The 126,449-nt window shown below is 45.5% G+C and overlaps 2 protein-coding genes and 3 long non-coding RNA genes across 7 annotated transcripts; all 5 read left to right on the top strand.

Moving 5' to 3' along the window:
* Positions 1-9,424: 9,424 nt before the first annotated feature.
* On the top strand, positions 9,425-11,421 carry LOC135392785 (uncharacterized). Its single transcript, XR_010422221.1, has 12 exons — positions 9,425-9,526; positions 9,586-9,621; positions 9,678-9,701; positions 9,757-9,786; positions 9,843-9,869; positions 9,928-9,954; positions 10,014-10,040; positions 10,104-10,765; positions 10,861-10,884; positions 10,994-11,017; positions 11,075-11,112; positions 11,283-11,421. It is a non-coding gene; the product is annotated as an uncharacterized LOC135392785 (long non-coding RNA).
* Positions 11,422-19,083: 7,662 nt separating this feature from the next.
* Positions 19,084-90,394, top strand: LOC135391295 (uncharacterized). 3 transcript variants are annotated; one of them, XM_064621509.1, is made up of 7 exons: positions 19,084-19,292; positions 51,251-51,369; positions 59,320-59,524; positions 75,438-75,590; positions 80,062-80,138; positions 84,378-84,579; positions 90,053-90,394. In XM_064621509.1, exons 1-7 carry the CDS (start codon positions 19,194-19,196, stop codon positions 90,068-90,070), a joined length of 873 nt encoding a protein of 290 aa, XP_064477579.1. In that variant the 5' UTR covers positions 19,084-19,193; the 3' UTR covers positions 90,071-90,394. The 3 variants fall into 3 exon arrangements, with proteins under 3 accessions (XP_064477579.1, XP_064477577.1, XP_064477578.1); XM_064621507.1 differs by lacking the exons at positions 19,084-19,292; positions 51,251-51,369; positions 59,320-59,524 and adding an exon at positions 53,451-55,641; XM_064621508.1 differs by lacking the exons at positions 19,084-19,292; positions 51,251-51,369; positions 75,438-75,590; ... (1 more) ...; positions 84,378-84,579; positions 90,053-90,394 and adding an exon at positions 53,451-55,641 and having other exon boundaries at positions 59,320-59,399.
* On the top strand, positions 21,358-22,043 carry LOC135392784 (uncharacterized). The gene is made up of 2 exons (XR_010422220.1): positions 21,358-21,541; positions 21,780-22,043. It is a non-coding gene; the product is annotated as an uncharacterized LOC135392784 (long non-coding RNA).
* On the top strand, positions 35,210-36,101 carry LOC135392783 (uncharacterized). Its single transcript, XR_010422219.1, has 2 exons — positions 35,210-35,520; positions 35,882-36,101. It is a non-coding gene; the product is annotated as an uncharacterized LOC135392783 (long non-coding RNA).
* LOC135390473 (uncharacterized) lies at positions 45,684-47,816 on the top strand. Its single transcript, XM_064620179.1, has 5 exons — positions 45,684-45,901; positions 45,968-46,132; positions 46,304-46,502; positions 46,610-46,720; positions 46,908-47,816. The coding sequence occupies exons 1-5, from the start codon at positions 45,684-45,686 to the stop codon at positions 47,814-47,816; spliced, it is 1,602 nt and encodes a 533-aa protein (XP_064476249.1).
* Positions 90,395-126,449: the final 36,055 nt, after the last annotated feature.

The raw sequence follows: 126,449 nt of genomic DNA, 5'->3' as shown, positions 1-126,449 counted from the left end.
TCCGGCTGTCAACTTCGTGTTCATCCGCCTGGTTGACACACGTGGGTGACAGAAGATAAGGAACAGCCGCAAGACCGTCATCACGGACCATCATGCCGGATGAGAACGTTCTCTTCTTGGATTTGATAAGTAATGGGAGGCGTACGGCTTTCTTTCTTTCATCTTCTTCTTCTTCTTCTTGATTTTTTTTTTTTTTTGTACCGATGATGCCGTACATATGGACAAAAAGAAAGGCTCCGCCTCCTGTCTTCAACAAATCGAGCGAGAACGTTGTCATTCGGGATGATGGTTGGCTAGGTGCGTGCTGCGTGGTGTAGTTAATTTTTAAGAGTGTAACCACTACACTCTTAAAAATGAACTTCACCGCATAGCACGATCCTAGCCAACCATCATCTTGAATGATATCGTTATCTGGCCTGATTTGTAGAAAACAAGAGGCGTACGCCATTTTTGTGACAAGTGTCACAAAAAAGGCGTACGCCTCCCGTTTTCTACAAATCAGGCCAGATAACGATATCATTCAAGATGATGGTTGGCTAGGAGCGTGCTATGCGGTGAAGTTCATTTTTAAGAGTGTAGTTCACAGCGCTGGCGGCGCATTCGTCATCATCCATGACAAGAGCACGCTGTCTCACCTACGGAACGACGGAACCGACAAAAGCGCTGTTTACCAGTCGCTTTGAGAATTGAGAAGGAATATCAAAGCGTCTCTTACAGCTGTTCCTAATCTTCCGTCGCCCCCGTGCGTGAACCATGCGGATGAACACGAAATTGGTAGCCGGATAGCTGATCGAGAGAGCGCATTGGTGCACTGCTCCGCGCAAGAAAGATGTAAACCGAAACCGATTAATTACTCCGAAAAATCACTAAGTGTCGATGCGTTTTTTTTCTTGCAATATTTTTCACAGAAGGTCCCGTTGCGCAAAACAGAGGTCCCGTAAGCGTGTGAAGTAAAAGATCAAAGTTAAGATGTTTATCTAATTAGTGAGCGTATGCAAATGAACCGCACACTATTCAGTTCATGGCTGATGTCCCAAGTATCTTTAACAAAAAGAAATTTCTTCGATAGCGTCACCTGTTCACGAATTATTCAGCCGGGGGATTTTTGTGAAACACCCTGTATGTGGGATGTAGGGTACCTCCCCACTCTCCAAAGCCAAAAATAAAGTTGTTGTTGTTGTTGTTCTTTGTTTTTCAGTTTTCGAAAAATAAACTACTAGGCAATCATATTTTTTCCGATAATCTACAGTGTTTTGTTTTACGGCTTGCGTGTCAGCAAGAAGACAACAAGTTGCCTAAATGTGGGAAGCAGACAAAATACTTTGTTCAGGAAGTGCATATCACATTTAGTTTGCTGGTTCCTTTGTTATTGCTTGGCACGTTCGTAGACACTGGATGCTTTATTCTCGCATATCAGTAGTAGAGCGGGAAAGAGACTGGTAACTGAAGATACTGGTGACCATCGGTCCCCTACCGCTCTAGATAGGAAGGTATTTGGAGCAAGATCGTTCGCGCCAAGGAGGAGCACGCACCAAGACCGCCCCCGCGCGTTTCGCGGCCGCGCGTCGCGTAGAGAGGGGTTTCCTTCTCGCGTTTGAACATGCATCAACATGCAAAATACATCTTATTCCCTTTCCACATCTTTTAATACATCCCCGAGCGGGGATTTCAATTGTCATTTACCAACGATCAACTCACCTATCAACTTTCTACACAAAACGGGAGCTGCATGGAAGCTTTTGACTCGATGTTTTGGAAAGGAATATGATGAGAGGGAGACGGCGGACGAGAAAAAATGGCGACTTAAACAAGAAATATATGAAGCAAAAGCAGAAGCTGTGAGGAGGTTCCTCGCACACGAGCGTCTTATAGAAATGAAGCGTCGTTCCGCAAAAAGTCAAGACGATCAAATCGATTGGTGAGATGTACAATAAATCCATTTCTCACACCATCACTTATTCATTGTCTCGTTTACTTTTGCATCGTGATGTCTGACGCAGGTCGATTTGCTTTTATCCACCCTGCAAGGGTTATTATTTGCAGTCCTTCCATGTCGGGTAAAACCTATCTCATTCGTAACATTCTAAGAAATCTTACAGTATTCACTGTAGTCCCAGGGCAAATCTTTTACGTTAGCAAATATGACGCGACCTGGCAAAATGAATTCGCAAATGATGTTACATTCCAGAAAGAGCTACCAAAGACATGGGATGAGAGCGTGCCTACTTTGATTATAGTCGACGATCTCATGACTGAGAAGAATGTGATGCAAGAAATGGTTCATCTCTATACGAGAGCATCACATCATCCATTATTTTTCTTTGTCAGTACTTATTTCACAACGACGTCAACTATAGAACATTATCTCACAATAGCACATATATAATATTATTTAATAATTTAAGGTCACGCACGTAGCTGGAACTTTTAGGACGCCAGATCTTCGGCAAAGCTCAATTACCATACTTTATCAGTGCATTTGAGCAGGCAACAGAGAAACCATTTGGTTATCTAGTGATTGACCTACACCCTCTGACGCAGTCTCAATTTCGACTGCGAACAGGCATTACTGGAAACGTTCGACAGTTTGTTTTCTTGCCAAAATGAAAAGTCTGCGTCATCATTTAACTTTTCTAAAAGTCCTTGCAACATGTACTCCTAAAGAGCGCGATGAGATTTTAAAGGAGGCGCCACCTCATAGCATAGAAGCTCTTTCTGGAGTCTGTAAGAATATATTGAACGGTAATATTAAGCTACCGCCCAGATTGTTCAAAGAGCTGGAAAAGTATAAACACACCATTCGATACATTGCATATAAAACGCTGCACAAATCACCAAAAAGACTAAGATCCTTCCTCTGTCGTCAGAGGGGTGGATTAGTGCCACTAATCCCCTTATTACTCACGGGATTAACCAGTGTGCTCGGTGGTGTCACAGGTCGTACTCTAGCAAAGACGGTAGGTGTCTAAAAAATGGCTACAAAGGTTGAGGTATTGACTCCTATCGAATCAATTCTGGAATCTAACGAAAGCGATGATATTAAAGTAAAACGAATGTTAACTGCTATGTACTACATTATAAAAAATCATCAGAAACCATCTAATGAAGCAGAGCCAGCACCCACAGTACAGGAAGAAAAAAACGATGAGTCACTTCCAATGGGACGCTCATTTGATTACAATTCGCTTCCTTATAATGTCAACATTAAAAAAGTAAGACATGTAGTCTGAATGCTACCTAGGAGCTTGACTTGGAATGATAAGGGAGAAATCATTCATAACAACCAAACAATCGCTGGTTCTAATATAAAAGAATTGGTGTTGCATCTGTCCGGACACAAGAAAGGGAAGCCTGCCTGGTACCGAAAAGTGGCAAAGTTCTTGCAGTCACACAAAATACGTCAGAAGAGGAAAGCAAGGAAACGTATACTCTGGGAAACGTATAAATCGCCCCAAAGAACAAAGTTGCTTTCATCATCATCATCAGATGAATATATCACAGAAGAAGAATGAATTATAGGGATCCAAACGCTGGTTTGTGGGGGGGGGGGGCTTTGCCCGATACTGCAGAGGTCGAAACATCTCTAAGAAACAGGCAATCGAAGAACTACAGCAAGATGACGTCTACATACTTTACAAAGGAGGAAGACGTAGATTTAAGAGAAGAAAGACCATCTCACTGCACATCCACGATCTTCATCAAGCAGACCTGATTTCATTCCTGCAGTACAAGAAACAAAATAAAGGATTTTCCTTCATACTCATTGTGATAGACTGCTTATCAAGACGACTCATGGCTACGCCCATTAAGACCAAGCGTGGTGAAGATGTGAAGAAAGGATTGATCAAGTTGTATAGGAGGCTATAAATCCTATCCACATCTTCTGCAGGTAGATAGGGGGAGAGAGTTCTATAACAAACACGTGAAAGCATGGTGTAAACGTCACTCAATATGTATAGCTCTTTTTCCCCTTTCAAGGCCGCGGTCGTCGAGCGCGCTATCAGAAGTATTAAAGCTAGACTTTATCGTTATTTCGCCAGTAAAGGTCATCACAAGTACATTGCTGTTCTCCCAAAGATAATCGCTGACTACAATTCATCATATCATTCGACTATCAAGATGGCCCCGAACGACGTCGATAAAAATAACGAGATTGAACTATTCAATAGACTTCACAGTAAAAATGACAACAAACTAAAAAAAGATTACATTGAATATTGGTGACCAGGTGCGTGTACTCACAAATAGATCAATTTTTGACAAGGGGTACATTGGAACTGGTCCTTAGTTGTCTACACGATCACGCGATACAAGAACTCGGATCCACCAGTGTTTTACATAGCTGGTCCAGACGGGGTCAAAGACGATGCAACTTACTATGCCAATGAATTGCAACGTGTAGTGAAATCGCAAGACGACCCGTACCCAATTGAACGCATAGTAAGTCGAAAGAAAATAAATGGTGTCACACATTATAAAGTGAAATGGCTAGGTTATGATGACTCATTTAATTCCTGGGTTCCAGCCCAAGATGTCGCGAAGTTCTGATTTTTACATGTGTCTCCTATCCAATGATTGCATGGATATGCACCCGAACAACAGTCTCAATGACTTTACAATCACTCTGAGTGCACCACTACAAGTGAATGAAGAATATGAAGTCGGCCTGCATGAACGTTCCATCTCTAATGTATTCTACAACGTTCCACGGACTAACGATGCTACTATACATATTACTTCCAGAAGCATTATTGAGCTGCGTAAGGAACTGGTTGTGATATCGACTTTGGAACATGCGCTGCAAGATTTTTTAAAAGAATTCAACATCGCATTTGGTTATGTTGATGGAAGGTACACATTCCAACTACCTCAAATAATTCGTTCTATTAAGTTTTTGGATGAAGAACTGCAACAAGCCATGGGTGTGTCCACTATACAGGGTTTGAAAGTTGCAGGTGCTAAAGTTCCATGTCAGAACATGTACATGGGAGAGGAAGCTATCTCAAAGATGCTTTTAAAGGAAGAGGTGACTATCATTACACAATATGCTCCAATCATATTCATACCAGGTCGCTCTATCACTGTCACACTAAATCGCTTCTTTAAAAGATACGAAATCGATGGAAAGATACTATTTCAAAACAATGTCTATACATTATTGGTCCCACGTCTCTTTGTTATCCCTGAACAACTCAAGGGACTCCTCAAATTAAACTCCAGTAAACTGTTAGAAAATACAACACAATACATTGGAGATCCATTTACATTCAGTTTTGGTGTTGTTCTAGAAAAAGTAATACTTGCAAGGGAAGAAGTCCAAATTCCACCAAATTATTACGAGACACCACGTTCGCTTCTACAAGCTATCAGAGGTGTGATAGGGGGCAATGCTATACTAACATACAATGAAGACACACAACTGTTTACTTCCACTCCAGTTGATGGAGTAACTATAGATCTTTCTGAATATTTGAGTAATATGTTGGGTTTCGCACCAATTCAGTCTATTGCAAACACCACCACCGGAACCACACCACTCAATCTTAAACCATTGTTTCATAATTTCATGATTTATTGTGACATTATCGAATCATCTCATATAGGTGCAAAAAAGTTTCCCATTTTGAAACTCGTCCCATATTTACCTAAAGATGATCCCCAGATTCATTACAGCTTCCATAACGTGCAATATTTGAAGCTGTTACAGAACGAAATCACGTCAATTTCGATTAAGTTGTATGATGAGACAGGTCGTCCACTTCATTTTAGAGGACCAGGTCGTACAGCTGTAGTTCTACACTTCAAAAATGTATCTTAAAGAAGTGCCAGAGATCCATTATGGATCAGGACTTGGTGATCTAGTACCATACAAAGGGCCTCTCTTTCAAACTGGGAATGGCTTCTTTAGTTCTTTGCGTAAGCTAGCATTGCACTATTGCATGGTGCAAAGCCTTACATAGCCCGTACTGCGATGAGCGCAGCGAAAAATTTGGCGAAAAAGTTATCTGAAGGGCAAAACATCAAGCGAGCACTGAGAGCAAGCTCAAATGAATTAGGCACACAGATTTTGAAGGATATTGCAGGCAGCGGACATCGAAGGAAAAAGAGGAAGAGAAGAGACATTTTCGATTAATCCTCTGTAACCATGAAATAAAGAAGACACTTTTTTTTCACATTTTGATGTTTCTTCTTTATAAAGAAAAAGGTTTTTCTATGGAAAAGGGTCGCACTCCGAAAATGGCGCCCAAGGGGGGTTAGAAGTCGGGACAATGGGTCGCCCCCTTTCACATGTAGAAAGTGTGGCGGGCAATGCTTCGAAGCGGGTTCGCATTCTGAAAACAGCTGGTCAGCGGGGGGTTAGAGGAGTGGAACGGCTGGTGGTTAGCAAAAACGGACCATGCTTGCCTGAGGACAATGTCAAATGGTAAGGGGACTGGAGGACAATGATTCCAATCGTGAACGGGATCGCATTCTGACAACAGCGGGTCAGCGGGGGGTTAAAAGTGTGCATCAGCATCCAAGCTGGTTAGAAGTCGAACAATGGTTCGCATTTCACTTGTAGAAAGTGTGGCGGACAATGCTTCGAATCGGCCATCGCATTCCGAAAAACAGGTGGATCCCAGGTAGGGAGGTAAGGGGGTTGGAAGAAAAAAAGAGTCTTTTTGCTCAGGTAAGATGCTAACAAATAAAGCTCTGAGGAAAGCATTGTATCCTTTCATTTGCAAAGATGTCGCAGGTCAATGTTGTACACGCACAGTCCCAGCTGGCTTTGAAGGGGGAGTGTGGGTTATTCAACATACCTCCTACCCAAGTTTCAATAGAATCATGCGAGGCGCAAGTTTATTATCCTGTTTCTACAATCAGCGGAGGAGAATCGACGATCGAATGGAACATAACAAATCTCTCAGACTTGTATCTCGATTTATCATCTCTGTATTTTAATATAACTATGCAGATATTGAGATCGGACGGGAGTGAACCAATTACCCGAAGAGCAGACGGTGTCACTGAGGACATTGTATTCCCAGTCAACAACTTGGGTGCCGCATTATTTAAATATGTAACCATTCACTTGAATCAACGTCTTGCAAGCAACAACTGTTTGAACTCCTATCGATGTATGATTGATACCCTACTTCATACGAATACTCATCTGCAGAAGACTTTAGATGATTGAGCAATGTATACATATGACACAGGAGAGCATGCAGCAAATGATCCAGTCGCTCGGGATGCAAAGTTGCGCATAGCTAGGACAAGTGGGGGGAAACTATTTGAAATTGTCATGAAAGTTAACACCGACCTCACAAACCAAGGAAGGCTTTTGTTACCTGGTGTGGGGGTTCGAGTGACTGCTCTACATAATTCGGATAGCTTTAGATTGCTAACTGGCACCAATGAAGCTCATAAGCATCAATTGAAAATCCACAGCGCGGCACTTGTAGCACGCAAAGTCAAAGTTAGCAACTCAAGTTTTATTGCACACCAGAAAGCCCTTAGATCATCCCCGGCATGTTACATCATGCGTGGACTAGAAAGCAAAGTCCGCTCGCTTTCGCCGGGCCTTCATGATGCAATCTTTGAAAACTTATTCCCTGATAGAATTCCTGATCAACTTACTGTATGTAGTAAGCACCGAGGCTTATCAGGGTGATTACAAGTCGAGCCCCTTTTGTTTGGAGCATTTTAATATTAGTTCTGTAACACTATCAGTTGATGGACACAGGAAGCAACTATCCTATGACTGGGAAAATGATCTGGGTAGAGCAAGCTACTATGAATTCTTGTATCAACTGAATGAAAAACATGTTGAGTTAAGTTATGAAAAATATAAAAAAAAATCATTTATCATGCGTTGGAACTTGAGTGCTGACGAAAGTTTTGGTTCCTACTTTAATCCATTGCGGAAGGACAATTGCAGGATTGAAATGAAGTTTGCTAAGCCATTACCTTGCGCAGTGTCGGTTATACTTATTAGTGAAGTACCCAAGATTTTATCAGTCGATGGTGATCTTGTTGTTCGAGTGGACTAAGCATGAATGTGTTTGATCTGGAATTATTGTTTTCTCTGAACCATGAAACTTTGAATACGTATCGCGGGACCTTCGCAATTGATATGGTACCAAGTTTAACGACAGAAGGGTTTATAGTTATCAATACACACCCACACGACGGTCCCGGAGAGCACTGGCTATTGTACATGAGAGACAGGAATGACAAGTACATCTATGTGGACAGCTTTGGTGTACCACCGATTGAAGAAGAGCTGCTAGATCTACCTGTTGATCAGTATTGCGAGAAATGCATTCAAAGCATTTACAGCTCACACTGTGGACTTTTTGTTTGTTTCTTTGCTACCCGCCTTTGTAAGAATTACCAACTCAAGAGCATTGTGTCCTTATTTGACAATAACCTTGTACACAATGACCTCAAGATAATATAAAATGATTGAAGAGGAATACCTCATTTAAAGAAAAATGTCTCATTTTATTTCTTCAATGTACAGACCTCTTTAAGATAGTCCTCCAGACTCGACACCTTGCGACAACCATCTTTCTTGCGACGCACGATGTATTCCGAGTGTTGGATGTAAAAGTTTCGAATTATTGGTCGCTTGAGTCCATATTAAGTATGGTTGGAGAGATATTGTCACCCTGACGATACCGTCGCAATAAGTCACACTTGATGGCGACGAAGCGTTGGAGCCTCCGACTAATCTTTCCTCGTTTCGTCCGCATCGGAAACGGGAGAATTTGCATAATGAGACGAAAATCAGCCTCTGGCCCGTTGCAGTTCAGATAGGAGTTTAATTTCATCAAATCCTTGTACGTCAGCCATTGTACCGTCAAAGCAAATCGTTCGCTGGGCTTCATGGTTGATCCGAGCTTGGATGGCAACCGAGATAAGGTCGGATGTTATTGTCTAGCCAATGAGATGGATTTGATGACCACAATCCACCACAATGACAGCGTCGCAGATGCTCATCATATTGTATAAAGAAAGTTCTTGGTGGTGGCTTCAATGTCTTCACAAGAGGAAGATCCCCGTCAGGAGACAATCAGAATCTTAACAAAGAATCACATTTTTTAGAGAGGGAAAAACGGGAAAACTTTCTATACATACAATCGTCCTTGGAGACTGCGTAGCACTTCTGCGCTTCCATCGTCGACTGTGAGGGGGATGTTGAAAAGGAATCCGATGGAGAGGATGTGCATACTTTCCCTATTGGTTGCGTTTTTCCTTAGTTTGCAATTGGTCGTTTACTACAAAGACTTTTTGCTACATGTGGATTTCTCGAGCCCACCATCTTGTTGCTAAAAGTCCAGTATACAAAGTAGGAGAGGATGTGATATGATAATGAGGATGCGTCAGCTTTAAAAAACGAAGATTTGGTTCCTAGAGCATCACTTCGAAGCAACATGGCCAAGATGGTGGTAAGTTTTGATGGTTTTTACCTTAAAGTTAGGTTTCTTATGAAAGTTGTCTTTCTCAGTCTTCTCGAGTTTTGAAGATGATGATGATAGTGGTGAGTTTTGGTGTTTTTTCTCATCAAGTTCATTTTCTTAAGAATATTATCTTTCTCAGTATTCACATCGAGCCCTGTGTTTTACTTCGAAGATGGTAAGGAAATGGTGAATATGGAAAGCGAGAAGTATCTAAAGTTCCATTCTTTTCAGCGCCTGAGTCGCCACCACCAAGCTGTATGTATTAGCGACATTTCATAGATTTCATGTTAATATATGAGTTTCATTTCAGATGAATCAGTTTTTGTGGTAGTGAATGAAAGTATGTACCAGCATATGACTTTGATTAGTTGATCTTAATAGCAAATATCTTTTTAGATAATCACAGGGTACCACCACCAGAAAGTGAGTATAGTTATAGATCCCGTTTCCATGTTTGATCTTAATTGCAAATATCTTTTAGACGATCACAGGGTTCCACCACCAGACAGTGAGTATAGTTATAGATCTCGTTACCATGCTTGATCCTAATTGCAAATATCTATTTAGATACTCACTGGATACCACCACCTGACAGTGAGTATAGTTATAGCTCTCGTTACCATGCTTGATATTAATAGTTGTTGTCTTTGTTTTCAGACTACCCTGGCCCCCCTATGCAGTGTATGTATTAGTGAACATTCTCTTTCAGGATATAGTGTTCCAATGACATATCATTTTATGTAGATGATATTAATAGTTGTTGTATTTGTTTTTTTTTGTTTTTTTTTGTTTGTTTGTTTTTGTTTTTTTTTTTTTTTCAGATTACCCCGGCCCCCCTATGCATCGTATGTATAAGTGAATGTTCTCTTTCAGGATATAGAGTTCCAGTGGCATATCATTTTTATGTAGCCGATATTAATAGTTGTTGTATTTGTTTTCAGGTTACCCTGGCCCCCCTATGCATCATATATATAAGTGAATGTTCTCTTTCAGGATATAGAGTTCCTGTGGCATATGGTTTTTATGTAGCCGATATTAATAGTTGTTGTATTTGTTTTCAGGTTACCCTGGCCCCCCTATGCATCGTATATATAAGTGAATGTTCTCTTTCAGGATATAGAGTTCCTGTGGCATATGGTTTTTATGTAGCCGATATTAATAGTTGTTGTATTTGTTTTCAGGTTACCCTGGCCCCCCTATGCATCGTATATATAAGTGAATGTTCTCTTTCAGGAGTTCCTGTGGCATATGGTTTTTATGTAGCCGATATTAATAGTTGTTGTATTTGTTTTCAGATTACCCTGGCCCCCCTATGCAGTGTATGTATAAGTGAATGTTCTCTTTCAGGATATAGTGTTCCAATGGCATATCATTTTATGTAGATCATGATATTCATAGTTGTATTTGTTTTCAGACTACCCTGGCCACCCTATGCAGTGTATGTATTAGTGAACATTCTCTTTCAGGATATAGAGTTCAAGTGGCATATCATTTTATGTAGATGATATTCATAGTTGTTGTATTTGTTTGTTTGTTTGTTTTTTCAGATTACCCTGGCCCTCCTATGCAGCGTATGTATAAGTGAATGAAAATGTGGATGTTGTTCTTAATATTAGGTTCTCTTTCAGATCATTGCTGCTACTGTTGCAGTGAGTCATCTGGTTGGGTAAGCAATTTTGCGAATGCTGATTTTATATTATCTTTCAGATCCGGACGCCATTAGGGGCATTATTCAAGAACGTTTATTGCAATCATTAATTGATTTACTAAATATGTAATAAAAATATTTTCTGTTGTAGAAAATGTGTACTGTCTTGTATGTTTCTTCTGTTTCAGGTGTGAAGGTTTTTCCGCTTGGGTTTTCTCCATCACGCAGATTGGCAACACAATTGACAATTCCCAGCACCATTGGCTTTAATTGGCATTACTAAGCATCATTGGCTTTAATTGACATTAATAAAATATTTTTCACTTGTACAAATGTGTATGTCTATTGCTTGCATGTCTTCAGGAGGAAAGTATGCTATGTTAAATGACGATTCAAACTCCCCGCTCGTGGATGTATTAAAAGATGTGGAAAGGGAATAAGATGTACTTTGCATGTTCATGCATGTTCAAACGCGAGAAGGAAACCCCTCTCTACGCGACGCGCGGCCGCGAAACGCGCGGGGGCGGTCTTGGTGCGTGCTCCTCCTTGGCGCGAACGATCTTGCTCCAAATACCTTCCTATCTAGAGCGGTGGGGACCGATGGTCACCAGTATCTTCGGTTACAAGTCTCTTTCCCGCTCTACTACTCATATCAGAAGGGCTTTACAAAAATTAAATGCTGTATAGGCTAGACTAGAAACGAGACTAGATATACTGACTAGATATATATAATCCTACACTAGGAAATAACACAATATTACCTGCTTCATGTATATCAATAGGCTACAGGCATGTCACGAAATGCACAAACCTTACTGTCATTTGTACAAATAGTAGTAGTTAAAAATAATTAAGGTATATCAAGTTAAGGCACATCAAGACAAAACACTTTGTTCAGGAAGTGGATATCACATTGGGTTCGCTGGCTCTTTTGTTATTGCCTGGCACTTGCATAGACACTGACTGCTTTGTCGTTGCATATCAGAAGGGCTTTACAAAAATAAAATGTAGGCTGGATTAGAAAAGAGACTAGATATGCCGTTTTTTTTTATTCGTTACAAAATTTTACTAAAAAAAATAGTGGAGCAATTGTAGATGCCGTTTCAGCAGGTGGTTTATACGGCCAGACAGACATCCTGTAGGACAGCGAATGCAAGTGCTGCATGACTAATTAGCTAAAATTCATTAACTAAATTATATTAGTGAGATTTTTTCTGGGAAATGCGGCGATAGCAGAATTGCAGCCAGTCGTTATTCAAATCCATTGTCCTTATTAAGCAGCCTGAGAAGCAGCCATACTTCGGCATATAAATTGCCAAATTTCTCTATGCAAATGATCCGAAACCAGAACTACGCAGTACTCGAGCGCAGAAACAGCGACAAGCAATCGCGGTGAGAGGGCACATGCTTCGGAGCAATGGAGCTGGATGGAGTAGATGCAAATCTGAGATTGCTCTTCTACACAGATTACGCGAAGGGTGCGTGGTTGTTGCGCTCCAAAAGCGCATAGTTGTAGTTTCGGCTCATTTGCGTAGCGAAATTCATTTTACGTCGCTTCTTGGGGTGTTTAATAAGGACGGTGGCTTTGAATAATGATTGACTGCAATCCTGCCACCTCGAATTTCCTCCCCCCAAAAAAGAACAACTAATTAAGAAGTTAATTAATTTTAGTTGATTGGCAGTACAGTAGTTGCAAACGCTGTCCTACAGGATATTCACCTGGTCGTATAGCCCACCTGCTGAAATGGCGTCCATTTTGCCCCCTCTGCCACCTTTTAATAAAAATTCTGTGAATACAATGTGACGAATACAGACCCCCTGTATAATCCTACACAAGAAAAAAAAAAAAAAAAACTAATGATGTGCCAACCGAATCCTCGAATCCTCGAATCCACGAATCCCATGCAGGGATTCGTGGCCCAAAATGGCGCAGTGCCCAAAATGGCGAATGGAATCTTTAGAATCCACCGACCACGTTTGTTCAATTCTTTTTTCAAATTGGCGCCTCCGGAGACCGCCAAAAGCCTCATTGACCGACGGGTGTTTTCTTCTTTGTTTGGTTACATTGCTCTGCACTGAAAGAATACAGGCAGGAACTATTACATTGCAAGTTTAAAATTATTATGCTTTCGCTTTTGATTGTTGCTTTAGCTTTATGGAAATAATTCAGACTCGAGAATTTATGTATTTCTTGTAGTCGACGAACAATATGTTAAATGTGTTCAGTAAACTATATGGGTATACTTTCTCCCGAAACTGAACTGTTTTTTTTTTTGTTCATTAAACAAATGTATATCATATTCTGCTTCAAAACACTCTCCAGTAGAAGTTTTTCTTTTTTTCTTGGCTTTCTAAACTCTTTTTAAAGATTCCAGATTCGCAAGATTCGTGGATTCGCAGAACCTTCCTCGAATTCGGATTCAAATCCGAAAATTTTGTGATTCGTCCCATCTCTCTAAAGAACACAAGACTAACTGCTTCAGGTATATATATATATATATATAAAACTACAAGCATGTTACAAAATGTACAAGCCTCGTTGTCATTTCTACGAAAACAAGTATCAAATCAGTAGTCAAAAATCATTCATTCAACAAGAACACTATAGGTCCATACTCCGAAAGTAGCAACATCATTTTTGCTTTGCATTCTGCTGCGGTTGGCTTCGACAGCCTGTCCAAGGCCACCATTACAGATAGGGCGAACGCTTCATTCTCCGAAATCCTTTTGTCTAAGGTGTTTCGGCAGGTCTTGTTCAAAAGTGTCCGATTTTCTTCGCTTGTTCACTCTGTTATCTGGCAGCTGACCTGACTGGACCACCCCTGTTGCACTCGACTTTCAGTACATTGTGCTGCTTGGGTACATAGGTGGGGAGTAACGCGTTACAAAGTAGTGCGTTACCGGTAACGTGTTACATTCGAGTAGTGAAATATGGTAACGCATTACATTTGGGAGAAAAGTAATGAGTAACGTGACGTCATTTCATTTTTAACAACTAACGCGTAACGGCGTTATGCGTTACTGCGTGTTCGGGAACTTGAAAGCTTGAGCGAGGACCGTGCCTGCAGAATCCGGGAAAATCCCCGATTTTTTCTATTCAACTCCAACAATGACAAGAAGGTCACATCGACACCCACGAAGAACGCAAAAGAAGGGTTGTTGACCTACCCTGGTTGAGGTGTCACCTTTGTTTACCACCTCTGTTTTTCACTCCCTCTGGTATTTTTCGGACGAATGGGGCAAAAGCGGCAGAAAAATAGCCTCTACCCTCTGAACAAGTAACAAAGTACCAAGGAAATGGCTGTTTGGATTTGTACTATATGAGATAAAAGGTCACCGTCTCTATCAACCTTGACAAGGAGCACTCACTGGTCATTAGGCGTCCTCTCAGCCCAACGGGCGAAGCTCACCGATGAAAATTTTGAACATCAACTACTTCTATATATATATATATATATATATATATATATAAGCAGGAAAAATAAAATATATATATAAGCAATAAATCGTACATGTAAGTTGTGTTCATGCGTGACCCTTGTTTGTGCCCAACATTGCTTGTATTGATTTGCGGAATGCACTTATGTGACTCAACCAAAATGGTACATATTATAAGGACAACTGGTGAAGTAATGCAAAAGTAGCGGCATTACTTATCAGAAGTAACGGCGTTAGTAACGCGTTACCTACTACCGCAACAGTAACGAATAACGTAACGTGTTACTTTTCGAAAAAGTAGTGAGTAACGGTAGTGCACTACAAAATAAAAGTAACTTCCCCACCTATGCTTGGGTACCTACGTAAGAATTAGGCGTGAATGACAACTTTAGTGCAGATACTTACAAGGGCATACGTGGCTTATGAGAGTTCAAGAGTAGCACAAAAAGAATGAAAGGAAAAAATAAACGAAAAAAAAAAATACACTGCACAGTACAAGGACACCGTGCAAGCGTAATTATCAGGGATATCTTCGCACCTTATTTCGGCTGGTTTACTAGTCCAATGCAGCCATGCGCCAACACATTAATCAACCATAAAAAAAAAAAAAAAGAGGATGATGAGTTGCTTGCATACGTCATCTACACCATTATTACATTTGGATCTGCATGCTGGTTTCAGGAGCCGAGTTACTTCTTGTACCAATGCACATCTCCACACATTCCATAGATACTATAATTTTACACGTAACATTGAATAGACCATAATTTTATTGAATACACAGAGATCATAAAACTACCTGACTGCCCCGCATAATCCCTCGCAACAGGTAAACAAGTACACTGCAAGATGGACAGAATACAGGTGCAGTTGATGTGTTCTGTGGTGAGTCTTAGGTGCAAAATGGGGTCATTCCCCACAAACCAGTGAAAGGGGTTGCAACGCCATCATCCCACATGAACATAAAAGCTTCTTTGTACCAATGTATGTTTTACAAACCAAGGTGGGAATAGTGCGTAGAAAACGGGCACCTTGAATAGCGAAACCCTAGCAGCTCTGATGTCACAGCCCTTGGGGCCATCAGTGGAATTGGCTGCAGCTCTGAGGTCTTTGACATCTGCGCTTTAGTCGGGCATCTGTTCGAGGGCTTTTATCTCGGGAAGTATGACACATAAAAAAAAAAGGTTGAAAAGGTTGATCAGTATCATGGAGCACAATGCATGATGCACTCATGATGTAACAAACCACATCTATGACAGCATCCGGACCCCTTTAGTTTTTCCATGACACTTCATGTAGATCAAACGGCTAAGGAACATGGAGTACCATTTACTGTGTGCACGGAAATCTTGTGCTTGTTTCTCCATCCCCTACGCTTCTACAGAAGCCACCGATTAATGGTGAATGAGATGCCAAAAACTAAAAATCCTAGGCATGAGACTGGTTGTACACGTTCACTGAAGCCCTTCTGTTGTCCACTTGCATTTAATGCCTTGCAGAGTTGTCAGCATTGTAGTGACTCATTCACTGTAACTCTTGGGATGAGCTTGTGTAGTCTCTTCCTTCTGAGACTTCTGAGATGTTCTGAGGCTGGAACACATAGAAAGGACACACATCCTTCCGTTTGGGGGCTCATGAACAGCCACCGTCCACAGAGATCGAGCAGAGCGCCAGTAGGCTCCTGGACATACCTGACATGAAAATTAGCATTATTAGAATTCCTAAAACAGACAGAACCGGCTTGTGCAGTAAAGGTGCCATGCAGTTCTCTGTTTCAGTAGTTTTCTCACACACATTCCTCATGTGTAGATACAATATGGTGCACACACAGATAAGGTGGGAGTGGTGCTGTGATATCTTAGATACATGATCGAGAAACAGCACTGAGGCAAGGCAACTTTTAGTGCACACAATGGCGGGATGTCTTTCAGAAGGGGAGGTACATCCCCTATCCCCCTCAACACTTCAAATGTTCCAGTTCCTGTAATTGAGGAATGCAGGACAATTGCTTAGTAATCACTGCTCGCTTGAAATACTGTAAATCACCTTCATTGGGCCAAAGCTGCTTTCCAACGTCTTGATGTGCACATCTTGCATGGAGACCTTGATGCTCATGAATACGTGAAGCAACGTTATGATCCAAATATCGATGATATGCCATAGTATCGTGAGCCATTTCACCAGAACCAGGTTTCCATTGTCATTGCTTGTCTATGTGCGCACACATGTGCAAGCTTACGATACTGTGGCACCATTATTGTAGCACCAGATGTTGCTTCACCAGCACTGCTCTATGTACTTTTTCCTGAGGCCTAAGCAGGGAGAAGCAGAAATTATAATTATACGTACGTGTTAAGGCTAATATTGCTAGGAAATGTGCAAAAAGTATCTACATATTTAAGCTACAAAATGTGATCAACAATATTAACAGCATAGCTTTCCCCCAACTGTACCCCTTCTAATAGGAAATATGTTGTCAACCAATGCACACAGGCTGGACAGCATACATGTGTTATGACGGTGTGCTACAAAGGAAATGTGGCCCTCTTGCAATGTGCCATGTGTCAAAACGATGATTCACAGATAGATCAGTCTTTCTCATGACTTCACCTATTTGTGCCAATCTGTGATGAGCGTGCTGACCGTCATCCCTTGCTGGTCAAGGTACTCGAGCACCTTTTGAAGGCCTGCGGTTGCTGGAGTCAACTTCATTAGTATAGAAGGACACAATGGAATTTGTGGCACGTAATAACTTTACATTACATCTTGAATACACAGCACTCACAGACACAGCCTGGCTTTTAAAGAGGAACAACAACACGCTACCATGTATGTGGGATATGGGGTAGTTCCATGGTTGGGAAAAGGCTGAGTGTGATCACACAGAAGTCCAGACAGACACAGAACGTCTCAAAACAGGAACTCCTAAGTTGTTGATTTCAGCTGCTGTGACTGTTTTGTTTTCCCTGTGCCCAAGCTCAGACTTCTCCAAACTCATGTAATTTCGCAACCAGCTTCTCAGAGAAATTGCGTAGTTTTACATACGACCGCGGACTATAGGGTTCAGCAGCCCCATATTTGTCGTTCACATGTTCACATTGTGTGCAAGCCACAGTGCAAGTTCGTGCGGACACTTACCTGCGACTTCGGTCCTTTGGTGCTATCCTCTTTTTTAGGTGGTCTATCTCTTTACGAGGCAGGTGCCGCATCCCCTTTCAGCGACTTTTCCAGTCCAAATCGGCCGTCAGGTGAACGACCTGGCAACATTCTTATGCAAAATGCTTAGAGCACACACGGCAGTTGCCTTGATAAGTTCAGAGCACTCAACCACTCGTTTCGTACCACCCAATCATGCACAAAATCAACTGGGAACTTGGTACGAAACATCTTTGTTATTAGCGTACCTGTGCGTACTTCGAGAAGCACGACATTCTCGCGATTCACCAGCGTTACTCCTCTAAAAAGAAATCTGGCATTTGAAAGTGACAAAGCAGTTTGAAGAATCCTTATCAAGCTCGTCACACGGTGCCCGTGACCAGCTCCGGTGGCGCAGCGGTAACGCGTGCGCTTGGAGACTGAGAGGTCCGCGGTTCGAATCCGCGGGCCGGCTGTGCCGTCTGGGGTTTTTCCTTGGTTTCCCTCAGATGTGTAATAGGCGTATGCCGGCACAGTTCCCCTGAACTCGGCCCATGGACGCAGCTATCCTCCCCCCGAGCGGATTCCGCTTCACCCTTTCCTCTCCTCCTCTCCACCACCTTTCCCTTCCCGAGAAACATGCCGCCTAATCAGGCAGGCAGACCTCTCGGGTTCCTTCCAACGACACTCCTCCTCCTCCACTCACGCTGCATCTCTCACAAAGTGACACCTTAGACGAGGTTATGTGTACTGACCAGCCGGAGGAAAAAAAAAAAAGATGATCAAATTAAGACGCAGAGAATAGTGTCCGTACGTACAGGCGACTCTCGATTTCGCTTTCACCCTGACGAGTGTGACGATTGCGAAACTTCGAGCCAGTAAACAAGCCAAGAAGAGCCAAAGCGAAAGCTGAGCGTGACGTCAGCTGTTCAAGCGGACGATCGGACGGCAAACCAAAAAACAGATTTCGCAGCAAACAGAGGGTATTCGGCCAAACTATTTTGGAAGTACATTCAGTAGGCATCAACCTTTGTGCCTGCTAGTTTTTGTTGTAATCTGTGACAGTGAGTTTCCTCTGGAGCCGACCTTTAAAGTAAGTCCGTAACCGCGTATTCTTTAGGTACGGCCTTGGTCTGTCAGCAATATTTTAAGCCTTACTTTCGAAGTCTTTTCAGCGCTGGTATTTCGGGATGGCGATGACTTATCTCTCCATTGCACGGAACGGTAGAATATCGAAAGTATGTTTTTGTCCGACGGCGCGAATGGAGTTGATTTTGACAGCCCCACAAACAGTTGGAACGTTGAATGCAGCTTAGCAGGTTTATTATACCGGCCAGCACTCGAGAAAGGGGGAAGTTTAACCGTCACAGAACGGGGAAAATAAAAAAAAGTTGCAGATATCGTACATATTTCTGCCATTGTTCTCGCAGCAGAAAGTTCTGGAAGTCCAGAGTGGAGTTATAGACTAGCGACCTTGCTGGCGCATCAGTTCGAAGAGATCAGTATTCAGGGCAAGACAACGAATCATGTCAGCCTCTGCAGGCAACACAGAGAACTTCACCTTCCTGCAAATGCAAGTGCTGGCCAAGGCCCGCGCTGCTCCAGGGATTCACGTTATACTAACGGCAAGTATCTCATTGTTAATTGAAGCTATCTTTCTTTGTTTCCTTTTTTTTTTTTTTTCAGTCATTGTATCTCATAAGTAGAGTATGACACTCTCGGGCTAAATGCCTTTACGAGATTCGGGAGGGAAAAATCGGGTGCTATTTTTCAACCTGTAATTCGGGGTGAAATCGTGCTATTATTATTTTTTCCCCTTTCCGTCCAGCAAGCCGCCCGCAGTTAAAGTCCATGGGTTGGTCAAACATATATATATATATATATATATGAGCCGGGACCACTGCAATGCTATAACATCATATTCGCTTCGCATACATCAAATACTCCTAAATAGATGCACAATGCGCAATAGATGCTGTGGGTACAACATGATACGTGATAGCAATTCGAGGACGAATGAGGGGGGGATATATTTATTAGACGAAAGGGAAAATAAAAGAAAACGTGGGAAAGGTCAGCCAAACGGGACGTCGGCTTGCTATTCCTCAAAGAAAGAAAATAAATGAAAGTAGAATAAGATAAATAGAGCAGAAAAGAATCAGGAAATAAAGGATCAACTAACAAATGGCGAAAGAATAATGAGATGGATTACACAAGATGACTTTAAAAGAAAAGCATGAGGAGGAATCAGACTACAGCATACAAATAAGAGAGAATCACACAGGGTGTTTCTTACCTGTATTCTTTGGTAAGGTTTCCGATTTTCAATCAGACTTGCCTTCCAACGAAAACGGCTTCATGACCGCCTTCAGTCAATGCCGTAGCAATGCGATCGTACAGTGGGGCATTCCGCTTCTGACTGCGCAAGTCGGAAATGCAATCCTCCCACAGGTTGATGAGGTGTCTCGTCATACCCTGCAACCAACGGCCTGCGGCCAACAACGGCAAGCTACCTCGACCCCCCCCCCCCCCCCCCCGACCAAACAAATCTTTTTTTTTAACTTTTTTTCGGCAAGCGGTGTTTGCGAAGATTCCGTGGAGGCGGCCACTTTGCTTTCCGGTTGACTCAACCGTGGTTGTGGGGCTCAGTCGAAACTCACCCGTGGCAACCATGGTTGGCGCTGCCGTGTAACACTCTCGACCATGGTTGGACTCAACCATAGTCGACTCAACCGTGGCTGAGAGCGCTAGTGTAACTAGTGTATAATCCACAGTGGGCCTAAACTGATTTGGGGGGAATAACCGGGAGAAATCGAGTTAATCCGAAAAAGTCAGGCCTTAATTATAAGTAGTGATTCCTATTTGCAGCGACTATATACCTTATTCAAAATTTGCTTCGATAGGCTCTCCCCAGGTGGCGCCGTTGGCGCGCCGCTATTGAAAGCCTTCTACTTGCGTCTTGCGTCTCCTGCGACGTACGTTTCGTGCTGCGCTTCTCATTTCTATGACTCGCACGTGTACATGCAATGCCGAGAGGTGAATTTAGAGTTAGGAAGACGTAAACAGCGAAGACGATATTCAACCGCGAAAGCATTCCGTATGTGACTTGCACGCCCGGGGCGCGCTGCTGCACATAGACTGGTCGTGTCTTGTGCAGTTTTCGATGCACACATTGCCTTCGGATGAAGATAATAAAGACCTGCGCCAACCGTGGATCCGAAACCTTCGGAGAAGGGATTGAAATCCTGGAAAGTCGGCCCGGGTAAGCTAAGCTATTCACTGTTTGTGGCTTGTTCTGGCTGATAACACCTTCCTGCATCTTCTTAGGTACGCTTGGTTCATTTTCCCGATGACCGGCCCACGAAAGCGAATCCGTACACGACATGGAAGGACTGATGTTCTGAGGCTGGAACAACATAGAAAGGACAAATACATACAAAGCCTCAATTTGCCTAAGAAGTTAACGATGAAAGATGACAGTCACTGAAAAGGTAAGCCAGCTGTAGGACCCGAACCCGCATCTTCTGGGTTGCCGGTCCAGGGCTCTACCAATTGAGCTAAGCTAACACGCCTTCTCAGTGACTTCCAGGGTGCGTCATCTGAAGGGACATGTAGGTGGACAACGGTGGACAAGGACGAGGATGGACACGCGCCTGGGGAGCACCCGCTTCAGTTCCACCGGCGCGGCCATGGAGATAGGCCACCGCCATCGCCTCTCCGTGGCATACCGTCACCGTCGGTCGGGACTCCATCGGGAGAGGAAGACCATCGTCCTCTACAGGCAAACTAGCCACCCATACTCACTCAACCCCCTTTCACTTTTCCACTCATCTTTCATCTTTCACCGTACACGATACTTCGTTTGTCAACCTCAGTAAGTAATCTACCTGGTAATTTATTTCGATAAAATTATCTGTACATTGTCACTCATACTCATTTTTGTCTCAGAAAACCAGCCATATCTCTAGCATACTCATTATTTTTATAACATGCATTATTCTTTTGTCAAAATCCAGCGCATATGTGTTTTTGTTGTTTTCACATAGGTATGCAAGCATGAGTGTACATGTTTTATAGCGAGTCCACTGATGTTCTTCTACCAATTCTTACAGCATCTGCTTTCCAGAGCATTATGCACAAGAGACGACGAATCCTGACCAGGAAGCCACTTTCCACGCTTGACAGTGATCACGAAAATTTCGTGAATTCCTGTGATGACACAGCAACATGCTCCAATGACCCACCTTCCTCTGAAGAGCCTTCCACCACAGTTGTTCGAGCATCCCTCTAAGGGGATTCATGCAAACCTTTCATGTAAAAACAACATAACATCAAAAACAAAATAAAGTTTCAGGGACCATCCCACGGCTGCAACAGAGGGCGGCACACTATGCCAGCATCAGAACGCATAAATTACTCCGTGATGAAGGAGACTGACGAGAAAGGTGTGCAGTGTAGACGGGAGAGAAGGTATAATAACGGCTAACGAATAACGGCTATCCACAGTTACAGCAGAAGTACTGGAACCCTTGTCTGTGATCGCTTTGTACAGACAACCTGTAGTTTTTATGAGGCTGTACCAGAAGAACAATTCCCGTCCTTCACTGGACTTACAAAAAGACTATTTGAGGAATATGTCAGAGCTGCAAGGACCATAGCCCCGAATGTTTCTTTTAACAAAATTGTTTTCCTTTCCTTTGTCAACAAAATATCGTGCGTTTTCGTGTTCTCTCGGGATGTGACTATGCTTCAGGAGGGTTCAACACTTAAAAGAGCATTGTGCCCTCAAGACTATCTGTCCTGGAAGGAGATTTATGCAACCGATTCGTAAGCACTGCTTACGAGATCATCCTTAGAATGTCATTTTCTCTGTCCTTGTGGCTACAAATCTCTGCGGCCATCGTCTGTGGCACAACATTTTTTTGCGGTCGAGCAGTTCCACACACATTTTTGTCCCCACATGAGGAACCATGGAGTCCTTTCTTTTAGCTTCTGTTCTGCTCAGTCCTACCGCACACTGGCAACAGATATCTTGCACTTTTCTGTCACGAAAGGCAACGGTGACTTTGTACGTACTTGAGACAGTCTGTGTTGACCTAATATTGGCTTGCAGACAACAGATGTTTCCATCCACTTTGGAGAACACAATTCCGACGTGGCCAGAGTCGGGGATGTTGGTTGCCTCAGCAAATTCCCTGCAGTTTTCTCCTGGTTGGCCATCAATGTCTGTTTTGTTTATGATGTCATTGTACACCACTGGAAAAGAATCGAAATAAAGAAATGAAAATTTTTAGTCGCTATGTCGTTACGTATTGCCATGCTGGTTTTAGTAGGAAATGTATTTGTTAAGCAACTTACGACAGAACAAGCACCGCACATAGTGCGAAACTATATGGCATCGCACTGATAAGCATCCCGGAAAAAAAAGTTTTTTCTGTGTCTTGTAAGAGCTGGTTCAAATAAAAGCATTTTTCCTTCACTTACGTGATCTCGGTATCTTGACCCAACCTCGTGTGTCGTCTACCCGTTCCGTGTCAGCGCATACGGCAGCTATTATTTACATCCCGTACGTCCGTGATGGTGAAGGAAGACGAGGATTTGCAAACAAAATGTAATAAAGCGAAAAGGAAGCTTGCGATAACGCGCACACGGAATACTATCATGCGCCTGCGATCGCGAGACGAGACTCCGACAACGTGCTTGCCGAAGGCCGGCAATCATGGGCGGTCACGTGAACTCAATATGGCGGCGCCCAGAGATATACGGAGAAAAAGGTCTATATTTTCTAGGGTTGGTGCTAGCAATTACGGAAACCGAACAGAATACGAAACGAATGGATGCGCACGAGACAATTGATGTTCTGAGGCTGGAACACACAGAAAGGACAAATACATACAAGCCTCCAATGCCTAAGAAATTAATGTTGAAAGAAGGAAGTCAACTCAAAATCAATTGTCTCATGTTCAACAGATGCCGCTTGCGTCGATCGCGTCGTATGAATGTGTGTATGAGGGAGAAAAATGTAATAGTGAAAGGCGGATGAGTGAGAGAGTGGTTGGTTTGTCCCTTCAGATGACGCACCCTTGGAAGTCGCTGGGAAGCAAATACAAGAATGAATACATGCTGCAATAAAAAATGAATTACCTGTCGTTAATTGACCGGGTATCGGAAGAACTAGCGTTCGGACTATTGAATCGTTTCTACACCAAGAGCAGAGCAGAAATGTTGCATAGGCGTCTTCCCTTTCCCCTGTGACTTTCCGAAGACACTCGCATGGTCCGGCCAGCAGATTTTTAAACAGGAAAAGTCGGCATTCGTAGAATTCAGAATTCGTCTGCTGCTGCGATTCACCGTTCTGCGGATGCAAGAACCCGCAAGTGATTACAGCTCACCTGGAACCTGCAGGCCTAAATATTTAGACAAAAAGCACAAGACGCTCTTAGAAAATCATTTTTTTAGAAAGATTGACCGTTCTGCGCTTTATTTGCAAGTTTTTCCCATTTATTACGCGGGGACGTTCAATCACAACTCGCAGACGACAGCGGTTCTTCTCCATGGCCACGACCGCTCAAAAGCACGTTCGTGATCGGCTACGGCCGTTAATCATGATTGGCTGACTCTTAATTGTTACGTCACATCGAGGAGCGCGCTAGCTTTCTGTATCTTGGTGGTGTTGAACGAGCACACGGCAGCCTACGCTTACGGGGTAGGCAAAGGTTGTCACTGCTCTGACTGCCCGTGTTTCCGACCCTAGCAAACTGGCGCCCCCATACGGTAGCGTGAACGGCCGATTTTGGGCAGGCATGTAGTGCAATGGGGGCTATGGCTAGACGTGTGCAATAGACAGTGAACAACTTCCCGTCGATCCGTTTCGTTCGAAACTTACATATTCCCCGCGTCCTCCATATGTTCCTGTGGGCATTTGCATCGCGGCCGAGCGCCGGTGGAGGATCATATTACTGGAGGCGACGATCGCATCGCGTGACGTTTCGTGGCGTTGCTTCAGGGCTGGCGATAGACAGCCGCATCTCGATGCCACGGAAACGGACCACCCTCTTGACGTCACGTTGCTCTCAAAGAGAGGTCGTGCGCGCGTCCTTCTCCCAAGTGCGTGGATGTCGTCGCGTTCAGATGCCTACCATAAATCATACTGCTCGAGCTGCGGGAAACCAATGCGCAGCCCAGATAAAGTTGGGAATACACTACCCTCTGCAATAACGAATCGATGCTTGGAGCGCAAACTATCCCTTTAAGAAGGATCCCGTCCGTCTACTCTCAGAATATTACTCCGTCGCAGATAGGATGGCTGATCCAGGTCCCCCAAACTCACCTCGGAAAAGCGTGCAACGAAGAAGGCCGCCACTAGATACCCCACTGTTGCCGTTCCGGATCACTTCAGCGCGCTAAGTTTAGCGGCAAAATGTTTTTGTTGTTTCTGCGAATGAATCTAGTCTTTATATGTCCAAATAAAACGCGTATGACAACTTTCTGTGTCGTGTTTCGCTTTTTGGCCCCGTTTTTAAACGTGTTAAGCGATCGGAAGGATCTAGTGCACGGCTGCGTGCATCACATAGCGTACTTGTCGTACCAGGCATCGCAGGCGCAGTCGTCCATTTCTCCTTCTGTGACTTGGCCTGGCTTGGATTGTGCTTCAACTGGACCTTTAGCGCGCTACAATCAAACGCAAGCCAACGTCTGGTAACAATGGGGTATCTAAGGGCGGCCTCCGGCATTGCACGCATCGGGATACGAACAAATACATGGGAAAATGGCGACCTTGGGGGACCTGGGCTGAACACTAAGAGGCCTCGCTCACTGCTGCGCCAGATAATGTAATCTGTCATACTGAATAAACAACGAGAAACCCGTGGATAACCATGAAAGAGCGCAGACTACCTGGTTCGTAATGACAGTGAGGAAACCTGAGAAATTGTTCTCAATTTTCCCCCTGTATTGGGTCTCCTCACTGAGAAAGCCTAGAGTCACTAAAAAGGGTACAGAGCATCACACTCCTTTTCCGCCGTTCGTCGTCCGGGATTGGGGCAATCGTGTCACATGGTTTTTCCTTCCAAGAACTCGTCGTTCATATTGAGTCACCTCCATCCAGAACCGGTTTCCTGTGATGCGCTCGACTACGCGTTGTTCTCCACGGGAGAAGGGGGAGATTCGCGTACCGGTGTTAGGCGACGCAAGCGCGCCTGTCTCAAGATGGCGGGCTCGCTCGCCGGCGTGGCTCAGTGTCGCTACTCTGTTCCCTATTTAGTGACTCTGAGAAAGCCGTAGTGGGCCATAAACATGGACGACACCCAAACAACCAATTAAATCAAACAACTCTAGATACTCGGAAATACGAAGGCCCAGGATCGAATTCTGGCGTCAGCACTCCACCTTTTTCCTGAGTTGTTTGATCCATCAAACTCACTCACCACTGATCATACACCATATTGGCTGTTAAAGGGACACTAAAAAAATGCAAAACCAGCTTGAAAAATGTCCAAAACCGACCATCTTGAAACGAATGTCTGTGTCCCAATTAGTGGCGGGCAAGTAGAATTAGTTCACACAGCGCTACCGTCTAGGAGAACAACGCAATGAAAACAGAGCCTCTTTCGCGGCAACAAATGGGATCTCTAGGAGGCAGAGATTGGCGGCATCCAATGAGACAGCAGGAAAAGCGCGCGCATACCTATCGTGCGTGTGTGGATTCGGGACGGGTCCGATCATAGTGTTCCGTATATGCGAGGCATGATGAGCACTGCTGCATTATCAGTACCGATTCACTGAACAGTTCTCGCGAATATTACACTGACAACCAGGGGCGGTCCCAGCGAAGTACTTTGGAGAGGGGAGGGGGGGGGGGGGCGACGACGTCTGCGAGCCTTTAGCCAGTCGCTATCCATTTGGGAGCGAGAGGGGGGAGGGGGAGGGGGAAGGATTGGCATGCTAGACGATGGGAAGTCTTAGGAGTAACAAGTTCGGGGATGCGCACTCTTCGCTCTCCTTGAGAGTGTCACAGGGAAAGGCGGTCCCCCTCCCTTGGGACGGCCACTGCTGACAACAATCTTATCTTCACGTCCTTCATACAGCGACGCCAGTCCGCTTCCAACGCGCACAATGTTATTCAGCGGGACTGCTCCTTGGCGTGGCTCGCGCAGCATGGACTAAAAACACCGATGCACGAATCGAAACGATGTTCACTGCTTTGCGCAGAAGCAAGACACCCAGCCACCCAAAGTTCGTACGCGCGACGAACGCTGAATGAAGAATTGCGACGATGCCGTCATTCGGTAGACGTACGGGAGTCCCCAGAAAACTAAGAAAAAACATTCCAAGTGTCCGCCCAACTAACGCCCCTGCCACGCGCTAATGAGTACCCCCATGAATGACGTAAGCGACGAATGATCAGTCAGTCAACGGTCTCTCCATCACAAATCGAGGACGCTCAGATGGCGCTAGCTGCTGAGTTGTCCTGATACGTTGAGCTGTCCGCACGTTTAGAATGTCGCTGGACTCTATCGTTTGCTTGGTCCAGCTACGACTTGATATTTTCTTCCGGTCCTCATTCCTGCTACACTTTGCACGTGGGTTCTTCAGCACACACTATGAAATTCAGTGGAGATCACATGAAGTACTGTGTGTACACATGAGGGTAACTGAAGGGGACAAAAAGCGCTCAGTACTCAGTAACGGCACAAGGACACTGTGAGGAAAGGAAGTAGTGCGAGGGCTTTTTGTCCGTTAAAAGCTCTAAAGAAAAGATTTTTCTTGTAGAACCACAATTTTGTTTGATGACCTGAATATTTTTTTAAAACCAGGTCGTTAACCTGACTGCTAAAACGCATCATGCGAAGTGACTCACTCGACAGATGCATACATATCGCGGAATTCGATTTGAAAATCGCGGTGGCAATGCCCGCAACTAGCCGCCGGAGTCGTCTTGACGTCATCGCAGTGCAACCCACTAACTGGTTTGCTTGTTTGGAGAAGCGTCGTCTGCTACACGGCGAGAGAACTGGGTGTAGAAACGAAATAGAAAAGAAAAAAAAAAGAAAGCGAAAGAAGTTCGAAAAGCGCCTGCGGCGATTAGAGCGCGGTCTCTCTTGTAACCCTGACGACATCACAATCATCCTCCACCTCCTCGTTTCGGCCTGCAGAGCGAGTCGAGCGGGGGCGCGCGCGACGATGTTCGGGGGTGTTTTATTCCAAGAAAAATACTTCGGACAGAGAAAATTTGTGTGTTAGCTGTCACGTCAAGCTACATCCTTTCGTAATTCACGAGAAAGGGAAAATCTTTTGGATGGCTTCCTGGGCTCCTATAACTGAGGCACGGGGCTATACCTCTCACATGGTGGTTGATCAACTGTGTTATATTACAGCTACCGTCATCTTAGATGTGTCATGTGTCAATGTCACTGTAGGTCTGTCGAGCAAGTGAGCGACGCGTACGGCAATAGCGTTCCGTCGATGCTTTGTACCAGGGTGAGAAGACTCGTATTGGAAAGTCTGACCCACGACCCTTCTCAACCAGGTGCGGCGGCTGAGATGAAAAAGGCATGATCTATACGTACGAAATGTGTTGGCTGGGAAGAGTCCGGCATAATTTCGATAGTAGCTCCGTAACGGAATCAAAGTTTTGATTTATGATAACAACTGGTTGGAACCCACCTCTCGGAATCATGCTCGCCCTTACCCGGGGGAACAGAATAACAAAATGATAATGTACCAAACAAAGGATGTTTATTTTACCTTGAAACCGCAACCAAACGCACCGCGCAATACAGCAACAAATAACTACCATCTGCTCCAGTCCTATAAGCACCCCCCTTCCCTACCGCCCCAAACTGCCGTCGGCGCACTCTTAAATACTCTGCGTCCTGCGGCAGCGCTCCAGGGCGACAACAATGTCCCGCTTGAGATGACTGGTGGCGCCACCCCATAAACTACAACAGCAATAAATGAAGGAGAAGTGATGAGTGACGATGACATGGGATGTTTCCGCGTGATAGCCAATGGGCCCTACCCCACTTCACAGCGGTTAATCTGAGAGGTTGAATTATGATGAACGGGAAGCGATGACAGGTCGGAGTTCTGTTTAAAGCTCTTCGAGGAGTCCAGAGGCTTGCATGAAAGCAAAAAAGGGAAGCGAAGAGCCCGGCACTGATGCGCAGGAGAGCTCCATGTGCCAAGTACTTTGGACAAGCTGAATGGTCTATGGTCAAGGAGCTCAAATTGGCGTCGAATCACCCGACGTTCATTCATGTACCAGTCGCAGTTCTCGATGATATGGAGGATGGTAGCTGGGGTGTGGCAAGCTGGGCACAGCGCAGTGTTACTGTAACCCAGTTTAACCTGGAACACAGAGGTGAAGATGACGTTGAGTCGTAGACGCCGCAGAAGTGACGTAAAGCTGTGAGGAAAGCCACCTGTCATCTTAAATGATAATGGCGGGTCCACTGTATGGGGAAGTGACCATTGAGTGATGTCATGGAGCCATTTCTGGCGGGCCAAGGGTGACACCAACGTAGACAGTAGAAGCATCTGTCTCCGTTGGAGAGGATAATGGGCGCGGTTCTGGAGATACGGTGGGCCGCCGCCGCCGCCAAATCTGCCTCCTCGTTGCCCTGAATGCCAATGTGGCCGGGGACCCGCTGTAGAGTCAACCGGTGTCTCTGTTCGCCAAGAACCTTGAGCGCCGTCAGGATACTAACTACCACCGTGGCTAAAGAGCCGCGGATGCCCATGCTTCCTACACATTAGAGGGCTGATTTTGGGTCAGCGTAGATTACCCAGGAGCGAGGAGGGTAGTTCAAGACATTAACATTACATTACAACATTAACATAGCGTGCACGTAATTTGAAGTGAACCTGTTCTTGCAATGGAGTGTCGTTTTAAAGGGGCGGTCTCGTAACCCCTGCCCCTCTCATAAAGTGTACCATTCGACTGCCCTTTGTTGAAAATGGTGTACTGCAAATTTACCCAACAAAGCATGTCACAGTTATTAAATAACCGAATTGAATTGGTAAAGATTGCAGAGCATGCCGCGATCTGTGTTGGCACTAGAGATGTCACGGACCTTTTGCGAACCTGAGGTTCGCAAGGGTCCGACGAACCTTCGAACTTTAGTTGGGTTCGCAGAGGTTCGCAAAAGTTCGCGGATTTGGCCTTTGTCGTGAAAAGTTAAAAATTCTGTGACTATAGCTCTTCAAATTGAAATATCTGAAGAAAGGAAAAGAACACAAGCTTGTAAAGTCAAACATGACAAAACATTGGTTTTGCTACAGTCAGTACAAGTGCACGATAAAACGAGCGCAGCGCGGTGAGGGGCCGAGAAAGAACGATACCACGCAGGCGCTCAATAGCAACTACGGAAATTTTATTGAAGACCGCAGTTCTTATAAGCATAGAAAGTGTAATCGAGATTGTAATAATGCACCCGTGTCTATCAAGCCCACCATTTACGCAGGGGCGGTCCCAGCGAAGTATTTTTTTTTTTTTTGGGGGGGGGGCGACGACTGCGAGCCTTTAGCCAGTCGCTATCCATTTGGGTGCGAGGGGGGGGGGGTTCTGGACACGGGCTCAACCTTTTCTCGCGCGAAATCCTATCACTGGTAATCCATTTTAGGTATACCCTAGTTCCCAGCGTAAAGTCTGTTGTAAGCCTGATGGAAGACGGAGAACCCGAACAGCAAGGACGCATTCTTTTTGCTCTTCGATTTACCTTGGTTTCCTCAGTAACCTTCAACTTCTATCAACTTCTGGGTTGCACCCATGACAGGCAGCGGGCGGTGTCGTCGCAGGACACCTGGAGCCTGCGACGTTGAGGCCGCGCCTGACCCGGCCCGAGCCGATCTGCCTAATGAGGGTGACAGGAGTCGCTTCCCCGGTCAGACAACGCTTAAGTGAAGACCGTTTGCTTGTCCCAGGGACCTCGCAAACGGAACTTCTTGATGACCCTCAAGATGATGGGGAGTCCTCACTGCGAACAAATGGCGACACTCAGTCCATGGATGTTCCGCCTGACCCTACTCTCAAGCCTACCCATTAGACTGATGCATCGCTGTTTCAGCACGTCACGTATAAGAAGAATCGACTAAACGGGACCTCGGTTGTGTTCAAATTGTCTCACTGAGTCGGACTCGTTCTGGAATGTTAACCCCAACTTAATAGCTCGTGAAGTGCTCACCACGACGCAAGAGAAGGTCCTCCGCTACCGAATCCATAAATATGGCACTCTCATCGTCCCGCACAACGCACTCCGCACAACGCCTACTGGACCTAACGGTACTCTCCGGAATAGCAGTCCAAGCGTCTATCCCACAGTCCTACTTACGAACCACCGGCAGAATGACTGGCGTCCCTCGTCGTTACAGCGAGGCCCAGCTCCTTGACTACTTTTGTTCAAGTGGTGTCACAGAGGTTCAACGAGAACTAGCTTATTTTCGGGAGAGTGACAGCTACGCGAAAGCCATCGTCAAGTCGAGCGTGCTCTTAACGTTTCGACCTGGCTACGCGCTGCCAGCGGAAATTCCTTTCGGGTTCACATACTTCCACGTGTCAGAATACAATGAGCCGCCTACTCAATGTTTTAGCTGTCAGAAGTTTGGTCACATTGCTCGCGACTGTCGCGGTCCCCAAAGATGCAAGCTGTGCGCAGGCCCACATGCTTATAAAACAATGCACTTCGCGACGCGAGCCCACGTGCGCAAACTGTGGTGGTCAGCAGTACTGCCGATTTCCCGGGCCTGGCTGGCAGGTCAGCGCCACCAGCACACGCTCACCACGGCTCGACGCAGTCTTTTGCCTCTGCTGTGAAGCAACCCGTACCACAAGCTGCACGCCAACTGCCCAAGGTCACAGGACGATGAACTCCTGGTTCTGCCGCACAGTCGCCCCGCATGTCCGAGGGACCGGGGACTACGTCTGCTGCTCGGTTCGTGTCGGTTCACTTGACCTCACCATCGTCTCTCTATACATTCCACCAGCAGTCATATACAATGTGGCCGAGTTGGAATCACTTATTAATGGCCTCCCTACACCTCACTCGTGCTTTGCGGGGATTTTAATGCACGCAATGAAGTCTGGGGCAGCACGCGTACGGATACTCGCGGCCAGCGTCTTGCAGACCTTTTTGCGGACAGAAACCTCTGCGTGGTAAACAACGGCTAGCCAACCTTCATCCATTCGACCTACCTCTCCTCCTGTCTCGACCTCACCATCGCATCGGCGTCCCTAGCCCACCGGCTCCGCTGGAGTGTCGATGCGGATAGAGTCACTAAATAAGCTATTTAGTGCTTATTTATAGTGACTCTAGATGCGGACACTCTTGGCAGCGATCACCTACCTGTGTCATCCCACGCGCCCGCCGCTCGCCTATCTCACACTCCGTCAAGCGGATCAATTGACATCACTTCGCAGGGGCACTCGAGTCAACGCTTTCAAGGGATGTACAGTCAACCCTCGATTTATGAACACACTCGGTTCCCCGAAAAATCGTTCATAAATCGAGGGATTCATAAATCGGAAATTTAGTTAACTAAGTACTATCGAGCAAATGCAACAGTATTTCCGAGTTGGGATTGTGTTTATAATTCCATATATTGTGTAATTTTCTGTTTGACCATGCCTTCTGCTGTATCAATCTCACAAAGAACAGACGTTAGCGCATTCACACTCTGTTTATTATGCAATACTAAATTGTTTAATTTTGCTTTGGACCATGCCTTCCGCTGTGTCAATCTTGGAAATAAGAGATGTCACCACATTCGCACTGGACTAGTCTCGGATTTTCTCCGGGATTTTTAACCTCCGTTTATAAATATCCGGGTGACAGCGACCACCTTATTCATCAACTGAGGTCAGGAACATTTGGTCGCACAAGGTGCGACCTCGGAACGATCCGTTCACAAATTGAGGGCAAAAACGCTGGGCAACTCCTAGTTGGTTCCCAGAAATTCCGTTCATTATTCGAATATCGAGGTTCATAAAACGAGGGAAAAATGAATGGAAAAAGTTTGGTTCCCCGTGCTCGTGTTCATAAAACGAGGGAATTCATAAATCGAAGGTTCATAAATCGAGGGTTGACTGTATATGGTAACGCTCGGGACTTCTGCCACATTGTATCCAGCGCAACCCAAGCAGCTACCAGGACCTACCGTGTTCCACTTCAATTTTCAGCCGTTGATGCGGAATATGAGCAGCTCCGAGCCCTTCAAGGACGTGCCGAACGGCGGGCACGACGCATCTTTGAGGGCCCAGACACGGGAGGTGCTAGATCGCCCTGAAGGGGCACCTGCAGCTGTCAGCTGGCCTTTTCTGCCAGGAGCTCCTGGACGAATGCAGAAATATTGGAAATGTCCACTTGCATGGACTTGCCAGTCACACCCATGGTCTTCACGGTCCCTTCAAGGGCACTCAGCCGGGAAGGGCTACGATCCGCCATGCTGCAAAGGAAAGCGAACTTCGTTATCGGGGGTGTCGACAAGGGAGATCAGGCTTCGATAACCACATCTCCGCTCAATCCTGGCCGCAAATTGCGGGAAGCAGAAGGTTGGAAGTTGCTGTTAATCAACAATGCCAAACCTTCTTGAACAGATTAATTCCTCTTTTGAGTTGCGGGTAAGCTCAAGTTGCAACCTTAAAGATGAAAAGTTTCCCCTCGTAGCTGGGTCTCAGGCGTTAACTCTTTTCCATTGACCTAGTTACTGTGTGGGGTGTATTCCTCAGCATGTCCACAAAAAGGAGGGGCAGGGGGGAAGACAGAGGTCTATTGAAAAAGTCCTGTGTCCATCTCCTCGGAGTGACCCTATGTGGGTTCCCGAGCGCTTGCCTTTAAGGAGGTACCTACCCCCACAACAGTAAGGAATTTCGATGAGAGTTCGCTTCGCTGTCCTGCCCACGTCTGCCTCTTGCGTTCTTGCTTTAGGGAAACGCCTGCTCCCACGAACCGCAAGGGAAGTGTAATGTTAATGCCATTAACAACAAATCTCTTGCTTGCTTAAAGGAAGCACTTGCTCGTACGAACCACGCGGGAAGTGTAATGAAAGTGTAACTATAAGTGAATCACTTATGTGCCCTGCACGTGACTGCTGTTTGCGTGGTATAACGTTAGTGAAATTTGAAGCGACTCGTCAACTGTGCTCAGCCCATTACCGCATCTTGTGTGCTCGCTTAAAAGAACCACTTGTTCCACAGACTGCAAGGCAAGTGTAACGTCAGTGTCAGCGTAAGCGAATCGCTTCTGTGCTCTGCACGCGACCGCTTCTTGCGAGTTCGCTTTAGGGAAACACTTGCTCCTACGAACCGCAAGGAAGGTGTAAAGTTAGTGTAATTGTAAGCTAATCGCTTGTGTGCTCTGCACGCGACCGCTTCTTGCGAGTTCGCTTTAGGGAAACACTGGCTCCCACGAACCGCAAGGAAGGTGTAAAGTTAGTGTAATTGTAAGGTAATCGCTTCTGTGCTCTGCACGCGACCGCTTCTTGCGTGTTTGCGTTAGGGAAACACTTGCTCCCACGAACCGCAAGGAAGGTGTAAAGTTAGTGTAATTGTAAGCTAATCGCTTCTGTGCTCTGCACGCGACCGCTTCTTACGAGTTCGCTTTAGGGAAAACGTGTGTTTTGGCCTGGAGCCTGGAGGTGAAGGCACCCCCGAAGCAGTGCCGTGTATGCAAAAGGGAGTCTGGCCATTAGGAGGAGCCTAAAAAAGATGCTCGACCTGTCAATCAAACTTAGGCGCATTGCATTGGTTACTGTTTTCCATGGGAGCTGCCATGACACCAAATTTTCTCCAAGATGAAGGATGGTGCTTGGAATGACGAAGCGGAGATTTCGTGACAAAAAATTTTCACAGACTACTTTTATTTCATACTGTGAGTATATATCCTCATGTACGCATCTGCAAAATCAGCTTCAACTTTCGCCCCGCCATCATTATTTACGCGAAAATGGGATGTTTCGTCGCTAACGTTAGGCCTAGTTAAGACCGTGATACCAAGAAAATAGAAAGAAGGACGACCCTTATACGTAGGATTTTGCATTATATAATTGTATTTTATTTATACATACATACATACACTCTTAAACCCGTACCTTTTATTGTAACTTTTAGAAACATGTAACTTCTGTATAGACGTAGATTTCGAGATTTCTTATAGGTTACACCACTGTAACGTATATTTAGAGGTTAAAAGCGACCAAAGTCATGTCTTTACAACACGAATAGAAGTTACATCTCGAAAAAAACAAAAACATCTTGTTGTAACTTATAAATGTACCCTCTACTCCGACACTGTAACTTCTAAGCGAAATCTCCAACGATAATCTCTTTGTTAGTTTCTTATCGTTTGTTTTCCTTTTGTTTTTCAGCATAATGCCGCGTTTCAGCCTCCCATTCGAGACGACAGTTGCGAATCTACGCTGTTATTTTTTATCTGTTTCAGCGTCACCTATACGTCAACTACATGTTATCAATGCTGTATGAACACAGATTATAACTTCGCAGTCTGAAATACAGATAGTATGTTTCTTTTTAAAGGGTCAATGCCGCAACCACCAAGATTTCCGATTTCGCTGCGTAGCCGAGCCTGGTCTAGGTCTATCCACACTGAGAGCGGTTTCCTTGAAACGCTTAACGCTCGTCGTCCGTCCGTTAACAAGTGTAATCTGTTTTAATCAGTGGTTTTCCTCGCGTTTATCATAGTATCGTCAGGAACACCGGAAAAGCTAGATGTCGCTAGCAAACAAGTATATTTTCGGTGTTCTGAGGGGAAAGTGTAGTGAGTGCGAAGATTGCAAAGAATATATAACCGAAAACGAACGTCACCACCGCAGCCCTAATTCACACACTTCATACACTGGGTAAGTGTACATTTTGTGCTAGGTACGTGCGTTATTTTGATAGCAAGATCTCTTAGCGCATGTTTGTTGTGATTATGGCAAGCGTTTTGCGGCCCTGCATATGAACGCCACTTACGCTTGCTACTTTTCTGCTCTTACTTGGTCGCCAAGTCAATACACCGGCGTGCATTTTGCGAGCTGCGGATATATGCATCGAGATATATAATTCGCAGCTTCCTACTTGTTGTATTCTTACGATATTCTAAGACTCAATCGCGGAGTGAACGCCTTCCCGCATTTATGCTGATTTGTACCTTGTGCTTTGTACGGATTTGAATGGTTCCGTAAATGTTACTCTCATTGCCCAAACTTTTGTTCCCAGGATCCCACATGCAGGTTCACATACCGTCACCAGCGCAATGCAGTACCTCACAAACTCGTCCCAGAGCGCCTCCAACGCTGATAACGGAGTAATGTAGTGTCTCCTGCGTTACTGTACACTCATATTCCTCAAGGTTGTGTGCGTTTTATGTAATACTGTATTGCCATTTGCGCTCGCCTCTGCAACACGAATGTGGAATAAATTTTTTTCTGCTGCAATTCTCCATTTCGTTGGGTGTGTTCAGCTTAGCAAACATAGGTCAGTTGTTTTGACTCGCTAGCTTCCTCGCACTTTTATGCATTGCTTCTCACTTAGAAGATAGTTCTTTTTTCCACATACATGGTAAAGCGACCATGGTTTCTCCTCACATCAGAATCGCACTTGTGCACAATGTGTCACCTCTCGACAGACTTCTGTTTTTGTCATATACATATGTTCAAGATCTCCTTTTCTGCTGGTTCATTTTGGTACCTTGGTGTGTTCTGTAAATGTCTGTCGATATCCCACGCACAGGGTGTTTGTTTTTATTCGCATCACACCAGCGCTCATTTGACAGATGGGTTATGTTAATTTTCGCAAATTAACCCATCCGTAGTTACAAACATTTCCGACATTTCCTGACGCATGTGTTTGTAACTACGGATCGACTAATTAGCAAAAATTCACATACCCCACCTGCCAAATGAGCGCTACTCTGTTGCGAATAAAAATGAACATCCTGTATAAAAAGCCGCACGTTGGCGTAACCTTTACGGGCAGGTGCTGGATTGAAGGCCGTAACCTCTAATTAGTGGGTTTTCTTGTAACTTTTATAAAAGGGGTCGCTCAGAGGGTACCTGGTATCTTCTGAAATAGAGGGTAAAATATTGCGATTTTTTACCCTTTACTAAAGGGTACGGAGTTAAGAGTGTACAAGGTAGAGTATCCTTGTGGCGATGAAACTCCCCACTCTCCAAGGTCGAAAATAAAGTTGTTTGTTTGTTGCACTTGCTCCCACGAACCGCAAGTAAGTGTAAAGTTAGTGTAATTGTAAGCGAATCGCTTCTGTGCTCTGCACGCGACCGCTACCTGCGTGTTCGCTTAAGGGAAACACCTGCTCCCACGAACTGCAAGTAAGTGTAAGGTTATTGTTATATTGTGTAAGGTTATTGTTAAGGTTATTATTATTGTCATTCGTAAGCGAATCGCTTCTGTGCTCTGCACGCGACCGCTACCTGCGTGTTCGCTTTAGAGAAACACTTATTCCCGGTAATCGCAAGATATTTGAACGTGTGTAAGGCAAGTGCATGTAAGTGTGTCGTGTGTCACTTACAATGTGTTCGTGAACACAAATGTAAGTGCGCAAGTGGTAACCAGCAGTAACTACGTGAGCTATGTGTGTGCTCGTTGAGCTGCCCGCCGGAAACCGAGAGTAGCTAGGCCTAACGGGTTAGGAGACAGGTCTATTTACCAAAAGGTAAGAAACTGTCCCCTTATTTGACTAACCAGAAACCGGATGAGTTAACTTACCCGCGTGAAGTTAGAACTCGCAGGACAACCCCATCCACAACCACAAATCTGAAATCCCCGGCCATCGGCGCGCGCGGTCGCATTACAGCTCCGACCAAATATATTACGCGTGCTTCCATTACACTCCCCATGGCAAACTGGACATTTTTCAAAATGAAGTGTCGCAGACGACGTACATGGAGGAGGAGTGCGTGTTTCTTAAAAAACCGCATTAAATAGGGCGCATTCACTTGACGTCATCCGCTAGGGGTGCTTGCGTTCCCTACCGCACGCGCTATATTGTTGGTTATTTTATTTTTCGGTATCGTGGTTTCGGAATCGCCACACGCCCGTGTTCTCAGGTGCGTCAGTGCGTGCCGCTGTTGAGTTGAGTTGAGTTGAGTTGATTAGAAAAGACAAAAATGGAGAAATAGGCACTCATTCCGAGAGCCGGCTAGTCCAGATCATTTAGGAAAACACAAATGGCTATCTACGATAAAACCAATGAGTGACAAAGACTCTCAGTCAGTCACTCACACACACTGTCCACACACACTGGCCACACACGCTGTCGTTCACACTGTGTCCACCAACTTGGAGTCTGCGCAAAATCGCACAAACGCTTGCATGGCGTGAAACTGATGGTCGTGTGTCCAAGGACCCAGAACATTAACGACATCAAATGGTCTGCCATCCAGCCGAGCTAAGGAAGCTTGTAGAGATTGTCTGTGCTGCTGATACCGTGGACAGGATAAAAAGATATGTTCAGTGTCCTCAACAGTCCCACAGGTACCACAGTTGTGTGAACCCGCCTCTCCCCGCTTGTGAAGATGCCTGCTGTAGGGCACGTTGAGGCGGAGCCGGTGGTAAAGTGACGCAGACGGCCTAGGGAACGATGTTGGGAAAGTAGAGGCAAGCTCCGGGTCAACGTGGTGTAGCAGCGAGGCGCGAGCCCCGCCAGAGACCCACTGTGCCTCAGCCAGTTGGCAACACAAAGCAGTCAACATGGCCCTAGCGTCGCAGCTGGTGAAATATATGAGTCGTGACGCACGCTTCTGATGTGCTCTGCGTGCCGCAGCATCAGCAGCATCATGCCCAGTTATGCACGCAGTGTTCCAGGACACTGCGTGCTGCTGTCTTTCTTCCTTGTTCGTTATATTTTTAACTTATTATCGTACCGATTGCAAATCAGTATCTCTGTTTTTGTATACTGCGCACGCACTTTGCCACTGTGCCTGTAACAATCGGTGCGTCCGGCAAACATGCGTCTCAGCCGGTACGCAGACGCATTGACCAGGCCGGTAAGAGCCCGATACTGCGCTAAAGTAGAGCTATGTGAAGACGTCGACCCTTTGGACCTACAGGACAATGAAACAGTGTGCGATATCTACATGTGGCCACGCGTCAAGTTCACGAACATCAAGGACTACCTCGTACACAGCACAAGCTTTCTAACACGTGACCACCTCAAGGCATACAAATCCTTGGGGACCCAGAACTTCCTCACGAGCGGCTGGGTTCAAGAGCCAAAAATTAGGATCCTCCAGAACAAGAACATAGTGTTTGTTGGCAAGGTATGCATGCTGTTCTGTCACCTCTCACTAATGTGAAAGTGCATGGGCGTTGCCTGATTAATGCTCTGTAAAGTATACACGATGTCAAGTAAACCACATTTGTTCATTCTTTATCCAGGTTCGGAATTCTCAATCGTTCAACGAAGCACAGCTCCAGCCCCGGATCCTCATGCCTGGCTGACATCTCCTTTGTGTGAATAAACATATACCCCCCCCCCCCCCCCCGGATCCTCATCAAGCCCGATGGTGAAGTGTTGGCTGCTCACTGCACCTGCATGACATGCTCTCACATAGGGGCCGTGCTCTTCTACGTTGAAGCAGTGGTCAGAAAGAGGGATCAACAGTCACGTACCGACAGAGAAAATGTGTGCTTGCCATCACACGTGCGTACGCTGAAACCCACTCCCATTTCGGCGATGGATTTCTCGTCGTCAAAAATAAAGAAGCGAGTTTCGACGGGAAGGTGCCACAGAGAAACAAACAACAACAACAACAAATAGGTCATGACTAAGGCCTGGGGGAGGCCGTTTTTTTTTCGTTTTCTCCCCTTTTTTTCGCTTTCTTTCTTTCGTTTTTTTTTTTCGTTTTCTTTCTTGCCGCCTTCTTTCCTTTTTTCGTTTTCTTCCTATCTTTTCGTCCCCTTTCCTTTTCCGTTCCTCTTTACGAAAGGAATAGCAAGTCGGCCTTTGCCTGACTAACCTTTCCTTGTTTTTTTTTTTTTCTCAATAAACATATTCCCCCCCCCCCCCTGGGGGAGAGAAACAAAGCATCGCATGGGGACATAGCAAAGCCCACAAATGTGGAATAGTCAGCACTGTTGAATGCATGCCAGAAGCCAACCTGCTCTGCTTTCTTTGGAGGCAGAATATGCTGACAGCTATATTCCACTAGCTGCCACGTTTCCGCAAGTTATCCTCACGAACCTGAGGAAGGACACTGCACCAACATTTTTGGCAGAGATAATGGAGGAGTGCTAGAGGACAGCTGAAAGGGGGGGGGGGTGGGAGATGTTTAATAAAGTGAAAAAAGAAAAGAAAACGGAAATGTCAGCCAGGCTATTGCCAGCTTGCTATTCCGAAAAAGAAACTAAAAGATAAACAAAAAGACAGAAAAAGAAAGGAACTGAAAAATAAACAGATAGAAAGATGAAGGAAGGAACTGAGAATAAACAAAAGAAACACAGGAAATGAACAAATCAGAGAATTTGAGAACATGAGAGAAAAACAGGCACGCAGTGCAGTACAGGCACGAAGGAAAGTTCCAAGAATATCCAGTCACAGGGCAGGCGCAAGGCAGAGTCTTTTAAGAAGATGAGCAGGGCTGTAGTGATGGCCCACTGAGTAGGCCGAGGGACGGGACCGAGAAGGGTGGCCATGAACAATGTGTTACAGCTCAGCTGTATTAGACGGCGATGGAGGGCTTGCCGTTGGGGAATGTGCTGCTGGCAGTGCAGAAGACAATGAGGAATGTCGGCCACCTCGCCACAGCTGGAACTCACGGGGGAGCTGGATTGGCCCATTTTGTAAAGGCGCAATGGGGTGCGGGCAACGTTTAGACGGAGGTGGTGCAGCAATGCTTCCTCCTGACGACTGCATCGACACGCAATGAAAAACGTAACCGAGGGGTCGATGGACTGCACGTGACCGTTGTAGGCGACGGCCTGAGATCTTAATGCTTGGGCACGGGCTGCACTCCGGCGGCGAATAGCTAAATGGCAAGCCGAAAGTGTAAATGGTGGACGTGCAGTGGCAGGAATAGCAGCTGCGGCGGCTCGGCTTGTAGCCGCGTCTGCGCGTGTGTTACCGGGCAGGCCCACATGACCGGGCACCCATTGAAGGGACAAAGCATGACCACTGGCACGGCGTCTGTTATACATCTGAATGATCATGCTGGGTATATCCTGTATGAGGTTGGGGCGGGCCGACATCAAGCGGAGGAGGGACGCCTTGCTGTCGGTGAGGACGACCCATTTCCCAGGTGGCAAGTCAGTAATGTATTCTAGGGTAGTCAGTAATTCTCATCCGCGTGACTTGGAACCTTGCGGCCGCTTACGGCACACAAGAGGGAGAGAGTAAAAAAAAAAAAGAGACAAAATAGAAGTTACCGCTAGTCACTAAACTCCGGTGGTGCACTGTTGATAAAAATAGACTTCGTCTAGCATGATCTTAGAAGCCATACTTTAACAGAATATTTACTTACCCTGTATGCATCCTGTAAAGCCTGCGCAGCTACTTCAGCCCTTATTTGCTGGTAACATTGGCGCCAATACAGTTGTAAAATGAGCTGTGTGACAGTGTAAAATGGAATACATCCTGTGTTTGCATATGCATAAAAATTATGCATGTGTAGCACACAATGTGTATCTGTAGATGTTTCAGTTATTAGGTCTTATGTATTTTTTGTTATCGTACTATTTGAGCGAAATGCCGACATTTCAGCTGTTTGAGCCTGGTGCCCTCATCCTTGACACATATACAAGTGGGTCCAAACCCTCGGTGGAGCCTGCACAGCTGAAGACTCTCTGTCCAGGTGGCAAATTGAACAGTTCTTACAGAAAGAAGGCAGATTTCCTCTAGAAGACGAAAAAGCAGTTTATTTGAAATAGTACCAATTACTTCTCGTTTTCTTAATTGCAAAATATAGGTCATGTTACGTGACTACTGGGGCTTTTAGCTTCTTTCCAGCTACCTCAACTGGTGACTTCAAACTTATGTAACACAATAGTATAAGGTGGCAATGAAGCAGGCAAGCTGATGTCATTAGTTTGTGTCCCTCAGTCTCGGGGTTATGGGTTATTAATAGTATTGGAAACTTGGTTGAACAATAAATCTGTTAAACAACAAACAGTTATCAGAAATAAATACTTTGCGCAGAACAGTCTTACAGAATACGCTGCAGTTGTGTTTCTGTAGGCATGGTTGTTGTTAATGCTAACTGTTTAGATTTACGACGTGCTCAACATTATATACCTCATAACACACAAATTCTTGCGTAAAACATATTCTTAGGCAAACAACAAGTCCTTCGGCGGAAGGAAATACAGCCAGCTCGTCCCGTCTGTAGACCACGAAATGCAGAGTAAATCAGAATCGCTTGAAAGCGCGAATTTGTTTTGAATAATAATAGTAATGATAAAGAACACGAGTTGAAACGAAGTAAAACAAAACATTAGACTACCCAGACTTGTACGATAATTCGTGCAAACAAATCGACCAACAAAGGGGGACAGCTTCCAAATATCACAGTCGCACTTCACAACGCACTTGCTTTGTTGTCAGATTGCCAACACGTTGATATAACTGCAAGTGACGTAAATATAACTTCAACGCCAGGCATCCACCAGACACTTTTCATTGGTGACGGCGATACAACCAATACAACGTTGCGGTGAATCGCTAGAGGCCCACTTATCTCGTCAGCAGAACCCACATAGCCACAGAGATGGGTGGCAACCATAAGGCCGAAACTCATAAGGCGGAATTATCAGAAGGCCGAAAATCAAAAGGCCGAAAAATCGAAACACCGAACAATCGCATGGCCGAAAACCAGAAGGCCGAAAATTCAAAAAACCGAACTATCAGAAGGCCGAAAAGTCAGGAAACCGAATTATCGAAAGGCCGAAATATAAGGAACCCAGGATACGAAAACTTTTATTCCAACTGCGATAAAAAGTTAGCTCTACAAATGAGCTAGGATAGACTTGCTGTGAATTAATACAGCAAATAAATTATTTCACCGAACTTCGCGTTAATAACGTACTTTTGTCCACTTAGGAGAAAACAAAAAAAAGAAAAAGTAGACATATGAACCACTGTGTTATTGTATGTGTTTATGTTACACAATGGGAAATGAAAAATTACGAGCTATGCGATGACATTTCCCATTCTCATCCCATTTTCAACAATGGCTTCAACCTCGGTCATTCCTAAAACCACTTCCCTATCAACAGCTCTGACTCAAAACCGCACATAATTGTTCGGCCTTTCGATAAGTAGGGTGAGTAGCCGAGTGAATGACCTGGGACAACTGATGACCATTCTGGAAGATATCATATATGTTCTCCTGTTTCAGGGGACAAGCTCGGTCATTATACAGTTCTCGAAATAGAACGGTACAGAGAGTTGCAGGCGAAGCAAAAAGAAAAAAAAAAATCCTACAGATCTTGTCATAGATATCCTATGTAGGGGTAAATTCACGATGGTCATTAACTGGGTTTAAGTTATTTCTGTATAGCAAGCGATTCAGACGGTTGCTTGTTCAAATCACGTTCCGGTCACCAAATGTAGAGAAACACCATCTCCTCTACAATCCATTCAATGGGTGATACAAGTAATTCACTGGTATTCACCCACGAGGCACTTTCTTTTTGTAGTAAACAAACATGTTGTAGTTTTTTTTTTCTCCAGCCAGTCTATTTCTGAGCACCAAATGCTATGCATTCCAATTATTTGATGTCTGATACAAGAGCCAGGAAACTTTTTTTATAATCTTATGACAAGAACAGTCCCATTCAGGGTCTTCTGTCTCTTTGGCCTTTCCATTTTCGGCCTTCTGACAATTCGGCGTTATGATTTTTGGCGTCTTGGCTTTCGGCCTTATGATAGTTCGGCGTTATGATTTTTCGGCCTTTTGGCATTCGGCCTTCTGATAGATCGGTATTATGATCTTCGGCCTTCTGATAAGCTTCCCACGGAGATGCTTGGGTTCCTTGCTGTGAGCGGCAGCCGAGCAGAAGATGATTACATCCGACGAAAAAGTATAGCTCACATGTCATACCTGCCAGCGCAAGTTCAGCAAACGATTCACACACAAAAATCTGTTCATTATGGCATATATAGATGGGTAGAAATCCAGCGAACCGGTAGAATGTAGGAAGGGAGTTGCCTCAGGACAGAAGCCGCGGCTTCTGTCCTGAGGCAACTCCCTGTTCATTATGGCGTGTTATCCGAACGCCTGCAACCAAGAGAAACGTAATGCTTCAGCCCTCAGACACGACCAGAGCCTTGTGACATCCTAGATGCGACTGGCAGGCGCCAACCGCCAACGCCAACTGGCTCACAGCATAGGTGGGGAGTAACGCGTTACAAAGTAGTGCGTTAAATTGCTCGAAAGACGTTGGTTTGAGTTGCTTCGAGTTGCTGGGAAAAGTTGCCCCGTGTGAACGCCGGCTAACGCGTTACATTCGAGTAATGAAATATGTTAACGCATTACATTTGGGAGAAAAGTAATGAGTAACGTAACGTCATTACATTTTTAATAACTAACGCGTAACGGCGTTATGCGTTACTGCGTGTTCGGGTACATTGCTTCATCGTCTAAACTTGAGAGCTTGAGCGAGGACCGTGCCTGCAGAATCCGGGAAAATTTACGATTTTTTTTCTATTCACCTTCAACAATGACAAGAGGGTCATGTCGGAACCCAGGAAGAACGCAAGACAAGGGTTGTTGACCTACCCTGGTTGACATGTCACCTTTGTTTACGACCTCTGTTTTTCACTCCCTCTGGTATTTTTCGGACGATTGGGACAAAAGCGGCAGAAAAATAGCCTCTACCCTCTGAACAGGTAACAAAGTACCAAGGGATTGGCTGTTTGGATTTGTGCTGTGTGAGATAAAAGGTCGCCGTCTTTATCAACCTTGACAAGGAGCACTCACTGGTCATTGGGCGTCCTCTCAGCCCAACGGGCGAAGCTCACAGACGAAAAATTTGAACATCAACTACTTCTGCGTTGCAATAAATCGTACATGTAAGTTCTGTTCATGCGTGACCCTTGTTTGTGCCCAACATTGCTTGTATTGATTTTAGGATTGCACTTATGTGACTCAACCAAAAATGGTACATATTATACGGACAACTGGTGAAGTAATGCAAAAGTAACGGCATTACTTATCAGAAGTAACGGCGTTAGTAACGCGTTACCTACTACCGCAACAGTAACGAATAACGTAACGCGTTACTTTTTGAAAAGGTAGTGAGTAACGGTAGTGCAGCACAAAATAAAAGTAACTTCCCCACCTATGGCTCACAGCTGCCTCCTATGGCGAGCATTACTTGGCATTGCGCAACACGGGTGACGTAACGGGGGCCAGAAAACTGTCCGTACAGTTACCCGATCTATGGGAGAATGAGCGCGGGAGAGGAGGAATGCGGAAGAGACACTTCAGGCCCGCGCTTCTCACAGAGTGGAGCGATTTCGCCCGGAAAAATTTATGGCATATTAGTTTCTCGGCGGGAAGAACAGTTTCCAGCAAAAAAAAAGAAAACAATAATAAGGAGGGGGGGGGGGGGGTTCGGGAGATTTCATAGTCCCTTTAAGCAAGAAGCTGTGCTATCCGCAGAAGATGGAATTTTGGGCGCCACAAACAGCATGGGGAAAGGAGAACGAAACCAATGGCAAAGATGCGTACGTCACAGAGGTGACTGCCTTACACCAACACTTTCGTGTGCAAAACCTCAGGGCTCCAAATATTTCCAACACACCCGTACCTCGTTGCAACACCTGACAGGCTTGTACAATGTACGTGTTTTGGTAAGGGTGTATTGCAGGTGAAGTGCCCGTACAGCTCTAAGAATGACATTGCCGAGGCAATAGACGTGTTGCGCTAAAGTTTGGGAGGGTGATCGGAGCGCCGCTCCGGCCCCTGTCGGAGGAATCCGGCAAAGTACGGCCGCCTCGCTGCCATTTGCCTCGTTGCAGTTATATGTTGGTAGGGCGGCTCAACTGCGCTATTTGTGCGAAATGGCAGCAACTGAACGAAAGTGGAAGCCAGGCACGAACTACTGCTCCGTTGTGCGGTGCCACAACAGCGGCAGACTAGCTAGGAAACTTGCAAACAAACCTTTGAGCGGACTCACAGGTCAGGAACAGCTGCCGCCAGTACGCTTCTATCGCTTCCCGGGCAAGAGCTACGAAAAGCAACGACGCGAAGCCTGGATACAGGCCGTACGACGGCAGAAGTAAGTAAGAGCATCTGCTTCGTTATTGCTTTCGTTCGTTCTTACTCAAAACCGTCATTATTGCAGTGAAAACGGCTCAGCATGGGTCCCTAGCAAGACAGCACGAATATGCAACTACCATTTCGTCGGCCACGCGAAAAGTGACATCGAACAAAGCCCTTCCTACGTGCCAACGACATTTCCTGATGTTTATCGGAAAAAGGCAGCTGCAAACGAAGGCAGGTTCAACAGGTGGGTGAATTTCAGTAACGATATGTTATTTCAGTAACGATATGTTAATAACAAGCGGTGTGCTCGTAACTGGCACCATGTAATGTCTATTTTGTCTATGAAATATCATTTGCCTATGAAATGTTTATTTTAAGGTTCCTCAGGCGGTCACAGTCCCTCACGGTCCCGCAGGCCAACTGTAACAACAGCAGATGGGGCAGGGAACAGCCCAACAGCCCAGGGATGTCCTGAAGAAGGATATGTTGATGCCACCCACGAGCCAGAGATCACAGCCGAGCACAGTGCAATTTGTGATGACGAGTCAAGCACATTTGATTCCCAAGAGGGCCTGGTGCAAGGACAGAATGACCGTCAGCTTACGGCTGCTGCGGTAAATATGTTTCTGTGCCATAATTTCCTGCTTCTGTTGTGTTAGTCTTTGTGTGTACCACCAGCCAGGCCAAAAGACATCATTGTGTATGTCGAATTTCATTTCAGGAAACACAGACAGACTTCCCACACGAAGATGGAGGCATCAGGATCTTCTCATCTGTGACGAATGAGGGTGTTGCTTCGACTCAGGTCACGCACGACAGTAAAGTGACAACGGTACGTTCACCTATTACCTCTGCTTTCCAGTGGTTCATTAGATACACAAGTGTTAAGTATTGCACAAGTCATGCACAAGTGAAGTTAGTATTTTGCTTTCAGGTTTATTAATTGCTTACTTTTCCTTACAACCAATAAATGTTTGTAACTTATTTTCTAATGTATTCTCTGCCCTTCAATTTCACAGGCTAGCCAGATCAGTAGAGATTGGAAAAGAAAATGTGGATTTTCGGGATTCAAGTCACTCGAGGCATCTGAGCAGTCGTTACGCGACTTGTGCTGCGTTACGCTCCAGATATTCTGTGCACTACTCAACATGATCCCTGACCAAAGGTGTAAAAGTACCGACATGACAAAAGAAGATAAGCAAGCGCTATTCCTGATGAAGCTTAAGCTTGGAATAAGCCTCACATCATTGGGAGCTCTCTTCGGAGTGAGGAAGTCAACCGCATCCAGAGCATTCCGCTACGTTTTGGACATCCTCAGTGTGAAGCTTGAAAGATGGGTTTTTGTGCCACCGCGCGATGTCATCAGAGACACCATGCCGGACGTGTTCAAGCAGCACTACCCATCATGTACGTTTATCATTGACTGTACAGAGATCAAAACTGAAGCACCTGGGCAGACTGATCAACAGTATTACCTATATTCAAATTACAAGGGCACTTTTACACTCAAGGTCTTGGTCGCTATTGTGCCAAACGGACAAGTGGCATTTCTGTCCAAGACATATAGAGGACGTCATAGCGACACTTTCATTACCAGGGACTGCGGTTTTCTTGAGCACATCCAGCCAGGTGACGTTGTCCTGAGTGACAAAGGTTTTCCGTCTGTGAAGGCAGACGTGTCTGAGAACGGTGCTGTTCTGATAATGCCACCCATGGAAAGTGGAGGACAGTTCTCTCGGCAGCATATGGAGGACACCTATCGTGTAGCTCAAGTGCGAATACACGGAGAAAGAGCAATCCACCGCCTAAAACTTTTCAACATCTTGAATAACCGGGTACCGGTCACCTTGATTCCACACATGAACAAAATTATGCGTGTGTGTGCTGCTCTCGTGAATACACAAAGCCAGATTATAAAGACTGGCTAGCTGCACTTCATGTCGAAGATATGTGTGTAGTACACAACTCCATTTCCTGCAAGAATATTTATTGCACAGCATTTTGCAACTATCACCATCACAAGTGACCTGGATCTACAAGGGGGACACTAGGAGGGGTAGCATATAATGAAAATAAAACATTTCTAATTTGGGGATCAACTCCGACAGTAACATGTTGTCGCGCTTGGTGAGGATTGTCACACTTTGTTCCTTCCCATACACAAACAGTATTGAATACTTGACGTTTAAAATGTACATTTGTACCTGAAGCTGTGAGTAGTACCTGTGCTGCTTTTTCACAGTGACGTCCTCATTTACAAATTCTAGATATGGCAAATATGATTTCTTCAGTTTGTAGTCCACCAGTTGCTTGTCCCTGCGGGTGAAGGGGCACTTGATTTCTAGGAGGTGTGCCTCGTTGCCTATTCTGGTCAGTCCGTCCGGGCTGCAACACAGCCAAGGCTGCTCAGGAAGGACCACTAAGCCTGTCTGTAAGAACTTTGTGTTACCCACTGCCAATGCCCCATGTAACGAGACAAATAAAACTGACCTGTATAATTTGTACACCCAAGTCAACTGCAATTTTCTGTCTTGCTGCTACTTCTGTTCTAAGGCCTGTGTTGGACGAGGTTTTGTGGTACAGCTGGCGTCAAAACAAGATGGGCAAGTAGCTATAGACGGTTACCATATCGTGTCGCAGCTGTTGAGAATGGCTTCGTCATAGTAAAGCGCATGGCAAGCTCTTCCAATCTGTCGTTGCGTGTCCTGATATCGTGGGCCTTTGTGCTGGTTAGACGCACTTTTCGTTCACTAAACCACCTGTAAGGGAAAATGAGCTTGTAACAACACCTACAGAAAGATAAAGTTATCGACAAAGAAAAGAAGGGCCCTTTACTCTTGCTGGTTGCTCTGGGATTTCGTGCGGATTGCAAGAGCATCTACGGCCTCATCCGGGACGACAGATGACATATAAAATGCCCTCTGTGCTTGAGTTATCTCGGCAATAAAATCATGCGCAACAAATGCAGACTTCGTGTTTGACAATCTCTCGCAGCACAAGTTACGGTAATAGCAATCTCTCTGTTGCATCTGTGAAAGGAGCCCTCGAAGATCTTCCGCATAGCAGATCCTCACGACTTTGTCCAACACGTCGTCGAGCAGAAACTTGCATTCTCGTTCCACAACATTACGTCTTATGGACCGCATGTTGTCTATCATGGATGAGGATGTTCCCGGATAATTTAGAAGGACAAATGGGGATACGTCGCATGTCCCTGGTGGGCACCTGGATGTTGGGACTTTGACAAGAAAAGTTAGTAAAAAGAACTATAAATGTGCCCAGCAGAACAACAGAATTCCAAAAATAAAAAATAAAATGAATAAATAAAAACCTTTAAATAGTGAGACAACATCAACGTTCATGTCTCGCTTCAGTCTTTCGCTGGGAACACCCCAGGTTTGCGCTACAGAAGTTTTTGTGCAGTCGGTCGTCTCATTCACGTACACGCACAGCGCGGCAGCGTGCTTGCATTGTCCTGCGACTCCAGCTTTACAAGTGCAGCTGCCCCGTACCACCTTAAACGGTGGTGGTGAGGCCGAAAGCTACAAGGCGATAAACACAGTGTCATGTTACCAAAGCCAATACGAAATGGCAACAAAGTTAGCACGCCAAAGAACACGCACGCGTACGAGTCACGCAATTAAAAATCTGAACCCGTTGAGTTAACAACAGTAACCTGACAAGCCTCATAACCACAATGCTTGACATGTCGGGAAATTATAGTTATTAATGTAAATGCTGAAAAGCAGGTGCTTACCTCCAAGTCTATGTCGTAGACTACTTTGTCGCTGACTTGTGACACGCAGCTGCCCTTCAACGTCGCGCAGACGCCGTCGACATCTTCTCGCACGTTGTGGACGTGTTTTATCAACTTGGCTGCCTTTTTTAACGTTGAGGGTCTAAAGAACTCATCCAGCTTGTCGATTTTGTCGAAGCCATAAAGCAGGCGATACATGATAGAACGCTGGTGAACGGAGTAAAGTCAAAGAGGAAAAGCGGCCGTCTGCTCCGAAGCGGCCGAGTTTGGAAACGCCCGCCACTCGTGGCGCTGGCAGTCAAGTTTGCGAGGCGCCCCCTGGGCAGCGAAACAGCCCTATACACACACACACACACACACACACACACACACATACAAAATATGTGTGCCTTATCAGTGAGAATGGCAGAGTGCAGCTAAAACGAAATCAAAACTATTTTTATCAGGTCCAAATGCAGATGGTAGTATGTGAAACAGACTACTGTGACTTTGTGGTGTCAACTCTATTGGACATGTTTCATGAACGCATCTACAAAGACTTGGCGTTCTGCGAAAGGATGGTTAGCCGTTGCAATCAGTTCTTTCGAGGCGCACTGCTTCCCGAAATGTGCTTCAAATACTGGACAACACAGAATGCAGTTGAACAAGGTGACCCTGTTGGGGTGACGTCGAACAAAATAAAATTGTTATAAAGTCCCAAATGAATGTGCGGTGAACGCGGTGGCCCAGAAGAGGAAAAATGATCATGTGTGATGGCAGAGACTGTCAACTGGAATGGTTGGGTCGGAAACAAGTGGGTCGGAAACAAGTGGGTTACGGTATTCTAAGCAGAAGGTATACACAGAGTGGCATAATGCAGAATGGGCCACTCTGTGCACCTACTGGTTTAGATTACCGTAACTCCCTTGTCTGCATCCGCAAATGCGCTTTTGTCAAGTCCTTGGAATCACTTAACTCCCATTTTCCGAGTATTGCAAAGCAAGCCCGTTTTTCGTTCTGCTCATCATTAATGCCTTTTTGTTTACTATGACACGTGTAAGCTCGTGTGCTTCCCTGAATTTTGTATCTCTTCTATGTTCCCCCTCACTCCTGGCATTATTACCATGCCTTTCCCAGCTCCTAGTTGTGTCTACTATATATTTCTGTACATTTTACGTGTGCTGTACCTGATGAAGCGCAGACCCTGCGCGAAAGCTTGTTAGTAAAACTTTTGAGGTGCTTCATCCTTGCAACTTAATTGTTTACTCCAAGATTACAGCACTGGACTGTGCGTCATTTCTATTTTTAATTTGTTACATTTTCTTCTGAACTAATAAGAGCGAAGGATAAAATGTTTAGTGCTGATACGTATCTAATGAGACACTATAAACGCAAGTGTAATTGTACCGTACATACACATATTTGTGCATGTATGAAACAAATTAATATATAACAAATTACAATAAAACAAAGTTTAATACTAATCATAATAACAATAATAATAATAAACATGTGTAAATTAGTTACTTTTTTCTAGTAACTCTCCCGTGACTGCCGCAGTGCTTCGTGATTTCTTTGCAGTTCTTGTGATGTAACGGCTCGTGTCTTTTCTTCTTCTGATTTCAGAACCCCTTTGTTGCTGTAGTGGGCGAAGAAGGAGAGCCGACTGTGTGCAAGCTACCCCGCGGCATAGTGAACGGGACATTTGTAACACACGTCTTCCGTTTTCCTGATCTAAAAACCGCGTAAGTGAAATGACAGTACGACATGTCGGTTTTGATTCAGGTTCGCGAATGGAAAACCCAAACAACAAAAAACCTTTGGAGAATCGCCCACTCCTTCAACCCACTCTATGATCTTGCCCAAAGGTGACCGTCAGGCCCTCGTCCATGCTATCTCTGCAGACAAGATCACAGTGGCTGCATGACACCCTACTCTCTGCATCACGCACTTTTTCCTGTCCACAGATCAGCAGCACAGACCATCTCTACAAGGTTCTTTAGCTCGGCTGGATGGCAGACCCTTCAATGTTGTTAAGGTTCTGGGTAGAGATGCAAAATTTCTGGAAATTTTGAATCGCTCGAAAAAAAAAAAAAAGAAGAAGAAGAAACGTTTTATTTCGGGTCTTCTTTTCGAAAAATTGGAAAAAATGCATTGCCGGCCAAACTACAGCATACAATGAGCTAGAAGCTTTAGTAGTGTTCATCCTCGAGGCATATGCAGAGCATGAGACTGCTGTCTACTCAGCGATATAAGTATAATTAGAACAACCTGTCCACTCCGACCAGAATTCTCTCAAGATGTCTCTCACTGTCGCTTCCTCATCGCCTTCCGCGACACTATGCATCTTTTCTTCACCGCATGCGGATGAATGTTGCATTTACACCAGTTATGAGGCAGCGTCTTGGCCGTGCGCCATCGGACCTTTGTGCACCATGCGATGTGCGCGCTGACATGCCACCTGCTTATGGACTGCTCTGACTGCCAACGGGAGCGTCAGCGGGACTGCCAGCGGGAGATCTTGCAGCACGGACCACATGCAATCGATCACCACCCTTTCACCATAGGCAAGGTGCTGAGCCCATGGTCCAGCACCGTTCATATGCACCAAGGTCTCCGTCACCTTTGGGATTTCCTGTCATGAACAGCCATCTCCACCCTGCTTTGATTACCGGAATCTTCACCTTCATCATCATCTCTGATTACCTGCAATTGGCACTGGGGCAGCGCCCAGCCTACTGGCCGGCATCAGCCCCATCTCATCATCATATCTTTATATGTGTGTGTGTGTGTGTGTGTGTGTGTATGGAGCATGGTGAGCTCCCGCCGATTATGTATCGCTGTCACCCAAATAGAGCGAGGCCCACTGAGTTGGACACGTTTTGCGGGTCCCTAATGGTGAAATACAAATCCGTCTCATGGACCGACGAAGCTCGAACTGACGCACTACATGCATGAGAGTTGAGTTGAGTTGATAAGAAAAGAAAAAAAAATGGAGAAATTACGAGCTGGCTACTCCAGCTCACTTCCGAAAACAAAAATGGCAAACAAAACAAAGGGGGAAAAAAAGCTACAGCAAACCAATGAGTGACAAAGACACTCAGTCAGTCACTCACACACACTGTCCACACACACTGTCAGTCACACTGTTTCCACCAAATTGCAGTCTGCGCAAAATCGCACAAATGCCTGCATGGCGTGGAACTGATGGTCGGGTGTCCAAGGGCCCAGAACTAGAGATGCGAAGCCCCGAAAAATAAAAAAACGGAAATTTTTGGGAAAAACCACTTCTTTTTTCGTTTTTTTTTTCCTCGTCTCCGGAAAAATAGCCCAAAATTTCCAGGCGACAAAATTCCAAAATGTAAATTTTCGAGCCTTTTATGCGTTCCAACCCGCCAACAGTGCCTTAGGTGCCTCTAATCCGCCGACAACCACCAACTTAGTGCTCCGTCTGGCCGTCCAAGCGATCGCCATCGCATTCATATAATGTCGGAGTTCTGGTCGGAGTGGACAGGTTGTTCTAATTACCTATCGCTGAGTAGACAGTAGTCTCATGCTCTGGATATGCCTAGAGGATGAACACTACTAGAGCTTCAGCTCATTGTATGCTGTGGTTTGGCCGGCAATGCTTCGACTCAGCAGTAACCACATTTGTTTCAATTTTTTCAAATTTTTCGGGGAAAAAAAACCCGAAATAAAACGTTTCTTTTTCTTTCTTTTTTTCGAGCGATTCAAAATTTCCAGAAATTTTACATCTCTACCCAGAACCTTAACAACATCGAAGGGTCTGCCATCCAGCAGGGCTAAAGAAGCTTGTAGAGATGGTCTGTGCTGCTGATCTGTGGACAGGATAATAAGATGTGTTCAGTGTCCTCAACAGTCTCACGGGTGCTACAGTTAGGTGAATCTGCCTTTCCAAGCTTGTGAAGGCGTCTGGTAGGGCACGTTGAGTCGGAGGTGAAGTGCATGCATGAGATACCACATGCAAGTCACTAAATGGACGACTCCGTTTCATACGTTGTAGTCCGTGGATTCGGTACGCAAAGTTCCACATTCTCATTTGAACGGCTTTTTTAACTGTCTGATTTTTAAATCTGGGAATTTTTTTAGCCACGGCTGGGCGATGGCGCGGAACAGGGCTGGGAGGCGTCGGCAGACAGACGGGAAGTGACGTTTTAGCTGTACACGCGAGCCTTAAGTACCCGAAAGTCACCATACCGAAGGCCGTCTCTGGTAATTGACTCCCTTCAAAGCCGCCTGTGTCGTCATGGAAACGGAAAAGTATGCACTTCCTTTCTCCGCTCCAAAACATCAATCGAAAAACGGATGAGGAGGCGAAGAGTTAAGGTTGAGAGCGTCGGATGAGCTGACCCGGCGCGCGATCTTCGAATTACAATGGATTAGGCAATTAGGCAATTACAATGAGTGGATCAGGCGGCATCCCCAGTATGCGGCCACCTAACCTCCCGCTGCTCTTCCTAATTCAGGTCTTATCAGTTGTCAGCGTCTCAAGGACAAACACCTTCAACGACACGCTCTTCACTTCCGAAGCTGATTCTCTTGGTTTGATTGTCCCAAGACACGGGTTACCACTGACGAACTGCGGCAGCCTGCCTCACCACAGTCTTCGCCTTCACCCTTCGCTGCCTTATCATCGCACGTGGTCGTCTACGTCAACGACTTCAGCGCCACCGTACCCTTCAAAAGCGATCTTCAGCGGTTCCATCGTCAGTGGATCAGGCGGCATCCCCAGTATGCGGCCACCTAACCTCCCGCTGCTCTTCCTAATTCAGGTCTTATCAGTTGTCAGCGTCTCAAGGACAAACACCTTCAACGACACGCTCTTCACTTCCGAAGCTGATTCTCTTGGTTTGATTGTCCCAAGACACGGGTTACCACTGACGAACTGCGGCAGCCTGCCTCACCACAGTCTTCGCCTTCACCCTTCGCTGCCTTATCATCGCACGTGGTCGTCTACGTCAACGACTTCAGCGCCACCGTACCCTTCAAAAGCGATCTTCAGCGGTTCCATCGTCAGTGGATCAGGCGGCATCCCCAGTATGCGGCCACCTAACCTCCCGCTGCTCTTCCTAATTCAGGTCTTATCAGTTGTCAGCGTCTCAAGGACAAACACCTTCAACGACACGCTCTTCACTTCCGAAGCTGATTCTCTTGGTTTGATTGTCCCAAGACACGGGTTACCACTGACGAACTGCGGCAGCCTGCCTCACCACAGTCTTCGCCTTCACCCTTCGCTGCCTTATCATCGCACGTGGTCGTCTACGTCAACGACTTCAGCGCCACCGTACCCTTCAAAAGCGATCTTCAGCGGTTCCATCGTCAGTGGATCAGGCGGCATCCCCAGTATGCGGCCACCTAACCTCCCGCTGCTCTTCCTAATTCAGGTCTTATCAGTTGTCAGCGTCTCAAGGACAAACACCTTCAACGACACGCTCTTCACTTCCGAAGCTGATTCTCTTGGTTTGATTGTCCCAAGACACGGGTTACCACTGACGAACTGCGGCAGCCTGCCTCACCACAGTCTTCGCCTTCACCCTTCGCTGCCTTATCATCGCACGTGGTCGTCTACGTCAACGACTTCAGCGCCACCGTACCCTTCAAAAGCGATCTTCAGCGGTTCCATCGTCAGTGGATCAGGCGGCATCCCCAGTATGCGGCCACCTAACCTCCCGCTGCTCTTCCTAATTCAGGTCTTATCAGTTGTCAGCGTCTCAAGGACAAACACCTTCAACGACACGCTCTTCACTTCCGAAGCTGATTCTCTTGGTTTGATTGTCCCAAGACACGGGTTACCACTGACGAACTGCGGCAGCCTGCCTCACCACAGTCTTCGCCTTCACCCTTCGCTGCCTTATCATCGCACGTGGTCGTCTACGTCAACGACTTCAGCGCCACCGTACCCTTCAAAAGCGATCTTCAGCGGTTCCATCGTCAGTGGATCAGGCGGCATCCCCAGTATGCGGCCACCTAACCTCCCGCTGCTCTTCCTAATTCAGGTTGGTCCTAGCCCACATTACCATTGTTTAAGGTCTAACGACCTGTGTTTGGTGGTGCTGCCTGGTCCAAAAGTGTTATCGGTATTGTACAGCGATTGTCTTACTGTCTTGCGCCAACTCCTGTTACTCTCTGGCGACGTGGAGCGGAATCCAGGTCCTCGTAGCGATGAACAGATGAACATGATCATTGAGTCGTTATCTGTGCTCCCACGTATAGAAGCAGGGCAAGCTGAATTACTCAACGAAATACGGACTATCAAATCTAAACTAGACGCCACTGACAAAAAAGTCACCGAGCTATCCACTAAAGTCGCAGCAATCGAAGGCGAGCTTTCGTCATTCCGCGATGTCCCCAAGAGGGTACAGGACCTGACGGATACAACTACCTCGTTATCTAGCGGTGTCTGCACCATAAAGGATCAGATAGACAAGCTTGAGAATAGAATGCGGAGGAACAATCTAGTGTTTCATGGCTTGGACGATAGCTCTTCCGAGACGTGGGCCCAGTCCGAAGCTCTGGTAACTGACCTGTGCAAAAATAATCTAGGCATGGAGATTCCGCCCCACGCAATCGAGCGCGCCCACCGCATTGGACGCTATCAACCTAACAGACACAGACCAATTATTGTCAAGTTCGCGTCTTACAAAACGAAAGAGTCTGTTTTGAGTGCTGGCCGATTTTTAAAAGACACCGGTATTTCTGTCACGGGCGACTACTCATTAACAGTTCGCACGGCTCGCAAGCACCTCTTGGCCTTCGCCAAATCGCAATCTGCGCCTTTCAAGCTCCGCTTCGACAAGTTGTTATTAAATGGCAAATTGTATACATTTAACCACGAAACCTCAAGCATTGTTGAAAAAGGCGCATAGCAGCAAGAGTCTGTCGAAAGGCGCATTGTATCGAGTGCATCACTTCCTGCTTCTACCAACTCCGCGCCCCGGTCTCTCTCGGTCATTTTTACCAATATTAGAAGCCTCCTACCAAAGCAGGATGAACTTAACAGCCTCATGTCCTCCTGCGATTGTGATATAATTGCCTTAACCGAAACATGGCTTTCCGCTAACATATCTGACACGGAGCTCCTGCCGTACGACACCAAGTACAAAATTCATCGCTGTGACAGAGAGGGCCGACGCGGGGGTGGCGTACTCCTTGGTGTTCGAGACTGCTTTTCGTCGTCTGTCATACGTGTGCAATCAAGCTTAGAGATTGTATGGTTAAAAATTGACTGTTGTAATAGTCATGCCATCATCGGTGTATGCTATCGCTCACCAAGTTTTCATGTTGGTTTCATCGATCAATTGCGCTGCGACATGTCTGTCGTTACTGCTCGCTTTCCTAGCAATACTATCATCCTGATGGGCGACTTTAATATGCCTGGTATAAACTGGTCTGTCCCGTGTGTAACACCTGGCTCCGCTTCCATCGATAAGGATTTTCTCGAACTGTGTCACGACTTCAACCTTACGCAAGTGGTACCTTTTCCTACACGAGTTTCAACCAGCTGTTCAAGCACACTCGACCTAGTTTTGTCCACACGTCCTGACATTATAGAAGCTATCTCCGATATCGGGAAACTTAGCGACCACAATGTGGTACACTATCAACTACATGTATCCGTGCCTAGGCGCCCTCGTTCCAAGAAAGTTATTCGTCTCTACGACAGAGCAGATTTCGAAGCTATCAACGAAGAGCTTCAGTCTGACTTCTCCACATTCTGCCGGGACAGCGCCAATAGGTCGGTCGAGGTCAACTGGCTTTTCTTTAAAAATAAACTCTGCAACCTTGCAGAGATTCATATTCCCAAGATCACTATTCCATGCTCGCAGACCGCTCCATGGTTTAATCGCTCGCTCAAGTCTCTGGCTAGTAAAAAGAAGAAAATGTTTCGCCGTGCCAAACGCTCAAACTCCCAGCATGCCTGGGAGAGATATCGTTCGGCCCTTTCGCTGTATAGGAAGTCTCTCAGAACGGCCAAACTTAAATTCTTTCAATCCGACCTTAGGTCAATTCTGAGCTCAAACCCCCGGAAGTTTTGGAATTTAATTAACCCGCGCCCGGTTCCAGACATCCAGCTTGTAGACGGCGAGGGCACACTACTGGATGCGTCTAGGTCTGCTGAAATCCTCAGCCGCACCTTTGCCAGTAACTTCACTGTCGAAGCCCCCATCTCTGACCAGCTGCGCAGTCCATGGCATACTCCTCCGCCAATGGCACCGTTCGTAATCACGGCTCATGGTATAACGAAGTTAATTGATTCGTTAAAAATGTCATCATCTGCTGGGATTGATAACATTAATGCTGAGGTCTTGAAAGGCACCAGGACAACTTCTGCAGCGTACTTATCAGTCATCTTTAATCAGTCACTAAGCGAATGCCAAGTCCCCTCTGACTGGCGTATAGGTAAAGTGATTCCTATCCATAAAAAAGGTGATCGATGTTCCCCTGCCAATTACCGCCCCATTTCACTAACTAGTGTTCCCTCAAAGCTTCGCCTGGACCTACCACCTTTATCAACCCGTCGATACATTTCGAGGCTTTGCCTTTTCCACAAGCTCTATCATTCTGACATTCCTTCGTTTCCCTACATCACACCAGCTCACTCCATCTCTCCACGCATTGACCACCATCTCAAGGTATCACGTTTCCGCTGCAGAACGACGGCATTTTCTAACTCATTCTTTCTCAAGGCATGCGTTGATTGGAATAACCTCCCCACCGATGTCATCTCTCATCTTCCCCCCGATCGCTTCCGCAGTTCATTGTCCACATTTGTTTCGTTATAATGTTCATTCTTTACGTCACATATCGTTTACTGCATTAATTAGCACATTTTTCGTTCGTTTATTCTGTTATGTTTGTTCTCTTGTTCAGTTATGTTCTGATATGTTGCAGTCTATGTACTTTTTATTGCCTATTTTCTATTGTATTAATATGCTGTTTTCGTTGCCACCTCTGCCACTCTCCCATGTAATGCCCTCTGGGCCCTTGGGATTAATAAATGAAAGGAAATGAAACAATACCTTCGTAACGCGGGATCGCAGAAACATAGCGTTTTGATGTACATGTATAGCAGAGATAAATCAATACTTACAACGTTACTTCTTTAAAAGTTTGGAAATGATCTCACATCCCCTTTAACTGTGGACGATAAAGCGTAGAAGTGGAATCATAGAAGTCCTGTAGTGTTAAAGTCGCACACAAGTCATTTTAAAAACACGTTTTTTCCTATAAAACTGTTAAGGTGGCCAGTAAGATGCACCATACGAGGTAATAGACCTCTACTTGTTTGTAAACAAATGACGTCATAGTGTTCGACAGCACCACGAATTTGGTAGAGTTGAACTACGTTCAAAGCTAGTGGCAAACTAGGCCGCGGCCGAAAGCCATGGTCCTGGGGGGATTACGATGCTCCCTGAAAGGGACGCGACCTTCGGTCCTACTTTTCTTTCAATAGGAGGCAGCGAACAATTGCCCATTCGTGGAACCCAGCTCTCCCCTTCCGATCTGTTCCGGTTTCAGTCTGTCTACCAACGTCATGATGACGTTTCTCGGGTAGAGGTTTATTCACTCCACAGAGTCATGCACACACACAGCTTTCCTTGTACGACGTAATGACTGTCACACTCTTGTCGGCCTCAGAGTCAGAGAAATGTTACCAGCATCATTCTTCGCAGGGCTAAATACCGCTTTCGCAAGGATGACGGGCTTCACGGAGATCTGGTCGGACCCTTCGTGGAATATTACGCGTCTCCAGGCAACAGATATATCTACCAGCGAAATGTCGCAAATGAACTCGATCATACACATCTAGGCTGCATTGTCGACGACAAAGCGCCCTGCGTGTTGCAGATGGATGTGCGGGATAATGGAGATATTATGGTGAGCTTTCCATTCCGCAAAGACATTCGTTTCCCAACCCACAGTTTGACTGCTCTTTCTCCTTTCGAACCCATTTCGAGCCATAAAACAGTTTTAGAAGCTCTGTCTGATTTCGCATTTTACTGAACATTTCCACTTTATTATTTGTTGGGGACTGACAGCGTCTCGCTCGTGGCACACCACTATATGGATACGGACACGATATGGGCACGATATGGATACGGAAGATGACCACGTCATCTTCCGTATCTTCCTCCCGATATTCCAGATCTTCCAACCGATCTTGCGGCGTTTCTCATTCGAGTAGAGAGGTGCGAAAAATCGTGTCATTTAAAATGGACTAAAGAGCGAAGGATAACATGTTTAGTGTCAATAGGCATATAGTGTGAGACATTAAACTCACAAGTGACTCATTGTTCCACGCTGTGTCGCTCAATTGAACCTTGAAAATTGGCAAGCGAACCTCACGTTTTTTACAGGAATATGAAGTTCTCCACGGATAACCGCAGACCCAACAAAAACTATGCACAGTATCGCAACAGAAATAGTCGAAAAAATTAGTAAAAATTCGGCTTTAGCCCCGCCTGCTTGATTGTCGCAAAGAAGAGCGCACGGAAGTTGCGGGGCAAGGAGGAACTGTTCCCGCCTCTTGTTTTACCTTCCTTTCCCACGCTTTGACCTTGGTGCTGGTGACAACCGACTTATCACAAAGAAAACAAAACGACAGTCTTATCACAAAGAAGACAAAACAAATGAAGGCGGGACACTTCCTTGTCTAGACACACATTTCGCATGCGCTCCTTTGCGAAAATCAAACAGGCGCGCGCGCGGTGTGTGTGTGTGTGTGTGTGTGGGGGGGGGGGGGGGGTTGACGTGAGAATTTCGAGCGATCTGCCTGCCTAGTTTGGCGGCACGCTGTTCGGGGTCAGGATGAAACGGGGTGGGGGAAGGCGAAGAGGAAGGCTCACACGGCTGTTACGGCTAGCAGGCGGGGCTAAAACATACTTTTTACTATCTTTCTTTTTTTCGATTATTTCTGTTGCGGTACTGTGCATAGTTTTTTTGGGAGGTTTGCGGTTATCCGTAGAGGACTTGATATATCTGTAAAAAGAAAAAAGCAAGGTTCGCTTGGCAATATTCAAAGTTCATTTGAAAACAAAAAATTATCGCAATTAAAAATTGTCCAAAGTCTTCCTCAATGGTGGCAAAAGCTTCCAGAATATAATTGCCGAAAGTACCACAATCCTCCGGCTAGTACATCGCCAGTTATAATTTTTTATTAGGTGATTTATTATTTATTATTATTTGTTATATATATATTATTGTTAGGTGAAACACCCTGTATACGTTGAGTGAATGTTGTCGCGACTGCGCAATAGGGATTTATAGGGTCGCAAATAGCGTCGCTTGCGAATCCTTGCTGCTTATTTAGGATGTTTGTGACAATGGAATATAATTAGTATATGACTTTTTTCGGCTTAAATGCATTTTCCGATTTCGGTGGAAGGGGGGGATGAAAAGGGAATAGGGTGCTATTTTCCAATCTGAAATTCGAAATGAGATCGGGCGCTATTCATACAACTTTTGTTGTCGGGTTATTTATTTATTTTTTCTTTCTTTCTGCCCAGGAAATAGCCCGTAGTTTAAAGGGGCACATATTTGTCAAACATGCATTTCTTGCGAAGTGTTGTAACGAAATACCGCATATCGTAACATCATATGTGTTTCACATAGTTTATTATTCAGTCACATATTATTTTCACCAGAGGTGTGTACAGGTCACTACTAAGTCGTGTACCTGATATGTGAGACAACGTCATACGTGATTAAAATTCGAGGAGAAATCGGGTTTAACCCGAATCGGTCGGAAACTCATTCGGGAGGGTGTGACCTATTTAGGAATCAGACCCCGGACACCATGTTTATTCAAACACGAAATCGCCGTCGATGAGCAGAGGATAATTTTCGCTGTCTTTAACTATACCACTGTTACCACTGTTCCACAGAAGGCAGAGGTGTAGTCGATCAGCATTAGAAACCATTGCACTGCTTTCTTCAATAAGCAAACTGTACCAGTGATTCCGGTGCTTGCGAGAGTTACCTACATTTTTAGAAGTATGTGCTCCGACACTTGTTTAAACATGACGCATACAACACCTGATTCCAAACAAAAGCATTTAATATTCTTAAGCGCGAGCGGTTGCAAAATGTTGGCATTTTGGTCCACGATCACTCACAATCATCTGATAAGCGCGCATCGATCACACACTCACTATGAACTCACGCGAAGGCCGATATCGCTCCCGGTATCGCAATAGTGCGATCGCAATATTTCGAACAGCTTGAAATAATCAAACGGCTCGATGCGATAAAAGTTGACGCTCGCAGACGATCACGCCGCCAGACGGACTTCACACGAACGATTATGACTTATCGCACTCTCGCGATCACGATACCATGACCAGGTGTCAAGTATGTCGCGATATCGGTAATGGCATATTAGTGCACTCACTAAGTAATGTAAAAAATCACACCTGGAAATGTAGAACTGAGCTGCATGATATCAAAAGTTGTTTGTCGCGCGACCTTGACCGTGACTGAATGTCATGCGGGGGCGGTGTCCGACTGAACGTAGCGCTTTCTTATGCATATGTTAGATGAACCTTGATAAACAGATTGAGAACACAATAATTATTGTTTTGGTTATCGGAAAAGCGTCAAGGGAGATAATATTTTGTGAATAATACATTACGATGCTCATTAGTGTGTACTAGAAAGGAGGAGGAAAGAAGTGTTCAATAATTTGAAATCTCCTTGCATACAACAACAAAAATAAATGATGGTGGACACACACAGACACACATAAAGTGACGATAATGAGAAATAGTTAAACTTGGTTCGTGTGTCGGGAGGAAAAAGGAATCCATCCCGAAGAAAAAAAGTACTGCGGCCACGTTACATGAAGACTAAACAACCATTTATTTACAGCGACGAGCAACAAGGTTACATATCAGCGGCTAGAGAGCGTCTCCCCCGTATCGCTTATAAGCCCTCCTCAATGGGGATACGACCTTGTGGAAATATGCCGAGCGGGCAAGCGTCCTTCGGTGATCGTGGGAGAAATGATGGAGCGAGTTGGTATAGGGATTTCGATATTTATTGAAAAGCAACATTGACAGAGGCGTCACTAGACTAGGCTACCATACATACAGGGTGTTTCATTTTTATGCTTTCCATAAGTTTTATAAAGAAATCTGTGAGAGCGGCACATATGTGGTTTTTCAATTGAGTTATACCGGATGATATGGTTATGGTTTCAATGGAGTTATACCGGTTATGCCGGACATGATATCGACTAAAGTATGCATCTACAACGTGATTAATTACCTAAATTTCATTAATTAATCTTTAATTGGGAGATTTCGCGCACAAGCGAGATAGCAGAATCAAAGGCTTTCCTCGTTGAAAGCCATTCGACGTTTAACAAATCCTGAAACACTTACGTGCGTTAAAATGTCAATCCCCGAATTTTGACATTCAAATGAGCGGAAACCGAAACCGTGGCGAGCACAGCGCTCATTACACGTCAGAGGGCCACGTGATTTGGAGAGATGTAGATGATTGGAGTAGGTGCCCCTCTGCTGGCCATATAAACCACTTTACGTAAATGATGCGCTCTTGAAGCGCGCTTTTTCGGTTTCGACTCATTTGCATATCGCAATTCAGGGATGGATATTTCACGGCACACGCTCGTTTCTTATGCCATTCCATCTTAAAGGATAAAATGGCTTCTAACGAGGATTGTCACCCGTGCTGCAATCTCACTTTTGCGCAAAATTCCCTAATTATGGAGCTAATTCGTGGATCTTAGATCAATCCAGTAGTCATATAGTACTCTCTTCCAGAGGGCGTCTGCCTGGCCGTATAACTCAAATGCAAAAACGAGGAGTTGGAGTTGGAATTAAAAAGAAAAATAGGGAGACGGTGGCTCCTACAAAACACAGGAGCCGGCTACTCCAAAACACTTGAAGATAAAAAAACAGCAACACTAAGTCTAAAAAGTTAGAGGCGCTGCTATGTCCACAAGAAATGTCATTAAAGCAGCTGTCGGCCATTCTCCGAGGAGCTTCCCCAAATCTAGAGAATGGTGGACCAGTCTTTCCAAGGCGGCTCTGAGGTCATTAGGTTGGACACTGTTTCGGGAGCAGTTAATTTATATATGTTCTGTGTTCTCCACTTCATCACACGTGAAACAGTTCGGCGACTTTACCTTCCCCATCTTGAACAACAGGGCACCACACGACAAACGACACAAAAACGTCATCTGTGTTGCTCTCGTAGCTTTTTTAAAAAAGCTCCACTAGGGGAACTGACGTCTGCGGCGAAGCAGTTGCCAGTAATCTGCCCCGGAGGGAAATCGGCGCAATAACTATTTGAGGAAAAATGACTGAACTGATATTTTTTTAAATTTACTTATCAACATATCGAGTGAGCTGATGTCTCGAGAAATGAAAGGAAACACACGAGCAGCCAGTCAATGCAGTCATCAATATTTATTACGTAAAATACACACCGCAACACAAAACATTTAAAACACTTTAAAATGGTGACACAGGAAGAAAGACACACACACGCATGAACGAACATCGCAGGGATATAAAAACAGCTACAAAAAAGCCATCCGAACTGTGGAAGCACCGCTCGGAATACAGGGCAGACTCTAGATTCAGATAAGCCGCTTATCTTTTGGAAAATCGTTGGGGCGTACGCAAGCAATTGGAATCCTGGTATGTACGTTTTCACAATATCAGCTGTAAACGGGATCAGCGAAAATATTAGATAAACTACAGTGATCGGCGGCATGTTTTGTGGCTGGGCTGTCCAGTTGTCGATGTGTAGCGCAAAGAGATCGTCACGTTGTATACCTTTCATAAACAACTTGGTCTCGTAGCGACACTTGTCCGATTCCTTCATAGCTCAAAATTATACTGGTATTGTGGAAGGAGATAGTCTAGAGCGGTGTAGCAGTGCAACACAGCCGGTGTCGCACCCGAGTGATTTTACGCCGGATCAGGCACGGTTGTCCGGTCGACCTCTCCATTTTTTTTTCTTTCAAACATAAAAGCCTTTTCCCTAGGACGCATATTGGTGCTGAAAGTATTTGAAACTAATTGGTGGTTATTTCATAATGAATTATCATTCAGATGTGGGCATTTCGACCATTGCGCTTCCTACGAAGTTTGACGCCACGTATTTTCATAACTATTTGACATATTCCGCTGAATTTTTTCCCGCGTATCGTCTGAGGTGGGTAGCATTGCATCCTGTGTTCGCTACACATCGGCAACTGGACGGCCCAGCCACAAAACAGGCCGCTGATTACTGTAGTTTACCTAATATTTTCGCCCGAGCCGGTTCATAGCTGATATTGTGAAAGCGTACAAGTCACTGGAAGCACGCAATTACTTCACCTTACCTCACCTTCACTTTTGCCTCTGGACAGTCTCTGCCGACTGAGGTTAGTTTGGGCTTCACGACGCTCCCAGTAACGGAGTACATTGCACCTCCAGTTCAGTGTTACAACTGCCAGAAGTTCGGTCACTATGCGCGTGACTGTCGCAGTTCCCAGAGATGTAAAATCTGTGCAGGCCCTCATGATTTTAAAGCATGCACATCAGGGCGTGAGCCAAAATGTGCCAACTGTGGTGGGAACCATGTGGCTTCGTATGGCGCGCGCAAGGTCGCAAGAGCTGCAGCTGCGGTTCACGTCAGCCAGGTGTCACCGGGCGACCTCAATGTCAAGACAGCCGCTTGTCCGAACCCGAGCTACGTCAAAGTGACGCCGCCTAGCGCCTCCCCGCCTTCGCGTGCGGAATCTACTTCGCAAGGGACTATGCAAAGAGCGCCAAAGTCTCGGCGACCCACACCAAAAAAGTCTTTTGCTGAAGTGGTTGCCCCGGAAAAAGCTGTTCTCAACAGTGTTCGTGGAATATCGTCTTTAGCTCGAGCTCAACCGGATTTGCCACGGTCCGTGCCACATGGTGGATGTCCTAGCCGCAGAGACACACAAGGAAACGGTAATAGGGAGAACTGTGACATTCTCACGGACATTTTGCCTCTTATCTTAGCTGCCCTACGTTCAATACTCAAGTTGTTACCTTCTTTTACTGAGCTTCCAGAAGTGCAAGCGTTACTCACGCTGGAGCCCCTTCTGAGTCGTTACCAACAAGCGTGCCCCTCGGATAACAGCGATGGCCATTCCAGGACTTGCATTTTCCAGTGGGACTGTAATGGGCTTCAAAACAAGTTAAGCGACTTTCGAAACTTCGTTTATCGTCACCAGTTTCCCCTCATCGCTCTTTGTGAAGCCCGAGTGCCGACTTCTTTCAGACTTTCAAATTATGTTATATACCGCTCTGAGAGACGCACAGGGATTAGTCGGGCGATGCTGTGCGTCAGAAAAGACATTCCAAGTTTACTCCTTGGTGGGTCATCGGATGATGATTTTGAATATGTCGTGTGCAGCGTGCGTCTGCGCTCTAGACGCATGACTGTTGCTAGTGTATACATAGCTCCGTCGGTACGCATTGAAGATCACCTGTTCACGGATTCTCCATAATCATTTCATCGTGTGTGGTGATTTCAACGCCCATGGTACTGCATGGGGAAACTCGCATGATGATGTACGGGGCCGGCTGTTACAGCAATGCTTGGAGGATTTTGACGCTATCGTTTTAAATGATGGCTCTCCGACCTTTTTTCGTGGGCCCTTGTACTCCAGCTGTATTGATGTCACCTTTTGTTCTCCTTCGTTGGCCCGGGAGGTTCACTGGGTAGTAGATATGGACACCATGGGGAGTGACCACATGCCGCTGCTTGTCTGCCACTCTGGGCTGCGAGGCCCTCGTAAGACCAAGAAAGTTACTAACTGGAAGGTTCTTAACACGACAGCTGAAGATTTGTTTTGCTCTGCGACAAGTCTGGACGATATTAACTCTAAGTCTGGACTAAGTCCAACTAGTCTAACTAAGTCTGGACGATGTCAACATGACTACCAGGAAGTATGTAGGCTTCGTAGCGTCATCCGAAAACACCTCCAGCGCATGGGTCGCAAAAGCTGGAAGTCATTCTGTTCCACGCTTTCCCCTTATACACCTACCGAAAGAATATGGCAGATTGTTAAGACTCTTAGTTGCCCTGTTGAGCAAGAGGCTCCCTTCAGAGCTCTCGCGCTTCATTTGAATATCTCAGAAACTTACAGCTGGTGAAGAGTTCTGCTGTCTCCTCACACGGCCATCATGTGCCTCTTCGACTGACGCCCACAAGCAATCAGTTGTTGCTGCTCTTAGTGGTGTTGATTTTGACTGCATGGCTTGTGACCCTGTCATGGACCTGGAGTTTGCCATCAACGAGTTACAGTCAGCAATCTCCCACTCTAGGAAAGGATCCTCACCTGGGGCCGACGGGATTACGTATCAGGCCATAGCCTCCTTAGAGGATGCGTCGCTTGAAAAACTGCTGTGCTTCATTAATGACTCCTGCAGAACTGGTGTCGTGCCTGACGTATGGAAAGCGGCTCGAGTTATCCCAGTTTTGAAGCCAGGGAAGTCGCCAAGGGAGCTGGCGTCATTTCGTCCCATTGGCCTCACAAGCTGCTTGGGCAAGGTAATGGAAAGGCTAATATTGGACCGCCTTGACTGGTTTTTGGAGTCCCCGACGCTCCTACACCCGGCGCAGGCAGGTTTCAGGAGAGCTCGTTGTATAATGGATTGTGTCTTGAATGTGGTAACCCACGTAGAACAGTCTAGATCGGAAGGTCTACTAACTGTGGCGGCATTCCTTGATATTAAGCGAGCCTATGACACTACAAGCCACGGCCATGTACGCCATGAGCTTTTCTCCCTGAGCGTTACTGGGCGAGCTCTCAGGTGGATAGCCAACTATCTACGTGGTAGAACTGTCTTTGTGATGACTTCGGATGGTGAAACGTCTCATCACATCACAACAGCAGGTGTCCCACAGGGCGGGGTCCTCAGCCCACTCCTCTTCAATGTCGTGATGGCTGCTCTACCAGCTGCTACGATATATGCATATGGACATCCGGCAAGCAGTGGCCAGCGCTACAGCGCCGCTTACAGTATGCCCTTGATGTTGTTGCTGCTTTCCTGGAAAGCAGAGGCATGGACCTCTCTCATGAGAAGACTGTTTTTTTTGCCTTTAACTCGCCGTCATTTGCAGAACTTTCAGCTTCATATAGGTGAGAATGTCGTGCGGCGTGTTATACACCATAAGTTCCTTGGTGTGGTTCTTGACCGCTGTCTGTCCTGGAGAGCGGAGGTTCGTTGTCTGAGAGGTAGAGCTGTGTCTCGGCTGAGTGTCCTGCGATACCTCTGTGGTGCCCGCTGGGGGGTTTCTACAAAAGCATTGCTGGGTCTACACCGGTCCCTCATACGACAAATGTTGATGTACCCTCTTCCAGTGTTGCATAACTTTTGTCCTTCGTCCGAACAAGTGTTGGAAACCGTCCTTGCAAAGAGCATGAAACAGTGCCTTGGTGTGCACAAATCAACGCCAACTGTCCCTGTCATGGCTGAAGCCAAGGCCCTTCGCTGGTCTTCATGCGGACGGCACAATCTCTTCGGCACTACATGAGGCTCTCCACTCGCCACTACCGTCACACATTAGTGCGCGACATTCTTCGGCGACCAGCATCCGGATACTGCCAAGCTGTTTTTGCTCACCGCAGCCTGATTCCAAAGCACAAAAAACTAGTTCTACCCGCAGTCCCACCATGGGCCCTTCAGGCACCACCGATGCATGTCAATGTCCCTGGCTTGACTTCCAGAAAATCGGCTACAACAATTGTTGTGCTTCGCCAACTCACTCTGAGCCTGCTTCATCGCGATGAAGGCAGAATGAAAATCTTTACTGACTGCTCATCGACACAGACCGGCTCTACCTGTGCATTCGTAATCCCTGAGCTGTCGGTTGAACGAAGCGCTAGGCTGTCGCACCCGACGTCGGCTGCAGCGGCCGAGCTGCATTCCATTCTTATGGCGCTTTCCTTAATTGTGTCCCGTCAGCCACCCATGCACTGGACCATATACAGTGACTCTAAAACCGCCCTCCAAGCTCTGCAGTGCACATAGAAATTTTAAGGAGTATGCTAGAAGGAAACCTCCGAAACTGGGACGTACGGGCGAGGGGAGCGCCATATTGAATCAGCTACTGTTGCCGTGGCGCATGCAAACAAAGGAATCCAGTAAGCATACAGCAAACACAACGCCAAAAATGTTTTTGGAACAGTAACACACAGCCCGAATCCATGAAACCGTGAGATATATGAAAACACATCCACACATCCACGAAGAAACAAAAACACGACACGAACGCCACATGGGGACGCCGTCTCCGCCGCTGCCTCAACCAGATCAACCCGCCTTGACTACAAGCCTGGATAGAGGCGGACACTCACAAAATACGTAGTCAAGGGAAGCAGAAGCAACCGAGCAAGTGTTGCAACAGTTTTCGGAACTGTGGCTGCTTTCACGGGCTAGAAACACACGACGTTTCCTCGGCTGATCCAATATGGCTGCCTCTGAGCGCATACACTGAGAGAGGGAAGGGCCCCGTTCAAGTTCTTTGCTCTCCTCCGATCCTCCTCCCCGCCTTTCCTTCTAGCCTCTCTCCGTAAGATTTCTATGGCAGTGCACCATGAGGTCGAGCTCCCTCGCTCTACTGGTGTGTGACGTCCTCAGGGAGTATTCGTGTGCTGTCACACAGACACATAACATCACCTTGCAGTGGATCCCAGGTCATTGTGGCGTCCCTGGGAATGAGGCTGCCGACCTACTTGCGAGAGGGGCTCATGTGGCACGTGGGGTACCGACGCACCCTACGTATTTCACCCAAGCGGACGCGAAACAAGCAATTGGTACTCTTATGAGACCGAACGTCTGTGCAGCGAACACTGGCGCAGCAGTGTCCCTTCTACGTCGTTCCTGCGCAAGGTGGACCCAGATCTCCGTTTTTATATGCCATCAGCGCTTCCTCGACCCATCACGTCGCTCATCTACAGGCTTCGCCTCAACGTGCCATACAGTGGACGACTTTTGTTTAAGCTCGGCATGGTCCCGTCCTCCAACTGCGGTCTGTGTGATGTATAGTTGAGGACGTGGATCATATACTCCAAGGTTGCCCGAGGTACAGTGCACACCGTTGTACCCTTGTGTCGTCCCTGTCCCGCCTGGATAATCGGCCATACTCCACCGAAAAGGTTCTTGGGTGCTGGCCAGCAAATCAGCTCATACTTGCCATGCGCGCCCATGCGCAATTTCTCGTCTCGACGAACCTCTCCGACAGATTGTGACGCTCTTTGTTTTTGTGCATTGAGATTTCGCTTTTGGTACCAAGCTAGGTGGTGATGTTCTCATTTATTCTGTTTCCGTTCCGTTGCAAAGCGTCGAGTTTTGTGTAATTTCCCTTTCTTTCCCTTTCTTAATAGCGCGTCCTGGAGTAGCCAGTCCCGAGTGACTCGAGACTAACATCTCCTTTTTTCTTTTAAAAATCAATCAATCAATCACTTCACCTTAAGCGAGCTGTTTGATCGGGGCGTTTCTGTAAACAGCGCTGATTTGGTACGGTGCACCGGCTCATATTAGCGTCGTTTTCTTTTTCTCTCCTTCCTTTTTTTTTTTTTTTTTTTGTTTGTACACAGGTATCGTGGAGGGATCTCACAAATGCGATATCAAGGAACCATTCCGTTTACCTGATGAAAACGCCTCCAATCAAACGATTTCTTCGTTCTGCGTTGCGCAGAAAGTTATGAAAAGTTATTTCAACATCTAATCATGTGATAAAAAATTGAAAGTTCGATATTTCCTGTCGGCCTCTGTGTTGCTTTCGATGTCTAATCTAACGACTCTCTAAACCTGTCTCGGCGTCAGATTTTTACTCGGTTAGTATTACTCGTACACTGATCCTACCAAACTTCTGAGCGAACCCTGCAAGGCCTATTTGTAACATTAGTGCCTTCAAAGCTACTAGACACGGACCGGCAGGCCTGGTGATCTCCCGAGTGAATTCGAACAACAACAACAACAACAACAACAACTAAATCATGACTATGACCTATGAGTGAATTCGAGCATCTACAGTGTATCCCAGAAAACGGCAGAATTCGGCACGCTCTTCATGTTGGTGGGGTAAAAAAGTGACCTTAACATGGCAAATTTCCGAACTCACTTTGCAAAAAATTACATAATTAAACATAGGTTACATAACATGCACACCAGGAGGTGGCAAAAACCAAGTAAGAACAAATGCGGATGACCGCATGATTCTAGGTAGAGTTTGTTTTTTTATTAGAATTCAATGACACGTCTTCTGGGATAGCCTGTATACCAGAAGCAGGCTACTCCAAAGCAGTCGTGTGTGGCCTGCGTGGTTCCTCTGTGGTTCAATGCGGCCCGCAGACACGGATGAGTTTGGCACCCCTGGTGTACGCTGAAAAAAAGAAAAAAAAAGAAAAAAAGGAATGATCAGATATCGCCATGGTGATGGGAATTTTGGGGGAACGGTATTTTATGCTATTGGCAGTACTTTGTCGGAGGCGAAGTACAACGTCACCTCGAGTGTTTGCAAAAATCGCCCTGGGTGCACTATTTCACGCGCAAAACATGCCGCTAAAATAAGCAGGCAACTGCCCAGAATGATGCATGTCTGCGAGCATTTCCTTAGAGAAAGGATCAAGAAGCCCGCTTCTGGCAATGTGTTAAGTTTCCGCACGCCATTGTTACGCCGCCATGATCGGCTTGAAGTCAAGAAAACATTGACACAACACGATTATACGCGCTCGGTCCCAGTTGCGTTTGACGCATTTAAGTGAGTTGAACATAGGGGCATATGCCTTAATAAGATGACGTATACGTTTTGTTCCTGAATGACACTCCCGGACAGCGGAGGCGCTACGGCTCGGCCATGCACGTATGAAGCATGCTGTCACCGAGACAAGTCACGGTATGCATGAAGAAACGAAAAATTGCCTTGCCTTCGCTTCTCCTAAATAGAGGTATATAACGTCGTTAGACAAAATATACGACTTTACAGTCATTAAGGTACCCATCAAATTCCATACTTGTGGCGACCAGGCTTCCCCGTGGTGTTGCAAGGAAATATTAAGAAAGAGTGTGTAACACAAAAGTAAGCATACACTGTATACATACAAAAAAGATAATTGCCACAGATAGGGTAAAGATGGAAAGGAAATCATCGGCGGGCAGATCACAACGCAATAACGGTACACTACAGCCATTAGAATTTTTGTACATCTTTTTAACGGCGTAAGTGCAATATCAGAAAGAGTTAAGACACTGATACTAAGAAGAAGAGAGCGTTCGATTTCCCAAAAGGCGAACCTCATGGCAACGCAGTATCTGCAGCCTTGTCTTTTCTGTTGTTAAAGCACAAGTCACCAGAAATGTTCTTCAGACTCTTTGGCCGTGAAAGCACACGTTTATGTTGTAGATGTTTTCATCAAACACTCTTGCCCTGTTCCTCCCATCTCCCTTTCCAGTTTTATTCCTCCTCCCATTTACACGTGCTCAAATGTACCGTCGGGTTTCCCGCACGCGAAAGTGTCGATAGGCTAAGCTCTCTTTAAGTGTGATGTATCATATTCTATAGTCGCGCTTTGATGCCATCGGGAACAAAATTGGCTCGCTACAGAACCAAAACATCCACTTTAGGTTCCAAACATGGTCCCCCTAGTTGTGAAACTGCCGTGGAAAATTACCTACAGCTGATATATTTTGATGTATAAGACTGTGAAATCACGATGGAGCGTGATTTCTACTTCTGTCCCATTCAGTACAATGTGTAAGATTTCAAACGCCGGAGGAACAAAAGCCTTTATAGATATACGGATAATTCCTTTCCGGCATAATTCCGTGTATATAGGTCTTAGAGGATCAAGTGGCGAACCAGTGAAAAGTGTCGGCGTTCTCCTTCAAAATGAAATTATATGTTTGCATTGCGTCTATGGGTGTAATGCAGGCGAAGCACGCTTTAAGTTTTTGTCCGCGAATCTTGGGCATGACGGACCTCTTTGTTAAAGGAAAATTTATTAAACTCAAGAACGGAATAAATGGACGGACCTCAAGACGGACCTCTTTGACACTTTGTGACGCTCTTCTCTCTCTTTTTTTTTTTTTTTTTTTTCTGCATTGAGATTTCGCACGTGGACTCTCCTACACTGTTACTTTTGGTGCCAAGTTTTGTGGTGATGTTTTCATCCATTCCGTTTCAAAGTGTATAGATTTGTGTAATTTCCCTTTCTTTTCTGAATAACGCGTCATGGAGTAGCCAGTCCCGAGTGGCTCGAGACTAACGTCTCGATTTTTTTTCTTTTACAAATCAAACTAATAAGTGAAGGCACATGCAAAACTAAAGTTCTAATGAACTAAGTCATCTCATAATTATGTGCTATAAACATCTGAAATAAAAGTATGCCCTTTGGAGGCCTGCCATTCGTACTGCCATTTTCGTAACCTTTGACACCACGTGTATGTTGTGAGTTTCCCTTAGGACTTCGGGAAGCTTTTGTACATTTGGGGAATCTGATAACCAATCTATTTCTACGTGAGCCTTTTCAGTGCTGCTTCTAATTATTAAGTTCAGAAACGCAAAGATTGCTTAGAAATATTACAATCAATTTGGCGTGCCTTTCCATTGCGCTTATACTCTCGCTCATGCGCAATGGTCCCGTGACGTTCCATCAAGAGTTCTTATGGGTGAAATGGACCCTGATCTTTGCTTCACCATGCCTTCTCTTGTGCCTAGCCATTTTGCATTGCTGGTGCACAGGCTTCGTCTGGGGGTTGCATTCACCCCACACTTGAAGCATCTTATCGGCCGCTCCGACTCTATGCTCTGCTCTCGCTGTGCTGTTTTGGCGGATACCAAGCATGTGCTTCTCGACTGCCATCGCCGTTACCTCGTCTCAAGCCTCACTGGCCCCAAGATGCACTCTCAATGGCAACGTGACATCACCACCACTCTCTGCTTTACGCCATTGACCACACCATTGTCCGTTACTCTCCCCCGCCGAATGCCACGTTCCTCTACCGCAGTCTTCCACCGGCTTTCAAACACCTCCTCGGTGTCGGCGCGTCCAGCATCTGTTCCACGTGTGGTGTGCACGGTGTCCTCCATCACGTCCTCCCGGTCATGGAAACTGATGCAACGCGTCTGTCAACGCCAGTTCTCGGGCCATATATGGTGAAGGGGTTCCCCTCACATCTGCTGTAAGGCCTACGAGTTGTTGCAAAGTTCTTTTCCAGCACTGGACTAATGAACGAACTCTAATAGGACACATTTCCATCATCATCACTTTCTCATCCCTTCCACAAGCGTAATGTGGCAGTGTAGCGCCATAACGGCGGAGAATGACCCACCACACCATCATCCAATTTATGTGTGTGTGTAGGTGTGTGTGTGTGGGTGAGAGAGAGAGAGATTAGATGTGATGTGATAGAAAAAGAAACAATGGGGAGTGGGATCAGAATTGCATTCCCCGCCCATATCGTGCTTGTGAATCAGTGTTGGCTAACCGTATACTTGATGTCGTTTGTATCGTGCGGTTCGGTCAGGTGAGCCTTACAACACACGTTGACAAAGGAAGTTATACTCATTCTTTCAATTATGCAAGCTGGAGAATAAGAGAGGAGGAGACTTGGGTGAAACATTTTGAGAGCGAGAGGTTTTTTGAGTTAGCTGAATGGACTCAGGATTATATACACTACGCAAATTAATTTACAAAAATGTCACAAGTTTTTGCAAAAGATTATTAATCCTTTGTTGTAAGAAAAAAAGGTTGGTGTACCTTGCTTCGGAGTTTCAATGACATACGATCCACTTTGTGTACTGATTCCTCCCATCAATTACTTCTATCCTTCGTGTGTGAAGTCGTAGAGACCATGCTTCACTGTATTCTACTGTTGATAGGAAAGGAGGTTTATAGACGGTGGGGAGGCAGCCGGCTAGAAAACTCTTCGGCCCGTTTCGCCGTATGTTATCCCACGTGACTGCACAGACGGAGCAGCTCCGCAGCAGTTAGGGGGCAGAAATTCGTCGACCAACACTGTCCATGACCAACGGATGACTACGCCCAGGCGGCCACACTCGGGGATAGGGTAATCCCATTGACAGCGCGTCAAGTCCGTCCTCTACAGTCCCCCTATATTAACTCTATGGCTTGCAGAGAGAGAATTCCCGAATGCTCTCAACATCCGTAGTCTGCTCTTGCCACGCATTACATCAAATTGCACAGGAACTAGTTCACTAATTCGCGTCAGATTTTCGACGTCATTGCCGGTAATGAAGGACACGCAAAATGACACTGTAGTTTCAGAATCGGCCGCGACGGATGCGATAGTCCCTTTAACACACTAAAGAGTTGCACTCAGCTGCTGCGACAAAGTGATTTCCATTCACGAACACGCATCTTTACAAACTACGGCAAAGGGCAGCGAGAGCATTACATCTCAAAGGTATTTAACAATCTTGCACCCGATTCTTTAAACCTTACATCCATCCGCAGTGTCAAAGGCAGACCTGTGTATGAGCTAATGTTCGATTTTTATTGTTAATTAGTGATCTCTCTTATTTTGCATAGCCCATGGATTGCTTTTTCTGCTCTTTTTCTTGGGGACATCACTGCTGGTATTTTATGAATACTTCTATCAATGTTTGGAGTGGTATCTTTCTCCCTTTGTCACAACCCACACAAGCCTTTTAGCAGCAGGCAAGCAGGCTAGCTTTGTTCTGTATTCCTAGATATTGAATAGAATCATTATTCTTCTTATTATAATTAAAACATTCTCGCACCGTTGTGTAATATTATCCATTTTTACAGGTGTCCTGCAATGGAGGACAGGAGACGAAAGCACCATACCCCAACTTCAGCTCTGACGCCATCCGCCAGACGTATGACGGAACATTTGATTCTCTAACTCTCATGGAGATGCATGTCACCTACAAGAGCGACGTCAACACTGTCTTCGATACGGTACTGTACAACCGCCTCAGTTAGTGACTCCAAGGGACGAATGAACGGACGCATTGTCGTTTAGTGGGGTGCCGACTTCTTTGCGTTCCGTTCAACGTGATGGTCACTAACCGGGATACTACTGGAAAATGCGCCCAGTGCTGTTTCCGAAGTGAATTTTTAGTGCAACAACATTTACATGTGTCACACAGAAAGAGCACTTTTGGTCAGTTTTGTTTGGTCCACACCTCTGATAGTTTCTCTGCTCGCCGTGGCGCGTCGCCAGGTGCATCAGCTTGTAGCTTCCGCACCTCGTTTAAATTATCTCCTGAGAAAACTGCTCGCCTGCTGTACGTAAAACTGCGGTTGTTTGTCCAAGTGCATCCTCTTCTGCAAAAGAAACAAAAAAAGGTTCCCATCACCGTCGCGGCATGACATGGCTCCTCTCCTTCGTCAGTCCCCTTAAAATCCTCGCCACAAGTTAATTTCAAATTACGTTTCAAATTACTGTTTTCATTTTGTAGTTAGCATTATTATTCAACATTTCTATTCAAATTCCAAGTAATAATCAAAATCGTACCAAACTTTTTCTCCTCTCGGCACCTCTTTGCGACTATATGGCTTCACTTGGCGCACCGAGAAGTTACAGGATGTTTCAAAGAGGTCTCCCGGCTGAATAATTCGTAAACAGGGGACACCATCGAAGAACTTTCTTTTTGGTAAAGATCCTTGGGCCATGAAACGGCACATTTGCATACGCTCATTAATAAAAAATAAAATAAAAAAAACATAACTACGCACGCTTACGGAACCTCTGTTTTACGTATCGGGACCTTCAGCGAAAAATATTAAAGAAGAAAAAAAAAGCGTAAACACTTTTGGACACAACACAAGCGAAAAACTTTTGAACACAAGCGCTCTTTGGATCAGCTATCCGGCTGCCAGTGTCGCATTGATCCGCCTGTTTTGCACATAGGCCTCCACATCTCCACGACTTCGCGGCTCTAAAAAAATGCTTCCACGTGGTAAGGAGGAGGAGGAGGAGGAGTGTCGTTGGGAGGAACCCGAGAGGTCTGCCTGCCTGATTAGGCGGCATGTTTCTCGGGAAGGGAAAGGTGGTGGAGAGGAGGAGAGGAAAGGGTGAAGTGGAAGACCGAGCGGAATCCGCTCGGGGGGAGGATAGCTGCGTCCATGGGCCGACTTCAGGGGAACTGTGCCGGCATACGCCTATTACACATCTGAGGGAAACCCAGGAAAAACCCCAGACGGCACAGCCGGCCCGCGGATTCGAACCGCGGACCTCCCAGTCTCCAAGCGCACGCGTTACCGCTGCGCCACCGGAGCTGGTCCCCGTGGTAACAACGTGGCATCACCAGCTTTCCGCAGCTCCCAATAGAGCCCACAGTACAAGAAAATCCACGCAACACTGGGCACACGACCAATGAGCATGCAGGGATTTCTCCCTCAATCCTCCAATCAGGAGGCTGTCCGTCCGGCTCGCAGCCTGACCGGTTCTGACTCCTACTGACTTCTCCTTACTACTGCTGTAGGCTATACCGGCCTCGCCGGTGTCGGCTACCACTGACTTCTAGGTCTAGGCCTATATTAGCTTTCATGCACGCAGTACAGTTATTCCGCGATTCGAAAACAACTCTCAAAATTGTTGTAATGAACAGAAATTTATTTGAGCCATTATACTGACACAATCACCTGGCAGTTCGACGCATTTGCATGAGCTAACCGTACTTAGTCCATTGCGTAGCTCTTCCTGGCGCACTGCAACCATCCGCCGGAAGCTCCCATTGACGCAGTGGTCCAGGGAAAATGGCGGGCGCCCAGACCGCGTGATCTGCAGGAGCCGCTCACAGCGTCCCAGATCGTCAACAGCGCGGGAACAAAGCTCGGGTCAAGTAACAGCTGGGCCATGTGCGTCGTTGTTGCCGATAGCTGCGGGAGCATTAAAACAAAACAAAAATCTATGTATGATCCGTAACTCTGCACGAAAATCACTGTTATGATAGGCAATCGATGTTGATTTCGTATTTGAACACCAACGCACACTTGTCACAAATGTTCGTAGATCACAGTGAATGAACGGCTGCGACGTGCATGAGGGGCAACTAGCATAACCACACATAATTTGATTAGCGGCATATCCGAAACGCACAAGTTACGGCAATGCACTGCACTATGAAACGCCGCTAACGTACCGAGTGACTCGTAAATGCTGTACGTAATACACTTAATGTGATAAACCTGCATTACTTCCTTCGGTCACAAACAGTAACCAAACTTGTCTTACCGTTCACCTGCGAGACATCGGAAAGACTGCAGGCTTCCTCTCTAACGATTTCTGCGTCATTGGAGGCGCAGGGTGCAGGGATTCCCTGTCATGTTCGTCTTCCCGCTTTTCTGATGATCAGGTGGATGTGCCATTTTGTTCTCACATTCGCCATAATCTAAATCTAAAGCATTCAAAACTCTTTAAACTACCCGCTAGCGTCTGCGAGCACAACGGTTGTAGTCCGAGTGAACACGCGTGGCCGGTCAGACATGATGTCTCCTTCGTCGTTTTTCTTTCTCCTCCCTTCGACCGATGGTGGTGGTGGTGATGGTGAAAGGGCTTGCCGTTGTCGGCCTCACGTATGTGGGCAACGTCACGACTGATAGTCACGCTTTTGAACGTGAACGTCACGCTTTCAGATATATGTCGGCACAGTTCCGTAGAAGTCGGCCCGGGACACACAACCCCCAGGGCGTCAGTCGTGACGTTGCCCACCTCTGTGAGGCGAAAAATGGCGAGCCCTATCACCATCACCAAGGACGAGTACCTTGAGCATCGATGTGAATGCCTAGCAGCTTTGGAACACCGAAAACATTTCCTGGCATTGAGACACAAACCAGACCGGGATTCTGTTTCCAAAACTTCTCTGTACCCGTTGCTCGTGCTCTTGCAGATTTCGGTCTGTGATGACGATGTCGTCTAGAAATAACGCGACGCTGGGTATTCCTTTGAGCACCGTTACGATGAACCTTTGGAAGATGATGATGGAAGATGGGGGGGGGGGGGGTAATGGCAGGATAGGCTCGCCGTTGTTTAAGAGTGTAGACTTCACCGCGTAGGCGTACGCCCCCTCTCTCTTCGAATCAGAAGCGATATTTGTATTATTCGTGGTTGGCGCAGAGCGTGCTATGCGGTGAAGTTCAGTTTTAAGAGTGCATCTCCCACTCCTTCCTGCTATTCTCTCTCGATCTGTCCATGTCTGTACGCCGCTCATAGCCACAGTTGCTTCGCGGCGCTGAAAGGAAAAATGAAACCGGAGAAAACATCACTCGGAGAAGGCCAATCAGGACGAGGCAACCGACCGGGAGGTATGCATGGTCACGGAGAGTTGTCATCCGCTTGCGGTTTCTGGTTAGCGTCAGACGTATTCCAACAACACTGTGTTCCACGCAACATGGTCGCGTCCGGACTCACATTGGTAGGCGAAAGTGGGCATATTTACCGAGGTCTTTTCACGGTGTAAACGCGAAGCAGACGACATCGCAGACGATCGCCTGCGCTTCGTATGCCTGGCTTGCATCCTCCTATGGGGCAGCAGCAGAGGGAGTGCGAATCTTGAGGACGCGCCTTTATTTAATATATACGCTGTTTTCTGAAGGAAAACGTGGCCACGTTTCTGAATGCGCGATAGTCCCTTAGAGGGTCTCGCTAACGGGATCCTCACTAATTATATTTGACTTTAACTATATAGTCACACCACAATCTCTGTTGTGGCGCATTATGACCTTTGTTGTCGATGCGCCAATCATCATCATCCTTCAAGTGCTTAGTGCCCCAACTCATACGTGCGGTCATACGTGCGGTGCCACACAACTATTTTTCATTACATGAAACGCCTATTCTCGCTGAAACGCCTGTTCTCGCTCACATTTTTTTTAAATTGGGTGTTAGCGCCGCGAAGCAACTGTGGCTATGAGCGACGTACAGATGTGGACAGACGGAGAGAGGATAGCAGGAAGGAGTGGGGGACAGGGGGTTAGTATGCGTCCTGGGCCGACTTCAGGGGGAACTGTGCCGACATTCGTCTGGAATGTCCTCGCTCACATTGTCCGCGCGGAGTAACAATTTTATTCGTGCATAAAACCGTTTCGTACCGTGTAAGATTATTTCATATTTTGAGGTCACACGCGTATCCTTTGATGAAGGAACGGCTGCATGGTTCAAATTTTTCACCGCCGAAGGGGCGGCATCGAGATCACGGCGTTTGATGGGATTACAGACTGACACGATCATCGTGAATAATGCCATTCGCAACCCCATTGGTATTAGATTATGTCACTAGTTCTAAGTGCAGCGAATATAAGCGGGTAAACGAGTAGTCAGGCTCACCAAAGATTCAACAGAAAATGAAGTTGGATAAAGAACGATCTTGTTTAAAAAAAAAGGAAACAAAACAAGAATTGATCTTTGCGTTCCTTTCGCCTGCAGAGCAAGGATTTCACGCAACCTGAATTTAATATGTACCCTGGAGGATACATCGTCTGTGAGGGAAGCGCCACAGAAACGTAAGTCCTGCTGCCTTGTTTTAGACGGAGTTCTTGCCTTACTTTAAGTGGCATAAGAGACGACGAGAGGACACGTAACATGAAGCAACGAGCAGAGACACGGATGTAGAGGACGAACCAGTCCCCCAATAATCAACCGTTGCTGATAACACAACGATATACAATGAACGAATAAAGAGCGGTTGTTAGCGAACAGTCACGGCAACGCCCCACAGTGCTGTATGAAAGAACTACACGCATTTTTTTGCATCAAATTTTCTCCTTTATGGGTCCAGGGTTGCGGAATGCGATCACCCATTCCATTCCATTCCGAGGAATGGAGATTTGTGATAATTCCATTCCTTTGAGTTCCTCGGAATGAAAAGGTATGGCTAATTCTCACTCCTGGAATGGCTTGGCAATAACCCAATTCCATTCCTTTAATTCCATGAATAAAAGAAAAGGGACCTGTAACCGTGCAGGGTAGCCCACCAGTGCTATAGAGGAGATTGACATTACCCATCACGGAAAAAGCAAAAAGACAAACAAAAGTTATTTCGCCCTTGGCCGTGTGGTACTCACACCAGTCCATTCCAATTCCATTCCGCCTGCGAAAAAAATGCCTTATTACATTCCATTCCATTCCGGGCTCTGATAAATCTGGAATGATTCCGGAATCATTCCAACCCTGAAGTGGCAACTCCGCAACCCTGGTTACATCATCGACAACAACAACAATAAATGATGACGATGAGATGGGGTGTTTCACCGCGGTGGTGCGGTATACCCTACTCCATTGCACGTGGAACATTATGTGAGGATGATGAGGGATGATAATGTGTGATGATGATGATGATGAACTAAAGCGTCTGGAGCAATCCAGTGGTCGACAGAAAGTCCAACAGGTGAAGAACCCGACGATGGAGCACAGGATCTTCATAGGGGCCAATGAGTGCAGCTAAGGTGAGCGGTCTCTTGCTGGTACGGGCAAGCTCATCACACACTATCCGCCTTTGCGGGCTGTAGAGTGAACATTCCATAATAATGTGCTGGGTGTTCGCCACGACAGCGCAGGTGGAACAGAGGCCCGTGTCACAGCATCTGATCATGCACTTGAATTGCGGGGTGAAAGCCACATTGAGTCGGAGTCTACGCAGAAGCGAGGTAAAATGGCGTAATAGACGGGCAGGGAAAGAAAACGACAAATTTGGGTCTACCGAATACACGAGAGATTGAGCCGTGATGTCCCGGCGCCATTGCTGCAGAGCCAAGGGTTGAAACCATGCAGTTAGTAGGGTCCTTCTGTCACCTCTCGACAGCACAATGGGCACGGCTGTCGGGGAGTCGTGGGCAGCCGTTGCTACTTTGTCAGCCTCCTCACTGCCTCTTAGACCGCAGTGACCTGGAATCCACTGCAGGGATATGTGATGACGTTCATCATGTAGCCTGGTTTCATCACGTTGGGTCGTACACTGTTAAAATAGAACTTCACCACATAGCACGCTTGTAGCCAACCGTCGTTCCGAATGATATCATTTGTTGAAAATGGGAGAAGGCGTCTATCTGGGACATATTATGCATGTCCGGATAGGCGCCTCCCCCCTGTTTTGAACAAATCAGGACACAGGACGATATCATTCGGAGTGATGGTTGGCTATAGGAGCGTGCTATGTGGTGCAGTTCTGTTTTCGCGGCCTCGTGCGCTTTCTTCAAGAAACGGGCCTAGCGGAAAGACCACTCTAGTGCACCTCTCACCTACAGTGTGCTTCCGTCCCATCAGTATCGGTCATCCTGCCTCGCTGCATCACTTTGAAGTCCTCAACTCCCCTCTCCCACTTTCCTTTTTTTGGCTATAGTCGCGACGATGCCCACTTGAGTGCGGCCAACAACGGCAAGCTACCTCGACCCCCCCCCCCCCCCCTGTTTTAACAGTGTATGACGTTCACGTTCGTACATGTTCTTTGTACATAGCTGTTCATAAACAACTGCGCTCTGTTCGTTCATTGTATTGCGCTGCATTGCACAGTATAGGCTCAAAGTTGGTCGCCTCCGTTGTCTACTTCCTTATGGTAATACTCGTCGCCTCATGCTACGGATACGTTACGCTATAAAAGGCATCCTTGCTACGGTACGCTATAAGAGGCATCCTTGCTACGGTACGCTATAAGAGGCATCCTTCGTGGCCGTTTTACTTGCGCTGGGAGCTCTAAACACTTCGAAGAATCTCGAGGAGCGAGCTGCCTTCAACGACATGTTCTGTTCTTGAAAGCGGCACCAAAGGGCAAACAATTCTTCACTTGGAATAATGAATGATGCCGTTGCCTCGACCATAAAGGCCGTGATTCGTGCGCGAGCAGAACCTGTTTCCCTGTTCTCTCCTCCTCAAGACAACTTGGAGCGGCCTGTCGTTGGTCTCTCGTTGCAGTAGCAAATGAAATCACCTGTCGACCTCAGAGCAGCAAGATCGGGTCGCGCCTCCCTGGTTTCGTTCTTACTTTTTCAGGCCATGTTTTGCAAACTGAATTGCGATAAGATAAGATATGGAAGGTCAATGGAATTTTGATACGGAGCCCGAACTTTGGAAAATGTACCCACACTTGTAGAAATGAACTTCACCGCACAGCACGCTCCTAGCCAACCATTTTTGTGACACTTATGCTGTTCATAATTGTCACAAAAAAGGCGTACGCCTCCCGTTTTCAACAAATCAGGGCAGATAACGATATCATTCGCGATGATCTTTGGCTACGAATGTGCTATGCGGTGAAGTTCATTTCTAAGAGTGTACTTAACGCACCTGTTGTAAATAGAGAACAATTAGGGAAGCGAAGGCTTGGGACTTTAGCGCGTGTAACGCGTGCCCGGGTTTGCGTTAATTCTCTTGGATTAAAGGAGGTAAGAACGCCTATCCGCACGTATTTGGTTACGGGTTTAATATATGTAATATTGTTCCTCTACGCTTCGTAATTCTATTTACAATTTCTTGTTCAATTCTTCCCCTTCATAACTTGTGCAGCGTTAATACAAAAACGCACTCTCTTTCGTATTCGGTCGAGTAGACGCACCGCCGTCCAGATACCTCTATCCATCGTTACGTCATCTGAAGAATTGTAGCACCCAATCAGACGCCAACGCGGAGGTACACATAACGTTCTGCTTTACCCACTTCAAGATGAACTTCACTACATAGCACGTTCCTAGCCAACCATCATCCCGAATGACAACGTTCTCGTCTCTGGTTTGTTGAAAACGGGAGGCGGAGCCTATTTTGTACCATTATGCACGGCACAGAATAGGCTCCGCCTCCCGTTTTCAATAAATCAGGGACGACAACGTTGTCATTCGGGATGATGGTTGGCTAGGAGCGTGCTATGTGGTGAAGTTCATTTTTAAGAGTGCACTTTAAGACCTGTAAAGGGCGCGAAGCAAATTTTGAGCGCGCAGGGATTCTTTACAAAAGCAGGAAAATTGGAGCATTTCTATATGAGGATGCGGTGAACTCAAAGAAACTTAGATGTGGCAGCAGCCCATCAGCTTACCTATACACTCTAAAAACAGAACTTAACCGCATAGCACGCTGTGCGCCAACCATTGCCGCGGATGATAGGGTTATCGCTTTTGATTCGAGGAGAGAGGAAGGCGCACGCCTTTTTGTGACAATTACCATATATCCAAATTGTCATAAAAAGACGTACGCCCCTCTCTCTCCTCGAATCGGTGAAACTCTGTTTTTAGAGTGTAGAACAGCTTATCTCGAAGGGGCGTATCAGGAAGTATTGACGACGTAATCGTACGCAAGACAGGGAAATATAACCAATCAAAAAGGTGGAAAGAAGAGTTAAGGGACGGGAAAAAGCAAATAATGACAGCTACACTCTTAAAAATGAACTTCACCGCATAGCACGCTCCTAGCCAACCATTATCTCGAATCATATCGTTATCTGCCCTGATTTGTTGAAAACAGGGAGCGTACGCCTTTTCTGTGACAATTATGAACAGCATAAGTGTCACAGAAATGGCGTACGCCCCCCGTTTTCAACAAATGAGGGCAGATAACGATATCATTCGAGATAATGGTTGGCTAGGAGCGTGCTATGCGGTGAAGTTCATTTTTAAGAGTGTAGAGTTGAGCAATAAATTGTATGTCAGATCAGTGTTGCGCCTTGTATCGTCTTTTCACATGTTGTTTTGCGCATTGAGGTTTCTAGCGATTTTAACCCGAACTTTTGACTGAATCTTTAAACTCATTATTATACGCAGATTCGAGATCAAGCGCGGTGCCGGTATAGCCTACACCGGCACCAGGCCTGGATCGGGACTTCGTCTAGTGATGAAGACATTCGCGACAAGTTATTGTGTAGAACTAGTCGGTCAGGACTCCCAGTCCGTGCCATACGCAGGCCCCACTTACACTACTCCGTTCGTCGTGTCAAGTGAATTCCATCTGACGAGCTTCACCATGGTAAGGACGCATGGACGAAAAAGTTACGAATGTTGGCTTCAAGGCACAGCTGCGAAGGTAACAAGGTACAGATCGGAAAACTGAAAGAAAAAAAAAGAAAGAAAACGCAGGACCAAGTGTATGGCTCCATGTGACGTCATCGTCGCCTACTACTTTGTCACTTTTCGCAGCGGCGCCTTCAACGCAAAGCAGCGCAGCCGACGAGGGGAAGCTCGGGGCCGTAATGGGACCGTTGGCTCAGAACTTCCCGATAGCATGAGAGTGGTGAATTTTTCCTCACAAACAAACAAACAAGGATTATCTGCCGTCCGCTAGCCAGTACTCGTAAACGCACAGCCGAAGACGGTTCCGGGCCGTCCTGTTCTCGCTTACTTGCCATTGCGTGCCAGTTCCATGCACTGCGATCAAGTTCTTGCATCGGAAGAGTGACCCCGTGCCACCGTAGGGAGGCAACCACGTGATTCCCGCATCGTGGAGCTGGGTGAGAGAGCGAGAGCGCGCGCTGGGTGCCAATGGGTCCCTGAGCGTGCCTGAGCGCACCCCAGAGTGTGAGACTCCGCGCACTTTTCGAGCTCCCGTTTCAAATGGGTGCATGGAAGCAGACGACAAGATGCTTGAGATTTTTTATGACGTCACTTCCTGCTGAGCGGCAGCAGGACGACCTTCGCAGTGCGGGCTCAGAAGCAAAGTACGGACTGTCTATGTTACCCAATGCTCCGATTTCGGGAAACTGTAGTAGTTCTATAACTGTTATCATTCTTTTTTATTATTAGTTGGGAACTCCCTCGCGGGTAACCGCGGTTATTCGTGGGAAATGCAATGCTTTGATGCAATAACAACAACGACTACTACATGAATGACAATGGGATGAGGTGATTCACCACAACAATTGCAGTATACCTCAGGGCATGTGGGTTAATTTGAGCGGGATGACGATGCAAAAGATGCAGATGCCTTAATGCAGACACCTTCACGCCATGCAGTCACCTTGACAGAAAAGAGCCCCTATGGCGTCCGTTAAAAATTCCCATCTCTTCCAATAAACCTCTACCCGTCAAACGTCATCATGACGTTGGTAGACAGACCGAAACAGATCGGAAGGGGAGGGCTGGGTTTCACGAATGGGCAATTGTTCGCTGCCTCCTATTGAAAGAAAAGTAGGACCGAAGGTCGCGTCCCTTTCGGAGACCATCGTAATCCCCTCAGGACGGTGGCTTTCGGGCGCGACCTTGTGCGCTGTCGAACACTATGACGTCATTTGTTTACAAACAGGTAGAGGTCTATTCATTCGCTGTTACAAGGAAAAGTCTTCACAACTGCCGTCGTCTCTTTCAATGTTAGTATAGGTTAACCTAAGCCAACGTGTCCTCCGTCTACAGGGTGTCCCAGAAAACGTGTCATTGAATTATAATAAAAAAAACTACACCACCTAGAGTCATGCGGTCAATGGCATTTGTTCTTACTGGGTTTTTTCCACCTCCTCATGTGAATGTCGTGTAACGTAAGTTTAATTATGTAAATTTTTGCGAGCTTAAGTCGGAAATTTGCCTAGTAAAGTGACTTTTTTACCCCACCAATGTGAAGAGCGTGTCTAATTTAGTCAAATTAATGATAATTGACAGGTGTATTCAGGAGCTATCCCATCGGAAAAAATAGCCAAACATCGTGCTCTACGGAGGTCGCACAGAATAGCGCACGATGAATTTTTCAGCGCAATCTTTGTCAGTCCGACGAAAGGAGGTTGGAAACCCAGCCCTCCCCGACATCGCAGAAAGAGATAAAACAAGCACGGCTTATCACGTCCGACTTTCGCTGGGATAATGCTTTCCCTCTCCAAATTTTAAAAACTGTTACTTTTTCTACTATCACTCTGTGGGCTGGCTTCGGAACCTCCTGTCGTCGCACTGAGGGCGATTGCGCTCAGAAAGTCATCGCGAGCTACGGTCCGGGGCTCCGAAAAGCATGATATTCGGCTATTTTTTCCGATGGGATAGCTCGTGAATATCACTGTGAATTATCATGAATTTGAGTGAATTCGGCACGCTCTTCATATTGGTGGGGTAAAAAAGTGACCTTTACTTGGCAAATTTCCGACTTCAGTTTTGCAAATACAGTCGACCCCCGTTTATCCGGACTTCATTTATCCGGATCCCGCGGTATCCGGACAAAAGGCACGGGAACGGATTTTCCTACATGTATTTTGTTCTCGTTTATCCGGACTTCATCCTCCGGACTCGGACAAGAATTCCAGGGAACGAAAGTCGAAAATTCTTGTAATCCAGCTGCAGTTATCCGGACTACCGTGAGTAAGAGGAGACGCTGACCCCGCTTCGTCACCCTTTTCGCTGTGTCGGGGTTATTCCCGTCACACGTTAGGGACCTACATTCCTCCGTAGGGGAGACAACCGTGCACGATGACCCCCTTTTCTATTTGTATGCGTTGGGTCGCGTTGATCAGTCGAGTCATTTGGAAATATCTCGAGCAACTGTCCGGTTCTAGAGGGGAAAACTCCAACCCGAGGGCCTGCTGCTTACGGCCTGTTGGCCGATGAAGACATTCCCCTAGGTGAGCTGCGATCCCTGATGCAGAGGCTCACTGTGACTGTCGTAGGTGATGGTGCGGTTTCTGACTATACGTTGACGTTGATAAGGATGATGACGCGTGCGCAGCTATGACTGATGATGGTGTGATTGCTGCTGTTGCCTCCGATGATGTGCAGCAAGACGGTGCCGATGACGCCAGTGAAAAACAAGGCTCCGACATTGACACTTTGCGTCCGCACTGACATTCTTCGAGCAGCGCAACGGCGTGGCTCAACTCTATGCAATTAGCAAAAGTTTGCAGGAATGCTGGAACTGTTACTTTTTCTACTATCACTCTGTGGGCTGGCTTCGGAACCTCCTGTCGTCGCACTCAGAGCGATTGCGCTCAAAAAGTCATCGCGAGCTACGGTCCGGGGCTCCGAAAAGCATGATATTCGGCTATTTTTTCCGATGGGATAGCTCGTGAATATCACTGCGAATTATCATGAATTTGAGTGAATTCGGCACGCTCTTCATATTGGTGGGGTAAAAAAGTGACCTTTACTTGGCAAATTTCCGAGTTCAGTTCGCAAGTATTTACATAATTAAACTTGGAGTGTATGACATTCACATTAGGAGGTGGCAAAAACCTTATAAGAACAAATGCTGTTGACCGCATGATTCTAGGTGGCGTAGTTTTTTTATTATAATTCAATGACACGTTTACTGGGACACCCTGTATACACTGCATGAGAAAACAACGGCATCGGCGAGCGGGCGGTGTAGCGCTGCAAAGTCGCTTTCCGCTGTTTAGTGGCCGCTCCGAGTGTCCAAAGAGGGACGCCTACTTGGAGTGACAGTCGCACCTTGAGACGGGTCTATCAAAGTTGTTACCATGACGTTCGGCATCGCACGTTGGTCTACTTGGCCAATTTTCATCACTGGAAACTGCTTAGATACGAAATAAACGAATTTTAAAGATAAGCGCCGCCTCCGCAGCAGCGAAAGTTCCAGCTGGACCGACATCAACGTGACGTATTTTTTCAAAGCGAACCAGAGGGCTGCGAGCAGTCGACCAGGCAGAGCCGGCAGGCTCTGCGACCGGGTTGTTATTGGCGGCATCTCCCGTGTAAACCCTGACCTTTGGTGAAAACTAAACGTCCTGCGCGTCTGTTCTTCGCATTTTCCGGACTACGCCTAAAGGTTCACGGACATTGTACGTGTGGTTCCAGTAAAGAGAAAGCGTTTGAATTGACGCCGTGCTAGCAGGTGGGTTCTACGGCACGTCGAGCATCCTGTAAGGACAGCATATGCAAGTACTGGTCGAACAATTAGCCGAAATTCATGAATTAGGAAATGCGAGATAGCAGAATTGGAGCACGTCATTACTCCCCAGATCCGTCGTCCTCATTAAACTCCCTGAGAAGCGAGCGTACTTCGCGATATAAATTACCAAATTTCGCCTTGCAGTGCTTACAGACGACGGTGGATCAAAAGTGTCCCGATTCTCGGGGTCGCGCTTTCATTGGTTCTGATATAAATGCGTTTTCTCTTTTTACCAGAGAGGGATTTCTGGAATACACTCAACATCCGGCGTTTGCACTTGCCACGCCGCATAACAGCCGAGGTGTCCCACTATTTCGTGATGCCGCGTTTTCGACAGCGTGGTCAGCAGGACATAGGGAATAAAATAACACTCTAGTGTCAGAATCGCTCGAAACGGATACGACTGTCACTTTGTGATGTAATGTGATAAAGAAAAAAATGGGGACTGTCACTTGAACGCACCCATTCTCTGTTGTTCCGTTGTCAGCGGTAGTGAGGAATGACGTACGGCCATGGAGTCAGTGCATTGTGTCAATATGTGCATTCAGCAGAGTATGAGCCATGCAATGTGCCCTTATGCTAGCCAGGTTCCAATAAATATGACGACATTTCGACATTTTCTTGAATATCCAGTGGAAAAAATAGCACGCCACCATCAGCACCGAAAATTCAATTTCACATCATTATTTTGACCAAAAATGGCTGCGAATTTTTTTTTTTTTTTCGTGCTAGCGCCGCGAAGCAACTGCATGTGGCTGTGAGCGGCGTACAGATGTGGGTAGATGGAGAGAGGACAGCAGAAAGTAGTGGGGGGTTAGTATGCGTCCTGGGCCGACTTCAGTTGGAACTGCACCGACATTTGTCTGGGAAGTCTTCGGAACACCCAGGGAAAACCTGAGACAGCACAGCCGGTGACGGGATTCGAACCCGCTCACCTCCCAGTCTCGGCGTGGAAAGCGATCATCCTATAACCACTATGCCACGGGAGCTGGTGGTCTGCGAACTGCTGCTAGACTTAGTATATGTATACTATAGTATGTACTGCTAGAAAAAAAATGATCTGGAGATATTACATAAGCATTTGGAGAAGTACGGTGGGAATAAACTGGAGCACGTACATGTGAAACGTATATGCAATCAAAGTGAAATTAGGATTCACTGACCTACATCTGAGTGTAGTATCGGAGCGCCTTAACATAACGCTTTTCTTGACCGAAATGAGGGTACATTTGTCCGGGACTGGGATGTTGATCATAATGAGACACCGGTTTAAGGGGAAAATTGCACGTAACGTGAGTCTTGACTGTAATGAGGCAGGAATGGGACACAATCCTACACCGAAGGTGATTACAGATTGTTGTGCTCATTAGTGAGCTCACCCGGCTGAAGAAATTTACTAGGAGAACACGCTGCCGTGCGCACGGTACCCAATTGGTGCTCGGTGCGAGCCCGAATAGCGCGGAGCCTATACTGTAGGATTACAACGCACAAAGAATTTGGCAAAGTTCTTTTTGTAGCGGCAACCGAGTATTGATCCGGCGTAGCTGCATTTGAAACGAAATGTCTTGAAACAGTGTCGCGAAATAATTCGAGACGCATTGTGTTCCTACTTTTCTGTATGCAGGAAACTGGCGGCGGATAGGAGACGCGAGGAACAAGAACACACGAGGGCTAAAACGCGACACCTAGACACCTGCAGTCCTCGTGTATTTCGCACCGTTTGGACATGTGGCGCACCTCCCAAGCAGCCTCTTGTCTTTGTTTCTTCATCAGGCTATACTTTATCTCCCTCCTTTGCATGCACGCATGTCGCAAGGATGAAGAGGAAGTGGATAAAGAATGCTGAGAAGAAGAAGAAGAAGAGTGGAGAAAGAGGAAAGATAAAGAAAGGGTGGGCTCTTGGTACGTGCGACTCGTGTATGTGTGTTTCGTGTGCTGATCAAAATAAAATGACTTGCAAAAAGAAGCCATGGTGTAGATCGGACCTGTCTCTCCAAACTCGATTTTCTTTTTCTCTTTTCTTTTCTTTTTCTTTTTTTTTTTTTTTTTGCCGCCCTGGTAGTCAGGGCATTGATTTTTTTTCTTATCGTTTCTTTGTCATGCTTTTCCAATTGTTCCTCCACATGGAAAGCTGTAAAGAAGGGTTGCTACACAGTACAAACGATTCCGTACCCTTGTTGCGGAACGCACATGAGTATGCTTTGAGTATGCATGATGTGATGACCGCTCCCGGTAGGAACGACAGCACACGAGATAGGGGGACCCTTGAGGTAGTTTGTGGAAGGAACGAGGCCAACACCAGTAAATAATTGGCACACAATTTAATCTAACACAAGAGATCTGTGCACAGGCTGCCGGCTCACCACAATTGGACGTTGTCCTTGGGGCGCAATCTGTGACGGCACAGTGTTGATGGACGCTGTCGAGCTGCTTGTTGAGAGGATCCACAGTCTGAAGTCCGTTTCGGGCCTTGCGACACCAGTTGTTCCGGGTTCCTCGTCCGAGCGATGACTTCTTGCTGCAGGCGGTTCTGTGACGAGTCTTCGTCGTCCGCCCTCACTTCTCCTTTTCTGGTTGTGGAGCTGCTCCCCTTTTATGGACTCTCCGGTCACCGTTCCCACTCACATCCCTTGCTTAGGGAAAAGCCGGCCAAGTAATGAAACGGCTTCCTGGAATCGGCGGTTTCGTGTGAAGTCGTGATCGCCTTCCCTCTTCCCATCTGTCGCTTCAGTTTACGTGCGCTGCTAGCCTCCGCAGGCCACGGCTATTCCCTGCTTTGGGAAGAGTCGGGAAAACAGGGAAATTGCTAAAAAGAGAGTTTTCTCCGCACTATATCTTCGTGCTAGACGTTGGTTCGTCAACAGTTGACTTGGCTCTGGGTGGGGGCGTTCAAACAATGTCGTGCTGTCCATTCTTTCAAACGGCCGCTGTCACTCCAGGGGTGCTCATACACACACAAAAAAGATGCTCGAAAAAGTATACGACTGGCCTGCTCGATGGGCACATCTGGAGAGCCCATTTAGTTATTCTAGGAACCTCACTTCCTAGGAACATCACAATGAGTATGAGCTTTCTCCGGGCCACCGGCCTCTCGACCAGCCTCTAAGGCCCTTGTGTGTGTGTCTGTCTTTGCGTGTCCGTGTTTCTTTTCTTTCTCTTTTTCGTTTTCTTTTTATGGAAGGAATAGCAAGTCGGCCTATGCCTGACTAACCTTTCCTTGCTTTTTTTTTTTTCAATAAACATATCCCCCTCTCCCCCCTTATGTGCGGGACTATGCAGTGACTAGACTACATATACAGGGTGTTTCACGAAAATCCCCCGGCTGAATAATTCGTGAACAGGTGACGCTATATCGAAGAAATTTCTTTTTGGTAACGATCCTTGGGACATCGGCCATGAACTGAGTAATTAGCGGCTCATTTGCATACGCTCACTAATTAGATAAGCATCTTAACTTTTAACTTTTACTTCGCACTCTTACAGAACCCCTGTTTCACGCATCGGGACCTTCAGCGAAAAATATTCCAAGAAAAAAAAACGTATCGACATTTAGTGATTCTTTCCGAGTAATTAATCGGTTTCGGTTTACATATTTCTTGCGCGGAGCAGCGCACCAATGCGCTGTTTGGAGCAGCTATCCGGCTTTCAACTTCGTGTTCATCCGCCTGGTTGACACGTGGGTGACGGAAGATAAGGAACAGCCGCAAGACCGTCATCACGGACCAACTAATTAAGAAGAACTTATTAAAGAACAACTAATTAAGAAGTTAATTAATTTTAGTTAATTGGTAGTACAGTAGTAGCAAACGCTGTCCTACAGGATATTCGCCTGGCCGTATAGCCCACCTGCTAAAACGGCATCTATTTTGCCCCCTCTGCCACCTTTTAATAAAAACCTTTTTAATAAAAATTCTGTGACGAATAAAGACCCCCTGTATAATCCTACACAAGAAAATTAAAAAAAACTAATGATGTGCCAACCGAATCCGCGAATCCTCGAATCCACGAATCCCATGCAGGGATTCGAGATTCGGGAATCCGAATCCTAGTGCGTATCGAATCTTTCGAATCCACCGACGACGTTTGTTCGTTTCTTTTTGCAAATTGGCGCCGCTGAAGTCCGCCGAAAGCCTCATTGACCGACGGGTGTTTTCTTCTTTGTTTGGTTACATTGCTCTGGACTGAAAGAATACAGGCAGGAATTGTTACATTGCAAGTTTAAAAGTAATATGGTTTTGATTTTGATTGTTGCTTTAGCTTTAATGGAAATAATTCAGGCTCGATAATTTATGTATTTCTTGTAGTCGACGAACAATATGTTAAATGTGTTAAGTAAACTATATGGGTATACTTTCTCCCGAAACTGAACTTTTTTTTTTTTGCTCATTAAACAAATGTATATCGTATTCTGCTTCAAAACACTCTCCAGTAGAAGTTTTTTTTTTTTTTTGCTCTTTCAACTCTTTTTACAGAAAGGATTCAGAAAGTCAAAAATCATTCATTCAATAAGAACACTATAGGTCCATACTCCGAAAGTAGCAACATCATTTTTGTTTTGCATTCTGCTGCGGTTGGCTTCGACAGCCTGTCCAAGGCCACCATTACAGATAGGGCGAACGCTTCATTCTCCAACATCCTTTTGTCTAGGTGGTTCGGCAGGTCTTGTTCAAAAGTGTCCGATTTTTTTCGCTTGTTCACACTGTTATCTGTCAGCTGACCTGACTGTACCGGTGTCTGTTCTCTGTCCGCTGCCATAGTGAGGGTTGGTACAAGGGGTAACCCCCTGAGTATAGTCGCCGTGCAGCATAAGGATGATGTTGATTATTTCGACACCATAGACTCCAAAATGCTCTTTGCGGTGCCGCTGGAATCGTCGTTTCCAGGATTCTCTTTGAGTGGAGATGAGCTATCCAGCTTCATACCTGGGTAAATTACTTCTAAAATGTAATCAAATTACATTATTCATTACTCCAGCTAGAATGTAATTAAATTACATTACAATTACTACGAAAAAGTAATGACATTACAAAGTCATTACTTTGCCATTATTGGCGTACATATATTCCCGAGTTTTGTGGAAGGCACAAGGGACAAAAACACAGTTGACGAAACTTGCCTTCCCCGAATTTCGGGGAAATGTATGCTGACAATGTAACAACAGTTAGCTTGTACTCTTCTATTTGTCTCTTCTACATGTCAGGCTAGTGTGCCACGTATGACGTATCGTTCCACAATGTAGAGACGAAGGTGACACAAAGTATCACGACAACAGGAAGATTGTCTGAAGGATGGGCCCCGCAAACAATGATTCTCCAAGGCTACAAACCGTTGACCTGAAGAACATTTGTTTGTGGGTGCCCTAACTGTCTCGTCGAAGGGAACTGACGTTCCCCGTGCCGACTGAGTGCGTCACCGTTCATAGTGGGCGTTGAAATTCTTTTAACTCGCCGGTCCCCAATTCTCTGGCAAGTGCAAACACAGAACACACACTCGATTATTTTGTAAAAGGTAATGAGTAACGTCATTAAAATTACTGCCCAAAAGTAATTAAATTACATTACAAATTACATAACGCAAAAAGTAATGCATTACATTACAAATTACCAGGAAAAGTAATTCATTACAGTAATGACATTACTACCTGGGGGCTTAATCGCTTCATCGTCGTTACGGTCGTTACAAGCTAACGAGTGGCGGGAAATTCAAAAAGGTGGGCACGTGACACATTGCGCGTGACGTGTACCACATCCTTCACGTATCGCGCGAAGAGCGCCGTGCACGTGTTTTATCACGTGCCCACCTTTTTAAATTTCCCGCCCGCCATTTTGAATTTCCCGCCACTCGTTAGCTTGTAACGACCGTAACGACGATGAAGTGATTAAGCCCCCAGGTATGTCCAGCTTGCATGTCGTCATACAGAAAAATAAATAATTTGTCATGTAGCTGCAATGTTAATGAATCACGACGATGCACGTCTGTGTCCTGTGTAACCAGCATTGTTTATACGTAATGGCTGGTGTGCATTCAAGGAAACAAAAATATCACTTGGAAGTCGTGTACTGGTCATATTTGCAAACGATTTCTACCCAGAAAGTGGCAGCGGCTCGTCACGAGACTATACGGAACACACCTGCGCTCAACACCTCAACAGACGAAACTATTTACTTTCTGGGACGTCCACAGTCTTTATAGAAGGCCCATGCCCAAGATTCGTGGACACGTCTCCCTAAAGTGCGCTTAGCCTAATAGCACGTGTTGTGTAAGTGAGACAACTTTACCTTCGTACACGTGTATAGGTGAGAGGAGGCATGAAACCCGAAAGGAAAGAGGAGGACAGGAACTGCTTTGTCGCTTTCAAATGCCAGATTTCTTTTTAGAGGAGTAAGGCTGGTAGGAATGGCATTCCCAATGCAATCATACCTTCGACACTTTCTGTCTTCGCTGTTATTGAAGGGCGTTTCATTTAAAATGAGTCAAACATTTTTAAAAAAATGGTGCATTGCACTTGAACAAGACTTAGTGCGTAATGTTAGAAAGAGTGCAGAGATACTCAGTCTATTTTTTGTTTCCTCCTAAATTACATAATTCGTTAATTAAAATTATTTGGTGATTCTTTTAACTGCAGGGACTATAGCGGAACTGTCAATGGCGGAGTTGTAGAGGGGTAAGCGGGTCTTCGATTCTCTTACCCATGATTATGTACCTCCTCTCAGTTCTGTGTCTTTCTTGTTTTTTTTTTTTTTTCCCCGGTTTCAAAAAAGTGTCCCTAAGGTTTCGAAATACCGCCCGACAGCAGCACATACGCACACGAAAAGTGTTCGTTCAAACAAGAGGCGCCATCAGCGCATGCGCGGAATTGGTGTGGGAAAAACCAACACCTCCTATGTAGCATCAGGTCTGTTCCCACGTGACGCGGCGTCACACAGGAAGGCCTGCTGTGGATGCTGCTATGATGTCGATGAAGAGCGAACGAGAAGAAAACTTGAAGCAGGTCGCAAAGCCAGGCAGGCCTCCGTGTGGTGACGTAAGCGCGCAGGCCTGATGCTATCTAGGAGGTGTTGGGAAAATAAAATGAACGCAGCCGTGCGAATGCTTTCCGCAGGTGCGACCTCGGCTGTGCTGCACTGCTCGACACTCACCTTCCACAATACCACTATAATTTAGAGCGATGAAGGAAACAGACACGTGTCGCTACAAGACCAAGTTGCTTATGAACAGTAGTATACAACGTGACGATCTCTTTGCGCTACACATCGACAACTGGACAGCCCAGCCACAAAACATGCCGCCGATCACAATCACACTGTAGTTTATCTAATATTTTCGCCGAGCAGATTCATAGCTGATATTGTGAAAGTGTACAAGTCACTGGAAGCACGCAATTATTTCACCCAATGCAGCACAATGTACTGAAAGTCGAGTGCAATAAGGGAGGACGGTATGTGTCTTATCCACTGATCTCTATGTATAAAGGTTGGATAGCGGATGGGTGAGGGTATCGCGGGAAAGGGTACGACAACCGGCCGCCATATTGCGGTGCTCAAAAGAGCGATTACAGCCCATAGGAATGCATGTAAGCTGTGACAAGTTTTGCTGTTTGTGAGCGCTTCCCTTGCTGCTTCGCTAAAATTTTGCCACGGATCGCTGCAGAATTCCATTGTGATTGGGTTCCTTACGTTTTTTGTGTGAAATCCCGTCACATACATGTTATTTCCTGTCTATTTTGTACTCGTGTGAGGTCGTGTCGTTCCAATTTTGCACTTCGAACTTCGATTATGTGATTTGCTGGTTTTGTGTGGTGTTGTATTTGTCGTGTTAGGTTTCCTTTGTCGTCTGTCAGTGTGTGCAGCGTGTTGCTTCCCGTGTTTCTCACATTTCCTTTCTGCTCGGCGGTGTGGAATGCCAGGGAATGTTTGGTAGTCTTTGCACAGGAAGTTTAGATATGACTAGTTATGACACGAAATGCCGAACGGCACTAAAGCACTTCCAAAGGACTAGAATGATATGTGATATAAAGGCTATATGACGGTAAAAACATATCGACTAGAAATATGTGCACTGGGGAAATAAATGGCGCTAAAGACAGTTCAAAATGACTAGAGGTAGAGTGGATAAGTCATAAAAAGGCTAAGTAGCAAGGTCTTGTGGTGAAAGCTCTAACATCAAAGTATCACAAGTCCAGTTGCAACAGCAAGTTTGAAGCAGTCAAGCAGGTAAGTGGGCAGAGTGCATTACTGGTTGTTGAATATGATCAACCTTGACAATTTCTTTCGCAGCTGAGGCCTGGCTGTCACCTTCTCTGTATATTCCTTGGCAAGGTGGTACAGTCCGATACTGCTGTAGCACTGGGCAACTTCTTTGATCAGACGGATCATATTGTTTTCGCTTGGGCTGCATTCAAACATATGTTGTTGCAAACTTAAGCAGCGAGAATAAAGAGTAGACATTCGAGGTTGAAAAATTATTTATTGTCTCTAAGTAAAGTAAACATGCTGGAACGCACCAAAGAGACATGTGGCTTGTGTGTTTGTATGTCCCACTAATACGAGTTTGTACGTTAGACAACATTTTCATGCAATACTTTTTTCTTTATATGCTTTTGCCCATCTTAGTATTGTCCTATCCAATATGGAGTGGCTTTTACTGCATATGAATGCATAATTCAGGAGTGTTTTCATATATTGGACTAGCTGCAGCTTTAAGGTGCCCTTCATGCAGTACTGATTCCAATCATCAACCATCGCTTGAAACTCTTAACTAGGGAACATGATCCTAGAGGCTAGATTTTCATGCAAATACACACTTTCAACCAGAGTTCGAGGTAACTCGTTACTGTAACTAAGTGCCTTTTCTTGGTAACTATATAACTTAACTCGCTACTTTTGCGCCGTGGTAACTTTCAGATGAACTCCTTTTTCAGGTAACTTTGCCAAAGTAACTTAAGCTACATTCCAAGTTACTAACTCGCTTTTCACTCACGTCCACTTATTTCCTTGCTTTCTTTACGGTTCTTCGACAGCATTTTATGTCATAAAACATGATGTCCAGTCTATGACAGTATTCTGTTCAGGAAGTAAGAACTGCTGCTATTGAAATGAAGCTGAACCATCGTGTGCCGACAGGGAATAAGATGTAACACGTTAGAATTGTTGGACATAAACGAAAACTCAACCCAAGCAACTCAGGGTCGAACTCAGCTGCACCTGTGTAGTGTTATTTTGTGTCCGAAGTGACTTGGGAGTAACTCCTTTTTTTAAGTAACTCTGTAACGTTTCAAGCTACGTTTCGGGCTGGATAACTTAGTTGTATTTTTCACACTGTAACTTTGTAACGAGTTCCTTTTGACGGGCAACTTCTCGATCTATGCTTTCAACTCTGCATGCTTTTTGTGCACTACATAAAGTAAGATACTTTTGCCCCAGTGAATTTGTTGCGTATTTTAAATGCATGCAAGTGAATTCCTAGAGGTGCATATTTTGAGCAAGATAAATGAATTTTTCATGCATGTGTGTTCAACCAGCTTTTAGTGCATATAAATCCGGCCTCTACATATGACGCATGCATTATTACTTTCTGGAGGTGTTCTGGGAAGTCGAACTTGTTGGGCACAGCGTCAGGCCTCAGTCGAACGGTTTGGCCCGTTCTGTCGAAGCATTTGTTTTTAAAATGTTTGCTGCAGACCAGTGATGTCGTCGACGGCGCCCAGTCCTTTCGCCTTTACCGCACACTTTGTTTAAATGTTCTGGGCGGCCGTGAAGGAACCTGCAAAGAACAATTTATGCCATCAATTACGGAAGGGATGACAAGGCTAATCCAAGCAAGCAATCGTCGATACCGTGACCAACAAACTGAGCCGTAGATATCACAGCTGACAAGCGCGCTTCAACGCCTGCTGCGTGCCGAGACCATACCCGTGAACTGCAGGAAGGCTAGACTATCACAATGACTCTATCCAGATAACGTACGGCTTAAAGTTCAACGTTGAGATCTTGAGATACGATTCACAAAGTGCCGCGCACATGCATCAACAGCAACGTTTTGTCACCCCGCTCGTGGACTAATAAATCACATTTATTTGTAAAACCAAGTCACTTACTTGTGAGATGTCGTCCCCGGTGCCTTGCCAGTACGGTCAGCACACCCATAACCACAGCAGGCGGGCATGACACCACAAAAATGCTACGCAAAGGCGCATGCACATAATACAGCTGAGCGGCGGACGGCAATGTTTTGAGCTTCCCAAGATGGCGGCCGGTGACCGTACGGTTGCACCCTCAATCCGCTATCCAGCCTATTACTATAGAGATCAGTGGTCTTATCAATGTTCTTTAGTTTCACCGGTCTCTTCAAGGCCTTCCACCTACCCGTCCACCCCTATTGCACTCGACTTTCAGTACATTTTGCTGCTCGGGACCTTAGGCGAGCTGTTTGATTTTTTTTTTTTAATTCCGTGTTAGCGCCGCGAAGCAACTGTGGCTATGAGCGGCGTATAGACGTGGGCAGGTGAAGAGAGGACAGCAGGAAGGAGTGGGGGACAGGGGGGTTAGTATGCGTCCTGGGCCGACTTCAAGGGGAACTGTGCCGACATTCGTCTAGAAAGTCTTCGGAAAACCCAGGGAAAACCTCAGACAGCGCAGCCGGTGACAGGATTCGAACCCGTGTCACCTCCCAGTCTCGGCGTGGAAAGCAATCACTCTAACCACTATGCCACGGGAGCTGGTACGAGCTGTTTGATCGGGGCGTTTCTGAAAACAGTGCTGATTTGGTACGGTGCACCGGTTCATGTTAGCAGTTAGCGTCATATTTTTGTATACATGCAGGTATCGTGAGGGAATCTCACAAATGCGATGTCAGGGAATCTTTCCGTTTGCCTGATGAAAACGACACCAATCAAACGATTTATTTGTTCTGCGTTGCGCAGAAACTTATTAAAAGTTATTTCAAACGCTGATCAAAAGTTGAAAGCACAATATTTCCTGTGTGCCTCTGTGTTGCTTTCGACGTCTTGGCTAATGACTCTCTAAGCCTGTCTCAGCGTCAGATCTTTAATCGATTAGTATTACTAGTACACTCCTACCAAACTTCTGAGCAAACCCAGCAGGGCAGATTTGTAATATTAGTGCCTTCAAAGCTACTAGACACGAACCGGCAGGCTTGATGATCTCCCGAGTGAATTCGATCATCTACAGGGTGTCCCAGAAAACTGCAGAATTCGGCACGCTCTTCATGTTGGTGGGGTAAAAAAAAATTGACCTTTACTTGGCAAATTTCCGAGTTCACTTCGCAAAAATTTACATAATTAAACTTAGGTTACATGACATGCACATCAGGAGGTGGCAAAAACCAAGTAAGAACAAATGCCGTTGACCGCATGATTCTAGTTGGCGTAGTTTTTTTATTAGAAATAAAGGACACGTTTTCTGGGATACCCTGTGTACCAGAAGCGGGCTACCCCAAAACAGTCGTATGCGGCCCGCGTAGTTCCTTCAAGGTTCAATGCGGCCCGCAGACACGAATGAGTTCGGCACCCCTGGTGTACACTAAAAAAAAAAAAAAAACATACCAGATATCGCCATGGTGATGGGAATATTGGGGTAACGTTATCTTAGGCCATTGACAGTACTTTGTCGAAGGCGAAGTACAACGTCACCTCGAGTGTTTGCAAAAATCGCCCATGGTGCACTATTTCACGCGCAAAACATGCCGCTAAAATAAGCACGCAACTGCACAGAATGATGCATGTCTGAGAGCATTTGCTTAAAGGCCATGATCGGCTAGAAGTCAAGAAAACATTGACACAACACGGTTATAAGCGCAGTTGTATTCGACGCATTTAAGTGAGTTGAACATAGGGGCATATGCCTTAATGAGATGACATACACATTTTGTTCGTGAATGACGCTCCCGCACAGCACAGGCGCAACGGCTCGGCCATGCACAGTTTAAGCATGCTGTCGCCGAGACAAGTGTATGTACGAAGAAAATAAAAAGAAAAATTGCTTTGACTTCACTTCTCCTAAATAGAGGTATATAACGTCGTTAAAATATACGGTTTTACAGCCATTACGGTACCCATCAAATTTTATACTTGTGGAAATCAAGCTTCCCCGTGGTGTTGCGAGGAAAATTTAAGAAAGAGTGTTAAACATAAAAGTAAGCATACATTGTATACGTACAAAAAACAGGACGGTCACAGATAAGGTAAAGATGAGAAGGAAATCATCGGCGAGCAGATCACAATGCAATAACGGTAAACTACAGCCATAAGGATTTTTGTACATCTTTTTAACGCCATAAGTACAATGTCAAGATTTTAAGAAAGTGATACTAAGAAGAGAGCGTTCGATTTCCCAAAACGCGACCCTCAGGGGTAAGCAATATCTGCAGCATTATCTTTTCTGTTGTTAAAGCGGAAGACACCAGAAATGTTCTTCAGCCTCTTTGGTCGCGAAAGCACACCTTTATTTTGTAGATGTTTTTATCAAACCTGTCTTGTGGTGCTGGTTATCAGTGGAGAATGCGCGCTGAACTCTCATAATTCCCCTCCCTTTCGAGTTTAATTCCTCCTCCCATTTACACGTGCTCAAACGCACAGTCGGCTTTCCTACATGCGGAAGTGTCGTTAGGCTAAGTCCTCTTTAAGTGTTATGTCTCACATTTGAGTCGCACTTTGATGCCCTCGGGAACAAAACTGGCTCTCTACAAAACCAAGACATTCACTTTAGGTTCCAAACATGGTCCCCCTAATTGTGAAACTGCAGTGGAAAATTACCTAAAGCGGATATATTTTGATGTATAAGACTGTGAAATCACGATGGAGCGCAAATTCTACTTCTGTCCCATTCAGTAGAATGTGTAAGATTTCAAACGCCGGGGGAACAAAACGCACGCTCCTCACCAACCATCATAGCGAATGATATCATTCTGTGTCATGATTCGTTAAAAACAGGGGGAAGGCGCCTATCTGGGACAAGATAATCTGTCCCAGATAGGCGCCTCCTCTCATTTTCAGCAAATCAATGCACAGAATGATATCATTCGGAATGATGGTTGGCTAGGAGCGTGCTATGTGGTGAAGTTTTGTTTTAACAGTGTGTGCTGGACCGGCTTAGGAGCGACAAATGCAGACAAGCCAATCACTGTTCAGTAGGCTTAGCGTGGACCAATCAGGGCTAGCTATCGCTAGGCTTAGAATGGACCAATCAGTGTGAAGGGCCAATCCGTAGGCTTAGTGTGGTACGGCCTAGAAGTCTGGATCTGTAGGCTTCGAATGGACCAATCAGCGTGAAGTAGGCAGAGCTAGCAAAGAGTTGTGCCATCTGGTGGCGCTCTAACGAGGTAAGTTTAGACATTAGAGATAAAGCCGCCGCGGGGTCGCTGCCGAGCGCGCCATCTAGCGGGCGCTAATGAAGGCTATGTTCAGTAGGCTTAATAAGCCAATCAATGGGCTTAGAACGGGTCAGCGAGGGCCAGTCGGCAGGCTGAGGTTGGGGACGGCCAGTCAGAGGGCTTAGAAAGTCTGGAAAATATGGAGCGTGATCAGTAGGCTTAGAATGGACCAATCAGTAGAACCGGTCACTAGCCTAAAGGGGTGGAGCTGTGCTCAGCGATCACCATCCACCAATCAGCGTGAAGTTGGCGGAGCCAAGTTATTAGCATAAAGTGGCAGTGCTACATTCAACGATCAGTAGACTTAGCATGGGCCAATCAACGTTAAGTGGGCGGCGCTAATGGCGACCAATTGGCTTGTGTTGGATGAGAACTGAATTTTGGCTTGGAATTTGATTAGAATAGGCTTCTCTTGGATTGGAACTCTTGGCTATAGCCAAGCAATTAAATAAACATATAAATAAAGACATATAAATAAACTACTATGAAACCCTGCTGAGTAAACTCACTTGTCCGGCGATTACCTGCTACTTTGACACATATTCTCTGATCCTCGGCCTATTCTGCTAGGACTATGAAGATCAGTTCCCCAAGAACACACTGTCATCCCAGGACTATCCTAAGGTTGTCAGATGGGGACAGGTATGGCATCCCTAGGATGTCAAAATCTGATCCTCAGAATGTCATAATACTGCCACTTTGGCATATGAGATGACGTCCCCGAGGCTGTCCCTCGTCCATCCTCAGGGACCAATTTAGGACTGTTTAAGTACACGTGAAGGACAATGCTTTCCGTCAATTCTCCGCTTTGATTTGTTTTATGTATTTTGTGTTTTCTGGCACGCACATCCGCCAAGTGCCTACACAAGTTGCACCAAATTGCAATGACACCAAAGTTATGGGAGCGTTTTTGCTGTTCCTGTGGGAAACAGAATCTTGTGAAGGACACTAAGTCTGAGAAATCCTCATCAGGGTGGGACAAGCCTTAAGCTTGCCCACTCGGAAACCCACTCCGAAAGGTACTAGAATTCTCTTCCGAAGCCGAAACAGATACCATTTGTTGCTTATAACGCGTCCCTCCGTAAATACGGGAGTCCTGCTAGCCTGCTACGCAAAACGAAGGGTGAGCTCTCAATGCTTCTTTCGATTACGCAAAGAAGAAATACTCAAAGCGAGGAATTGATTGAAGTATTTGGTTTGCCTCATTCCAAAATCTATGTTTCTTACTCACGTTGGTTTGAGACATTCAGGTAGGAACTTTGAAAGTCAAAAGTAGTGCGACAGCATCGCGCGTTTCTCTTCTTTCCACGAGAAATCGTTCATGTATCATAGACAGTCATTCTTTTTGGCGGCAGGGAATTTTACGCTGGGCCACCCTTTATTTAAGAAAAATCTCAGTCAGGTCCCAGGATCGGCCCCAAAACAAAACAAATGTGTTTAGGGAGTCTGAGCACGTAAACTAAACAAAATACTATTTCTCGTCCCCCTAGCTACCCGCAGGGACGGGCACAGGACGTACCTAAATGACTCTTCACGGACGGTCCGCGAGTGTTATCCTCAGGACGTTATGGGCATACACCTCGAAGGACGAGGACACGATGACACTGTGGGGACATCCTGAGGACCATGTGTGTTCTTGGGGTTACGTGCGATCGCCAACGAACATGTAGACTTGTCTTCCTTCGATCGGGATCATCCACTGTACAGCGAGAGGAATCGCGGTAGGCTTGGCGCGTTCAAAAGTGAAACGGGTAGCATACACATAGAGGAAGTGATATGCTTGAAAGCCAAAATGTATTCCATCAAACTAGCTGGAGGAAAACAGATAGCAAGAGCTAAAGGGGTCAAAAAGAACATTGTGCGCAAACACCTCCTCCATGATACGTACGACACCCTATTCAAGCACACTAGCGTATCGCACGAACAGGTGTCAATAGAGGGAAAGAAAGAGTGCAAGAGTGCAGGCTTGGCGCGTTCAAAAGTGAAACGGGTAGCATACCCATAGAGGAAGTAATATGCTTGAAAGCCAAAATGTATTCCATCAAATTAGCCGGAGGAAAACAGATAGCAAGAGCTAAAGGGGTCAAAAAGAACATTGTGCGCAAACACCTCCTCCATGATACGTACAACGACACCCTATTCAAGCACACTAGCGTATCGCACGAACAGGTGTCAATAGAGGGAAAGAAAGAGTGCAAGAGTGCAGGCTTGGCGCGTTCAAAAGTGAAACGGGTAGCATACCCATAGAGGAAGTAATATGCTTGAAAGCCAAAATGTATTCCATCAAATTAGCCGGAGGAAAACAGATAGCAAGAGCTAAAGGGGTCAAAAAGAACATTGTGCGCAAACACCTCCTCCATGATACGTACCACGATACCCTATTCAAGCACACTAGCGTATCGCACGAACAGGTGTCAATAGAGGGAAAGAAAGAGTGCAAGAGTGCAGGCTTGGCGCGTTCAAAAGTGAAACGGGTAGCATACCCATAGAGGAAGTAATATGCTTGAAAGCCAAAATGTATTCCATCAAATTAGCCGGAGGAAAACAGATAGCAAGAGCTAAAGGGGTCAAAAAGAACATTGTGCGCAAACACCTCCTCCATGATACGTACCACGATACCCTATTCAAGCACACTAGCGTATCGCACGAACAGGTGTCAATAGAGGGAAAGAAAGAGTGCAAGAGTGCAGGCTTGGCGCGTTCAAAAGTGAAACGGGTAGCATACCCATAGAGGAAGTAATATGCTTGAAAGCCAAAATGTATTCCATCAAATTAGCCGGAGGAAAACAGATAGCAAGAGCTAAAGGGGTCAAAAAGAACATTGTGCGCAAACACCTCCTCCATGATACGTACAACGACACCCTATTCAAGCACACTAGCGTATCGCACGAACAGGTGTCAATAGAGGGAAAGAAAGAGTGCAAGAGTGCAGGCTTGGCGCGTTCAAAAGTGAAACGGGTAGCATACCCATAGAGGAAGTAATATGCTTGAAAGCCAAAATGTATTCCATCAAATTAGCCGGAGGAAAACAGATAGCAAGAGCTAAAGGGGTCAAAAAGAACATTGTGCGCAAACACCTCCTCCATGATACGTACCACGATACCCTATTCAAGCACACTAGCGTATCGCACGAACAGGTGTCAATAGAGGGAAAGAAAGAGTGCAAGAGTGCAGGCTTGGCGCGTTCAAAAGTGAAACGGGTAGCATACCCATAGAGGAAGTAATATGCTTGAAAGCCAAAATGTATTCCATCAAATTAGCCGGAGGAAAACAGATAGCAAGAGCTAAAGGGGTCAAAAAGAACATTGTGCGCAAACACCTCCTCCATGATACGTACCACGATACCCTATTCAAGCACACTAGCGTATCGCACGAACAGGTGTCAATAGAGGGAAAGAAAGAGTGCAAGAGTGCAGGCTTGGCGCGTTCAAAAGTGAAACGGGTAGCATACCCATAGAGGAAGTAATATGCTTGAAAGCCAAAATGTATTCCATCAAATTAGCCGGAGGAAAACAGATAGCAAGAGCTAAAGGGGTCAAAAAGAACATTGTGCGCAAACACCTCCTCCATGATACGTACCACGATACCCTATTCAAGCACACTAGCGTATCGCACGAACAGGTGTCAATAGAGGGAAAGAAAGAGTGCAAGAGTGCAGGCTTGGCGCGTTCAAAAGTGAAACGGGTAGCATACCCATAGAGGAAGTAATATGCTTGAAAGCCAAAATGTATTCCATCAAATTAGCCGGAGGAAAACAGATAGCAAGAGCTAAAGGGGTCAAAAAGAACATTGTGCGCAAACACCTCCTCCATGATACGTACCACGATACCCTATTCAAGCACACTAGCGTATCGCACGAACAGGTGTCAATAGAGGGAAAGAAAGAGTGCAAGAGTGCAGGCTTGGCGCGTTCAAAAGTGAAACGGGTAGCATACCCATAGAGGAAGTAATATGCTTGAAAGCCAAAATGTATTCCATCAAATTAGCCGGAGGAAAACAGATAGCAAGAGCTAAAGGGGTCAAAAAGAACATTGTGCGCAAACACCTCCTCCATGATACGTACCACGATACCCTATTCAAGCACACTAGCGTATCGCACGAACAGGTGTCAATAGAGGGAAAGAAAGAGTGCAAGAGTGCAGGCTTGGCGCGTTCAAAAGTGAAACGGGTAGCATACCCATAGAGGAAGTAATATGCTTGAAAGCCAAAATGTATTCCATCAAATTAGCCGGAGGAAAACAGATAGCAAGAGCTAAAGGGGTCAAAAAGAACATTGTGCGCAAACACCTCCTCCATGATACGTACCACGATACCCTATTCAAGCACACTAGCGTATCGCACGAACAGGTGTCAATAGTGAGAAAGAGTGCATGTACACCATCAGAAATGTGAAAAGAAGTCTGATGGCGTACGACGACAAACGATACCTCTACAATGACGTGGACTCCTACCCGTACGGAAGCTGCGAATGTGGTAAGCTCGAGTGGATGACGTAGATAACGGGATTTCACCTGGCATTCTTTCCCCCCTCAGATAATGCAGATGATGAGAAGGAGTAGCGTCATTTGGACTGCGTCACTGGAAGGACGTGGTACCTTGTTCTCTTCTCGCTCGTCTCGTGCGCGCTGACGCTGGACACCGGCAGGCAATATAATCATAAGTCTAGCTGGATTGTGGTGTATTGCAGCTAGATGGCTGCCCTAAGGGCGCCTGCAGCTCCAGTTCTTAAGCGTTATAATATAATAATTGGGAGTGATGGAATTTAGAAGCGGTCTTTTATACCGCTGTCTTTTAAGAAAGCTCAGAGCGCTTTCAGTGCTTTGGATTGTTGGTGCCTTGTGGGCCATCTTCCGGTAATCTTGCAAAGGGAGAAAGGCCTGTTGTCCAGTGCCGCTAGAGTCTGTTGGAGTCTGTAGAGTCTAAAGTCTGGCTTGGCTATATTCTGGGCAGTGCATGATTATGTGGTGTGTATCCTCTGGGACTTTGCATTGTTTGCAAAGGTCTCAGTCGCAGAGCCTAAGCTGGCGCCTTGTAGTTCCTGTGTACAGCGCTCCAAGTCGTGTGCGATGTATGGCTGTTTTGACTGACCGTTCAATTCCATTTGGAATTATGCTGTCTGCTTCAGGGTCGATGAATGCAAGGTAGTCCTTTGGTCTCATTGATTGTTTCCAAATTGTACGCGATCTTCTTTCTGTACTCTTACGGAGAAGGCTCTTGGCATCTGACTTTGTGAAGGGGATTGCAGATATCCTACTTTTACTAAGGACTTCCTTTGCAGCTCTGTCTGCGCATTCATTTCTGGAGATGTCGCAGTGAGACGGTATCCATTGGAGTGATATATTGTGTCCTAAGGCATCGGCTTCGCTGTGCGCCTTCATGATGTTGTAGACAATACGGTCTTGTGGGTCCTGCTTTTGGATGAAGTAGAGAGCCGCTCTGAAGTCGGAGCACACTACCCATGTCCCGGCTTGGGATTTTCTGATGTGGCTAGAGCTTTCAAAATTGCATGTTGCTCTGCTGCCGTGGATGTTGTCTTGTGCGACAACCTGTACGCTTTTGTTATGCCGTCGGTTACGAAAGCACTAGATGATCTGTTTTTCGATGTGGAACCGTCGGTACGCACCTGCATTGCTACCGGGTAGTTTTCTTCAATATGTGCCATGGCTAGTGCTTTTAGGGCCACTTGTGGTGTTTCCTTTTTCTTGTCAATCCCTGGTACTTCAGTGGAGATCTTTGGTGCGAGTAGGAGCCAGGGGGCCGTGTCCTGATAGTGTCTTCTTGCACGATGCTTAGGAAGAGATGCGGTCACTGTATCGGATGGCCTTGTAGATGCTACATTTGGTGCGTTGCTTTATCTTGTCGATGAGGGGGTGCCCGTAGTGTATTGTGAGGAGACCATGAGGGTTCCGGCCACTGTGAGTTCAAAGTTTTTCAGCCCGACATACATGGCCGGCATACATGGTATATTTTACTTTGGGTGGTACTAAGCTGGCGAGCTCCGACATGAGCAGATTGAAGAGTGTCGGGCTGAGAACTGCTCCTTGCGGAACTCCTTGTACAAGTGCGACTGGGGGTGTACTCCCTTCGTTGGTGTCCATAAAAACTTTTCTGTCGGTGAGAAAGCTGGTGAGCCATGCGAATGTTCTTCCATTCAGCCCTGATTTTCTTGCTGCTTGCAGTACGTGGGCATGGCTGACAGAGCCAAACGCTGATTTGATATCAAGGAAGACTGCTACTGTGACGATGGACAAGACTTTGTTATGCTGTACGGCCGTTACGAGGTCTGTGATGCAGTCTGTTGTACAGCGGGATGTTCTAAATCCGGCGAATTCTTCGGGTAGCTAGTTTGTTTGCTCCAACCACTATTGTATTCGAGACAGAACCATTCGCTCCATGATTTTGGCAATGCAGCTTGTGAGGCTGATTGGTCTGTAGGAGGTAATGTCCTCCTTTGGCTTCTGGGGTTTTCTGACTGGAATTATGCGTGCAGCTTTCCATTCTTCTGGTACGATTCCTGTCCTCCAGCTCTTGTTGTAGATTTCGAGGAGGATCTTCAAGGCTTTGGGTCCTATGTTTGCTAGGCACTTATAGGATATCCCGTCTGGACGCTAGGGTTTCCACCTTTCGCAGTGAAAATTACCGGCTGAGGGAGAGGAGGTGGAATAGAGGGCAAGGCTCGTGGGAAAGGACAAGTGAGTGAGGGGTGGACAAGCAGATAGAAAGAACGAGCGTGCTGGTTCATATACGAGGAAACATATATTCCTGTGTGAGGCTGGATTATTGATGTTAAAAATTGCTATAAACAGGTATGAACGCCACACTGGACTGTATTGGAGCAACCGGATTGTATTGCCACTCACTTTGAAAAACGCATCGACGCAGACAAACCCTTCTTTGCAGGCGAGGATCGCATGGTGGTTGTATACGACCTGAGTTCTAGCTGGCTTGACACAACCACCAACAGCTTTGCACAACCACTGCTCTTGTGCCCTCCGAATACCAGACTGTAATGAATAACTAAGAAAACGACTGGTGACTGCGGGATTGGGTCTGTACTCCAGATTTATTCAAGCTGCAGTAGAATGTTGAAGGAAAAACCCCGAAAAAAGATCATGTGAAAGGTCTTGAGCCACGAATACTGGCAAAAAGCTGCCGGTATTACCTTTCTACCGGCAACCGGCAGAGCGAGCAAATAACCGGCCCTGCCAGTATAATAACCCTATGACTGGACCTGGGGCTGTCTTTTTTTTTTTTTTTGAGGCTGCTTGGATTGCACGTTTAAGTTCATGGACTGTAAAGTCCAATTCCAGTTCTTTGGGGGCGACTTTGCCTTGCATACTGTTGTCCACAATTGCTGACCGTAGAGACTGGTGGTAAAGGGCACTTGTGGAGGCTTCTGACGTCTTGTTTAGGGCTGCCAGGAAACTGTTGGCAATTTCATTTTCTGTGCTGTTCGTTTTCAGAGAGATGGTGCGGAAGGGTGCTGTTTGGGAGGGGACACATTTGAGGCTTTTTACTATGGCCCACATCTTATTCGCGGTAGTTGTCGGGGACAAGTTGTTGCAGGTATCTGTCCAGCTCTTGATCGATAGTTTCTTCAGGTGTCGTTTTATTTTGACTTTTGTAGCTTCGGCTTCGATCCAACAGTTTATGTTCCCGTTTCTCCTGTATTTTCTCTCTGCGTGGCGGCGAATTGCTCGCAGTGGGCTCAATAGCTCCGAGTGGGTGAAAGTATTCTAGCAACTGTTCGTCCGTATGTTCGTCCCTCATTCCACTTATCTTTCCTATGTTCCTGGCATAGCAGTCTGGTATTCGTGTAGTGACTGCGATGCTAGTGACGCTAGTCAGAGCCAAGAGGGCTTTAGCTGCTGGGAGTGTGGCAACTGTTATCACAAGGCTGCCATCAGTAGCGATCCTGTGCTTTTTTATTCTTCTTGAGTTGCTTGTAGAACTTCTTTTGCTACCACATTAGGGTTCACCTTTAGAAACGACTGCTCGGGGTTTACGGGCTTGAGAGTCACAGGAATTTCCGCTTTATGGTTTTTCTTATGAACTACTGTGATGAAACCATCATCGTCCATGTGGTTTTCATTACTAGAGATGTCCCTTGCAATTCATGGGACGCTGTCATTGCCATTGTCGATTTCATCATCATCATCAACGCGAGGACGTTTCTGTTGAGTGCACTTACGTTCGTCCGGATGTTGAACTTTGCTGTGCTCGTTTGCATCCATAGCTTTCCCAGTTTCTTGTCGGCCGAAGCTTATTCCAAAACCATAAGGTATAACTGACACTGCCCGCAATGACTCTGGAGCCGGCGAAGCGTCCGCTTCCCTTGACGGTTGGCGATGCGAAAGTGACCTAGACCAGCACTTTCCCGTGTGTCACTGAAGTACGGGGAAGGATAAAGGTCTAACAAAAGGTGCTTAACACTGTAACTTATGCAGGTTTACAGCAAATCTACAGAGCGAAGAATCGGCGTGGCCGTTCCACAGAACACTTCGTCGTCGGCAGGCAACCCTACGGTGAGCACCAAGCTGGAGAAGGATAAGCACATGTACGTGCACGAATCGGGCGATATCTTGGCCATCAGAGAGTGGCTCGTGGTACCTATGGTCCGGCATTAACCTCGACAGGAAGGCTACTGGATCGCAGCGCACGTGCCTTCACTCGCTGGACGTGAGCAACAGCTATGAAGATATCCAGTGCACGTGGAAGTGCCAACTGACGGAGGACGAAATTTTTCTTAGCCGCTGTCCCGGAGACGTCTACATGATCCGTCACTTCCGTGGAACCACGCCCAGCATCAAAGGAATCAATCTCTCCAAGACTGCCATGCTTTTTCTCAAACATGTACTCAATAAACGTTGAAATGTATTTTTTCCTGTCTGTCTGATCGCGGAGAGTTATCTGAGATAGAGACGCCCAATTGGGCTAGAACCATCTGACGCCACTGCCGAGCGACCTGCGCACCATCTGGCGGGGGATGGTGAAGGCTATGTTCTGTAAGCTTAGAATGGCCAATCAGGACTGCCAGCCAATCAGTGGGCTTAGAATGGGCCAGCAAAGGCCAATCGGTAGGCTTAGAATGGGGACGGCCAATCAGAGGGCTTAGATGTCTGGAAAATGTGGAGAAGAGGAGCAATCAAAATGAGTCGGCTTAGAATGGACCAATCAGCGTGAAGCGAGGGCGGAGCTGGCTAATTAGCATAAAGGGCCGGAGCTGTGCAAACCAATCAACGATCAGTAGGATTAGCATGGGCCAATCAACGTGAAGTGGGTGGAGCTAAGAGCGACCAATCGGATGTCTTAGAATTGGCTTGTGTTGGATTTGAGTGAGCTTGTGTTGGATTAGAACTGGATTGTGTTAGATTAGAACTAGATTTTGGCTTAAAACTGGATTGGATTGGATTAGAATTGGCTTCTACTGGATTAGAAAAAGGATGTTCTTGTGCGTAATAGAATAATACTATTTAGATTGAATAGGAATGGTCTTCCCGTCTATTCAGACGAGTGGCATCTCTACGGAATATTCTTGTGGAAGAAAAAACTTGTAGGGCGGTCTACGCTTGGATTTAGTACGAGTTAGCAGCGGCAACTACTAAGAGGTGGTGTAGACACTTTCGTCTGTACACTGTTGACAAATGGGCATTATAGAATTATACAATAGAGTTTCTAGTGAGTGTATTTAATTTCATTGTTCCTCACGTAGCACGACGATGAGAGCTTTGTGATCTGAGAAATGCGTCGTGAGAGTTGACACCAATGTTCTATTCCCGAAGACCAGGCCAACGCACGAATTGTAGTTGGTGGTGGGTTCTGTCAGTTTGTTGCGCAGATACAATGTCATCTTGTTGACGAGCTCTGTTGCAAATGTGGTCGTATTAGCATCCGCGTTGAAATCACCCAGCAGAATAATGGGTTTGTGTCCGAGTACTGCGAGTGCGGAAACTATGGAGTTCATAACCTGTGTCTGTGTTGCGGTGGGTGAGAAGTAGACTGTGACAATCAAGAATCCACTGTCTAGCTGGGCGCCAAAGATTTCACAGATGTCATCAACCGTAGCGCACAACCGAACTCGTTTATTTATTTCAAGATACTGCTGACTCTTCTGGAGCCATTGCAGGAGTGGGTAAATACAATAACATCGCCTCCATTCTCGTTCCTCAGCTCGGCGCTGTTCTTTGGAGGCAGCTTGCTGTGCAGGCGACGCCTTTCGACGTCCCATTATGACTACAATCGTATTCAACTTAAGAAGGAAAAAGAAAACTAGTCTATCAGCTCTTAAAATATTACTCTGCCGCTGGACGGAGATAGGACGGCTGGACCAGTGAGGCCACGCTTCCTGCTTGCGCCAGATAATGTAATCCATTATACTCACTCTGCTTCCGGATATGCTGCTGAGACTGACTGCATGACACTATGATATGCATTATGCATTATGATGCGGAAGATGCCGGGGGCCACCTTTCCATTCTCTTTGCGTGTGTAGGCCATGGTAATGCAGAAACATGGGTGGCCCATCCTCTAAGACCAGCTCCGGTGGCGCAGCGGTAACGCGTGCGCTTGGAGACTGGGAGGTCCGCGGTTCGAATCCGCGGGCCGGCTGTGCCGTCTGGGGTTTTCCCTGGGTTTCCCTCAGATGTGTAATATGCGTATGCCGGCACAGTTCCCCTGAAGTCGGCCCATGGACGCAGCTATCCTCCCCCCGAGCGGATTCCGCTCGGTCTTCCACTTCACCCTTTCCTCTCCTCCTCTCCACCACCCTTCCCTTCCCGAGAAACATGCCGCCTAATCAGGCAGGCAGACCTCTCGGGTTCCTCCCAACGACACTCCTCCTCCCCCCCTCCTCCTCATCCTCTAAGAGCAAGCAAGGACACCCAGTGCTGGACTTCTGTGCTAGAGATGAACCGCGAGCCTGTGTGTTCAGTGACTATATGACTCCATCAAAGACGACCCAGATGTACTTGAAGATAACAAGTTTCTCTGCAAATACATTTCCTTTGCTGTTGAGTCTTCTCTCTGTTCTAAGTCGCCCCCGTGATATCACTATCCCAAATGCACTCTTGCCATTCCTTTCCTTTTAATAAATGTATACCCCCCCCCCCCCCTCCTAATGAAAATCAAACAAATTTTGCGGTCGCCCCTGTTACAATCCCAATGGAAGGGCACAGCATAAGTCGTCGATAATATGCCTCTGGCCCCATGATACAAGGGGTTTCGTCTGGCTCTGCAGCCGCTTTTTCCGAATTTTGCCCGTAGCACCTGTTACAATCCCAGTTGAAGGGCACAGCACAAGTCGTCCATAATCGTGATACAAGGGGTTTCTCATGTGTTAAAAGGTTTGCTTCCGTGTTTTCCTAATTTTGCCGTCCCATATGTTACAATCCCAGGAGAAGAACACAGCATAAGTAGTCGATAATATGCCTCTGGCACAACGATACGAGAGTAACGGTCTGAACTAATTTAGAGGAACGGTCTCTTACAGATCGGACCATTCCGAGAATTTTCAGAAAATATATTCACGAGAACAAAAGACATACAACCGTGAACGTTTCACGAGAAACAACAAAATGGTTTTCGAGAAGTTTGTACGCATATACCGCTCGAGCAGACGACGGAAGTGCCGGATATATTTATCTCCCTCACACGTAACGTCGTGCATGACATCATTACGGTGAACGTTTCATGAGAAACAACAAAATGGCGAGCTGCCGATTGGCCAAGCGGAGAGCAAACCACTCGCCTTCGTTGCCTTGGCAACTGCGAGCTGTTATCAATCGAGCAGTGCGATGATTTTCTGCAACTGAGCGGTGTAATTTAATTTCACCTATTTCGATCGTCCGTGAAGTTGGTGGACGCGCACAAATGAAGGCACGACCACGGTTAACACGGTTATGTGCACGGTTTTGAGCACGTATAGTCTGAACGGGGTTGCTGCAGGGCGGCAGCGGCGCAGTGGGCGCGGCGCACACATCGAGCGTCACCGAGCTTCACATTGCTTGAGCCGAGCCGATCTTATCCAATACACCTTCTGATTTCGCGTTTCGCTCCCGTAAACTATGGATAGTTAATTCCCTCGCATTTTAAAGGCTGAGCATATCTCCTTTGAAAAAGAAAGCTTTTGAGTTCGCGTTTCGATAGTTCGTTCGCTCCCATTTTAAAAGTTGAGCATATCTCCTTTGGAAACGAAAGCTTCTGTGTTCGCGTTTCGCTCCTGCAAACTATAGATAGTTCATTCCCCGCGAATTTAAATGTCGAGCATACTTTCTTTGAAAACGAAAGCTTCTGTGTTCGCGTTTCGCTCCTGCAAACTATAGATAGTTCATTCCTTTGCGATTTTAAAAGTCGAGCATATCTCCTTTGAAAAAGAAAGCTTTTGAGTTCGCGTTTCGCTCTTGAGAACCATAGATAGTTGGTTCGCTCGCATTTTAAAAATTGAGCATATCTCCTTTGGAAACGAAAGCTTCTGAGTTCGCATTTCGCTCCTGCAAACTATCGATAGTTCATTCCCCCGCGATTTTAAAAGTCGAGCATATTTCATTTGAAAAAGAAAGCTTCTGAGTTCGCGTTTCGTTCTTGAGAGCCATAGATAGTTCATTCGCTCGCATTTTAAAAGTTGAGCATATCTCCTTTGAAAACGATAGCTTCTGAGTTCGCGTTTCGCTCCTGCAAACTATGTAGTTCATTCCCCCGCGATTTTAACAGTCGAGCATATCTCCTTTGAAAACGAAAGCTTCTGAATTCGCGTTTCGCTCTTGCAAACTATAGATAGTTCATTCCCTCGCATTCTAAAAGCTGAGCATATCCCCTTCGAAAACGAAAGCTTTCCGCTCTTGCAAACACATATGGTAAGTTGTATAGTCATGCCCCTACCTGTGGGTCCTCTCTATCGACCGTCAATGCAACATACGAATAACTCTGGAAATATGTTGGAGGACTCGGGACGCGGAGCGCTGCGGCCTCTGCTCTTGCCTAATAGATGGCGCATCGGTAGCGCTCGGATCGGGATATGTGAGCCGCTGTCGTCTGCTTCTTCCGGTAGAGCTACGACCTTGAAGCCTCTGCTCTCGCGTAAGAGATGGCGCTACATTGGCGCTCGGTAAGGGCACGTGTGGTCGTCCCAACTTTGAGCCTCGACCTTGAGACTGGCCGGTAACCTAAATTCCGATGACGCGGCGATTGCAAACCATAGTGCGTAGTTTTGACGATTATGCTTCATGGATGTATTATTTTGGCCAGTTCGACGTTTATGAAAACGGAAAGAAATGAAATAAATCATTTAAAATAATTGTACTGTGTGCTTCCCTTTTTTTCTTTTTGTAAGTAGTTACGCAAGTGTACTGCGTAGTTTTGACGATTATGCTTCATGGATGTGTCATTACATTACCAAATTTTTGGCCAGTTCGACGTTTCGCTCCGCTCTTCATTTAAAATAATTGTACTGTGTTTTTCTTTCTATCTTTTTTCTTTTTGTAAGTAGTTACGCAAGTGTACTGCGTAGTTTTGACGATTATGCTTCATGGATGTGTCATTACATTAAAAAATTTTTGGCCAGTTCGACGTTTCGCTCCGCTCTTCATTTAAAATAATTGTACTGTGTTTTTCTTTCTTTTTTTTCTTTTTGTAAGTAGTTACGCAAGTGTACTGCGTAGTTTTGACGATTATGCTTCATGGATGTGTCATTACATTACCAAATTTTTGGCCAGTTCGACGTTTCGCTCCGCTCTTCATTTAAAATAATTGTACTGTGTTTTTCTTTCTTTTTTTTCTTTTTGTAAGTAGTTACGCAAGTATACTGCGTAGTTTTGACGATTAGGCTTCATGGATGTGCCATTACATTACCAAATTTTTGGCCAGTTCGACGTTTCGCTCCGCTCTTCATTTAAAATAATTGTACTGTGTTTTTCTTTCTATCTTTTTTCTTTTTGTAAGTAGTTACGCAAGTGTACTGCGTAGTTTTGACGATTATGCTTCATGGATGTGTCATTACATTAAAAAATTTTTGGCCAGTTCGACGTTTCGCTCCGCTCTTCATTTAAAATAATTGTACTGTGTTTTTCTTTCTTTTTTTTCTTTTTGTAAGTAGTTACGCAAGTGTACTGCGTAGTTTTGACGATTATGCTTCATGGATGTGTCATTACATTACCAAATTTTTGGCCAGTTCGACGTTTCGCTCCGCTCTTCATTTAAAATAATTGTACTGTGTTTTTCTTTCTTTTTTTTCTTTTTGTAAGTAGTTACGCAAGTGTACTGCGTAGTTTTGACGATTATGCTTCATGGATGTGTCATTACATTAAAAAATTTTTGGCCAGTTCGACGTTTCGCTCCGCTCTTCATTTAAAATAATTGTACTGTGTTTTTCTTTCTTTTTTTTCTTTTTGTAAGTAGTTACGCAAGTGTACTGCGTAGTTTTGACGATTATGCTTCATGGATGTGTCATTACATTACCAAATTTTTGGCCAGTTCGACGTTTCGCTCCGCTCTTCATTTAAAATAATTGTACTGTGTTTTTCTTTCTTTTTTTTCTTTTTGTAAGTAGTTACGCAAGTATACTGCGTAGTTTTGACGATTAGGCTTCATGGATGTGCCATTACATTACCAAATTTTTGGCCAGTTCGACGTTTCGCTCCGCTCTTCATTTAAAATAATTGTACTGTGTTTTTCTTTCTATCTTTTTTCTTTTTGTAAGTAGTTACGCAAGTGTACTGCGTAGTTTTGACGATTATGCTTCATGGATGTGTCATTACATTACCAAATTTTTGGCCAGTTCGACGTTTCGCTCCGCTCTTCATTTAAAATAATTGTACTGTGTTTTTCTTTCTATCTTTTTTCTTTTTGTAAGTAGTTACGCAAGTGTACTGCGTAGTTTTGACGATTATGCTTCATGGATGTGTCATTACATTAAAAAATTTTTGGCCAGTTCGACGTTTCGCTCCGCTCTTCATTTAAAATAATTGTACTGTGTTTTTCTTTCTTTTTTTTCTTTTTGTAAGTAGTTACGCAAGTATACTGCGTAGTTTTGACGATTAGGCTTCATGGATGTGCCATTACATTACCAAATTTTTGGCCAGTTCGACGTTTCGCTCCGCTCTTCATTTAAAATAATTGTACTGTGTTTTTCTTTCTATCTTTTTTCTTTTTGTAAGTAGTTACGCAAGTGTACTGCGTAGTTTTGACGATTATGCTTCATGGATGTGTCATTACATTACCAAATTTTTGGCCAGTTCGACGTTTCGCTCCGCTCTTCATTTAAAATAATTGTACTGTGTTTTTCTTTCTTTTTTTTCTTTTTGTAAGTAGTTACGCAAGTATACTGCGTAGTTTTGACGATTAGGCTTCATGGATGTGTCATTACATTACCAAATTTTTGGCCAGTTCGACGTTTCGCTCCGCTCTTCATTTAAAATAATTGTACTGTGTTTTTCTTTCTATCTTTTTTCTTTTTGTAAGTAGTTACGCAAGTGTACTGCGTAGTTTTGACGATTATGCTTCATGGATGTGTCATTACATTAAAAAATTTTTGGCCAGTTCGACGTTTCGCTCCGCTCTTAATTTAAAATAATTGTACTGTGTTTTTCTTTCTTTTTTTTCTTTTTGTAAGTAGTTACGCAAGTGTACTGCGTAGTTTTGACGATTATGCTTCATGGATGTGTCATTACATTACCAAATTTTTGGCCAGTTCGACGTTTCGCTCCGCTCTTCATTTAAAATAATTGTACTGTGTTTTTCTTTCTTTTTTTTCTTTTTGTAAGTAGTTACGCAAGTATACTGCGTAGTTTTGACGATTAGGCTTCATGGATGTGCCATTACATTACCAAATTTTTGGCCAGTTCGACGTTTCGCTCCGCTCTTATGCGTGAACATTGTCTCAGCTCATGAAAAAGGAAAGAAATGTTGCTGCTTTTGTTCTACTCCTCACACTGAAATAAATCATTTTAAATAATTGTACTGTGTGTGCCTCTCTTTCTTTTTTGCTATTTATTTGCATTAACTGCTAAACCTGCGTAAGTTGTTACGGAAGTATGCAAAAAGTAAAGAAATGTTGCTGCTTGTTCTACTCCTCGTACAGAAATAAATAATTTGAAATAATTGTACTGTGTCTGTTTCTTTTTCTTCTTTCTTTTTTGTAAGTAGTTACGGAAGTACGCCAAGTTACCAACGCCTTTTTTTTTTCTTTTTCTTCCCTGTTGTCCGCGCACCGACATGCACCGAAATGTCCGTGCACCGTAATGTTCGTCGCCCGGTTGTAATGAAAATGCTGCTCTTGCCCTTCGGAGATAATGATTGAAGCGAAAAGAAACAAACCACAAAGAGTAGGTAGCTAAACGTCCGTTTATTGACTAGCAGCTTGGGCACATCCATGTCTTAATGTTGTTACTTGCTACTGTACAATGAAACTGGTGTTTTGCAGGGGGAAAGCCACACCGCCATGAGGGACGTTAAAACCCAGGGGTAGTGGGTGTTGGTATCCGAACCCGGGATGCAAAAGAATTATGGGCGTCGGCATTACCTGCACTGGGAAAGGTGCGGTGGCCAAACTTACAATGACGGGAACGTTGTTTGTATTGCTTAGAGTCGCCGTAACAGCTGGAGCCGCGCTTGACGCGTTTGGTCGCGAGTAAGGTGAGACCTGCTGCATCCGATGTCTTCGTGCTGTTTGTACCCGTCGAACTGCCTGCGCGTTCGAACCTGGGCGTGCAGAAACCGTTACAGCTGTAGTCGCGGCGTTGGTCTGTGGCAGAGAAGGACCCGCACGCTCTGATGGTTGAAAAATAGGAATGATGTGAGATGCCGGCGGTCAGATTTGCTTACTGAACAACTGAACAAACAAATAGCGACGAAAATGAAAAACATACCTGTAGTACCGACGACGCCTGCCATGGAAGTTGGCACACGTGGTATGACAGCCGTAATAGTACGCCTGTGGCTAGGTACAGCACTGTGTCGTCGTTGAGAGCGTGCTGGATGATGGCCCAAGTTCTGGTTGCGAGAGACGGGACGTGTTTGGTATCGGAGCCCCTCTGTTCCCGAGAAGACGCGACTTTTTGCTGTACCAACACACTCCAAGAAGTTGATGAACGGGTCAAGTCCCATCCTCTGAACATGCCTCCGCCACAGCTGTTCGTCCAAATAGCGTTGAATGTCTTTCCTTTGAGGGCCTCCACGATGAAGCGACCGTTTAAGTACGCGCCAGGTGGACTCTATGGTCTGCGTATGAACCTCACGATTCGGTCCTGTAACGAACTCAACCCGGTGATTGACAACTTTGTGGGTGTAGTACTTCCGCCTCCCACGTCGTCTCCATTGCTCAGGGCTTTCACCTAGAGTTTCGAGGTTTCTGTAGCCACCCCAGCAGTCCGTGATTATGGTTGTCCCTCTCTTGATGTAGCGTCTGATAAGCATCGGTGTGTTTCAAATAAAGCATATCCATCAATGATACACCGCCTTCTTTTATTGTGCATGCTGGTGGCAGTAAACTTGTAGCAGCATTGCGGTGCGCGTCATGCACTCGTGCGCGTTATACATCGAACGTTTTCCAAATTCGGCCCATTGCAACCGGTAAGCATTGTTGCTTGAACGTATATTGTTGGAAACAAACTCAGAAAACAAAGTGTTTTCTTTTACTTTTTCCGGTTTCAACTCCGATGTCAACTGCGTATTTAGAGATCTTTGAGACATGGATCGAAGCGCTTTTTATTGCGTCTTGTCAGAGGATAATAAATATATGCGGTCATAAGAACATTTTTAAAATCGAGCCTTGTACTGCTTCTTGAAGCTGCTTCTTCTCGGTAAAGTAGCCGAAATATCTTTAGGATTATAGACAAGACAAGAGTATGGACTTTGCGACAGGTCATTACCACATGGCTGTCGCGCGTAGTTACTTTTCCGGAAAATTTTAAAGTGCATACAGGGAAACACGCACACACACACATATATACAAAACAACACAAAGTTTAATCAGCGTATCTTAGTAACTCTTCGTCCCAGAATGGTGAGGACGCTATCGTTCGATAGTACGAAAAAGACCTTTCATGTGGCAATACCCAATATTGCAGATGTGCCTCGTTTCTTTCTAAGCGTTAGATCGTGCATGGTAAACAAAATTTCAACATATGTATGACAACACTAATCTTATAAATACGACTTAATTTACACAAAAAATGGATGAAACAAAGTCCACTTGAATCAGAAGCAGACAAAAGGGGGGGGGGGGGGAACTGCAGCAGCGGCGGGTTCCGAAAAAAATGATCCCGCGTCCGAAGAGAGGCTCGATAGCTAAATGGTACTTAATTAAGTATCTTTGCTTGAACTGATTTTACTTTAAGTACTGTCGGAAGAAAACGGGTTTGTGTCCCTTAACTCAGACAACAGTCAGTGCCACAGGCTGCTCTGCACCGGGTTCCGGAAAGAATGCACAAGCACTGGGCTTAGCCTATGGCCCCTGGTTGTAGAGGGCTGAAATAATGGTTCGGCGGGGTTCTATGCTTCCAAAAATACAGGAGCGGCATTGTGGATAGCTCATGAAACAGAACACCAGGGATGGGCAGTATTTAAACACTTTGTATTTAAAATATAAATACATGTATTTAAAATACGTATTTAAATACAGGCAAGAAAAATGTATTTATATTTAAATACCGTTTTAGGCGTATTTATATTTAAAATACGCTTAAGTACACATATCTCATCCTCCCATATTTGTGGGCTTCTCTCGAGTTCCACATTGTAGCCTCCAGCGGTGAAGGGTGTCATGGTTAGAGGCTACAGGTCGCTCATCCCGTGTGTTCAGGGATTTCCGCCCGTCTAGAAAACAGCACAATGTGCGAATGAGGGCATCGCCACCCCCGTTGCTTAAGAGGGGATATCACCGAGGAGTCATCTCCGATTCACGACTTTGTCACATGTAGATGGCGCCACACAAACATCCGGGTCTCATCAAGGTGAAAGCTCTAGTCAATACCCCTGTTACGAGTTTCTCCTCCGCGGGATTGTGTAGTTCCATAAACACGTGTGACCTCCTTGACTATTGAGGTGCAGGGATCCCCCGTCATGTGTGGGTTGCCAAGGTCAACTGAGCTAAAGGAAGAAAAGACAGGTCCGACCAAGGCGAATTCTTCTTCATTGTCTCTTTGTGGACTGCATCTCCTGACTTCTGGGGTTGATGTTATCTTAGCTTTCCTAAGCTTTCCATGTCTGAGTTCTTCGACAGCAGCACGCAAAGTCGAAGTGTTACGTTTCGTTCGCCGCGCTTATTTCCTTAAAATTATATTGACCTGCTGATGTTTCTTTGGCTGGGAGTTGCAAAACATTTCGCAGATAGAAGCTAGGCTTTCATAAGGCTAAGTGCTGTGTATTCCCAGAAAAAGTGTGGTGCATTGATTGATTGATTGATTACATTACCATATAGAATTTTTCTCCAATCTGCAAAACACACACGCAAGCGAACGATGCTTGATTAACGATGAAAGAAGAAAGTCACTGAAAAGGTTAGCCAGCTGTAGGACTCGAACCCACATCTTAGTTCTTTCATGTCTATGCTTGATGTTTACGAGTCTCATACCATTTTTTATTTCTCCTTTATTGGAAACGGTCACAATCGGGCAGGGGGACACAAATAGGCGACAAAACGCTTTTGTTTAGAACTTCTACTACAATGTCCTGCCTTCGTCCTATTCGATGTCTGACTTATGGGTGACGGAATAAATGGTCCTAGAATATGAACCCACACAAGAAAAAGAAAAGGCCATGGCAGTAAAAGAGTCGCAGTCGGTAAAAATGTGAGCGGTATCGTTGGGTGAGCTCTTGTCCGATGAGCGATTGTCGGCGCCCTGGTGAACTTCATTCCGATAGAAATTAATTCGCAGGGGCAATACATGCGAAACGAATTGTAAATAGCTGTATTCGAAACGAATATGCGAAATTTTTCTTGTTTTTTTTTTTTGTTTGGTTTTTCAGCTGAAGAGGGGAGACCACTGGTTATTTTCATATCTTTGTCATTCACGAACAGCACAGCGGAATAGAACAGTGCGGAACAATCACGCATACCAGTAGGACACATATTGAAAAAAAAAAAAAAAATGACCCCAAGCTGGGAGCAACCTCCACATTTTCTGGGCACCTTTTTCATTGGTAGGGAAAGATCTGAAATGGGATAGCGATATGTGCGCGTAAGCTACCCGAAATCTGCGGGTGCTACGAAGATAATTTCGCCATGGTACAACGAAAAATATTGAATTAACAGCCATATAAAACCTTAGTTCAACGTTATTTATAGTATGCATCTGCAGTCTTTTTCGATTTTCGGTGCGTAACTCGTTACTAGTAATTGCGTTAGTTGTAATCAATTACTTTTCTGAGGTATTTTTAGAGCAATCAGTTACTTTACTGTGAAATTACTTTGACATTATTGAAATGTTTCTCCCTGGTTTTCTTTTAAATAATCAATCAATCAATCAATTATTGAAATGTGCTCGGTTTGGAAGAAACATCGATGCGATTAGGAATTCGAACGTTGAATTGCATGTTTGATTCGGAATTCAAACAGAATATACGACTACTCGCTTCGGTTGACCTTTCCTTTTTTCCCTTTTTCTTTAATTCGTCTTCATATCCCCCCCCCCCCCGTGTTTATTCACACTGTAGCAAAAAGCCGACGTCCAAAGTGAACAAGCCCACGCGCATCAATATTGGATGTCCCTCAGGGGACATTTTTTGTGCACATTTCTTCCAGCTGATAATTTTTTCGGTGGCATATTGATTTTTTTGGGGGTGGGGGCATGTTTTCCTAAACCCCTACACCTGAGCAACTAATAACAAAAGCAGTGCCGAACTTGTATGCTTTCAAAGACAGCACCATATAAAAGTAGGATACATGGTCCTTTCACCGAAAAATTGGCGGCCACTGTGCACAGAAAACAAACAAGGGTGATCGACATAGCTGCAGACTTGCCTGCCGGAAAACTTGCATTGCCATACCGATCAGGTCGGAAAAACCCTAGGCAGGGAACAGACTGGGAGATTGCGACACACATACTATCTCCAACAATCCCAAACAGCAGACGCTTTTGTCATTCCCTTACCTAATCTCCCAAAAAGAGCTGTTTCAAAGACTTCATCGGAGGGAATAGAACCTTTCAGGAAAGGGAATCTAGGATAGGGTGTTGGATTTACACTGCTGTGTAGCGGAGGGATTCTTTGTACCCCTTTAGCCCGCGATATGGCGCCACAGGGAGGCGCAAAATGCAGCGCGTTACCAACCTTCACATTTTATCATATATCGAGAGAACAGATAATCGGATGTGGATGATACTCGTGTTAAAATGCTCTAGAAAGATTTTTGCTTTGCCGCTCCAGGAAAATTTCCGCATAGGTCTCTTAGTTTTTTTATCAGAGCGTGTCAAAGCTTGAGTATCCAGTTTTGGTAATTTTTTGTACTTCAATGACGCGTTTAGAAAAATGTCTTGAGAAAAGCAATATTTTTTCGTGAAGCGACAAAGCGCATTTCCGAATGCTATCCAACAAGACCAGTCTCGTGAAAATCGGTTCATTATTTACCGAAAGAGACTGCAAAGTTTGTCCCATAGAAAATACATGGGGCCGCCGGAGGTGGTATCCCCTCTTAAGTCTTGGAAGCGAGAAGAGAAATTAGAACTCCAATTTGGGAAAGTCTGTATGATTGTCTGTGTGTTCTGAGAACACACAGACAACGTGACAAGATTAAGAAGCAATTCTCCAAGGCCCTGATACCTTCTGCATATTTCCGGCAGATAGGTTAGAAACAACAACAACAACAGGTTTGAGACAACATGTCTCACGTTAGCGTGGGCGTAGGAATAAATTGTCCCGGGTTGCGGAGCATTTTGGAAAATGAAATGTTCGGGCGTACTTTTAGCAATGCGCTCAAGCAGTATCAGCCACGAGGAGGAGAGTGGAGTTAAACGTCTAACTTTACTTTCAAAGCTCGTGCAAACGCAGTTTCAGCACTTAATGCAAATAAATAGCAAAAAAAAAAAAAGCACACCATCAGATCGCTTTCTGGATGCGAAAAAGTGGATTAGGATGACGAATGTGTTTATGGGCGAGCGGATTACACAGAGTGAAACATCAACCCTCCAAGCGAACGAATAAAACAATCGATCAAACGACCGCTGCCGTCTCGATCAAACGGTGTTTGATCAAATGCCTTTCGACCAAACGACGTTCGACCAAATGTCCCGGAACCCTTACAAAAAGGAAACACACACACACAGCACAATTATTTTCTTCCGTAACTACTTACAAAAAGGGGAAGAAACAAGGAACACAGAGTATAATTATTTCAAAGAATTTAGTTCAGTTTGAGGAGTAGAACAAGCAGCAACATTTCTTTCCTTTTTACATACTTCGTAACTACTTACAAAAAGAAAGAAAAAGACACACAAACAGTACAATTATTTTAAATGATTTATTTAAGTGCGAGGTGTAGAACAAAAGCAGCAACATTTCTTTCCTTTTTCACGAGTTGAGGCAATGTTCACGCATAAGAGCGGAGCGAAACGTCGAACTGGCCAAAAATTTGGTAATGTAATGACACATCCATGAAGCATCATCGTCAAAACTACGCAGTATACTTGCGTAACTACTTACAAAAAAAAGAAAAAAAAGAACACAGAGTACAATTATTTTAAATGATTTATTTCAGTGCGAGGAGTAGAACAAAGCAGCAACATTTCTTTCCTTTTTCACGAGTTGAGACAATGTTCACGCATAAGAGCGGAGCGAAGCGTCGAACTGGCCAAAAATTTGGTAATGTAATGACACATGCATGAAGCATAATCGTCAAAACTACGCAGTATACTTGCGTAACTACTTACGAAAAGGAAAAAAAAAAAAAAAAACACACACACAGTACAACTATTTTAAATGATTTATTTCAGTGCGAGGAGTAGAACAAAAGCAGCAACATTTCTTTCCGTTTTCATAAACGTCGAACTGGCCAAAATAATACATCCATGAAGCATAATCGTCAAAACTACGCAGTACACTTGCGTAACTACTTACAAAAAGAAAAAAGATAGAAAGAAAAACACAGTACAATTATTTTAAATGAAGAGAGGAGCGAAACCTCGAACTGGCCAAAAATTTGGTAATGTAATGGCACATCCATGAAGCCTAATCGTCAAAACTACGCAGTATACTTGCGTAACTACTTACAAAAAGAAAAAAAAGAAAGAAAAACACAGTACAATTATTTTAAATGAAGAGCGGAGCGAAACGTCGAACTGGCCAAAAATTTGGTAATGTAATGGCACATCCATGAAGCCTAATCGTCAAAACTACGCAGTATACTTGCGTAACTACTTACAAAAAGAAAAAAAAGAAAGAAAAACACAGTACAATTATTTTAAATGAAGAGCGGAGCGAAACGTCGAACTGGCCAAAAATTTGGTAATGTAATGGCACATCCATGAAGCCTAATCGTCAAAACTACGCAGTATACTTGCGTAACTACTTACAAAAAGAAAAAAAAGAAAGAAAAACACAGTACAATTATTTTAAATGAAGAGCGGAGCGAAACGTCGAACTGGCCAAAAATTTGGTAATGTAATGGCACATCCATGAAGCCTAATCGTCAAAACTACGCAGTATACTTGCGTAACTACTTACAAAAAGAAAAAAAAGAAAGAAAAACACAGTACAATTATTTTAAATGAAGAGCGGAGCGAAACGTCGAACTGGCCAAAAATTTGGTAATGTAATGACACATCCATGAAGCATAATCGTCAAAACTACGCAGTACACTTGCGTAACTACTTACAAAAAGAAAAAAAAGAAAGAAAAACACAGTACAATTATTTTAAATGAAGAGCGGAGCGAAACGTCGAACTGGCCAAAAATTTTTTAATGTAATGACACATCCATGAAGCATAATCGTCAAAACTACGCAGTACACTTGCGTAACTACTTACAAAAAGAAAAAAGATAGAAAGAAAAACACAGTACAATTATTTTAAATGAAGAGCGGAGCGAAACGTCGAACTGGCCAAAAATTTGGTAATGTAATGGCATATCCATGAAGCCTAATCGTCAAAACTACGCAGTATACTTGCGTAACTACTTACAAAAAGAAAAAAAAGAAAGAAAAACACAGTACAATTATTTTAAATGAAGAGCGGAGCGAAACGTCGAACTGGCCAAAAATTTGGTAATGTAATGACACATCCATGAAGCATAATCGTCAAAACTACGCAGTACACTTGCGTAACTACTTACAAAAAGAAAAAAAAGAAAGAAAAACACAGTACAATTATTTTAAATGAAGAGCGGAGCGAAACGTCGAACTGGCCAAAAAATTTTTAATGTAATGACACATCCATGAAGCATAATCGTCAAAACTACGCAGTACACTTGCGTAACTACTTACAAAAAGAAAAAAGATAGAAAGAAAAACACAGTACAATTATTTTAAATGAAGAGCGGAGCGAAACGTCGAACTGGCCAAAAATTTGGTAATGTAATGACACATCCATGAAGCATAATCGTCAAAACTACGCAGTACACTTGCGTAACTACTTACAAAAAGAAAAAAAGGGAAGCACACAGTACAATTATTTTAAATGATTTATTTCATTTCTTTCCGTTTTCATAAA

This window comes from Ornithodoros turicata, chromosome 4 (assembly GCF_037126465.1).
Source record: "Ornithodoros turicata isolate Travis chromosome 4, ASM3712646v1, whole genome shotgun sequence".
NCBI lineage: Eukaryota > Metazoa > Arthropoda > Arachnida > Ixodida > Argasidae > Ornithodoros > Ornithodoros turicata.
Note: the sequence above shows the minus strand (reverse complement) of the source record. Positions and strands in the feature narration are given on the sequence as shown.

Excerpts from the sequence above, each read along its gene's own strand:
- LOC135390473 (XM_064620179.1), top strand. The coding sequence starts at position 45,684 with ATGGCAGCAACTGAACGAAAGTGGAAGCCAGGCACGAACTACTGCTCC. Across the intron at positions 46,503-46,609 it reads GTCAGCTTACGGCTGCTGCG|GAAACACAGACAGACTTCCC; the intron begins GTAAATATGTTT and ends ATTTCATTTCAG. Across the intron at positions 46,721-46,907 it reads ACGACAGTAAAGTGACAACG|GCTAGCCAGATCAGTAGAGA; the intron begins GTACGTTCACCT and ends TCAATTTCACAG.
- LOC135391295 (XM_064621507.1), top strand. The coding sequence starts at position 54,046 with ATGAGTGGATCAGGCGGCATCCCCAGTATGCGGCCACCTAACCTCCCG. Across the intron at positions 55,642-75,437 it reads CGCTGCTCTTCCTAATTCAG|GTGTCCTGCAATGGAGGACA; the intron begins GTTGGTCCTAGC and ends CCATTTTTACAG. Across the intron at positions 75,591-80,061 it reads TCAACACTGTCTTCGATACG|AGCAAGGATTTCACGCAACC; the intron begins GTACTGTACAAC and ends TTTCGCCTGCAG.